The 114,343-nt window shown below is 46.4% G+C and overlaps 4 protein-coding genes across 4 annotated transcripts; 2 read left to right on the top strand and 2 right to left on the bottom strand.

Annotated features, from left to right (window-relative positions):
- Positions 1-10,085: 10,085 nt before the first annotated feature.
- LOC142587048 (sulfotransferase 1A1-like) lies at positions 10,086-12,621 on the bottom strand. The gene is made up of 2 exons (XM_075697932.1): positions 12,548-12,621; positions 10,086-11,288 (listed from the first exon to the last, which is right to left on the bottom strand). Exon 2 carries the CDS (start codon positions 11,255-11,257, stop codon positions 10,316-10,318), a length of 942 nt encoding a protein of 313 aa, XP_075554047.1. The 5' UTR covers positions 11,258-11,288; positions 12,548-12,621; the 3' UTR covers positions 10,086-10,315.
- Positions 12,622-23,723: 11,102 nt separating this feature from the next.
- On the bottom strand, positions 23,724-89,574 carry LOC142587816 (sulfotransferase 1 family member D1-like). The gene is made up of 3 exons (XM_075699099.1): positions 89,340-89,574; positions 26,838-26,915; positions 23,724-24,901 (listed from the first exon to the last, which is right to left on the bottom strand). The coding sequence occupies exon 3, from the start codon at positions 24,868-24,870 to the stop codon at positions 23,926-23,928; it is 945 nt and encodes a 314-aa protein (XP_075555214.1). The 5' UTR covers positions 24,871-24,901; positions 26,838-26,915; positions 89,340-89,574; the 3' UTR covers positions 23,724-23,925.
- Positions 33,416-60,768, top strand: LOC142587813 (putative chitinase 2). Its single transcript, XM_075699095.1, has 6 exons — positions 33,416-33,552; positions 44,423-44,626; positions 51,008-51,264; positions 57,450-57,553; positions 58,974-59,091; positions 60,355-60,768. The coding sequence occupies exons 1-6, from the start codon at positions 33,477-33,479 to the stop codon at positions 60,604-60,606; spliced, it is 1,011 nt and encodes a 336-aa protein (XP_075555210.1). The 5' UTR covers positions 33,416-33,476; the 3' UTR covers positions 60,607-60,768.
- LOC142588272 (uncharacterized) lies at positions 62,419-74,523 on the top strand. Its single transcript, XM_075699845.1, has 3 exons — positions 62,419-62,542; positions 64,307-65,783; positions 74,348-74,523. Exons 1-3 carry the CDS (start codon positions 62,429-62,431, stop codon positions 74,521-74,523), a joined length of 1,767 nt encoding a protein of 588 aa, XP_075555960.1. The 5' UTR covers positions 62,419-62,428.
- Positions 89,575-114,343: the final 24,769 nt, after the last annotated feature.

A 114,343-nucleotide genomic window follows, 5' to 3' on the forward strand; every position in this document is an offset into this window, starting at 1 on the left:
TGGCAGAACTTTCCAAGTTAATCAACACGCGTAAGACAGCTCACATAAGCAAGTATAATATGAATAAAATTGAACAGGCTCTCAGGAACCGAGGAAGCCTAAAAGCAGTGAAGAAGAAGCTAGGAATAGGCAAGAACTAGATGTTTGCGTTAAGAGATAAAGCCGGCAATATCATTACTAATATGTAGGGGATAGTTCAAGCGGCTGAGGAGTTCTATAGAGATTTATACAGTACCAGTGGCACCCGTAGGTGAGTACTCACCTACGGGGCAGAATCCTGGAGGCTTACGAAAAGGATTCTATTTAAATTGAGGACGACGCAACGAGCTATGGAAAGAAGAATGATGGGTGTAACGTTAAGGGACAAAAAAAGAGCAGATTGGGTGAGGGAACAAACGCGAGTTAATGACACCTTAGTCGAAATCAAGAAAAAGAAATAGGCATGGGCAGGTCATGTAATGCGGAGGGAAGATAACCGATGGTCATTAAGGGTTACGGACTGGATTCCAAGGGAAGGGAAGCGTAGCAGGAAGCGGCAGAGAGTTAGGTGGGCGGATGAGATTAAGAAGTTTGCAGGGACGACATGGCCACAATTAGTACATGACCGGGGTTGTTGGAGATGTATGGGAGAGGCCGTTGCCTCTGCCATACTTCTCCGTTGTCGCTCCCTTTTACGTGGCGGATGCCTGTCGTGAACTCGGAGATATATGCCAGTTGCCGAAGTTCACGGGCCGTAGTTCGTGCCACCATCCGAACGTATAGAGCGCAGAGTATCGGTCAGCGGCTTATGGTCGGCTAAAATGAAGAACTCGACGCCTTCCAAGAAATGTCGGAAGTTGCGTATACTCGAGTAGACGGCCAGCAGTTCGCACCCGAAGGTGCTGTAGTGGCAATCAGTAGGTGTCAGCTTGCTCGAGAAGAATACAGTTGTTTGCTGTGGTGACGTCGCTCAGCTGTTGCAAAACGGCGACGATGACTATGTCTGAGGCATCGACCATTAACCAGTGGGGAATTCCTGGCCGTGGGTATGCCAGGAGAGCCGCATTTGCCAAGGCCTGATTGCTTCGGTTGAAAGCGCATTTCGTTTCTTCGCACCAAGGTAGGTCATTCGAACATCCTTGCATTGCCTTGAGCAGTCCGTGAAGTGGTTGTATGATATGCGCATTTAGGCACAAAGCGGCGGCAGCAGTTTAACAATCCGAGAAATTCACGTAGTTGGCGCTTCGTGATTGGCAGTAAAAAATCTTGTATGGCCTGTACTTTAGATGGGTGTGGCCATACTTCCGAGCTCGAAATGATGTGGCCCAGAAATGATAACGAAGGCACGCCGAGTTCACTCTTGGCCGTGTTTACGATAACGCCGTGCTCAGATAGGCGCCGAAAAACAATCTGCAGGTGCTCGTCATGTTCTTCTGGGGTGGTGCTCGAGATAAGAAAGTCGTCTACGTAGGCTTGCCAAAAATTTCGGCCCCGTAGAATGCCGTCAATAAACCTTTGGAACGTTTGACCCACGTTGCGAAGGCCGAATGGCATGCGGAGGAATTCGAATAGACCAAAGGGGCGTAGTGATAGCATTCGTGGAGACGTATTCCGGTGGTACAAGTATCTGGTGGTATGCCCGCACGAGATCAATTTTTGAAAAAAGTTTGCCCCCATGCAGACCTGCCAATATGTCGTGAATATGTGCCACGGGGTACTTGTCGGGCGTTGATACACTTTTCCGCGCTCACGAATCCCCGTAAGGACGCCAGTCACCCAATGATCGCTTAGGAATCACGTGAAGAGGAGATGCCCAAGGACTGGAAGAAGGTTGGGTGATATCCAGTTCCAACATGTGGTCGAATTCCTGTCGTACCACCACTAGTTTCTCAGGCGACAATCGACGTGGTCGAGTGTGAACCGGTGCTCCAGTAGTAATGGGGTGAAACACGTCGTGTTTTACTGGGGATCCCACTTGGCGCTGGTGTGTCAGGTCAGAAAATTCGCTCAGTATGGAAGTGAAACGAAGAGGGCCTGCTGGCTTGATCACCGTAGGGCTGAGCGTCGTATGTCTTGAAGGCTTGCCTTTTACATCGCTTTGTGACACACGGTCCTGTAAACTCCGTTTACACACGTCGACTAACAGTCCGAAGTGGCGGAGAAAATTCGCCCCGAAAATGACGAATTTCACGTCCGCTACTGTGAAAATTCGTCGTAGCGTTCGCTGCAGGTCCATCCCGACTGTTAGGGAGCGGTTTCTATACGTGGCGATGGCCGTGTTGTTGACTGCTTGCAAAGGCGATGTGTTCGGGCGCTTGCGGTCTACGGGCGATGCTAGAAGTACGCTCACTTCGGCGCCTGAGTCGAGGAGGAAGCGGTAACCGCTGTGGCAGTCGGTTGAGAAAAGAACTCATGAGCGACGTTCTTGCATGACAGAAACGCTGGTCGCCCTCAGCGCCTGCCCGGGGCGTTTCCTAAGAGCTCTCAGGGTGGTACGCATTTGCGGGCTGCGTTGCCGTACTTGCGATGGTATACCAACATAGTTTTTGGCGTTGCATAGCCGACTGCGGAGCACTCTGACTGGTTGACCGTGACCTCCAGGAGGATTTTCTGTAGAAATATTTCTCGGAGCAGCAGGATGTCAAGACCATCCTGCTAGAAGGCAGCAAAGGTCAAGACCTTTGCTGCCCAATAACTGCTGCATATGACGCATGAGCTGGCTTTTCGTTCTGTCACCGAGGTTGGCCTCATGGAGAAGCTGTTGTAGCCATTGGCTTTCGGGGGGCGTTATCCTGCGAATGAGTGTTCCCTTCAATGCCTAGTAAACGTTGTCTGCTTGTGGGGAAAGCAACAGGTCTCGAATTTCGGTAGCGGTTGATGGGGGCAGACTGCTCACCACAGAAGGGTATTTGGAATCTGCTGTGATGCGCCGTGCAGCGAATTGTGATTCTACCTGAATTAGCGACAATGCAGGATCCGTCATCCAAAACGGAGGGAGTTTGACGTCGACGCCGGAGAATGTCGGAATGTCGGTGCGTTGAGGTGTGTCCATGGCACTTGCTTCTCGTCCTGGTCACCAATGTTGTGCGGGACGCGAGCGCGGCTGGAAATCAGCAGAAAGGAGCGTGTGATGCGTCCCTGAACAACAAGCAACAACTGACTTTATTTTTGTGTTGGTCCAGCTTCTGCGGCTTGGTTGCGCACCCTCGCACCACTTCCCTTTCCCGCACACTCTGCGATAAGGTTTTACCGAGTTAAAAAGAGGAAAGGGTGTCTGGTTGCTGCTGTGCGACCGTGAGGCTGCCAATAACTAATTGTTAGCGTTGCTTGGGATTTGTTTATAATATCTCATAAGAGTTTTACATATGTGCATGTTTATCGAGTGTCCTTAGTTTTCACTTTCTTTTGGTGATATCTTTTTGCGGTTAAATTAGGTCAGCGGTGCTGCTCGGCGTCCCTCATTTCCCTCTCCGGAACGCACGCCCCCGAGACGGATGACAGATACACTCTCACGTTTGTAAAGCCATTCGATTCAATCATGTTGACAAGACTAAGGCAGGTCAAATGGTTTTCAGCCAGATTTATATTAAAACTGCCACCGAAGACCACAATATGACCGAGAATAGTAGCAAGTTCCAGAAAGTTGCTGACATCATTGAAAAAATAGTCATTGTTTTGGTTCGGCGGACTATGAATTACCGATAGAATGTGTTGGTTATGACGTAATGTGATAATTTTATAGTCATTTATTAAAACTCAAAATTCAACAAGTTCCAATGTGTAACATAATTTAATGCAGATTGCCAGACCACCCCCTCGGATCCCCCTGTTCATGGAAAAGCGAGAATATGATTCCGTCGAACTGAAGTTATTTTCCCGTTTGCGCCATGCTTCAGTGAACACGAAACAATAAAAGCTTATCGGAAGATTGTGTGAGCTGATTCAGTCGCTCGCGTTCTTCGAGGACTCTATCATGACAAAGCTACGCACCCAGATTTCCGACGTCATAATCCGACTTCTCCCTGCATAATTAGAAACATGGTGTTCGCCTGGGGGCGACCAGGACTCTTTTTTGACCGTGGCCAGCCTCGCCACAACTACGCCACTTCGAGCAGCGCTTCCGTAGTCACGTCGTCACTAATGGAACCCGTCCTCTGCTCCGACCCAGACCATCAAACTGTGAGCCACTCCTGACTTTTTGCCTTTAGCTTCTAAGCTTCTACGTGTGGTCGATCTGCTGTGTCGCTCTGTTGAGTTCCGCCCTCATTTTACCGCCTGTTTCAAAGGGGAAAGTTACTGAATCTTGTGCCCCCCATACTGATAACCTACATAATTCTACTTCTTTACGACGTTTGATCGATGTTATAACTAATGCCATAATCACATGCAGTATTAGCCAACCAGATAAGTATGTAGCCGACACTTCGAAAATTATTTCCTTTTTGCTAACACATTGCAAACCATATGCATGCATAGACAACATTAGACAATGATACTACATCTTATCGCGCTGTTCGTAAATCACATTTCGCATTTTTACATTTCAATTTTTAAATTAAATCAAATTTTCCCATGTGTGTGTGTGTGTGTATGTGTGTGTGCGTGTGTGTGTGCGTGTGCTCTTTAATGTCGCAATATTTATTGAGCGCGCTTAGCCAATATGCTACAATATCACGTCCCTGAAAGTTGCCTTAGATCATGCTTGACGTTTCAATGGCTTGTGTAGGCGAGATTGCATCGCGGTTTGGCAAGCTTAGTCCTTAGTATTTATTCTTGTATTGGCTGTGTTTCTCATAAATATTTTCCCTTAGGTAAATATTTACCAACCTCGTTATTCGATTTATCGCATTACAGGGAATGGTAGTTACCCGCACTACAAAGAGTGCTTTTGGTTCTATTATGCTGATGTTTTTCTTTTAGTGATTGACCAGATGTTGCTTCGTTTCTGAGTGTTTTCTGCATTCCTTTTATTGCTGTTTCCAAAATCTGGGCCATACTTTTCCTGACTCAAAAGGAACGCTTAGTACTTTTGCTTGCTGGCCTAATTGGGTTTCTAGTGGGAGATCTTCAACGTCGCCAGAAATGAAAGAATTGCATCATTGAAATTTAATTGTGCGACGTTGATGTGTATTCGTCAACGAACCTCGTCCATGCGGTTCGGGCGGCAGTCAGGTACGCAGGGGACCAACCCATGAACTTTCAAATTTATTCCTGTTCGGAATAAAACATGTAGAATCGTTCGGGTAGGATGTAAGTGCTTTATACGTGCACTGAAAAAAAAAGTCTTCTCGCTAAATTAAGTGGACATGTGGTGCGAATGTTCGCAAAGCTACAATCGTCAGTGAATTCGTTGTTTTCGTCACTTCATTTTCGTTGCTCATTCAGTAACCTCCTTAGGCCTTATTCATGATATCTGTTCTCAATGACTGGCTCATGCTGCAAGTTATCTTGGCGGTGGTTTGGCCAACGGAAAACTTGGCTGCACGTTGTGGATGATATTACGGCTTTCCGACCGGTGTCTTATCTCGAGATATCCTGCATTTACGAGCACTGGGAATTGCAGCATGACAGTACCAGCTCGTTCAGTTGCTTGCATTTTTTCGGTCGAGAACATCAGCGTAGCTCGTAGGTGTGAGCACGACGACGAGCTTCGTTCGAGGAGCTACTTTGTTAAATATTAACAGTGAGACAAAGTCAACGGCTGTGTTTTCTAGCACGAAAAAGGTGAGCCGCCGAATTTTCTTTTTGGCGCAATCTTGCTCTGAAATAACGACGTAAGCGGTGGCGCTCATCACTCCTGTATAGCCATTGCAAGTCTTAAAGGCGTGCTCGACCATGTGTTAACTGCTAACGTTGCCCTATCATTGCGGCTCGTCAGTTCTGCATTGCATATTGGAGTTTGTTGAATAATTTCCTCATTTTGGGGAAGGGGGGCACCTCCTTAGTCTGACGATTCATGTAAAGTGCACCTTACAGTGCACTTCACATAGGTGATGTCGGGAACGTCCCGCAACTTCCTAATGATGCATATTTGTGCACTATGCATTAAACACGTCTATTTTAGTGCTCAGTATCTAACCTGTGTTTAAATTCTGCTTTTGTAGCACCCAGTCTGCTTACGTCACGGCTTCTGTTGATGGGGTACTTCAAGACAGTACAAGGGGTGACTGTTCCGGCTTTTTTTCCGGATGACGCTGTTGCATCGGCCCTGGCGTACGAGCCCCGTGCGGGAGATGTTTTCATCGTCACCTACCCAAAGTGTGGTACAACTTGGGCTCAGTACATCGCGTACAGCCTCTTTCACGACGGTGAGCCTCCGAGTAGCATCTCGGAGCTGCTCACGAACTCTCCGTTCTTAGAGCTCCATGGCGCCGACGCAGTATATGGCATGCCAAGGCCGGGCACAATCAAGAGTCATCTGCCCTTCCACCAGCTGAAGTTTTCCACACGATCAAAATACATATATGTCGCCAGGAACCCGTATGATGTGTGTGTATCAGCATACCATCATATTAGAACGCTGACGGCCAGCGAAGAAGACCTTATGGAGCTCGACGAATTCGTTAAATGCTTCGTCTCGCGAGCAGGTAGCAAGGCATGCTACCTGGAAAACAACCTTCTTCCATGGTATTCCCGCCGAATGGAGAGTAATGTGCTGTTCTTGACCTACGAACAACTCCTCGCTGACACCAAGGTACAAGTTAAAAGAGTGGCCGAATTCTTGGGACAGGAGCTCGGTCGACGCGTCTCCACTGATCCAGGTTTGTTGCAGCGCGTTGTGGACTTGTCTAGGAAAGAATGCATGCGGCAGTTTTTAAAAGACTTCGTCAAACAGAACGTCGAGTTTGTCGTGAAACAAAGGGAGAGCAGGAATGACCGCATAGCACCGGAATTACAGAAATTACTGGAGTTTCTCAGGCACCGCCCACCAAGGCACGAGTTCGTGCGTGACGGTTCCGTTGGGGGCTATAAGAATTTCCTCACTGCGGACAACAGAGCAGCGTTGAAGGAATGGATTGCCGCCAAGACTTCCGGTACCGACGTTATGCGACTTTGGCAAGACGTTGGCATTTAGCAGTCAACAATGCGTCGTCGAACGCACGTCTCTGTCGACCACGTAGGCCAGGTTGAACTCTAAGTCGTTATCCGGATCGAAGATCCTGAAACCGGGGTCACGTGGATTTGCTACAGTGACTAACACTCGAACCATGGTTGTTAAATATAATCTTTCATGATGAAAAATATTAAAGGACCTTGCAAGTACTGTGCAGCCTTGAGTGTGATCGCAACATGCACTGTTTTTCTCTATCTGCCCTTTTTTTTCTCTTTGCCGTCATGTATACACCATTTTACTGTGTGATAAAGGCCCTGCACGGCTTCCGGTTTGGTTACCGCCATAGCTTGCTAAATTTAGCTTACAAAGGGGGCAATGGTGAGTACTAGGAGTGCGTTGAAACAAAGGCCCTCTGAGTTTAAGGAGAGTTGCCTTGCTTGTAACTAGATATTTAGAAGTTTGCCCTAAGTCGCACGAAAAACCAGAATTATTAGTGCTGAGGCCATCCGGACACTTGATCTGAAAATGTAAAAAAAAAGCAATTTCACGGTCAATGGACCGGCATTAGAACACGCCTTTTCTTTACTGGTGTAGCATTAACGCCGCTGAGTGGTCCTTCAAATTTTGCGCTTGGGGTAATGTTTGCGTTAATGTTCGTTTTGCCCGCCGTGCACAGGGGAATGTTGATGACGATGGTCGACAGCGCTGCTTGCCTGTTTGCTCGTTTTGCTGCGTTACTCCGCTCTCTTACTTCGTCTCCGGTGTACTGGTGTAGAAGGCCTCTTTCTGATACTGCCGAGGCTGCGGTCGCCAATTATGTATGGGCTTCAGACTCCATAGCGGTACGTGCTGCCCGAGCCAGCAAGCGCGAGGCGCGCTGGAGACGTGGCGTCGCAGCCAATGGGAAGTTAGGTGTCATTTGTTTCGCTGCTACAGACGCCGCCAGCTTTTTCGCTCAATGGGCCACTTAACGCTTTCGCATGAAAAAAAAAGAGCACCCTATATGAGAGCCTACTACGCATGAGACTTGCGATGGTTCATTTGTGCCAGGCTCATCAATGTGGTTCCATGCGTAAACTTTACTGCTGTCCCAAAGCCATAATTTTGTCGCAAGACGTTATTTTGGAAACAGCAAACAAGACAACGGAAGCCAGCATGACGAACTGCGCACGTGCGAAAGAGAAAGTGCAAGCTGGACCGCGCAGCCGCAACGGGAAAGGTCGTGAACTTCGGAAGGCAAGATGGCCTGAGCTAGTGCTGCCAGGTTTCCCAGGTCGGATACCTGGCGAGCCTGGGCAACCAAATGAACTGGGTTGGTGCTAACGGGCCAGCCGGGACGAGTAAGTGCCCACACAACCAGGCATCGAAACCACAAAGTACTGTGAGTGACCACGATCGCGGAAACAACTTAAATTACCTCGTTGTTGTATAAACGTCTTACATGCGAAGCTGTATTTGGCTAGCCGGTTCGTCCGTCCATCCGTCTGTCGCCTGTATGCCGAAAACTCCTCTGGGACAACCTCATGCACATGCGCGAAAAAAATGGACAGGCGCGCGATTGGCTGCGCCAGTGGAGACGCCGTTGCTCTTCGTCGCAGCCGAGTGCGCGCGCAGCAGTGTCTATCCGGCTCCCAAATGGCTAGGCCATTGTCAAGCGTACTCCTGAGCAGCAGGCAGTTTTCGAGCAGCAAAGCCGCGAGCAGAATCAGGAACGAGCTCGCCTACTCCGTGCCGTGCACAAGAACAGGCTCGTCAAGCTGAGCGCAAGAAGCAACTGCGAAGCGAGGATCCGGCAGCCTACCAAGCCGTCGTTGAATGAACCGTCGGGATTAACCGAGTGATAAACGGCGGGGCTGCACCTTGCAGCTTCGCTGGTTAACCATCTGTACGGAGTGCTTGCGCGGTGATATTATTATTAATAAATTTGTATCCGATTCTTATGTGGGAACCAAAAAAATTGATGGCATATGTAATGTCATTTTTAAAGCAGTGTGATTCAACCACAATGCCATTTGGGGAGGCCTACATGCTAACAAAGAATTCAACGAATGGTAGATGGCGTGGCGTAAGAAGGAACTATTTCTTTTTGCATGCGTTACAGAAAAGGACGTACATGCAAACGCTGCATTCCTAACACACGGTACTCAATAAACAAATCGCAATAACGCTAGTGCACACCTTTCCATATCTTCTGAGCTATCCTGAACAGTCCATGCATAGGACAACAGTGTATAAACATGTTAGTGGTACGTGCATTCAAATAGCCTTAAAAGATAATTATATCTTCCTTCAATGCAAGACTTACGCGTGGTATGTGGCTCTAATCCAGGTGAATAAAATGAGATGTGAGGCCGGGCTAGTGGGTAAGCCATGGCTTGCAGACAAAGGACGGACAGGCACGACGGAGGCCGTCGCTTTCCTGCACCGTGTCCTTTGGTTCATTGTGCGCAGTCGCAATGTGCGCATCATCAGTAAAACATGCTGCGAAGGCGAAAATAGATTCTCTGTATATTGCACACGTCGAAATCAAGCTCGGCGAAAACGTTCTCACGATCTTTTTAAAGCTGTGAAGAGGGCTAGTTGGTTGACCAAGTGGAGTAACACGATATGAACTGGTAAAAAAAAGTGTGCAGTCATGCACAATATGAGAAAGGTGCTAGGCTTTCAATGAAGGCTTACTAAAGCTGGGAAAATGTGGGTGGAAAATATTGCAAAACGAAAACAAAATTCCTCTCACACGTGCGTCAACGATTCCAACTAGGAGTTAATTATACTCCTATAGAAATAGGATAACATCCCGGACACGGCGGCCGTGTTTCTATGAAGGCAAAATGCGAAAACACCCGTGTACTTAGATTTAGGAGCTCGTTAAGGAACCCCTGGTGGTCGAAATTTCCGGAGTCCTCCACTACGGCATGCCTCATAATCAGAAAGTGCTTTAGGCACGTAAAGCCCCATAATTTAATTAATTTAATCGAAGTAGGATAACGTACCTAATTTACTCACGTTCATATACCTTCGTACTTCAGACACAAACTCAAGTGATGGTAATGCGATTGCCTCGTTTTTTTTTGCATACAGAAGCTTCAATGGCTAATGGATTCTATTAAAGCCAGCAGCGGCCGAGAATTCGTGTGACGCGAATAGATGCATAGCAGAGACGCATTCGGCAATGATTGGGGATATAATACCCCAGTCCTACATCCAGGCTTACTGATCTTGCTTGGACATCTGTTGCGACACGACGAAAAGTACTGTTCTGTTACGAAAGACCTTAGCGTATTACGGAAGAATGACTCTGGACCAAAGGCACATGACGTCACTCCCTAACGTGCTTGCCGAAATCCAGTCTTCCAGTGCCTGCCTGTGGTTTTCAGAAATAAATTTCTTGTAGCCCCCGACAGTACCTTCACGCACAAACTCGTGTGTAGGTGCACGGTGCCTCAAGGATTTCAGCACGCCATCCAGCTCCTTGGGGATGGGCGCGTTTCTACGCTTGTTGTGTTGTACGGCGAGCTCGATGTTGGCCATGAGAAAATTCTTGAATAGTGGGCGCATGCTCTCCTTCGATGTCATTTCGACCACGCGTTGCAGCATAGATGGGTCTCTGGACACGCGCCGACCGTACTCGGGACCTAAGAACTCGGCAATCCTCTTCACCTGCAGCTTGGCGTCATCGTGCAGCTCTTCGTACGTGAGGAAGAGAACGTTGCTCTCGCACCTTCGAGTGTACCACGGAATGAGGCTGCCTTTTATGTAGCATCCGTAGTTGCTGCGGCCGGACACAAAGAGCTTGACGTGCTCGTCGAAGGTGATGACATCTTCTTCAGCGACCGTCATCGTTCGTATCTGATGGTAGGCAGAGACACAGACGTCGTAAGGGTTTCTAGCGACGTAGATATACTTGGCGTTATACGAAAATCTATTCTCTGCAAAAGGAAGGTGAGTCTTGATGGTGCCTGGCCTAGGCATAGTCTTAACTGCAGCGGAACCGAAAAGCTCTACAAACGGTGATGCGGCGAGAAATTGTGAAAGTTCCACCGGTGGCTCAGCATCGTGTAAGATGCCGTATGAGACGTACTGAACCCAGGTTGTGCCACACTTTGGGTATGCAGTGACGAAAATGTCACCTGGTCGCGGTTCATAAGACAAAGCCGAAACAATGGCGTCGTTTGGGAAAAAGCGCGGGAAAGGGATGCCTTGCACGGTCTTGATCTGCCTCATGGCTGGAGAAGGTGGTATGACAGAAGATAACCTGTAAGGAAAAAAAAAACTGCATTTCAGAGTCAGTAGTTCACTACTACACTAAACTCGAGGGGACAGTAAGCTGGCAACCAATATGTCAAGCTGAGATAATTTAAACGGTACTGCGGTAAATAAATTTAGACAGCGGAAGTGACAGCGGAGTCAAGTAATATGTATCTTTCTTGGGGAATTACTGAAATAACAAAAATGTCTGATTCAAAAAATGTGCTAGAGGTGCTTAATCATCAATTGCTGCTTATGGGACCTCCTTTTCGTTCACATAAACACATTTTTTCGCATTATACATCGACCACTGGGGTGTTGCCTTTTTTTATGAACACACTAATGCCGACAACAATTTGGCTGCTTAATAAGGTGATATGATAGGTGATATGAGCACGTAGGAAACGTCAGGCCTGTTTTTTCATTGTTGTTAACTTGCTATTGCAGAAATATCGTGTGTAAAACGTCCGTCATGGGAGGTGAAAATAATACGAGAAAGTACGTGAGCATCCTTAATCCACATGAACCTGCTAAATCAGTGTTAACTAATAGATACTAATAGTAGTAACTAATAGTAATAGTAATAGTAACTAATAGTGGCCAAACTAGACTTCCAAATAATATGTGCGATGTCAACCGGAAAGTTAAAGCAGGCAATGCGGCGTCAACAACGAGTCGGGTTCACATAATAGGCACCATAATATGAGTGAAACGAAGAACATTGCGATGCCGTCGTTGGTGGTGCTTCCCGACAGGTGAACGTGCCTCTCTCTAACTTATCATGCTTTAAAGAAGAATTCGTTGCTGCACTACTTGGTGAAGAGACATGACGGAGGCACCATGAGCCTAATCCCACATGAGTGTATGTGCCATGAAAATAAAGATGTTGGTTGTGATTGTAGCGCCTATGTTCTACCAATGCTCCTCTTTCTTTCAAATTTTTGAGCTGCATTAGCGTTATGACTTGTCCGTCTCCACAGATATACGAATGTTTTGCACAATTGAGTTCAATAAGAGAAAGACGGCACTCGTTAAACGTTTAAAACATTTTCGTTAAAGAACTTGCCCGGACGGACAAAAACAGCATGTTTTGTTAAGTTTCCAAAATGGGGTGTCGCCTAAGTTAATCAGAGGAACTTATCGGGCAGCTTTACATGAAATGCAGTTATTTCTCAAACGAAAGGAAAAAAAAAGAAGGAACTTTTTTTTAGGCGCACGCGACCGCGCAAAGAGTAGATGCATAGAAGAAACCAATATGAGACTCACCTTTGGTAGTAGAAGCCAGACGTTTTCGAGGAAGCCGTGGCTTCTGTCCGCACCGAATTCTGCTGCCTGGCTGTTCTAACCAACTGAGTCCTCACGATGTTACTGACAAGGTCTTTAGCTGTCCTTCGTTGAAGTCGCCGCTTCAGCACTCGTTCTCGCTATCTCTACTTCAGGCCTTCCCTGTGGTGTTATCTCATTGATGACATCGCACTAGATATGCACTGTTGGCCAAAGAAATAAACGGACTACGGACGGCTTAGGTGGCCGGAGTGCCTGCAAACCGAGACGCTTCTATCTCGCTCGGCGCGAAGACGGCGAGAGTAGCCCCCAGTGAAGCCAGACTTCGCCCTCACTGTCACGCGGGGCCTTGTCACGCTTCATAAATTTCTGGTGCTCCGTTCGGTTGCTCTAGTGCTAACGGTTGCGACGAAGGGGACCGTGCATTGCCGGCAGTCTAGCAAATGGCGCTGTCACACAGCACCATGTGCTTATATATATATATATATATATATATATATATATATATATATATATATATATATATATTGCTTATATTTACCGTATCTTTGATATTAGTGCATGTCGTCGGCGCCCACGACTGCTCCAATTTAGGCAACATAACGCAAGTAGCCGCAACGGCGGACGCTGACGCGCGCTCTTTCACACCGGCGCCATAAGTTACAGGCGCCAAGCTTTACTGGGGGCACGGCTTTTCTGTCGAGATTACTTTTCCGGCATTGCCTCCAGAAGTGGGTTTGATATATATATATATATATATATATATACATATATGAGCAACGCCTTTGATAACTGCTTTAACTAGCCACTTCAATGCCTAGGCCGTTATGAAAGTTTACAAAAGTACGGCCAGGAAGAGATAATTGGGAAGACGAATCAGAATGACTAGTCATTCGCGAAAGTTTATTCACGGAAGAATTCCATGGCTTAAAGGGGTCCTCAGTGCGATAAAAAATTCCCGTAGATCACGATGACTTAGCTTACTCGCCTTGGCATGGAGTATAAGAGCGCCACCGCTATAGTAGCCACCACTGCCGTTACTTGCTCGATGTTGCTTAAAATTGAGCAGCGGTGCAGGCCGGCGACATGTACTAAAATGAATGATACGGTGAATAGATGCAAAACAACAATCAGAACGGGTCTTCGTTCCTTCTCAGTGCCCCGGTTTGATGGCCTACGGCCACCCGCAAATGCACGACAGCGCCATGTGCTAGACTACCGGCAATGCATGGTCCCTTTCATCGCGACCGTTAGCAACAGAGGAACCGAACGGTGCACTATTGAGGGCGAGGAGTTACGGAGTCGCCATCTGTCGGAAGCGCCTCCCTTTCGTAGTATGAGGGATAGGATAGGCTCCTCATAGGTTTCGCTTACGGCGCTCAATAAAAACACCACGCGGCATTCCTCTTCGACGATTATGCAGGTGCTCTCAAAACGGAGGAAGTTTTTGACCTGCGATATAATAATCTTGGACAAAGTGAAAGCACAGAATCGTTTACAGACGCTATCTCTTTACCGAATACGTACAGTGAACGCCACTGGGCGTGGTGGCCACGATGGAGTATCCCGAACCGGCTTCTTGCGTGAAAGGTAGGCAAACGCTGAGAGTAGGCTATGGGAAATACATTCTTATAGGGGGCTGTCCGTATAACCAAATGGGGCATAACAGAGTGAAACCTCAATGCAGCGATCACACGGGTTCGCAGCGACTGACTGCGCATGCGCATGCATGTCCGCGCACAATGTTTTGCTTTTGCTGTTGAGCGCGTTTTTGCACCGTGCCATGAGCTCTAGGCCGCAGCATATGAGCACTTGACAGCGCACTAGCAACCATTATTGCGTGGACGCTATCAGAACTGCTGAAAAATAATTTCGTTATAGAGACTTAGACATCCACGGCGAATGTGATGTGCCGTCCGGACGATTCAATCTTTTTTGTCTTCTATATTCTTGGACGTTTCAATATTACTTCTCAAGTTGCGTCGCACTGTATGTTTATCGGTCTTGTCAGCGTGCGATTTGCCTGTGCTTCTTTTTCGTAATCCAGTGCATTAATTCATAACACAAACATTACTATATGCCATGCCGTTCTTTAATGCGCTTTTTACCGCTCCATTTCCATTTCAATGAACTTGCCAGAATCTAGTATCAACAAGTTCATAGACCTAATAAAGCGTCATGACATTAGCCGGGCAGCGGCCGCGGGCGGGCGTCTCCGTGCGCGTTTTCTGCTACTCACCGAACATCGCGCAGTCCCAGCGCCGTAGCAGAAATCTTCCTCGCGTCTGTGCTTGCCGCACACCCGAGTTGCAGCCGATGGCTGTCTGCCGGTTCTAAGCTTCGCCAGGCAAGTTTCACGCAGCTCCTTGCCCTGCTGCTACGGGTGAATAAGGCTGACACCGGGCTCCGTTGCTCACGTCCGGCACTGCGGCACCGAGCAGTAGCCTACCATGCTGCACGCCTCCAAAGGCAGCCACTGCACATTACAGTACATTCAAATGTTGTCAAGCAGACACCCAGGGCGGTAAAGCCTCACCACTTAATCACAACCGCGGCGCAGGTGGGACTTTAAACTTCCGTTATCAGCTCACTTCGGAACTTCCGACGCGGCTGCTGTGTCCACGTGATCCCTCATGCCACGTCACGCCGACGGTCGCGCAAGGTTTTCCAGTAGTGGAGCTCGCCCTCAATATAGAAATTTATCAAGCGTGATGAGGCCCCGCGTGAGAGTGAGGGCGAAGTCTGGCGTCACTCGGAGCGCTCTCGTCGTCAGCGCGGAGAGCTAAAGCCCCTTGATAATTTGGAAGTAGCGACACCGTCCTCCTCACGGTGCTTTCATCCTCGATTGTCGTTGCCCGCCGGCTGTGCACGGCACGCTTTTTCTCCTCGACTCCCGCGGACGGGTCAGAGCATTCTATGGAGGCGTGTTATTTTGAGCCAGTCGCGCGCCCAAGTGGTGTTAAAGATTTCGAGAAATGTTGATAGCAGCATCGATAATTCTGAAGGCAGCGTTTATGAGGATGTTGTTTTTTTCTTAAAGCCGTATGAACGGGGTATACTGTTGTAAAAGGAGCTTTGACGCGAGTTCTCATCTTATCTACTCTCTCCGTAGGGCTTGAGGCTTCGGACTCCTTGGGTGTGTCGCGCACTGACGCTTTGCGTTTGTTTGTCGGCTCTGCCTCCATCGATTCAAGCTCATCTTTCCGAACACAGGCCACTATTTCGCGTGCAGCTGGTGCATTGAGGCGCCTCCAATTGGCTGCCTACTTTCTAGGGACCTGATTTTGGCATGGGCTGCGTCTAGCTGCTGTCTGAGTGCCTAATATCTTCAGCGAGCTCCCTCACCTGGTTTGCGTCCTGTTGAGGTTGTGTGGGCGTGGGATTGGGCTCGGGATTGGCTGACCAGGCCACCTTCCGCGATACCGCCTGGTCACAGTGTTGTTTGGAGTTGGAGTGATTGCGAGGCTGGCTGTTGCTCCGGCTGCGCTGCCTGCTGCCACTCCTGCTATTTGAAGCTTCGCGCTGATCGGAGCGCACGGAAGGGAGGCCGTGCCGCACGGCGTCTCGGTATCTCGTTATGCTCTCTGGGCAGGCACCGGGTGCCGGCGCCAGAAACTCCCAGAGGAGTTTCTGCGTGACCTTTCTGCGTGACCTTTCATGTCGCCGTTGAGGTTGTGCACGCAAACCAGCTGGTAGCTGGCGAAGACGTTAGCGCAATGGTTGAGCGGCATATGGTCAATGCTTCTTGAATCAATGTTCCGGTGGGTACCTGTGATGTATCTGAATAGTTAAATAAATTGAGGTATGCTTGCCTACTGGCACGTATCGTCAAGCGTCGAGCAAGATCAGAGGCTAGTAACGCTGCATCAGCAACCTCAAATGCTGGTAAACAGAACGGTACGTGAGGGAGCTGTTCTCTGTGCTGTACCGATAACGATAGGCCATTCTTATAGGAAAACTTATTACTTGCAAGCGAGAAAAGGTCATTTCTTGATACTTTTGTGCTATAGGCACCCGGAAAGGTAATCTACAAGTGGCTGCATTTCATCAAGCAACATATTTGTGTTGACTTGGTGTCACCTTTTTGTCGCAAAACGGATTATGTGTTCCGGTATACATGATATCTTATTTTTAGCTGCACCAAATTTATAGTAATTGCCTGTGGCTGATAGCACAATTCTAAATCTTTCGAGACAATCGGAGAAAAATTTAAGTGTCCGACGAAATGCATTGGCGTTCCAAGTAGTTTGTGCTTCAGTGCATGAATCAGCGTTTCCTTAAAAATTTAGTCAGACAGTGCATAGTTACCGCAAGTTCGACAGCGCATATATTGACACCAGTGCCATCCTCAGAATCCGTTCCATATCGATATGCCTTGCATATTAACTATCTACAATTCAGAGATTGAACTACGTGCAGTAAAGTAATTAATACAAACTTTAGTATCATAATTGTGTCAATGACTCATTTAAGCATTTTGATATTTTGTAAGAATAATGGGCCGCCTCATCGAGTATTTTTGTACAAGGGTTAGGATTGTGCTACCGGCCGCATATAATATTTAAAAATGTGGTTCAGTAAAAAAAAATCGTAGAATGACAACACACACGTAGTGGGGATATTGCTGCTACAATCGCTCGAATCTGCTACATTCCGTTAGAGCTTCTCCAGGATGAGCCGCGCCGCGCAATCTCTGAGGCGACGGCAAAGATTTAGTGTGGTTGGCGTAAGGTGGCGGTCGCTACCACCTAATGCGAAGAGTGCTGTGACATCTGCCATACGTAAGGCTAAATGAGCTGAAGCGTCACTGAGTTAATCTAGTCCAGTACCACGTCCAGTACGTGCTCGTGCATCATCTAGCAAGGAACCTCCATGGCGCACGTATGACCGCTCCACCTTTAAGTTGTGTGTGCCATAACAGCGGGTTGTGTGCAGTTTAGGATGCAATTCTGTCGTGCCTAGTAGTGCGTGCTCGGCTCATTATGCGTTTGTGGTGCGTCGCGCATTCGTACTGGCGACGCGACCTTGGTGGGAGAGGTCACCCTCAACGACAACGCGCACTTCGTGCGATCGGCACGGCAGCTGTGTCATGGTGCACTCAGCAAACTGGAACTTACTCCCTCACTTGTTTATCAGCTTATTTGCTGAGTTCCATTTTATCTGTGTATGCTCATAACGCAGCGCACTTGTAGCTCGGTCATTTTACAAGCTGACGGACTTTTGTACGAAAGTGACATTGCTCTATTGGCTATTATCATTCCACGTGACCGTATTGCCGTGCGTTTCTTTGTGCCTTTATGTGGCTCGCTTTACCGCTCCCGACACCGAGTACTTTCTTTTTGCAAGTACGCTGGTTGACTCAATATGGCCGGGGATGTGCATGAGTGGTCGTGTGCGTCGATTATCTTCCTCGAGAACAATAGCAACGGTGAGCGTTGGTACTCTGGAGCCATTTTTGATGCGCAGAAATAGTGCCCAGCCGATAACCATTAAAAATTATTGTTGACTGGGACAACATCAGCTACGAAGCTCTTGGCCATTACCACCAGTGCACACATAAAGCAGCTTCATAACATAATGGTTTGAAGCAGTGATATGACTTGCACATGTCCAAGTTTAGTCTCAATTTAGTGTGCTCTGACCAGCAACGTAAATGTACCGCTAAGTAAGGTGAGCTTGCTATTGAGGCAAGAATGTCAGGAGAAGTTGAATACGTCATTGCAGCCTCAAGTTGTACTTTAATTAAGAAGTTGGACTTGAATAAACACACGGATGTAATGTCCTAGTGTGTGTGTACTTAAGTTGTTTGTGCATTTAAATAAATAAATTGATAAGTGTGCTGTATGTGCGGCATATCTATTTTTGTATCTTCATTAGCCGTAAGTTTTGGACCGAATGAGTGTTGTAACTCCTGAACCGTTTGTTGACCTAGCAATATTTTTTATTTTGCTGGTGCACTTGGTTCCTGACAAATATACTTGTCCAAATAAATTAAACTACAAGAATGCATAAAGAGTAGATTTCTGCCGTCTTCAATTTTTTACTCACATTAACTTGCACACTTTGCAACAGGATAATACAATTCAAATTGAATGTTTCATTCGGCTAATACGTTCTCTTGATTCTGGAGTGAATGTTACAAAAAAAAGAAAGAACGCCAATCAAAAGATGTTAATAAGAATTAAATGTTTAAGCTTCTGCACGGCCGTCTTGTTCACAGAACAGTTCGAAATGACGGCATTCTGCGTATGCAGGCGAAAGAATGCTATCGATACGATTCAACGATTTTTCTCTTTAGTCTAGATAGCAAGAGATTCAAATAGTGCCTTGAAGTTCAGTGTTCTTGGGAATTATGGAAGCCTTGTCTGGTGTCCATGGCATATTCAGACTGCCACGTGTTCCCCAAGCGCATTGGAAATAACATTGTTTTTCACTTATGCTTCGTTTCTAATTCTTCTCTTTAACATCATACGTTTGTTGCTTCAACGCTTTCAAGATGACTGCTTTCGCCGTTGTGAAGTCTGTGACCATTCGCACAGGGTATTCTGTATACAGCGCTAGGAAACATTCCTTCTTCTGCATCTTCACGTCTACCAGTTCATGCTGCAACTAGTGGGCCGAAACGTGGGCTACATCGACTTCATAGGTTTTCATAAAATGTGCCAAGGCCTCGCTCGTTCAAGGGACATAGGGAAGGGTGCCGCGAGCTGGAGGGCGCGTGGCCTGTGATGGGGCAAAACGAATGGAAATTTCGGTTTACGCTCACTGGGACGTAATCTTTGACTCTGACCAGATCTCTGACTGTGACGTCATAGTGAGAGATCTGGTCGTCAGGATTAAAGCAAAAATCTTAGAGGGAGCTTGGAAAATTTGCTATAATTAGGACGCTCAGTGTACGTGCGGTTACCCCAGAAGTTTCATTCTTTGCGTAAACATCGTTGCGTAAAACATCGGCCGGTTAGCTCGCTTGGCCCCGCGACCTTGAGTTAACGTTGCCAAGGCCCGATTTTCGGGTCATATTGAATGGCACTAAGCTCAACCTACTTCGTGGTATATTTAGCTTGCTGGTAACAGCACACTTAATTTAATTTATACTCAACGTGGACATGCGCGACGGGCCAGTCATATCACTGCTTCAAGCTGTTACGTTGTTAAGCTGCTTTCTATGTGCAACGGTAGTAATGACCATAGAGCTATGTAGCTGATGTTGTACCAGTCAACAATAATTTTGAATGGTTATCGCCGGGACACTATTCCTGCATACCAAACATAGTGCCGGCGTACCCGTGCGCACCATTGTTATTATTTTTGAGGAAGATAATCGATGTAGGCGACCACTCACGAACAAATTACGATCGTCCGCGGCCACGTTGAGTCAACCAGTGCACTCGAACAAAAAAAAAATGCTGCGTGCCCGGAGTGGTAAAGCGAGCCACATAAAGGCACAGAAAAAACAGAAAACTCACGGCATACAGTCACGGGGAATGCTAATAGCCAATGAAGCAATTTCCTTTTCGTCCGAAAGTCGTTTAGCTAGTAAAAACGCCCGAGCTTCAAGTCCGCTCCGTTATGAGCACACACGAATATATGGAACACATGAAAGCAACTGATAACAAGCTAGAAAGTTTCAGTTTGCCGAGTACACCAAGATACAGCTGCCGTGCCGAACGCGCGAAGTGCGCGTCGTCGGTTAGCGAACACACCTCCCACCAAGGCCCCGTCGCCAGTACGAAGTACGAATGCTGGACGCCCCAATAACTAATGATGGGACGAGCAAAGCGGTACTAGGCCCGAGAGAACATCGTAAACTATGCACAACCTGTTATAATGGCGAACATAGCTCAATGGCGGAGCGCTCATACGGGCGACATATAGGTTTATGAAAGGGTATGAAGTCAATGTGACGCATATATGCAGCTGCCTGCACGTTGCAGCATGAACTGGACATGCTATAAAATGGTTTTTTTCGGCGTGCTATAGGTACGCCGTGCGCGAAATGTGACTACGCTTACCTGAATAGAAGATACATTTTCGAAAAGTGCTTGAAGCAGCCCGTGTACAATGTGAAAACGAAAAATGTCGCTTGCCACGTATCTGCGGAGGAAGTGGCAGCCTCTAACCATGATATCTGCCTTCTTGGATAACGCTTTCGGTATCGCCAAGAACATAGCTTTCACGTCAGTATCCCGGCTGCCTCTTATCAGACAACACAAAGGCTTAATCGCAGCGATGGCATCATTTCGTATGCGTACGCAAGACGCCTAGGTGGAATTTCTAACTTACTCTTTGCAAACAAAGCTTAATTAATTGAATTATGGGGTTTTACTAGCCAAAGCCACTTTCCGATTATGAGACACACCGTAGTGGGGGACTCCGGAAATAAAGACCACCTGACGTTCTGTAACGTGCACCTAAATATAACTACACGGATGTTTTCACATTTCGCCCCCATAGAGATTCCGGGATTCGATCCCAGATTTCGGGCCGGGATTCGATCCCGCGACCTCGTGCTTAGCAGCGCAAACAAAGCTTCCGTACAAATGAGTGGGATCTCTTATGAGTCATATGCTATCAGATCTCTTTATAACGATGTTGAAGGGAGAGCGGAAATTACTTCATTATATTCATTACTTTCATTCACTGTAATGCAAGCGTCATTGAATGATGTGCACAATTTTGAGCTTGCATGGAAAACGGCCTTGTAGCCAGTAGAACCGCTACATGGCCACGTGCGCTGAACAGAAAAACAGCAAGAGAAATTTCGGCGTTCTCAACCCACAACTTAGCACCCGACACGATTGCGTTTATGATAGCTGCCTTCTGTATGAGTGTGATGGTCTTTCGTTTCCGCTTTCTGTTGGCTTGTTTCTAGTGTCGCCACATGGCGACGCGGTTCAATAGGCTGCACATTGCGACGTCAACATTTGTCGCGTTCGAGCAGCATGTGCCACACAGGGAGGCGTGGTCTCTGAGATTCCTCCGGTACAATCTCTGAGGCTACGCCTAGCTGCACTAGCCTGCACGATGCCGCAGTGAGATAAATTGCGATTTCGATAATGAGCTTCTGCTTATGCGCAGCTGCGTGCAGTGGTAAGAAGGAACAGTGTCCCACGGCGCATTCAACGCAAATACCTACAAGCTTTGACGCCTAATATGTGCAGAACCCCGTGGAATGTGATTGAGCTTGTAAAGGTCGGGTACTTCTTGTTTCGTAGACAACTCAAGTTTGCATTTCGGAGACAAAGAAAAAAAGCGTGGATATCTACGCAGATTTTAAGGGGGATTTCACTTTGTTACATGCAATAATTACTAACCAACCGTTTCGCTATAACGATGTTTCACTGCAACATGTATTTGTTAATGTATTGTCTTACTTTATAATTACAGGTACCAGAACTGAGCTCAAGCAACCTTAGGAACAAGCTACATTGTCTATGGGTGCATCAGCCTATGGAACTGTCTCAGCCAGCTCGCTGAATCATGAAGCGACCAATGTGTGATAACAGTCACAAAGGAAACCTCTAGAAGGTGCATTATAAACATTGTGCTTATGTAGTGGTATTATTGATTTGATTTATAACAAAATCTTTGAAACCCTTGGCCACTTTAGTGCTTAATTTTTGGGAATAATCATGCTTAACAGGTGTTATCACTTTTGTGGCCTTGACAATATTTCAGTGGTGCTACGGAGGGTTGTAAGAAATGGGCCATAGGCATTGGCGCTTTCGGTTTTTTCAACATTGCGAGGATTAGAAACATTCCCATTCATTTATACATTTGCAAGTGTTAGGAGACACTCAACTCCTTCATAATTAATGCCTTAGTGGAAGGGTATATTGTGTGCCTAAATTCATGTGTGACCCGCCGTGGTTGCTCAGTGGCTATGGTGTTGGGCTGCTGAGCACGAGGTCGCGGGATCGAATCCCGGCCACGGCGGCCGCATTTCGATGGGGGCGAAATGCGAAAACACCCGTGTGCTTAGATTTAGGTGCACGTTAAAGAACCCCAGGTGGTCTACATTTCCGGAGTCCTCCACTACGGCGTGCCTCATAATCAGAAAGTGGTTTTGGCACGTAAAACCCCAAATATTATTAAATTCATGTGTGTGTGAAACGTCTATGTAGGAAAAACTTCCGTGATAGTATTGCTGGAGCTCTTGATAATATACCATCCGCAAATCTCGAACAATGTTGACAAGGTAAGGAAAATGATCTTGGGTCTTCCCAGACCGTCGCATATATGCAGTGTGTGCCGTTTCTAGCCAGATCATCGAAGCTCAGCAACATTTAGTTTGGCAGTTGATATAGGAGACACTCTGAATTGCAATTTTATGACTGAATTTTAGCGTCCAGAGACTATTTAAATGACGCCATTGTGCTAGTGCTTCCCGTGATAATAGTGTTCCCAGTGTAAATCGGGATGTTTGGTAGGTCTTGCTGTCTTTTTTCAACTACTCCTTAGCCCAATGAATAAGTGGTGATTTTTGATACTATTCTAAGGTGCTGACGCTTGCAATGAATGTTCCTGCCTAGCAGTGCCGCCACTTTTTAAAGAACTTTGAATGGTTTGTGCGAACGTCATTTTGGGGTTCTAAATGGCGTGTCACTCAACAAATTGATTTATTAAAATATAGAGCTACGCTACACAAATATTCACTAAAAGCTATCGTACCTTGCTCTTCAAAAGCCTGTTTAATCCGGGAAACATTTTTAAGACCGCTACAAAACGTCTCACAAAATTCCTTGCAGCAATTTGTAAAAGGGCTAAAAGTCGTCTTGCAAGACATGTCATAACCGTTTCTAAAACAACTACAAAACGTCTTGGAAAACGTCTTATAACCGTTTCTGAAACGGCTACAAGATGTCTTGTAAAACGTCTTATAGCCTTTATTTGGTGGTGAAGTAGACGGTCTTCATGTCGGCAACAAGTCGTTCTAAGACATACGACAAAGTTTTGGTTAGGCGTCTTCAACATGTCTTTATCATCTTGCCAAGATGTCTTTAAGATTCCTTGTAAACGTTTGTGAGGATTTTCAACACGTCTTGGTGGTCTTGCCAAGACATCTTGTAGATGGCTAATAGACCAACGGGTGTTCATTGGAACGTCACTGCGGAAGAAATATGCATGTATAACACAAAGTGAGCGGTACACGAATACGGCTGTTTCTGCAAATCCTTTTTAATTTATGAGCAGGTAGAACCTTCGCTTTTTGCAAAAGAGGGAAGAAAAGATCCGATGTGCGTGAGTTTAGTGGTATCAGAATGCTGTGTCCAATAACGTACATTCAGTGCCCTAAAGCAAGAAAACAACATTGTTTTTTTTTACAAAAATACTGTTCTAATAGGAAAGCCCTTAGCGTATTACGGAAGAGCGACGTTGGACCAAAGGCACATGACGTCACTTCCGTGCGTGCTTGCCGAAATCCACTCTTCTAATGTCCTTCTGTGATTCTCAGAAAGGAAGCTTTTGTAGCCCCCGACAGAACCTTGACGCACAAACTCGTGTCTAGGTGGGCGGTTTTGCAAGAATTTCAGCGTGTCCTCCAGCTCTTGGGGAACGAGCCCGTTTTTATGTTTCTGGTATTGGGCTGCGAGCTCGATGTTGGTCATAAGAAAGTTCTTGAAGAGTGGGCGCATGCGCTCTTTTGATGTCATTTCGACCAGGCGTTGCAGCATAGATGGGTCTCTGGACACGCGCCTACCGTACTCGGGACCTAAGAACTCGGCAATCTTCTTCACCTGCATCTTGATGTCATCGTGTAGCTCTTCGTACGTGAGGAAGAGAACGTTGCTTTCGTGCCTTCGAGTATACCACGGAATGAGGCTGCCTTTTAAGTAGCATCCGTAGCTGTTGCTGCCGGATACAAAGCGCTTGATGTGCTCGTCGAAGGAGACGACACGCTCATCCTCGGTGGCCGTCTGTGTTTGCAAGTGATGGTAGGCAGAGACGCAAACGTCGTAAGGGTTTCTGGCGACGTATATGTACTTAGAGTGCGGTGAAAATCTTTTCTCTTCAAAAGGAAGGTGCGTCTTGATGGTGCCCGGCTTAGACATATTCTCCACAGCATCGACACCGAAAAGCTCTAGAAAAGGTGACGCAGCAAAGAACTGCGAAAGTTCTGTCGGTGGCACACAATCGTAAAAGATGCCGTACGCTATGTACTGAACCCAAGTTGTTCCACACTTTGGATATGTGGTGACAAAAATGTCGCCTGCACGCGGCTCGTAAGACATAGCCGCAAGAACGGCGTCTTCCGGGAAGAAGTACGTGACAGGGACGCCTTGCACGGTCTTGATACACCTCATCGCTGCAGATGGCAGTGGAGCAGATGATAGCCTGCAATAAAGTGGGCAAAATTTGACAGCCGGTAAGGCACTATTGGCAAACAATGCATTTTGTGCATAAAATTTTGGAGGACAGCAAGTCAGCAACAATTGTGTCGAGCGAAAAAAAAGGATACATTACACATCTAAAACACATTTAGCTCACTACACACAGGATCAAGTAACAACGACGACTACCTCCACATCGCTTACCCCTGCTAATAGCAAAACAAGATAAGTCAGTGCTCATTAGTTGCTCCGCTCAGGAGGTGAACGCCCAAAAGAATGCGTCAATGTGTCTAATGGCTATCATCAAATCAATTTGTCGTAGCGTGCATCAAGAAACGTTGCATTATATTGTAGAGACAGTGATTACAATATAGAGAATGCATTCTGCGACGGCCAAATAAAATTGCCGATACGGTCACCCAAGAAATTTTAAGCTGATTTTTATTCCGTGGAATAGTGGTAAAAATTTCGCATTTGACCTATGCGCCACAGGAACCGGTGATAATACTAGAAGGCGCGTATTTGCATCTGTAATTCATATGAGCTTCTAAAAGCGGTAGCCGAAACAGAATCTCTTCGCAAAAGTGTATATCTTGATTTTATATGCGATCTCCACAGAAAAGTTAGGTTAACCTAATAGTTAGGTTAGGAGCCAGGTTAATGTAATATGTACTATAGTGTTGGCATATAGAACAGCTCGATAAAACAATCGGTTGTGTATTCTGATATTAGAAAGTTCGGCCTTCCCTCCCTGCATGATCTTTCTTTTTGTATGTCACATTTACGTGTGCGTCATTTGCGTCATTAAGGAGTGTGCAATAGAAGTCGGTGGTAATTCCGTTAGACAGGATGCCAGTAAGCTTTCGCAGGAGACGAAAGATCTGATCAAGAAACGCCAATGTATGAAAGCCTCTAACCCTACAGCTAGAATAGAACTGGCAGAACTTTCTAAGTTAATCAGCAAGCATAAGACAGCTGACATAAGGAAGTATAATATGGATAGAATTGAACATGCTCTCAGAAATCGAGGAAGCCTAAAAGCAGTGAAGAAGAAACTAGGAATAGGCAAGAATCAGATATGCGTTAAGAGACAAAGCCGGCAATATCATTACTCATATTGATGAAATAGCTCAAGTGGATGAGGAGTTCTATAGAGATTTATACAGTACCAGTGGCACCCACGACGATAATGGAAGAGAGAATAGTCTAGAGGAATATGAAATCCCACAAGTAACGTCGGAAGAAGTAAAGAAAGCCTTGGGAGCTATGCAAAGGAGGAAGGCAGCTGGGGAGGATCAGGTAACAGCAGATTTGTTGAAGGATGGTGGGCAGATTGTTCTAGAAGAACTGGCCACCCTGTATACCAATGCCTCATGACTTGGAGCGTACCGGAATCTTGGAAGAATGCTAACATTATCCTAATCCATAAGAAAGGGGACGCCAAAGACTTGAAGCATTATAGACAAATCAGCTTACTGTCCATTACCTACAAAGTATTTACTAAGGTAATCGCGAATAGAATCAGGAACATTTTAGACTTCTGTCAACCAAAGGACCAGGCAGGATTCCGTAAATTCTACTCAACAATAGAACATATTTACACAAGCAAAGAGGTGATAGAGAAATGTACGGAATATAACCATCATTTATATATAGCTTTCAGTGATTACGAGAAGGTGCTTAATTCAGTCGAAACCTCAGCAGTCATGGAGGCATTACGGAATCAGGGTGTAGATGAGCCGTATGTAAACATACCGAAAGATATCTATAGTGGCTCCACAGCCACCGTAGTCCTCCTCAAAGAAAGCAAGAAAATCCCAATAAAGAAAGGCGTCAGGCAGGGAGATACGAGCTCTCCAATGCTATTCACAGCGTGTTTACAGGAGGTATTCAGATACCTGGATTGGGAAGAATTGGAGATAAGAGTTAATGGAGAATACCTTAGTAACTTGCGATTCGCTGATGATATTGCCTTGCTTTGCGACTCAGGGGACCAACTGCAATACGTGCTCACTGACCTGTAGAGGCAAAGCAGAAGGGTGGGTCAAAAAATTGATCTGCAGAAAACTAAAGTAATGTTTAACAGTCTCGGAAGAGAACAGCAGTTTGCGATAGGTAGTGAGGCCCAGGAACTCGTAAGGGAATACATCTACTTAGGACAGGTAGTGACCGCGGATCTGGATCATGAGACTGAAATAATCAGAAGAGTAAGAATGGGCGGGGGTGCGCTTGGCTGGCATTCTCAGATCATGAAAAGCAGGTTGCCATCATCCCTCAAGAGAAAAGTGTGTAACAGCAGTGTCTTACCAGTACTCACGTACGGGGCAGAAACCTGGAGGCTTACGAAAAGGGTTCTACTTAAATTGAGGACGACACAACGAGCTATGGAAAGAAGAATGATAGGTGTATCGTTAAGGGATAAGAAAAGAGCAGATTGGGTGAGGGAACAAACGCGAGTTAATGACATCTTAGTTGAAATCAAGAAAAAGAAATGGGGCTTTGGCAGGACATGTAATGAGGAGGGAAGGTAACCGATGGCCTTTAAGGGTTACGGACTGGATTCCAAGGGAAGGGAAGCGTAGCAGTGGGCGGCAGAAAATTAAGTGGGTGGGTGAGATTAAGAAGTTTGCAGGGATAACGTGGCCACAATTAGTACATGACCAGGGTAGTTGGAGAAGTATAGGAGAGGCCTTTGCCCTTCAGTGGGCATAACCAGACTGATGATGATGATGGCATTTGCGCCATATGTGATTGAGCAACGGTTGGTGTGCGATCGTCAAGGACAATTCAGATTGATAGGAAGTGGACTTCTTCACTCAATGTCCTTGGTGAAACAAAATTCCGGTCAACCAGCATGTCGAGACAAAGCCTCAAACATTTTTTTGTGAAGGTCCCAGTATTATCTACAATATTAGGTAATACAGAGGAGCTACGCAGGCAACTCTGTATAAAGGGCAGATATTTATCCAAGCACACCATCGCTCATTTAGGTGTACGTGACTATGCAAAGAGCAGAAGTACTTAACAGAAAGCCAGAGCACTTACCGTGTTATTGTACGAGTTTTCTGTACTATCTTTCAGATATTTCCAGCCGGCCCTGCTTTCTGTCTGCGCATATGTTACTCTCTGCTCGAGCGAAGTCTTTCCTCACGAGGGGAAACATTACGACTGTATCTGGTCTTATCTAAGAGAATGGCATGTCCAGCGCACTTTCCCGTTATCGGAATGATAGTCCGTCTAGTGTGGCGTTAACTTCTTGCCACCATTTGCGTTGGATGATTAGATTTGTGCTAGATATGGGCAATCAATACGAAGGTCTTCTGGGAGCAGTCCTTTGGGACCCTTGCAAGAACCACTAAAACGTGCCGAGTTTCTTTATTGCGCATAATATTTACTGCAACGTTGTGCAAGCAGCTGAAATAAAAAAGTTCGCGACACTAATGAGAACTGAATAAAGTTTGAAATCATTTGCTTTCCAGAAGAGCCTCCTACAAATAGAAATAATAATAAACAGAAAAAACTATCCGCCGGAAATGTGTTGTGATTGCTTTTTAATATATTGATGACAAGACCAGTTTTTGCTCACTCTTTGTCACAGCGTACTGATAACTATGTGTATTTTTGGTAAGTTGGTATTCATGGCTTCTCATGCAAAAAGTATTGTAGGCTGACTATTTATTGCATATTATAGGGAAGCAACAAGCCGAAATTATTGTTTAAAAATGTTCGGACGTCAATGTCATGCTTGGTTCTGGTGAAATTTCTACCGTTGACAAATTGTGATGTTTGGGGCAACTCAATGCCAACTCAAAATGGCAGGACAGACTATCATTTAAGTTTAGAGCTAACCTGGTTATGAAGACGGCCTGCAGCTTGAAAAGAATGCTCTTACGCACAGAATGCTCTTTGAAGACGTCGTTTTGCCCGTAGAGCCCGCGGAAACAAGAAGAGATTGCAACGAGAGCTGATTGCCTTCCTGCTAGACAAGGGGCTCATGGATATCTCGTGAGGCATACCTGATCTTAACTCAGTGGAGGCTCAAGCGGAAGAATTTCCGGCTACATTTGTCAGGCTAACCTCGCCTGCTGCAACACACCCATCGCCCCGACCACCACCATCGCGACATGACGTTCATGTGCAAGCAAAACTATATAATTAGACGGTGTGAGCATTATACAGGGTGTCCCACATAAGTCGAGCCAAGAGTTTAAAAATGAAACGCCCATGGGAAGAGAATTGAACCAAAGGTAGACTATTTGCAATAGCCTATAGTAACTCAGAGAATATTTTTGTTTTCCCCGTAACGCACTAACTAATTAGGTTAATTACCGAACGTTTTAATTATTGACTGAGGACCCCAAGTATGAAACGCAGATTTGTAGAGCGCCTTCAGAAACCAGCGATCGAGTTGTTTCCTTTATGATAAGTCTGACGTAGTCCTTTTTTCCGGGTCGCAAAGAAAGCACGAGAAATATGAAAAAAAAACTACTTGACGCAGCGCTTGCGCAGTGGTATCGGGCTGCTCTCAAGCGTGCGTTTGGTGAACAAGGTCGGCTCCCGTCGGATCACGGCGAAAATGCATGCTGCTAGCCAAGCGCTGCAGATGATGTAAAGAACGCCCTGCCGCTTCTTCGTCGCCCGCCACAATGCAGCCGACCTTGTTCACCGAATGCATGCTTGAGAGCAGCACAATACCACTGCGCAAGCGGTCCCCCACGTGGATTTGTTCATATTTCACGGGCTTTCTTTGTAACCCGGAAAAAAGGATTACGTGAGGCACATCATATAGGAAACAACTCGATAGGCGGTTTCTGAAGGTGCTCTAGAAATTGGTGTATCAGACTTGGGGTACTCAGTCAGTAATTCAAAAGTTGAGTAATGAAACTTAACTAATTGGTGAGTTATGGAGGAAAACAAGTAATTGAGTTACTACGGGCTACTGCGAATATTATGCGTTCGGTCCGATTCGCTTCTAACTCGGCTTTCATATTTATATTCTTGACTCAAGTTATGTGGGACACCATGTGTACGGAAAACAATAGTAAATATTTTATTCCAGAATGACAACTCGTTGTCGGCATGCCCAGGCAGAGACATCGGACGACTACGGTCATTTTTGTCGTTGAGTGAATATGTCTCGAGGGTTAGTTGTCTTTGGGAAACCTGGGACGCAAAGAACTTCCCTAAGAGATAGCACACAGCGGTTTTGAAGTGGTGGTAATATAGACACATAGTAGCTTCTTAGACATCAGAGGTATTAATGCTATCTGCTCTAGATTTTCAAAGTTTGCATGCAGTGTTTTATGGTTTCTTACACAGTATATGGGATTGATTGGCACGGTTTACTACTCCAAAGAAGCACTTCGACAACCAGAAAATGATCGCAGCTAAATTTCGAAGTAATGCGGAAAGGGTGTCATGTTATGTTGAGGGGGGAATTGTTCAATGGATCGGGCAGTCTGGTGGGCCGCCCTGACCCGCAGAAGACATTTGCCATGGCTAACTTCCCACCGCCCACTGACAAGAAAGGAGAGCGAAGATTCTTTGGCTTGTGTGCCTTTTACGGGCGCTTCGTCAAAAATATTTCGCACATCGCCGAGCGATTACCTTCTCTAAAAAAATCAGACGTCGATTACAGGTGACAAGCGCCTCAAGCCGAAGCTTTCCTAGAGCTTAAACAGCACCTGCAGTCACCACCAGTGCTCGCCCACTTCGGCGAAGGCGTCGATACAGAAATCCATAGAATGCAGATAGCCTAGGCCTCGAAGCCATCCTAGTCCAAAGGAAAGACAGATTTGAAAGGGTCATTGCTTACGCTAGTCGGTCGCTGTCGGAAGCGGAAGCTAATTATTTCTGAGACGGAAAAGGAATGCCTTTCCATCATTTGGGCTACTACGAAATGCTCTGCTTTACGGGAGACCCTTCGAACTCGCAAGCGACCACCGTGCCTTGTGTTGGCTGGGATACTTAAAGGACCCTTCAATACGCCTCTCACTTCGGTGTCTCCGATTTCAGAAATTTGACATAAGCATCGTATACAAATCCGGAGGGAAGCACTCCGATGCCGACTGCCTATCACGTGCTCCCATTGACCCGCCGCCACAACACGATGAGGGTGACGACGCCTTCCTAGGAACAATAAGCACTGAAGACTTCGCTGAACAGCAACGAGCAGACCCTGAGCTAAAAAGCCACTACGGGTATTTGGAATGCAACACCTACGTTTTCCCTAGGGCATTTAGGAGGGGATTGTGTTCGTTTTCCCTGCTAAATGACATCCTCGTAAAGAAGAGCTCATCAGTCCGTGCCAAATACCTTGTTCTTGGTCCCTCATCTCTGCGTCCGGAAGTACTACACGCCCTACATGACGATACGACCATTGGACCCCTCGGTTTTTGCCGCACGCTACGGAGAATACAGGGAAAATCTTACTGGTCGCGCGTCAGAGCCGACGTCATCCTTTACGTCAATATATGCCGAGTTTGTCACCAACGCAAGACAGCACCGACAAGGCCAGCGGGATTACTACAGCCGATTGAGCGTCTTTGCTGGTCGTTACAACAAATCAGGATGGACTTATTGGGGCCAATTCCATGTTTTAACTGCCGAATAATACAAGTAGACAAGCCACAATAGCACAACTGCCTACCATCCGCAAACGACTGGTCTTACGGAGGGGCTCAACCTGACTCTAGCCGACATATTGGCAATGTACGTTGACGTCGAACTCAATATGTGGAACGTCTTCCTTCCGTACATAACCTCCGCTTATAATACGGCCGCACAAGAAAAAACGCACATAACGCCATATAAGCTGGTTTACGGAAGGAACCCGATGAGGACTCTCGACGCCATGCTGCCGCAAGCATGGACGAAGAAAATTTAGACGTGACCGCCTATCTCCAGTGCGCCAACGAAGCCCGACAGCTCACCCGCCGACGCATAAAGAACCAGCAGAGGACCCACAGTTGGCACTACGATATCCGACGATGATACATAGAGTACAGTCCGGCAACCGCGTTTGGGTTCGGACCCCCATACGCCGGGGAGGTCTCAGTGAGAAACTTCTGCGACGCTACTTCGGACCCTGCAAGAACATCCGGCGATTGGGCGCACTGAACTACGAGGTCTTGCGATACGGCATTTGGTACCACAGCGGCGGCACTCCCCACCTGAAAAAGTCCATGTTGTGTGGTGTAAGCCTTTCTACCAGCACTGACAAACTTTGGGACTCAGTTTGCTTTGTTGCTTTTTTTATTGCTAAGCGTGCTTTTGCTTTTTGCTCTCCTGTTGGGTTTGTAGCATCGGGATAATGCCTTTTAAGAGGGGGCATAAACAGATGTACTTGTTTATCTTTCGCGGGAGTATGCTTTTTCATTGGCTAACAAACAACGTTATCGCTCAGCGCGGTAGGCACCTGCATGTATCGCAAATTTCTCGAATGTTATCGATGGTTCTATCCTTTCTTTGTTGTCACCGATCTTTGTGTAATCTGATTGTATGCGCAACGCGAATATCTAGTACTTTCTGGAACACACGCGAGTACCAGCAATTATACTGGAAGCTTCGATGACTCATGTACAAAAGGCGACGTGCTTCACCCGCTGATCAGATTTTCGACGATCGCCGACTGTGTTCAACGCTATCGTTGTGCTTTGAGCGTAACTTGCTTCTGTGGGCGCAGGTTCCCCCAAATAAATATTTCATCGTTCACAGGTTTGCTACAGTTTTCTTGACGGTCACTACAACGCGACAATATTACGCAAAAATAGCAATAACATCCCTATGTTATCGAAGGTATATCTACAAGCGACCCATGTGTGTTAGAGTGACAGTGTTCGCAATCACAGCTGTTCATCTTCACTGATTTCACACATGACAATGCTTTATTTGCAAAATATTAGCAAATTCCTCTATCCCAGTCATCAGGAAATGAAATGTGAAATTTTTGAGCAGATTAAAAAGGTCGACCAGACTATCATTGCTCGATCTGATCAGGAATCACCCAATTGAAAAATGAGAGAGGCTTTAGTAAACGGCGAAAATTCGAACTCTTTATTTAGTACTCAGCAGTACAAAATCGTAGCCACTTAGCAATAGCGGCACCCACAAGTAACTAGTAAGGGTGATGAAAAGATAACCACTTGGGTATCTGGCGGAAAAATGTTGCTATGAGGCAGCCTGTGTGAAAGCGCATAGCATATCATCTCGTGCCTTCGCCTATACCAATGCGCTGTTAAATGCTGATATCAGGATGACGATAAAAAGTACGCTATTTGTGTCGTAGATAGCTCACATTACACGCGTCTCATAGAAGGTTTTTTTAGGAAAAGCCACATGGAGATATTCATCTCCTGCTTAGCAGAATGTGCAAGACAATGCGGTTACATTATCTGAAAGCAACGAATTCGTGCTCTTCGTCTTTTGTTCCATTGTTTGCGAGCGATATGCCCCGAGTGGCATATCACAACCTGTAAGCGCAACAATGGCGATCAGCCCTATCATCACTGCACCTGCTTTAGAACTTTCGCTTCGTGCCACACTGAGCAGCCTCACGGTCACCGAGAATACCTCGCGACATGTCGTCGCGGCGATCGGCTGCCATGCTAGCGATCAGCGTGGCCCTGCTCGCGCTCTCCGTCGCGGAGACGACCGGTGAGTGAACCAAACTCTATTTTGAATAGTAGTTTACAGCAGTGCTTCGCAAATTGCAATGCCCGGTTGTAGAACGCGGTGAACAGGAAATAAACATGGCCAGCAACATTTTTGACGATCGTACTTTTTTTTTTTTTTTTGAAGCAGCTTCCCCTACTCAGCAAGCAATGCGAGCCGGCTTGTTAGCAGTGATACATAGTTGCCTGTAGCAGTAACGCTAAAACGAAGACGAGAAGAAGGGGCGCTTGCGCAAGCCCATTCCGTTTATAGTTTGTGTTCTCCCCGCCGGTGCTACATCCAGCCACGGATTACCGTACTTGCCCGTGGTTCTCATCGATAGGAAGAAGATATGAACACCATCCATGTCTGACACTTCGTATGGTATCCATATACATGGTGTCCATGAACACGAGCCATGCCTGACATTTCGTTCAACTATGGTATCTGCCGTCGCATGCCTAGTCATCGATGCCGCGGAATGTCGAGCACCGCTCTCCAATTTTCACCCACTCTCTCTTCACTCACTAACTGTCCATCTTCGACAGCGATCTCTAGCGCGGGAGTGCGTCGCTGCACCGTTTGACGGTGATGCGCTTGTGTGAAGTCTCCATCACTTTGCCCTTTTACCCAGCGTGCTTGTTTTCTTTACTTGTTCCTACCCCGTCTCGCGGTCGCCGTTAGCCGCCCGCCAGCTGGCTGCTCAATGGCCGCCGTGGAAGCTGAGTGGTTGTCGCGCAGCGCTGCTGCGCTCGAGGTGGCGGGTTCGATCCCGACCTTGGCGGCAGCATTGCAATAGTGGCGGAATGCACAACCGCTCGCATACCGTGCATTGGGTGCACGCTAAACAGCACCAGGTGGTCAAAAATTCGCGGGAGTCCCCCTCATCGGCGCGCCTCATAATCGGATCGTAATCCCGCAGTACGTAAAACTACGTAAAATTTGAATAATTTATTATTTGGCTACTCATGGTGAAGAGATGGTTTGGTGGCCCTTAAGTTTAAGTTCGTGCGTCTCGCAACGCCTCGTCCTATGAGTCATCTCTCCAGATGAAAACTACTGTTTCTGCTGCATTCCCGCTCTTTTCTTTATCGTTCACATGAGGCCGAAACTCGCACACAACATCACTGTTAAAGAGAGGAACGAATAAACGTCGTAGGATGAACTGTGCCCCACGCATAGACGCCACGATTTTCCGCGTAACATTGCCGATGCAGGCTGCTCTGTGTGAAAGCGGAGGCTTAAATTTAGAGGGATAGTTGCATCTATGGTGTATTGGTTGTTTAATAACATCTACAGCATAAGACGCATGGCTACTGAAGAGCCCATTATAGCGAAATATTAACTAAGGAATACTAAACAACGGAATATAAATGAATAAAATAGGAATGACCACATTTGAGAATATCTTAGGATAGAATGATTCCACGCCACTTAGTATGAGGTTAGCATGAAGTTGAAGATATATACATACCGTGCGTTACGTAGAGTCAGCGCAAAAACTGTCAAAGTTAGTAGTCTGGTATCACGTCGAAATAATTAACAGCAAATTGAATGAAAGTCCCTAACCCTAAGAACTCGTCATCACTTAATTCAAAGTAAAAAAAAAAGTAAGGCCAGTTCCACGCAGTGCTAGCTGCCAAAACAGCGATGCAGGTGGTCGGTTTCTCAAGTTTGGACTCGCGTTAAGCGCAATTTTTGTGAAAGTCGTTTGTCTCGTTGTCGTCGATTTGTTAGATTCGAGCTTTGATTTCCGATTGCGCACACCCTTCAGTGGCGTGTGGCTGTGGTCAAACCACAGTATATCACATGCTTTCCAGCTGTAGCCGCACTCACGGTCGAGGAATTCTCTCTTGAACCGTCCATCGGCACCCTATGTGGGATGAATCTCTCTGCTCGGCCCCCTACTCTCGAAGTTGGGGGTTAGCTTGTCTCTGCTGGCGCTTGGCTTGGTTTGCCTTGTCTTGAAAGTGGAGGTTGGCTTGCGCCGGACGGCGAAGGCTCGACTTAGAACAGCTGCGCTCTTAGAGAAACATAGAAGCTCAGCGTACAGAATGTCACTGGGACGAGAAAGGTATCCTGACGTTCTAGTGCGACTGAAATAATGTTGCGGAAAATATAAGCTATATCCACCTTTGAATAAGCCTGTCTATGCAAAAAAATATGCGCATATCCAGCGCAGTGTTGAAATCTAAATGATTCGAAACTTTCTTCGAGTTGGCGAGTTGGCAACAGCGTCGTGGGAAAGAAGCACACCCGCGTCGCCTGTAACTGCTTGTTTTGTTGGGACAAGGATGAAGACGATGTATGGCCCTTGTCGGGTGAAGATTGTTGATGAGATATATATCAAATGGATAAGTATGACACGCATCTTAATAAACATAAGGCCCGCGCTTCTGCCACAGTGGCACATCTGTTCTGGGCAGCTGGTCCAGAATGAGCCCACAAACAGTGCAATATACCCAGTTGGGCATAACCGCTGCCGAACTTATCTGTTCAGCCGCATAACCAGTGGCACACACACAGTGATCCAAGTTGCTCACTTGGCAAGACATCAGCGGAGACATATCCGGTGACCAATGTTTTCTATATGGTATGTGTTCACAAATATATCCGGCGAAGAAATGACGAACGATAACCTCTGGAGAAGAGGCAAAGATGACTTCACTTTAAAGTAATGCAGACAGCACTCAGCTCACGATAAGTACCGACGTTAATGCGATTAGCGATAAATAGACGCAGCAAAGGCTACATCGCTGAAAACCATATTGCCGCCACCGGCACAGGAAGAGGCAATCTCATGGCCAGCCGCAACGCCAAATGACCACACGATACAGTTTATCGTGTAATCAATGCACCTTAGATGTAAGTTCGCTGCAACATCTCTCCATAAAGAGCTGATTTCGATGCGGAAGTGTTTGCTGTTGATAAGCTGCTATCGCTTGAACATACTCAAGGCTATATTACGCACCCTTTGTGTCACGTTATCCCATCTACTTTGGAGGATTGACCGAGGTTGAGCATCTATCAGTGCGATATGTGCAGTGCTGAAGTTGTGTGTTTGAGCAGACATCCAGTGGACACACTCCCGGTGGCATAAATTAGCTGCTATGCCAGGCAGGATCCTGCTGGGAGTTGTTTTTCAGGCGCATACACAGTGGCCTCCGTTGTCTGCTCGGCAATTAAACAGCCAGCACATACTCAGTGGCGCAAGCTAGAAGACAACTTTGGTGACAGAGTGAAAGAGGTTCGATGGATACCGCGAATTCAGGAACTATGCCACGAAATGCTAATCGTAATCAAGTAACACTGTTCTTTTAAGGCTTCTCTTTGATTTTAGAGACAAGACCAGGGCATGTGCGAGTTGTATGCTGATGAAAAAATTGACAGACACGCAAGTATTCTTACGTGATTTGAAAGGGAAAGCACTATGACTTGAGTAATTATTTGATTACGTTCATGATATGGGACGTCATGCCTTGTGATGTGTCCTTCCCAAATCCAGCTTAGTCCCACCTTACTCTGTACCAATCTTAATCCACCGTAATCCCCTTTAATGCGCTTTGTTCCACCTTAATTCACATTGCTCTAATTTGAAATAATTTTAGTCCACATTATTACACCCTGAAGTTGACGCCAGATGCCTGCGACGTGACCTGTGCGATGACGCCCGTACTAGACACACCTTTAGTCAGCCAGAACCGTGGAGCCACCGTGACGTCGTGTGGGTGCTAGTCTCGCCCCCCCCCCCTCCGGAGCCCGGATTCGATGCCCACCGAGACCCAAACGAGCTAAATTTTATTTTCAAAGTTATTGATTTACTTTGTTTACAGGAACCTCTATGGAAATTTTGACGTAAATCCGAGCATTCTTGACGTGTTTTTCTATTTCTGTCATCGGCCATATTTTCCAAATCATCGTTTGACAACGCCCGATTTTCTGCCCCAAGGGACATATCGTGCTTTCGCATCAAAAGCGCAAGACCTCAACATGACCGCAAAGAATCTCGCAACCTTGTGTATTGTGTAAATTGTGCGCTGTCAACCAGGTTGCGGACTAAAGAAGCATCAGCGGTGTCATAATTTACGAAGTCTGAAAAAGGTCTGTTTCGCATGTGATACTGTAATGAAGGTGTGTGCGCCATTTTCAGATGTCGATGGCGTAGGAGTTCGTTAAGAGCCCGTTTTACGAGGGCAGATCAGAAAATGTTTGCCGCTATTCTTTTTTGGGCCAAACTACGTCTGCATATTCCTAGCCAACATATCCATTCCCAGCGGCTGGCCTTTCTTGGACAGGCCCGGCTATATCTGCCGGTGGCTGTGTGGCACGACGCTGCTGTTAGCTGTTGCAGATGGCGGTTCTGCTTCACACGTGCGCAGCGTACGCGCAGCGAAGTGTGATTCGTTTTCCATGGGGCATGGAACGAACGCCCATCGAAATTCACAGGGAAGTGCAGCCCACGTATAGAGAAAGGTGTTCCACGTTTTGGGTCCGCTGAAGAAGTTCCTGGCAGGAGAGCGATTCACTAGCAACGATGAAACCAAGACAGCAGTTTCGACGGTGGTTCCACAGTCAGCCGGACGAATTCCACCACAGGGGAATGTAAAATTTAGTGCTGCGATGGGACAAATGTCTGAACCGGTGTGGGGTCTAATTGGAAAAATGTGCGAAGCACGTGGAACATTACGTATATTCGTAATTACCTGTATGTACCTTTTTCTGGCTAATAAAAGATATGGGCATAGAATTCTGATTCGCCCTCGTATCGTGAGTATCGAATATTTCGCCCGTTCATCGAACCACATGGATCTCCATTATATACACCTCGGCTTCTGAAGTCTATCTTTTGCGCACGATGTAGAAAACGTAGGGTCTGTCAATGTATTCAAAGGATGAAGCACATCAGCCCATCTGCATATTACCTCCTCAGGAAGCCGTTATTCTAATACACCAAGCTATTCAGTGCTAGGGACCTGTTGGCGAAGTATGGCGCAAGGGTCAATATTCAATAAAAATGGTGTGCAAAGCAACTCACTTTTTAAAAAATAGCATTACTTTCAGTTTCAGCTTATTATTTTTAGATAGAATAAATTGGTAAAAGACAATACACGGCCGAGGGTCCCAAAGGCAAGGACTGCAACGGGACCCTCGTTTAATAATAACAATGGAGAGCTGTATTAAAGAAGAGCAAGCTAACTAAACGAAACAAACACAATCGCGAAAATACACCATAAATGATAAATTGTCCGTATACAAGCCTATAGTGCATAAAAAATTAAAAAAAACTGAAAATACATACAAATGGCAAATGTACTGTAATGACTGGCGTAAACTTAGTTATACATATAAAGAAGCTTAAGGGCATGACTAAATGCATGAAGGGATGAAGATTTAATGGCGTTGGGTAAACCAATCCACAGTTTTATTACAGCGAATGATGATGTAATTTTTTCCATAGTTGGAATGAACCATACGCAGAAGAAAATTGGAGTTACGTGCAAACCTGGTGAAGTACCTGGAATCAATGAATTGTTATGAAAGCTGTTTAGTAAGTAATTTATAAAACATGATTATTAGATAGTTGAACAAGTTCGTTGCAAGAAGGATGCCATTTTCACGAAGTAATATAGTAGCACTCGTGAAAAACCCACTGTTAGTGATAATGCGTATTGCTTGGTTTTGTAAGTGCTGGATATGACAGTGATATGTGTTTCCCCAGGAAACAATGCCGTAATTATTGTGACTGTGAATGAAAGCACAGTATAATGCTAATATTACGTATTTTGAGAAATGTTCTCTTGATTTGATTAATGATCTATTACCGAAGGTACACTTTTGCTTAATTAACGCAGTGTACTGAGCAAACTTACACAGTCAGAGACGGGAATACGGGAATGTGATGACTATATAGAGTTATCTCAGTCAAGCCAGGTAGTACTCTTTGGCTAGAACGGAAAATCGGGAATTTAGTTTTCGAAGGATTGATAAATAAATGATTGGAAGAACACAATGCAACAATATGGTCATGCTCTTTGTTTAGTTTAAGGATTAATGTTGTTAAACAATTGCCACGCAACGAGATAGTAGTATCGTCTGCCTATAGTACACAATGTACCGATTTAAGACACGTGGGTAAATCATTAATACAAATGGAAAATATTAAGTGACCTAGTATGGAGCCTTGTGGTACACCTTGGTTAATAAATTTAGCATCAGAATAAGCCCCTAAAACAATTTGTTCTCTAAAGTACAGAGATGTTATCTAAGCCAGGGCTACTATTCTTTAAAGCTAATACCATGGGACACACCTCATTTGCAGTTAAGGGAAAGAGAAAAAAAGAATGATTGCAGCGATAAATGGGATAAGTAGTAGTCATATTACAACTGCTGCGTATGTTTTAGAAGGATCATATCGACTTTTTTCTATAGTCTGACTATAGAATAGGAGTAAACAAAAAGAAATAGATACCTTATCAACTTTTCTCTATAGACAATCTATAAACTGGGAGCACACAAAAATAATCAAGACCTTATCGACTTTTGTTCACAGACAGTCTAAAGACCAAGAATGAACAGCAATAGAGACTCTATCAACTTTTGTGTATAGGTAGTCTTTAGAGTGGAAGCAGACAAAATGAAACAAACAGCTAAATAATGTTTCTCTATAGACAATTTATAAACCGGAAGTAGACAAAAAGAAATAGAAACGTTATCGACTCTCGTCTATAGACAGTCTATAGACAAAGAATGTACGAAAGTAAACAGAGAATGTATTGGCTTTCGTCTATAGACAGTCTGTAGAGGGGACATACACGAAAAGAATCAAACACCCTATCGACTTTTTCTATAGACTGTCTATAGAATTCGAGTTGGCAAAAAGAAATAGAAACCTTATGCACTCTCGTCTATAGACAGTCTATAGACAAAAATGGACAAAAGTAAATAGAGACTGTATTGACTTTCGTCTATAAACAGTCCATAGAGGGGACATAGGCAAAAAGAAACAAACTTCCTATCGACCTTTTTCTATAGACCGTCTATAGAATGTGATAAGACAAAAAAATAGAAACCTTATGGCCGTTCGTCTATAGACAGTGTATAGACAAATATTGGACAAAAGTAAATGGAGACTGTATTGGCTTTCGTCTATAGACACTCTATAGAGGGGACATATACAAAAGGAAACAAACATCTTATCGACATTTTTTTTCTACAGACCAGCTATAAAATGTTAGTAGACAAAAAAAATAGAAGCGTTATGGACCTTCGTGTATGGACAGTCCGCAGACTTTGTATCAACAAATGACCAAGTCTATAGACGGGCAAGGTCGTCTATAGACAGTCTAAACTCATTTTTGTAAGGGAGCCACTGACTCTATTTGCTATGCTAGAAGAGTCAGTATGAGTTTCATTGTTGTAATTTATTTTAGCACCAGTATTACCTGACTTAGGTAAGTTCATGAACCCATGAAGAAACTGCCATTGTTTTTTGGGATTGTTCTAGTGTTTGCAAATTTATTTTCGTAATGCTGTCGTTTAGATTTCTTTAGCAAGTTATTCAGAATGCTACAGTAATCTTTATAGCGTGCTGCTAAGCCTACATTAAAAGGTGTCTTTTTATTTTTTTGCATAGGTTTTCTTGTTTTCTCATACTAATCAGTAAACTTGTTGTTACCCAAAGGTCACTGGGAAACTTAAGATATTTCCTGCATCTGACGGTAGTTGCGTGAGCGCGAATGGCTTCTAGAAAGATGGAGAAAAAATTCTCAAGAGCTTGATCGGGATCATGCTGGGAGTTAATTATAGACCAATCAGTATTTGTTATAATGTTAACAAAACTATCTCATTCAGTTGGAGGAAAAGCAGCAAGGTTCGGACTGAGGTATTTCGGCCTGAAAGGAGACAAATATTGGAAGATGGTCTGTGATCTGAATATCTATGAGACCAGAATTTGGAGTTGGCGCGATGTTAGTTAGAGCATGGTCAACAAGTCTGTTGGTACCATGAGTAGAACACCTAGTAGGAGAGATAAATAATGATTCCAGTCCGAAACCAGCAAAACAGTCTGTATAAGCTGTTACACTTCCATTGTCGAGGTCCATTAAGTCGATGTTAATGTGCCCGGCAATTAGGACTTGCTTATTTTCAAGAGAAATCTTTTTGAAATCCAAGGAGAGTTCACCCAGAAAATCAGGGATAGAAGGGGAGCGGTATACACCATCAAGAATAAAGCGGTTACGATTATGAGTGCAGCTGTAAGTCAGTTTTAATCCACACCGATTCACAGTGATTTACATGAAGAAAAATATCAAGCCTACGCTTATATTTAATATAAGGTGATGTAAATATAGCGGAACCACCATATTGATCCGAAATACGATAGCACTATTCTGTTGGTATGGACAAAAACCGTATAAATTGCTGTCCGCACTATCTAGCTATGTTTCCGAAGCACAAATAAATGAAAACAAGTGACTAAGTGAGTGAGTGAATGCAGAAATCGTATCATGGTTCTTGCGCAAACTTCGCGCATTGATATGAAGAATAGAGATATTAGAAGGTGTAAGCTATGGTTTGACTTCGGCTTGTGATAGCAAAGAAACGATTAAAAAGTATTCGGGGACGAGTGGGGGGTGCGTGGGCAATCAGTCGGTAAGTCAGGAAATGCAGCCATAAGCTACGCCTACGCGAAGATGCGAAAATCAGCTTCCCAGTATATTCGGAAGGCCCTGCTATCGGTTGATTTACGGGCTTTAATCTGGCAGTTTTCAGTGCATAAAAAATGCCATCTGTTCTCTTTTTTTAGTGCAAGAGACTTGCTGAATAAGCGTTTGTGTCGACTATGAGGTGTTCCTCAGTGTAAATAGGACTTTCTGTACTAACAGAAAAACCAGTCTGGGAGCATCGCAGACGAGCTTTGCGACCCTTGCGAAGAAATTCATTCTTCTTGACACGTGAACAAAAACGAACAATGATGTTCCTGCCCTAAATCTTGCTGGCCACACGATGAATAATGACAATGCCTCCAGAAGAAATTGGGCACTCAATTGCATCGGCTACCTTCTTCATGATCGCAGAGCATTCCTCTCATTGCGATGATAGAATGCGTTTAATTTCGATGTTATTCATCCACGTCGGCGATTCTCTTTTTTAATGCTTGATTCTGAGAAATTGACGCTTTGTTTGTAGTTACAAGTTCATAAAATGCCGCTTTGAAGGTGTCATTCTGTTCGCTCATAAAACGGACGCTTCAGCTAGAGAAGCAAGGTTGCCAATTCCCTGATCATCAAACCTCCTCCCAATCTCGGCAGCCAGACTGTCGGCAAGTGAATTAAGCTTATCGCTAAGCAGTGATCCGAGATGCAGAATTTTTTTAGTGAGTTCAGTGTTTGTGGGCATTGTAGAAGAAAGACCAAAAACGACAGACACCCTTGTGAGCAGGAGCCACAACAATAGCATAGGACGCTGTGAAAAGTATAGAAACAAACCTGCAATAGAAATAGCAGATGGTTTGAATGCTTCGTGTGTTTTTGCGGCTGCCGCCCAGAAGTGAAGCCGGTGCCGGGACAGTCCCCTATATATGGTTCTCCAGCCCAACAAGCGCAGGCGCCGTAGGTCTCCAGGAAAGCCGCAGAGTCAGCCTGCAGCCGTCGCACCCTGCTAGGCAGTACGCAGGATGAAGCCGTATGCAGGCGTATGCTGCCTCAAAGGTTGTTCTGGAGTTATAGTAGGTCAACAAGTGTTTAATGTAGGCACATTTCAGACTAACTGTCGCAGCCTGTAGAATATTACATAGCTGTGCTTTTGTAGATGATGTTTTGTAACATAGATAAGTAGTTTCCACTACTTTATATGCCAGAAAATAAAGAACAAGTGCCATACTGACATCTGTCGCTTAATATTACGTAAAGAATGACGTTTTGTTCAAATGGAATCTGCCGATGCAGAGGTGCGCCAAAGACTTCGTTTCGAATAGATGACTTAAATACTTCTTTTCTGTGCCTGGAAGTTACATCGAGGAACGCGTTGTCAGCCGCCAAGGATGATACTGTTTGTCTGGCTGCAGAACGTGGTACATTGGGGAATTCCGCAATGCTCATAACGCTGTGAATACGCTTCCACACATTTGCACAAAGATGCTTCTTAGAAAATATTTGTCGCACCGCAATGACAAAAGAAATATGGCAACACTTTTCTTGCACGCAAAGATCGTGGATATGTGGTTCCTTTTCTTCAGCGGGAAGTGTGCTCAACGTTGAACGAAGAACTCCAAGGCATAATCGGAGACTTTTGGCTCTAGTTTGTAGGTTGGTGTTTGGTACCATGAGATGCACTCTGCATAACAGGTACATATTAGGCAATGGCGTGACCAATAAGTGCGTTATTAGAGGTTGCCATCAACACAATGCTGAAGCAATTATTTGAATATTCGCAGGAGCTGCTTTCTTGCTGAAACGCTTGGTAATAATGAGAATTAGCGTGACAGTATAGTTATGGCTTCCAATGCCGCAAGGGAGCCCTGGTACTAGCAATTGTGAGCATCGGCACTGGCAGTTGGTTCTGGTTGATGCTAAATATTTTCACGCCTTCCATAGTGCTATGCGTGCGCCTAAGTGTTCTTGTGGGTCAATCTGAGAAATTGTGATGTTCAAAATTTGAACCAGTAATGAAGCGGATAATATTGACAACTGCGAAGAATAATGATTTAATCAAGGCCTGGTATTATTTTATTAACCGTGTTTTGGTAACCTAAGAACACTCTTGCCGTACTCGTGTCCTACTCTGGAAAGAAAGATCGAATCAAAACGCATTGGGCGCGAAAGGTGAAACCAGGCAAGAAATGGGTAATAAGGTCTGTCGTCTCGTTTTACAGGCACCGGTGGCAAGGCTGTTGGCACCGATGGCAAGACAGTTGTGTGCTACTGGCAGTCGTGGTCACACAAGAGGCCGGCACCACATACGTACACCGTCGACGACATCCCCGTTCATCTATGCACGCACGTGATCTACTCCTACGCCAAGTTGGATAACCGTGCCAGTAGCCTGTACCTCAACAAAACATTTGACGCAGGGAAAGGTTCGTAGGTCAGGAGTCTTCTATTCTCAGAAGCTTTAAAGAATAAAAGTCTGCCGGGCGAAACTTGTTCTACGAGTAACGAAGTTTAGGTTCGTTTACAGCACGAGCGCAAGAGTTCGTTGCGAACACTGCCGACTGATGTTGGTCGCATATGGCTAAGAACTTATTCCTGGTCTTAGCAAAGAAGTTTGCGAACTTTCACAGCTCAGTGGCTATGACGTCGGGCTGTTGAACATGAGCTCCAGAAATCGACCGGAAGGCAGTTTTATGCACTAACGCTCGTGTACCATGCAATTTAACGGTTCAGAAGTGTTTAAAACGAGCATATAGGCCTCCACAATGGCCTTACTAATGACTCACTGTGACGTTTCGGGACGCTAAGCCCCACCATTTCAATTTTTCACTTTGCGATGTTTCCGGGGCACCTCCCCTTTTCCTCCGCTTTTTTTTCATAGCTTCATCTGCAATAATATAATACGAGGCTGCACCAAATATTACTTTCGAACACAGGGCTGAAATTATTGCTCAACCGGTTTTGTTTCTGGTGAGCGCACTGTGGAAAGCATCAGTGCTCGGGAAATGTTTTAATTCAGCAGCAAGGTTCAGGGCGCGGGGATCTTCCAACCATTTTAGGAATTTTAGCATCGTCGAAAACATGCACTACTGCACTACAGATAACTTAAAATTGTTTTGTACACTAAGTCGAATAAAATTTAGGAAGAATAATGTTATACTCTCACGTAAGGCAAGTAATTTTGATTCACAATTTGCTTCACGTAACGTAGCCCTGCTGAGCGCTGATCGGCACGCACATCCGAATTTGTCTTCCGAAATCTTGATCGGCACTTGATGAGCACTATATTTTGTAAACAAGTGCGTTCTTTGCATGACCGGGTGCGGCCGCGCGCGCGGTATATTAAAAGAGATCTGCAGGTGGCTCGTATTTTGATTGTGCACGCTCTGTTCTCGCCGCTCTTACGTTGAAACGATAGACCGCACAAAGGTCACGTCGCTCGCTGCTGCTGCCGCGCTTGCTCATAACAGCGTTTTGACAGCGAATGTCCGCGCTCATAGATTGTGATGTGTTCATGTTTCGTTGCGCGCGCTGACACCATGCTTGTTAATTCAGTTGGCGAGCGAATTTTCCCAAGTTTATAAGGCCGACTGAACTACTATCCTTAATTCGTATAGCTGTCTACTAATTTACTGTCGAAATCGATGCTTCACCTTTCGGGTCAATCTGTGACTTTTTTTGCACTTCACATTGCTTAACAGCGAAAGCTGTATATGACTAACCTTCCGTAGTTTTTTCGGCGTTCAGCAACAGAAAAAATTCTCACGTGGGCCGATCTTGGTGATGTGCAAAAAGGGTCCAAGCTCAATGGCACATACCCCTATACCAAGTGGGATAAATTCCGTCAACTGCACGAAAAAACGGCACCCGATTCCATATCGGATCTCAACGACTGGATCAGGTCGCTGAGCCGTGACGTGACTTCAACGACCTACAAAATGGCGGCACCTCAAAAGCAGCCATCGACGGATTCCCGCCTCCAGCACATGTGGGAATAGCCCGAAAGCCTTACGCACAGGTGGCAGCGCCAAGGTCACACGAACAAGCTTCGATAGCGCATAGCGAAGCTCGAGCGGGAGATAGAAGCTTACACCTCTACACTGGAACGTCAGCAGTGGGGCCTGATCTGCAACAGCCTCAACGGCCAACTGTGCTGCAACACGACATGGAACCTGCTGTGACACCTGCTGGATCCAGGCAACGCCAAGTTGGCTGCACGCTATCAGTTGACGCAGCTAATACGCCAATACCCAGGCACCGACGCGGCGCTGCTTGCGGAGCTCGCCAGCTGGTACATTAACACTTGGATACAGAGCGACATGCACATGCCACATTACATGGGAGCTCCCAATGAACGTATGGATGCTGATATTTCAGGGGGAGGGATCTGCGCTGGGCTGCACAAGTTGCGCATGACGTCAGCACCGGGCCCCGACGGGGTTATGAATAAGGTGCTGCGTAACCTCGACCCGAGTCGGTGGGAGCAATAGCCGAATACATGAACAAGTGCTGGCGCTCTGGCCGTTCGCCTCCTGAGTGGTAACACTGACAGGTGGCATTAATGCTAAAACCGTGCAAGAAACTGAACGTAGGGAATCTTCGCCCCATTACACTTACCTCTTGCCTAGGTAAGCCCATGTAGCATATAATACTCTGCCCCTTACAGAACTTTGCAGAGGAACACGATCGCCCACCACGCACGATGCTCGGTTTTCGGGCACACTTGTCTACCCAGGACGCTCTCTTTCAATTACACCCCGACCTCTTGCATCAAGACAGTGGTTCGAGCACGAAAGCTCTACTGAGCCAGGACGTCCATAAAGCATTTGACAACGTGCTCCACGCTTCCTTGCTCAATAAGTTAGCCGACTTACAACCCGGCGAACGAGCCTACAACTATATCAGGTCGTTTTTCACAGGTAGGACGGTGGAGCTTGCAGTCAAGGACCTGTAATCGCCTGCGATACGGCTCGGGAACAGAGGCACGCCGCAATTTGCAGTCTTGCCATTCCTATTCAACTTAGCAATGCGCACCCTGCCTCCGAAACTGAATGAAGTCCCGAGACTCAGAAACACGCTATACGCCGATGAAATCACGCTCTGAAAGTGTGAAGGGTCGGAGGCACAGTTGAAGAAACGCTGCAACATGCCGCCGACATCATCGTGCACCACGTGAACGAAGCGGGGCTAGAGTGCTCTCAGCACAAGTCGGAGTTCTTCCTGATCTGGCCACCCGAACGGAGCAAGCACAAGTCACCCCCACCTCACAACCGGGTACGCATAAACCGGCAGTCAGTCACCCACGCCGAGCACATGCTAGTACTGGGAATGATATTATAGCAGAACCGGCGGAACGGCATCACCATCCACCGGCTCCATATGACGGTGAACCTGACCACAAGAATGTTACACAAACTGAGCGCGCGTAAACAAGGCATGCAAGAGAAGAACCTGCTCCAACTCATCCGCGCCTTTGTCGTCAGCCGTCTCACCTGTGCACTACCATACCTACAGTTACAGAAGACAGAACCGCCTCGACTGCATTGTATGACGCGCATACAAGGTAGCCCTCGGCTTACCATGACACACATCCACCGAGAAACTTCTTCAACTGGGAGTTGAACACCATCGAAGACCATCGATGGTGTTCGATGGTCCATCGATCGATGAACACCAACACCATCGAAGAACTCATTAAAGCACACCGCACATCACACGTTGACCGTGTCCGAGGTTGCAAGACCGGCCGCGGGATCCTCGTTCGAATGGGCGTCAGAGTGTCCACGACGAGCAGTGACCCCGCCACACATAAGGGGAATGTTAGCATCAGAGCGCTATCCAAAAACACACTCGCCGGCCACCTCGGCGGCAGAAGCGCGAGGGCCCAGGCCCTACCCAAGACGTATGCGAACAACTCCGTCTTGGCGTACATCGACGCAGCCCAGCAATAAGATCGACCTACACCTACGCCGTTTGCACTGTTTCAGGTCCAGGAATCAAGGCACAGACAGCTTCGAGCTCTGCAAATGCTATTCTTACCAGGCCACTGCCATTGCCTTGGGAGTGGCCTCAGCAGAACAGACGCCTGTATACTTATGAGCAACTTCAAAACCGCCACAACAAACTTTACACGAGAGATAGTGGCCCACACTACACTAAATCTCCTAAAGTCACAATACAACAGTGAAGAACCACGCTCAGTAAAATTGATATGAGTGCCGGCTCATGCGGAAAGTCCAGGAAACGAAGTGGCCCACCAAGACGCTCGAGGATTCGTCAGCCGAGCGGTGGGCCTGCCGGACCCGCAGACCCCAAACGAAGTCCTGCACACGTATCACGACATAACCCAATACTACCACATTACAAGACACACTAGGCCCGCACCACGCAGTAAACCAAACCAGCGTGAGGAGATCACCTGGCGCAGGTTATAGACACGCTCATACTCGAACCCCTACGTATACACATACACGTACCCTGACAGAGTAAGTCCGTACTGTCACCTGTGCGGTGAGCTAGCTACGCTCAGTCACATACTCTGGGGCGGTGAGGAGGACCCCCTCCCTCCGATCTCCTGGCCTCTCCTTCACTTTCATCGTGGGAGGAAGTGCTGCTTAGCTCCAGCCCGGGCGTGCAACTCCGAGCCGTGGAGGGAGCCGAAGAGGTCGCCATCACGCATCGCCTGGCGGCCATATGGCCTTCATGACGACTCCACGAACTAGCTCTCCACTATAACAAATAAAGTTGTCTCTCTCTCTCTCTCTCTCTGTGGGCTAGGTAACCTGTAACGCGCCCTTGAATCATGCGGGCCGATCCCGGTGATAATGCAGAAAAGGTCCAAGCTCAATGGCACATACGCCTGTGGGCTCGGGAACCTGTAATGCGCCCTTGAACTATTATTTTCACACGTGGCAACCAAAGAGGTCCCATGCGCGCGGGTGAAAACAGATGTTTTTGAAAAAAAATGTTTCGTACACATTTTTCAAAAAGGACTTTAAAATTCTCGTCACCAACCGTGCAAACGCGCTAGTGCCACTGCTCGCGCATTCGTCGTCATCGTCTTCTTCCACAGCTGGCTTCGTTGTGCAAAAAACTTTCATCATCAGAAATAGTTCGAGCGTCGTCTTCCACAGTGGCTCCATTGCCGCTCATCATTCCAGCGTAGAATTCACTTCTCTTGTGTCGTCGTAATTGGGAGGGTGCGTATACGGAGGTATGAGACATTGATTAAGGGGATGCCAGCCATTTAACAGCTGCCTTATCGATGAGGCGGACACGTATGGTTCGGGCACCCGAACAGCAAGATGCGCAAGAGGAGCGCCGGAGGGAACAGCAACGAGAATGTAAACGGCGCTGGCGCGAAACGACTACCGACGGAGAACGTTTCAGCGATGCTGAACGAAAACGACAATCGCGAGCCCGGGCACCTCTGAACGCGCAATGATGCCAGACACGCAAAGCAAAAATGACTATTCCACTCTGTGAACATAGAATGGCATAGCACTTTGCATTTTGTTTGAAAGCTTTGACTGTCATCAGCTTTCGCTGCCATTCCATCTTCACAGAGTGGAATGGTTGTCATCTTTTTGTTAGCGGTTAGAATTAACGTCAGGGTCCCGTTTAATTTATATTCTTGTCATGCCGGATGCTTGTAACTCTTGCACTCAACTTGCGCTTGTTTTGTACTCCGGCGGTACTTATACGACGGCTATATTAGAAGTGAGAAACCTTTTTACTGACGCCATTCCAGTAATACAATCTTATTTTTAACTTGTCAAGGCTCTGCATTTATTTTAATTTTAGCAATGCTTTCGACATCGGTTGCCCTTTGATGTCGACATTACAGTTCGACATTATCTTAAACATAAAGACCATGTGTCGTATCTCCACCTGCACAATGTGTTTCTAAAGGCAAGAAAAAAAGCATGCGGGCGGATCCTTCCTTCCATTTCCACCGAGAACGGGCAATGGGAGCACTCAGTACACTATTTGCGACTATATTTATCCGTAATTTTATTGGCGCTACTGTGCTGGATACAAAGCATAGACTTGCCACATTAAAATTTTAGGTACACTATTCAAAGCGCGTGTGTATCTCTGAGAGACGGAAGCCGACCGAACGCCTTAGTCTCAAAAGTCACGAACGATGAAACGTGAATACAAAGATAAAGCACAATGGGGACAACTAGGTACTGGTGAAACCCATGAAGTACACACTTGGCGCTCATAGTTAAAAATTTTAAGGATGTAAAAAAAATAAACGAAAAAAGAACATTGTGCAATATTTCTCGTCACCCTAATGACGAAGCCCAGTTTCCTAATATTTTGTTTTCCATAACATAGTAGAAATTGAAATCGAGTAAATAATTGCGCAGATCTGATAGTTTGCATGTCATAGCTACGCGATGAATTTTGAGGATAGCTCGCGACGTAGATCACGGCGATGCCTACGGCGACAGCGCGACTACGACGCTAACGACAATTGCTTGATGTCGATGACACTTAAATGACGGCGACAACAACGACGACAGCGACACGGCTACCGCACGACGAGGCTGCGTGAACGCTGCCCATACCGAAGGCTGTGAGCTGGAAGAATGTGTGTATTTCTCTTTTTGTGACTTTGTTCTGTGTGGTACAAAATTTGACTGTCCTAGCATTTCATTCTATTTGAGGCTTGCTTGCTGTTTTGCACTCATGGCTATTCTATATCGTCTCCTGTTTCCTCTGCCTTTTCTGGCAACAATGTGTTCCGCAATATTCCGCACTTCATGATGAACAAAGTGAACTATAAAGCATGTTTACAGATGGATACATTCGATTCTTGGGCCTTAGAGAGAGAAACCCAAAAGTGAAGCTCCTACTTGCCCTGGGAGACCGGTACGGCAGCGACAATGCCGCCTGGCAGGAAGCCATCGACGACCCGTCCAGGAGGTACCGCGTCGTGACCATGCTCTACAGGCTGCTGGGGGAGTATAACTTTGATGGCGTTCACATCAACTGGGAAATAGCCAACGGCAATGAGGACACCAGCACCGACAATGCATTCGTCAAGTTCGCTTGGGTAAGGCAATTAGGTGGACCTTATGTATTGCCTTTCTTCCCGATGGTATAGCACAGTGACTGGAATGTGCGAAGTCATGTGGAAACTATTTCACAATGAAAAAATCTTCGGAATAACGCAATATATGCAGCATTCTGGAGGTAGGACAGGGACGAATAATTTATGTTACTCATGCTATCTACCTTTCCTTGAGGACCTCGTAGTTTGTTGCGCACGAGAAAACGTACCATTGGGAACGTCCAAATGAGCTGAAATTCTGATGGAAAGCGAGTTGGAATCTTTAAAAGAAAATATTTTGATCTGTCTAATTTCTTCTTAAAAAGTGGTATCCAGGACCCCGCCACAATGACTACTGGAGGTAATGGCAATGCCATGCCGATAAAATTGCGGCTGTAAGTGCGTCAGCTTCCCGCACGAATGGCGATTTCGCGTGACACACTGAAGTACCACCTAAAATTCTATCCTCGACAACATCTTTATCTGTTGCATAAGTGATCAGTTTTCTTTCTCTTAGTCACTTATATTCCCGCGTCTTTCCTACAGATGCAGTCTGTGTAGTCTGCGTCTTTGAAGTGCCGCCGATGCCGAACTTCAGCTTTTTTTTGTGGTGGTCTGGAAGCTGGCACATTGTGGTAAGGAATGTCTAGAGTGATGTTTAGACCACGTTGTCACGCCTTAGCAGCGAAAAAGCTTTTCTACATAAATGACTACTAGAGTGACCCTCACACACTTCCCAGAGCGCTACTCGCACTGCTGCGCGTCGCCATGAGAAGAGGGCACACTCGAGAACCCGTTGATGAAACACTCGCTCTTAACGCGATAGCGTTAAGGAGCTCGTGTCGCAGAAAAGCCGGTGTCGTCGGCGTCGGCGTCCGCGGCGTTGGCCGTGAGCGATAAATCACGGCAGGCACTTCATAAATAAAAAGCAACTTCCGAGATGGGCTGGGTGGGAATCGAACCAGGGTCTCCGGAGTGTGAGACGGAGACGTTACCACTGAGCCACGAGTTCGATGCTTCAAAGCGGTACAAAAGAGCCTCTAGTGAACGCGGTGTTGCCTTAGAAAGGAGCTGTTTCTAAGGCTCAGGCGTGCGTCGCTTGATCAGGCGCACATTGCGTTGTCGCGCCGAACGCTGCGTTGCTCGACGCTCACCGCGTCCGATGTGGGGCGCGTAGTCGCTGCGCCGTAGCCCATTGTCTTACACCCCTTGGCGGGTCGACGGGAACGCTGTCGCGTTGCACTCTTGAAGGCGAAGCTTAAGCGTCCTCCAATTTTATGCGAAGCATATTACTAGAGCTCAACCCAGCTCCTCAGGCGCGGCGGTGTCGCCTTCAAGGCTGACCACGTGACACCGTGACGTCACGACAGAGGAAAAACGGGGCTCCAACTCGCGCCGTCGCTCGCGGCTTCGCGGCGGTATATAAGCAGCTGCGCTTGTTTCTAGGTGGCTTTGGCTCAACTCTTGCAAGATGGGCTGGGTGGGAATCGAACCAGGGTCTCCGGAGTGTGAGACGGAGACGCTACCACTGAGCCACGAGTACGATGCTTCAGAGCGGTACAAAAGCGCCTCTAGTGAATGCGGTGTTGCCTTAGAAACAAGCTGTTTCTAAGGGTCAGGCGTGCGTCGCTTGCTCAGGCGCACATTTCGTTGCCGCGCCGAACGCTGCGTTGCTCGACGCTCACCGCGTCCAATGCGGGGCGCGTAGTCGCTGCGCCGTAGCCCATTGTCTTACACCCCTTGGCGGGTCGACGGGAACGCTGTCGCGTTCCACTCTTGAAGGCGAAGCAAAGTAGCGCATGAGTTGTTTCTTCGTCTAGCCGAACCAAATATAGCCAAGCAACAGCAGTTCACCAGGCTAAACAGTGGTTCAACAACTAAAATAAAGGCTAGTATGCTTCGCATCCTGGGCTTAACCTTAGCTAAGCCACAGCCATTTTTTTTGTATGCGCGAAGGCAACGCTATTTTTCAACACGCGCTAACGGGAAATAAGGCTAATCTCATGCCGTAAAGAAAACTAGAAAAACCGTTGCTGACCTTATGACGCAAGTTAAAGCAAGAAGTAGATAAAATACAATTTTACGCAATGCATCAATGATTATGCGCAAAAATTTGATAAATCTCCCTGCGCGCGTTTCAGTTCATGTTATGGTACGCAGATTGTTTCACACTCTTTCACCGTGACGCGATGCCAGGCGTCATTTTTGCAGCACTTTCAGAGTCAAATTGAAAATGTAATTTCTTGTGTATGGGATAAAGGTTTGCTGGTTTCCGTCAATGCAGCACACAATTTTCTCATTCGCAACACAATCCAAAGACCCGTTCTGAGCGGTAGAAAGTCCTTTTAAGTCCTTGTAAAGACACTAACTTTTGATAGCCCAGGTAGAAAGGAGACTTGACGCATGATATTGTGTCTGCATGACACAACATACGAGTCACAAACCACTCCCAATATGTGCTATCTTTCACACCGAAACTCAAGGAACTGGCGCCGTTACAGCTCTCCGGAAATGACGCAGAACCTAGAATGTTGGGCGCGAGCGCACACTTGCATTGAAATAGCTCCCTTCATGTCGGAGACGTAGCTGCGCGGTTATCCTCTGTTCGTGAATATGTATGCCGGGCGAGGTGAACTATAACTGACACTTATGTAATTCTAAACTTGGTGAAACTGTCACTAGGTGGGAGTTGTGTGATGTTATGATACCTAGGGAAACAAGCTGGCGTCAAAGAGTTTCATTGAAGAGTGGCACATACCCAGTGCCTCCTCTCCTGTAGGATTTACCCAGTGACACATACGCAGCGGTCCCAGTGGCCCTACTGTCACATTGGCCCACATACCCACTACAGAAAACTTGGCGGAACTGGACAAAAATGACTCCCATTAGAATCGAAGGCTGCACGTGCGTGAGAAGCCATGCCTTGCATGAAAATAATTGCCCGAAGTGTTTAGCGCGCGTCTCAATTAGACTGGAGCTGAAGTGAAGAGCGGTCGTCATCGGCCACTTTGCACGCGGAGTATGCGCGCGGAGGGATGTTCATACACAAGAAAGAACTGAGGAGTGGAAGTCATCTCTACAGCTGTCCTGCCATGACGACCACCATCGATTATTCTTCCACTGCTAATTTTAACACAAGCATTAGTGAAAATTCTAGTTGACAAAAGTGCCTGGAGCGTGGCCACACGCGTCACAATACCACAGAAAGCGATGCGTGCGTTAGTGCCACTACGGAAGCCTACTGAACACCGTGGGAGAATGCGAAATTTTGCAGCGTAAGCTCTTGTGGGCTCAATCCAATACCTCTTCCGGTCGGCGATGTTGTCCGTCGCAGCTACACCAGGAATGAAAAAAAAATACCCAGTCCCCGCCGGGATCGAACCCGGGCACTCTGCGCGGGAGCCGGCTACTACACAAGCTCTTGCTAGCTGCGGCGAAAACTTGCCCTATACAGGCATCTTCGCACGGGAGGAAGCACGTGATGCGAAATGCGTGCCGTGTGGCCTGGATTCGTGGAAACTTTGCACTGCAGTTGCGATGTATTCCGACAAGTATCTCGGCATGTAACAGTTTCGTCGCATCTTCCCACGTGTCAAAGTGAATCGTGCATCGCGTAGTCTCGATACTTGTGTTTACTCTTCGGTACACGTCATGGCACCTCCTGGCGAGGTATGAAGCGCTGCTGAAGAAGCGAATCGCCGAGTCATGCGCTCGGCGGCAACCAGGCAACGTCCGGCTCAGCAGACCGCTGTGCAAAGAGCAGTAGAAGCCGCAGCTCGCCGTCGAAGCCGGGCGGACCCTTCGCTTCGGACTCGTGAAAACGACGCAAGGAGACTTGTCCACGAAAACCCGCTAGCGCCATGCTGCATGTCCTTCGCGACCTACCTTTACGATCATAAAACACACCTGAGTGTGTTTCAATATAAATGTGTGGAAATTAAAACACTACTTTCCGTATGCTGCTCAGTCCTTATAGTTGCCGTCTTCGAGCAGTTTACGGCGGTCGCCAATGGTAGCCGCTCGTCCTGCTTCCGCGGTTATTGTGGTGCGTGCGCCCTGGAGGCCTGGGACATTTTTTTTCCTGCGTGCTGTGCAACGATATAATCAAAAGTGTTCTTCTGAAAGCCATAAAATTGTGCCTTGTTGACGCACGTTCAGCAAAGAAAGCACCACCTAGCTGCACGCCATTTCGCAGCCTCGGCTAGTCTGTCAATGATGAAAAGATGTCATTATTTCGCCGGTAGCTGTGTCCGTTTTATTATATATGTCCTTGCGCAGCAAGTGATAACTTTGGCCAATTATATTAAAAACGTTAGTTGCCTATGAGGGTCTTTACGAGCCACCACAATTTCTTATGGCCTATTCACACATCGCAGTGCATCTATCGACGGTGATTCGTTCGGAATATACTTTAGGCCAGTGACGTCGCTTTGTGCAAGCAAAGAAAAATATAGACTTTTTTAAATTGCTAGCTCTTATCATGCTGCTCAAAAAAACTTGCATACGAAAAGACTGAACAGGTCTAATCACAGAAACGAATCAGTCGATTTTTTGTCAAGGTACTCTGTTACTTTTTGATGAAACTTTTTGTGGATCTAATCATTACTCTTAACACTCTTTTCTAACTTGTCCGTCAACATTATCTTCAGAAACATACTGGTTTGTTAAAGAAGGAAGTGAACACATAGAGCTCGTAGAACGTTCTGGTAGCATGCACCTAAACTTTTTAGGTGTCGTCAAAAGTGAGCAAAAGTACCCTGGATGTATATATGCACTTACTCACAAACAAAGGCTGCGAGAAGATGTAGGCGTCAACGGCTGCTCAAGGTTTGTTGGCATACATCTTATCTGAAAATTTCCCATGAACCAGTAATTAATTTTTGTCTCTTTTAGCTTTTCCAAATAGGTCAACAATAGCTGGTTCATGATGGTCAGTTTCTGACGGTCAAGAGGTGCGTTTTCATGGCAAGGGGTTAAAATATGGTTCTCTATAATAACAAGGTATTTACTCGTAAATTATTACGAAGGAGTAAATGATTGTCCCTTGTTGAACGCGAATTGTAAGCGCTCTAATGCGCTGGGTGGTGCGAAGTGAAATACAGTAGCACCACCAAGAAATTTGCATCACTGAAGTGTCATCCGAAAAGCGTCAGACAAAAACTAGGACCACCCAGAAGATAATCCCAGATGACTCCAGAGATTGGAACCTAACATGAAATTTAGGCTACTACCGAAAATTCACCGCAGCTGTGCTCGCTTAGGCTTGGGGTAGGCGTTTGACAGTGGCCACGTGCATCAAAGCAGCACACCGAGTCACCAGACTTTGAGCTGTTCCCTGTCTATGAGATTATTGTACGCGTGCGGTGTGACGCTCCTCAGTGCGTGGAAGAGTGACATAAGTTGGGTAATGATCTTGCATGCGTCTACAGCCCGCTCTTGTCGGAGGACGGCATTTTAGGCAATTAGCGAGACGGTATTTTAGGACCTGGGCACGGTACAGTTTCAGGCCATCGCAGGACTTACTTGACTTTTTAAATAGTACAAGACTGGACGGCACGGTTTAAGTAGTACTACGTGCTTGTTATGCGCTATATCCTCCTCCTGTCTACACCGTCACCCATCACGCTCTTCTTTCTACCCCATTTCTCTCCCTCTTCCCCTTCCCCCAAGGCAGCACAGCTGGCTAGAGGAATGTTCCTCAGGCCGACCTCTCTGTGTTTCGTACCATTAAATTTTTCTGTCCCTCCTTGCTATCGGAGGATGTATAAATGTGAAAAAACAAGCGGCAGGATGACAACTCCAGTTGATAAGTAGTATACTCAATCGAATGCTGTGCTGTGTGCAAGGAGCTCTATACCAAAAGGCGAACGAGTAAGTTCAATGTAAAACAAGTCGATAATGCAATCAATATTTCGGTAGAATGTTGCTCGTCTTTTCACTGCAGGCTCACGCGTTATGCTATCTGACGAGACTGTACATTCGGAACACTTTAGAATTAGTGCTTTGGTACTTTAGGATTAGTGCTTGGCAACCCTAATGCCAATAAAGAAGAAGAATTAAAAAATTGAAAAGAGCAGTTAGATGTGAGTATTCCGCTACGCGGTCATAACAGTATAGGCTTAGTTTGTGGCATTAATGAAGGGGCATACACCTTCAAATGTTGAACTACGGGAATTTTGTTTTTGCAGCAAATACAAAGGACCTTCAAGCGACACGCCAATTTTATTATGAGCTGCGTTGTCGTCCTGCCAAAACAGAAAGCCGTCTACAGCTTCCTGCCCGAGCTCGTACCGTGAGTACAAAGTAACATTTATTCCACACGGACAGCGACTGCTGTAAGGTTAACGCGTCAGTAAGATGCCATTTGCTCCGCGGATATACCACAACGTTTCCTTCGTAACGTCTTGTTCTTGGTTGACGACCCCCGGGAACACTCTCAGTTTTGATAGAATTTGGTGCGACACCCTACCGGAGCGACCCGCATCCCACACGTTAGCTCAGGCAGTGAGCGTGCACCCCCCCCCCCCCCCCCCCCAAATTGTAGAACCGAAATACGGTTCTCTTGCTCTTTGGAGCCATATCGGCAGTGATCAGGTACCTGCTTTACGACGTGGTCTTCTACCCGAACATTAACCAGGCACAGTTCTGCTTATCTTTGGTGGGCGGACCAGAACTGGCATTTTCATCATGACATGGCTGGTGACGCCAGCGTGACCATGAGTACGGCTGGTTTTGCCAAAATTTAAGTGCTGGAAAGGTAATTATACATATAATTGTTTGAAGGGAAATCAATGGCTCTTGTGTAGATGGATTGAAATGGACTGAAAGATAAGATAGATAAAGGAAAGCATGCGCACATCAGTTCGAGAGAACCCGCCATGCTGCAATACCTGTCCATTGTCTGTATGCCCTTGATGACGCGAATAAAACCCCTTGCGCAGAACACTAATGTGAAGCAATTTACGGAAAGGCTTTCCTTCGATGTCGGGCGCTTAGCCTGTCTGGTGAGCCCTGCAAAGTACTCATAACGCAATTGCGGAACTTAGCTTAGAACTTGCTGAACTTTTTGTAGAAAGTCGCACCTACTTGCTCATGTATAGCAATAGGCTTATTTTGGCCACCAGATTAATTTTGTCAGATTTGAGCAATTCTGATAAAATGGGAATTCCAAAACTCCAAAACATCGAATTTTAGAAGTGTAACACAAAAGGGAAAATAAGACCTCAACTTTACCCTTACTGCTGAACTTACGATGGACATTCAACCTGTAGTGACGGTGCAAACAGGGTTGTGTTTCCCCTTGAATGCTCCTGTTCACTGTTCCATATCATGTGCTGGGTGCATGCTGGCTAAGAGCTGTCACCCGAACTTACTGATCAGAAATCAGTAAGCAATCATGTCTAAACGTACATATGCAGTTCTCGCACTGTATAAGACCTTGATTAATAAGCAGCAATAACGAAACTAACGACACAGTATATTCCAGGCACCTTGCCTAACAAGAATCGCAGTGCAATATCCAATTCCTTGTTCAATTATTTAGTACTCGCCGTGTGTGCCTAATAGGAAAGCGCTAGAACTCCTAAATACGATTTGGAAGCTTAGTAGAATCTTATTAGAGCTTGTCATTGTGTATTTTTCACTTTGCCGATAATGTGGGGAATATTGGAGAATTCACTTCACGGTATCACAATGAGATAACATTGTTGCAGGTATGTCGACTTTTTCCACGCCAGCGTTCGGAGCGTATCAACTGGCATGATCGGCACATCTAATAGCACGCACAGGAACAAAGGTGCATTGTCTACGCCTTCGTCCTACGCAGACATCGTAAGATAATTTGGCTCGTTTCATTGCTCATAGAGTGCATTGTGTTTGCTCTTTGATTTTCAGGCTACTTAAAGGGGCCCTGAACCACCCGTCGGGCTTGGTGAAGTAACATAGTCCGCGGGTAGCATACGCGGTTGTGAACATCTCAGCCAAGTTCTGCTGTCGTGCTCGATCCATGGAACTCGCAAGCGGAGCACAAAGTCATATTTCTCTGAAATGCTCTCGTTTCAAAAACCTCATGATCCTCGCTCTTTTCTGTGTGCTTTATTTTGTCATAAGGCAGACTCCAGTACGCGGCTGCTATTGGTCGCTGCGCTCGGCTACACCGCGGCCGCCGCGAGGTGTCGCCACGAGTCCAGTGGCTAAGCGCACTGCGGCTCTCTGAGGACAGCCACGTTTGGCTTACGTTTAGCGCGGAATAGGCTGCACCAAATCGGAAATTTGAACTGCGCGCCACGGTGACGTCTCCGCCGTAGCCTTCGCAGAGCAAGGCAATAAAGAAACTAGCGGCAGCACGCGCACTGGTGCTGCGCAGCGACCGTTTTCTCCCTCCTTGCCTCGTGCCAACGGGAACCTAGCTGCCGCTACTCCCCGCCCCCTTCTACTCTCCGACTTATGCTTCCCTCTTCCTGTGTGCTTTTTCTTTTTCTTTCTTTTATTTTTCGTTTCTTCTTTTTTCCCTTGCCTCCTTGCTCTACATACAAGGGACTCCGCCTTCCTCTGGGCGTGCATCGTTGCCGATAAGGCAGCTGTAAAGCTGCCAAAGCGCCGAGAGAAAGTCAATCACTGTCACAACTGTCCATTTCGGTCTGATGTATGTGAGAACGACCGGGCCCCCGGTCAAGTGTCTTCACTATCAGCGCCGAACTGCCATTTTCTTGTAAACCCTGATGAAGATCGGTCCACCGGTCGAAACTGCTGAAATCAAATACTTGTTTTGTTTACCGTGGAGCACCGCTCAAGTTCTTTACGTTTGAAAGGTAGCCTGAAGAATTCCTCTTTACCTACTATAAATATATATATAAAGAGCGAGAGAGAGAGACAAAGTGAAGTGAAACTACTGTCATCTTCTCCGGGGTCCTGTCAGTTGTACTTCGCTTCTCGAAGAGGCAGCATGTATTTTGATTTAGCTCCGGAACAACACGTTGCAATGTGGGGAACGCGGTTCTAATCATCGGTCAAGGACCTAGAGAGGTGCGGCGTAATGACAACGGTTTATGTCGTATTTGCCACTAAATCAACCCTAATTTATTTCCGTTTCAGAACCGTCGCCTACAATATCTTTTGGAATCCGGCTTGCCCCATGAAAAACTTCTACTTGAAATTCCATTCTCGGGGCTCGAAGTTCGCTCGAGTCTTGAGCCTCCTAGGGAGCGTGCCGATGAAAATGACGACATAGTTCCGTATTTTAAGGTGAGTTTGTTGTTAAAGAGAGCAATAATCTGTACGGTAAATTTACTCAAATATTTTCAAAATGCAGCAAGACGATTCCAGTATTCGTCAAGGTTATGCTGACCTTTCTTGATAGCAAATCAATTCCAGTGGAGAGACAGAGGTGTAGAATATCTGCGATTTTACATCTTGATGTTCTAAAGCGAAGTATAATAAAGATTGCACTAATGATAAAGCTGCTCTGATGCGCACTCCAATGACTAATAGCTCATGCCCATCACTGTACTTAAATGGGCCTCTTTGTACACAATGAAATATCAAAGCGCAGTCCTATCGGAGATCACTTTATAGTAAAGAATATTACAGGTGCCACGTTCTGCCTCGTTTTTCTACACACTTTTCTAACCTTGTGGTCAATAAGATGTATTTTAAGATATCTGCCTTTTGCTAGACTTGAGCTTTGCAGAAAATAGTCCAAGTAGCCTCTTTACATCAATGGGCACTTATTTTCCATACCTTGTTCAATCGCTTATGTTCATATGCACATGTAAAGTATTGTGAGAACTCACAAAAAGGACATGTTTCCGGTAGAGGAAAGTAGTGTGTAGTAGTCGAAGTCTATGGATTAAGTTCTTTAGGAGTCATGAAATACATGCTGCTATATTGAATTTGAAACGTTCTAAAGTTTTATACAACAATATTTTCATCGCCATATGGCCATGGAACCTCTCGTTTACGAGAATTGTTACTCGCGAATGTTTGTATTGAGGTGTAGAAGGTAAGTTTTCTTGCTAAATCTAATAGTGCTAGGTAGTAAAAGTATACTGTTTAAGAGAGCTTAGCACTCATGGTTTAGAGAAACTTCAAAAGGAACGCTCTATCAAAGTATTGATTGAAATGTCAATATAATGGCAGTGACATTTGTTTTGACATTTGAAGAAAAGTATATGAAGTGGTGTCTCGAAAGATCTACAGTAGATGTGAAGGAGGAGCAGGAAGCAAGTAGCTGTCGCGCACGCACACACACACACACACACACACACACACACACACACACACACACACACACACACACACACACACACACACACACACACACACACACACACACACGCACACGCACACGCACACGCACACGCACACACGCACACACGCACACACGCACACACGCACACGCACACGCACGCGCACGCACGCGCACACGCACACGCACGCGCACGCACGCGCACGCACGCACACGCGCGCACGCACGCACGCACGCACGCACACACGCACGCACGCCAGCACGCACGCACGAACGTGCATGTAAACGCTACGCTATATATATATACACACTTTGTAATTTAGACGCTGGTCGTTTACTGTAAATAAAACAATGAAAGAAACGATCTGCCAACAAAACGAATGAAGAAGGAAATCGTTTCCTCTAATAATTTTAATACAAATTCAGGTGCTGTAAATACTTCCTGTGCGCTCAGAAGTAACAAGGTATAGTGCGGCAAGCGAGTGCCTTGCACTGTGTACAGCACTGTTGCAGAGTGTCACTGCTTTCTCTTTAGTATTTAGTGAAATGAATGATTCGGGCTGTTTATTGAACAGATTTACACGTCAAGTGAGAACAGCGAGCATACAAGCCACTTATTGTAATCTGTGCAGCAAAGCTGATAAACAACGGTGTTTATTTTAGAATTTCAGGGAAGCAGCGAACAAAGCCGTGATAAAACATAACCAGCGATCAGCTTAGCTGTCGCCAACTCACGTTGCCGTAACCACTCTAATTCGCTTACGGGTAGGTACCTATCGAAAAATATAATAAAAACTGTGGCGCCGAGGCTATCTTATATTTAACGTTAGCTCGATACTGCTTCTGTGGCGCTTCATACCTTTTTCTTTCTGCTTCTACTACTTTATAATCGTGCTCGTGGCCCCTTTTTAGGTGTGCGTGATGCTCCGCAGCGGAGTTCCCTCGAAGTGGGACGAACAAAGATTGTCGTCCTACTTACTTCTTGGGGACGGTCAGCGTGTATTTTATGACGACGCTGACAGCGTACGTCGAAAGGTAAGGAAGTCTTTTCGTAGGGCTCACGAGCACTTTCCGTCATTAGACTAAACTAGATTTCTTTAATACGCTTGTTATGGAATAAGAGACTAATGTAGACTATTAGCCCTAAGTTCTGAAATGATATTTGTACCTTGGGTCTTGCGCTTTCGGAAGCACCGACTCGTTTCAGCCCTTCAAGGCGTACTTTCCATAGACTTGACATGATTTAGAATAAAAAAAAAGGAATCGTCGATGATTACGACACTCCCTCACGCGAAATGAGCGCAGCTCTGTAGGTGTTTTTTTTTCGCGATATAGTGAGACTGAGAGTTTAAGAGAGACATGTAGCAGAATGGGTGGTCGTCCAAAATCTGATCTGCGGGTCAAGCGCGTCGGCTTTTATTCGTGGTTCCAGTGTAATCGCTGGTGTCCGCGTGGCTTCCAGGAAGTTCTGAAAAATTCGCGTCGCGCAGTGAAGGTACAAGAAGCTTTGGCGACAACAGCGAACAGATAGAACTATCGGTAACACTCGAGAAACTTCTGATAGAAGCAGGCGAGTCGCGCGTCATGCGTCAAGAGAGAACGTTTAACATCTGATAGCCGGCGAAAATCAGTGACCGTAGAAATATAAGAGTACTCGGCGAATAAACAAGGGCGCGCGACTCTGGCGCCATCTCGTTGCGGTCGCCGCCACTTGCGCTGCCCTACCGCTTTTCTTCTAACGCTATTCGCAATATTCTCTTCCTCCGCTTTCTGCCTCATGCTTCCGTTGCACGTTCCTCCTCTGCTTTCCTCCTCGCGCATCTTCGCTCTCGCCGCTTTTATCAATCCCGTTGCCATTCGCTTTCGCTCTCTATTCCGCTGCGCTCGTTTGATCGGTTACGCCGGGAACGCCAAGGCTCGACGCAGGAACGGCCGCCTAGGAGCTGCGCTCGAAAAAGAACGCGAACATAGCACGAAATAACATGGCACACACGGGGCGAGCGCTTGTCCTGTGGCCACTATGTTCTTTCGTGCCGTGTCTGTGTTCTATTGCACTCTTGAATCACGTCCGATATGCACGAACTAGGCCCTCTGGAAGTCCTTTTCCGTACATTTACTTGACATTTAGCGCCACGCAGGTCCTAGCACCGCATAATAATAATAGAAACGGGCTACTTGCCTAGGTAAGCCTGCTCATTGAAGTGACTCTCATAGAAGTAGCGAGTCACTGTATTATTATGAATGAACCAGTAAAATACACAAAATCTTCGCGTGCTATATATTGCCGTGGTGCTGGTAATCTTATTCAACTTGTCATAATTGTTTCGTATGTACAAGGCAGATAGCGGTAGCGGTAATCCGACTATTTTCCCAGAGCAGCTAGCTCGGAAAGGTTCTCAAGGTTTTCATATCTAACTTGAGAGGAACAAACACAACTTATCATTGCATAGAGATTTATTTTTAAATGAAAAGAAAGCTTTAGAGCGTGACGGAAGATGTTGTATTTATACATATAGGATAGACTGCGGTGATTTATTTTTGAGTTCCACATGGCTACGTGCATTATAAAATTGATATGATTAAGTTTGCATTTTTCTTGCGTCGACGTCCGACTTTTCGGATTATGAAAGTGCAAAGTTGGGGGGGAAGGTATTTTATCCCCGGGATTTTGTAAGATTAATTTAATGCTACCAGGTGTAATCAGCAGAGACGTAACCCTTCAGGAAAGCTTAAGAGGAATGAGTTTGCAGGTCAGCGCCACAAATCCTCGAGTTTTACGCACAATATTTTTTATAGCAGGTGATTCTCGCAAGATCTACAGGAATCGGAGGGGTCGTTGCATGGGCAGTGGATGGGGATAACCAGGATGCAGCATACAAGCGCAAGAACGACCTGCTTAACGGCATCGTCGAAGGCATGAATGTGGATATTAATTTGCCGGATATCACCACAATGCAAGCAGCCCATGTAGGAATATCAGAAACATCATCAGTTCCGAATTTCTGGAAGGAGAATGCAACTGAAGGATTGAGAATCACTGTTGACCATACAGAGACAGAAGGCTCACACACATCATTATCAGGAACATCATCAGTCTCAAGTTTCTGGAGCGAAAATGCCATGAAAAATGTGGGAACCACTGCTGATCATACAGTTATGGAAGGCTCGTACACATCGACATCAGGAACATCATCTGTCCCAAGTTTCTGGAACGAGAACCCCACGAAAAATATGGGCACCACAGTTGATCATACAGGTACAGAAGGCTCGTACACATCAATATCAGAAACATCATCTGTTCCAAGTCTCTGGAGGAAGAACGCAACAGAAAATGTGGGAACCACTGCGGATCATGCAGTTACAGAAGGCTCGTACACATCGATATCAGAGACATCATCGGACTCAAGTTTCTGGAGCGGAAACGCCACGAAAATTTTGGGAACCAGTGTTGGTCATGCAGCGACAGAAGGCTCTTACACTTCGATCTCGGGAACATCATCTGTCCCAAGTTTCCGGAACGAGAACGCCACAGAAAATGCGGCAACCACAGTTGATCATACAGGTACAGAAGGCTCGTACACATCAATATCAGAAATATCATCTGTTCCAAGGCTCTGGAGCAAGAACGCCACAGAAAGTGTGGGAACCGCTGTCGATCATACAGCTGCAGAAGGCTCGTACACATCGATATCAGAAACATCATCTGTTCCAAATCTCTGGCGCAAAAACGCCACAGAAAATGCGGGAACTGCTGTTGATCATACAGTTACAGAAGGCTCGTACACATCGATATCAGACACATCATCTGTTTCAAGTCAACGGAGCAAGAATGCCACAGAAAATGTGGGAACCACTGCGGATCATGCAGTTACAGAAGGCTCGTACACATCGATACCAGAAACATCATCTGTTCCAAGTCTCTGGAGGAAGAACGCCACAGGAAATGTGGGAACCACTGCGGATCATGCAGTTACAGAAGGCTCGTACACATCGATACCAGAAACGTCATCTGTTCCAAGTCTCTGGAGGAAGAACGCCACAGAAAATGTGGGAACCACTGCGGATCATGCAGTTACAGAAGGCTCGTACACATCGATATCAGAGACATCATCGGACTCAAGTTTCTGGAGCGAAAACGCCACGAAAATTTTGGGAACCACTGTTGGTCATGCAGCGACAGAAGACTCTTACACTTCGATATCGGGAACATCATCTGTCCCAAGTTTCTGGAACGAGAACGCCACAGAAAATGCGGCAACCACAGTTGATCACACAGGTACGGAAGGCTCGTACACATCAATATCAGAAATATCATCTCTTCCAAGGCTCTCGAGCAAGAACGCCACAGAAAGTGTGGGAACCGCTGTCGATCATACAGCTGCAGAAGGCTCGTACACATCGATATCAGAAACATCATCTGTTCCAAGTCTCTGGCGCAAAAACGCCACAGAAAATGCGGGAACTGCTGTTGATCATACAGTTACAGAAGGCTCCTACACATCGATATCAGGAACATCATCGGACTCAAGTTTCTGGAGCGAAAATGCCATGAAAAATTTGGGAACCACTGTTGGTCATGCAGCGACAGAAGGCTCTTACACTTCGATATCGGGAACATCATCTGTCCCAAGTTTCTGGAACGAGAACGCCACAAAAAATGCGGCAACCACAGTTGATCATACAGGTACAGAAGGCTCGTACACATCAATATCAGAAATATCATCTGTTCCAACGCTCTGGAGCAAGAACGCCACAGAAAGTGTGGGAACCGCTGTCGATCATACAGCAGCAGAAGGCTCGTACACATCGATATCAGAAACATCATCTGTTCCAAGTCTCTGGCGCAAAAACGCCACAGAAAATGCGGGAACTGCTGTTGATCATACAGTTACAGAAGGCTCGTACACATCGATATCAGACACATCATCTGTTTCAAGTCAATGGAGCAAGAACGCCACAGAAAATGTGGGAACCACTGCGGATCATGCAGTTACAGAAGGCTCGTACACATCGATATCAGACACATCATTTGTTGCAAGTCTCTGGAGGAAGAACGCCACAGAAAATGTGGGAACCACTGCGGATCATGCAGTTACAGAAGGTTCGTACACATCGATACCAGAATCATCATCTGTTCCAAGTCTCTGGAGGAAGAATGCCACAGAAAATGTGGGAACCACTGCGGATCATGCAGTTACAGAAGGCTCGTACACATCGATATCAGGAACATCATCGGACTCAAGTTTCTGGAGCGAAAACGCCACGAAAAATTTGGGAACCACTGTTGGTCATGCAGCGACAGAAGGCTCTTACACTTCGATATCGGGAACATCATCTGTCCCAAGTTTCTGGAATGAGAACGCCACAGAAAATGCGGCAACCACAGTTGATCATACAGGTACAGAAGGCTCGTACACATCGATATCAGAATCATCATCTGTTCCAAGTCTCTGGAGCAAAAACGCAACAGAAAATGCGGGAACTGCTGTTGATTATACAGTTACAGAAGGCTCGTACACATCGATACCTGACACACCATCTGTTGCAAGTCTCTGGAGGAAGAACGCCACAGAAAATGTGGGAACCACTGCGGATCATGCAGTTACAGAAGGTTCGTACACATCGATACCAGAAACATCATCTGTTCCAAGTCTCTGGAGAAAGAACGCCACAGAAAATGTGGGAACCACTGCGGATCATGCAGTTACAGAAGGCTCGTACACATCGATACCAGAAACATCATCTGTTCCAAGTCTCTGGAGGAAGGACGCCACAGAAAATGTGGGAACCACTGCGGATCATGCAGTTACAGAAGGCTCGTACACATCGATATCAGAAACATCATCGGACTCAAGTTTCTGGAGCGAAAACGCCACGAAAAATTTGGGAACCACTGTTGGTCATGCAGTGACAGAAGGCTCTTACACTTCGATATCGGGAACATCATCTGTCCCAAGTTTCTGGAACGATAACGCCACAGAAAATGCGGCAACCACAGTTGATCATACAGGTACAGAAGGCTCGTACACATCAATATTAGAAATATCATCTGTTCCAAGTCTCTGGAGCAAGAACGCTACAGAAAGTGTGGGAACCGCTGTCGATCATACAGCTGCAGAAGGCTCGTACACATCGATGTCAGAAACATCATCTGTTCCAAGTCTCTGGCGCAAAAACGCTACAGAAAATGCGGGAACTGCTGTTGATCATACAGTTACAGAAGGCTCGTACACATCGATATCAGACACATCATCTGTTTCAAGTCAACGGAGCAAGAATGCCACAGAAAATGTGGGAACCACTGCGGATCATGCAGTTACAGAAGGCTCGTACACATCGATACCAGAAACATCATCTGTTCCAAGTCTCTGGAGGAAGAACGCCACAGGAAATGTGGGAACCACTGCGGATCATGCAGTTACAGAAGGCTCGTACACATCGATACCAGAATCATCATCTGTTCCAAGTCTCTGGAGTAAGAACGCCACAGAAAATGTGGGAACCACTGCGGATCATGCAGTTACAGAAGGCTCGTACACATCGATATCAGAGACATCATCGGACTCAAGTTTCTGGAGCGAAAACGCCACGACAATTTTGGGAACCACTGTTGGTCATGCAGCGACAGAAGACTCTTACACTTCGATATCGGGAACATCATCTGTCCCAAGTTTCTGGAACGAGAACGCCACAGAAAATGCGGCAACCACAGTTGATCATACAGGTACAGAAGGCTCGTACACATCAATATCAGAAATACTATCTCTTCCAAGGCTCTCGAGCAAGAACGCCACAGAAAGTGTGGGAACCGCTGTCGATCATACAGCTGCAGAAGGCTCGTACACATCGATATCAGAAACATCATCTGTTCCAAGTCTCTGGCGCAAAAACGCCACAGAAAATGCGGGAACTGCTGTTGATCATACAGTTACAGAAGGCTCCTACACATCGATATCAGGAACATCATCGGAGTCAAGTTTCTGGAGCGAAAATGCCACGAAAAATTTGGGAACCACTGTTGGTCATGCAGCGACAGAAGGCTCTTACACTTCGATATCGGGAACATCATCTGTCCCAAGTTTCTGGAACGAGAACGCCACAGAAAATGCGGCAAGCACAGTTGATCATACAGGTACAGAAGGCTCGTACACATCGATATCAGAATCATCATCGGACTCAAGTTTCTGGAGCGAAAACGCCACGAAAATTTGGGAACCACTGTTGGTCATGCAGCGACAGAAGGCTCTTACGCTTCGATCTCGGGAACATCATCTGTCCCAAGTTTCTGGAACGAGAACGCCACAGAAAATGTGGGAACCACTGCGGATCATGCAGTTACAGAAGGCTCGTACACATCGATATCTGAAACATCATCGGACTCAAGTTTCTGGAGTGAAAACGCCACGGAAAATTTGGGAACCACTGTTGGTCATGCAGCGACAGAAGGCTCTTACACTTCGATATCGGGAACATCATCTGTCCCAAGTTTCTGGAACGATAACGCCACAGAAAATGCGGCAACCACAGTTGATCATACAGGTACAGAAGGCTCGTACACATCAATATTAGAAATATCATCTGTTCCAAGTCTCTGGAGCAAGAACGCTACAGAAAGTGTGGGAACCGCTGTCGATCATACAGCTGCAGAAGGCTCGTACACATCGATATCAGAAACATCATCTGTTCCAAGTCTCTGGCGCAAAAACGCTACAGAAAATGCGGGAACTGCTGTTGATCATACAGTTACAGAAGGCTCGTACACATCGATATCAGACACATCATCTGTTTCAAGTCAACGGAGCAAGAATGCCACAGAAAATGTGGGAACCACTGCGGATCATGCAGTTACAGAAGGCTCGTACACATCGATACCAGAAACATCATCTGTGCCAAGTCTCTGGAGGAAGAACGCCACAGGAAATGTGGGAACCACTGCGGATCATGCAGTTACAGAAGGCTCGTACACATCGATACCAGAAACATCATCTGTTCCAAGTCTCTGGAGTAAGAACGCCACAGAAAATGTGGGAACCACTGCGGATCATGCAGTTACAGAAGGCTCGTACACATCGATATCAGAGACATCATCGGACTCAAGTTTCTGGAGCGAAAACGCCACGAAAATTTTGGGAACCACTGTTGGTCATGCAGCGACAGAAGACTCTTACACTTCGATATCGGGAACATCATCTGTCCCAAGTTTCTGGAACGAGAACGCCACAGAAAATGCGGCAACCACAGTTGATCATACAGGTACAGAAGGCTCGTACACATCAATATCAGAAATATCATCTCTTCCAAGGCTCTCGAGCAAGAACGCCACAGAAAGTGTGGGAACCGCTGTCGATCATACAGCTGCAGAAGGCTCGTACACATCGATATCAGAAACATCATCTGTTCCAAGTCTCTGGCGCAAAAACGCCACAGAAAATGCGGGAACTGCTGTTGATCATACAGTTACAGAAGGCTCCTACACATCGATATCAGGAACATCATCGGAGTCAAGTTTCTGGAGCGAAAATGCCACGAAAAATTTGGGAACCACTGTTGGTCATGCAGCGACAGAAGGCTCTTACACTTCGATATCGGGAACATCATCTGTCCCAAGTTTTCTGGAACGAGAACGCCACAGAAAATGCGGCAACCACAGTTGATCATACAGGTACAGAAGGCTCGTACACATCGATATCAGAATCATCATCGGACTCAAGTTTCTGGAGCGAAAACGCCACGAAAAATTTGGGAACCACTGTTGGTCATGCAGCGACAGAAGGCTCTTACGCTTCGATCTCGGGAACATCATCTGTCCCAAGTTTCTGGAACGAGAACGCCACAGAAAATGTGGGAACCACTGCGGATCATGCAGTTACAGAAGGCTCGTACACATCGATATCTGAAACATCATCGGACTCAAGTTTCTGGAGTGAAAACGCCACGGAAAATTTGGGAACCACTGTTGGTTATGCAGCGACAGAAGGCTCTTACACTTCGATATCGGGAACATCATCTGTCCTAAGTTACTGGAACGAGAACGCCACAGAAAATGCGGCAACCACAGTAGATCATACAGGTACAGAAGGCTCGTACACATCGATATCAGAATCATCATCTGTTCCAAGTCTCTGGCGCAAAAACGCCACAGAAAATGCGGCAACTGCTGTTGATCATACAGTTACAGAAGGCTCGTACACATCGATACCTGACACATCATCTGTTGCAAGTCTCTGGAGAAGAACGCCACAGAAAATGTGGGAACCACTGCGGATCATGCAGTTACAGAAGGTTCGTACACATCGATACCAGAATCATCATCTGTTCCAAGTCTCTGGAGGAAGAACGCCACAGAAAATGTGGGAACCACTGCGGATCATGCAGTTACAGAAGGCTCGTACACATCGATACCAGAAACATCATCCGTTCCAAGTCTCTGGAGGAAGAACGCCACAGAAAATTTTGGAACCACTGCGGATCATGCAGTTACAGAAGGCTCGTACACATCGATACCAGAAACATCATCTGTTCCAAGTCTCTGGAGGAAGGACGCCACAGAAAATGTGGGAACCACTGCGGATCATGCAGTTACAGAAGGCTCGTACACATCGATATCTGAAACATCATCGGACTCAAGTTTCTGGAGCGAAAACGCCGCGAAAAATTTGGGAACCACTGTTGGTCATGCAGTGACAGAAGGTTCTTACACTTCGATATCGGGAACATCATCTGTCCCAAGTTTCTGGAACGATAACGCCACAGAAGATGCGGCAACCACAGTTGATCATACAGGTACAGAAGGCTCGTACACATCAATATCAGAAATATCATCTGTTCCAAGTCTCTGGAGCGAGAACGCCACAGAAAATGCTGGAACCACTGTTGATCATGCAGTTACAGAAGGCTCGTACACATCGATATCAGAAACATCATCTGCCCCAAGTTTCTCGATCGAGAACCCCTCAAAAAATGCGGGAACCACTGCGGATCACGTAGTTACGGAAGGCTCGAACACATCGATATCACAAACATCATCTGTTCCAAGTCTGTGGAGGAAGAACGCCACAGAAAATGTGGGAACCACTGCGGATCACGTAGTTACGGAAGGCTCGTACACATCGATATCAGGAACATCATCTGTCCCAAGTTTCTGGACCGAGAACGCCATGCAAAATGTGGAAACCACTGTTCGTCATGCAGTGACAGAAGGTTCTTACACTTCGATATCAGGAAGATCATCTGACCCAAGTTTTGTGAGCGAGAACGCAACAAAAAATGTGGGAAACACTGCTGATCACACAGTTACGGAAGGCTCGTACACATCGATATCAGAAACATCATCTGTTCCAAGTCGCTGGAGCAACAACGCCACCGAAAATGGGGGTACCACTGCGGATCATGCAGTTAGAGAAAGCTCGTACACATCGATACCAGAAACACCATCTGTTCCAAGTCTCTGGAGGAAGAACGCCACAGGAAATGTGGGAACCACTGCGGATCATGCAGTTACAGAAGGCTCATACACATCGATACCAGAAACATCATCTGTTCCAAGTCTCTGGAGGAAGAACGCCACAGAAAATGTGGGAACCACTGCGGATCATGCAGTTACAGAAGGCTCGTACACATCGATATCAGAAACATCATCGGACTCAAGTTTCTGGAGCGAAAACGCCACGAAAAATGTGGGAACCACTGTTGGTCATGCAGTGACAGAAGACTCTTACACTTCGATATCGGGAACATCATCTGTCCCAAGTTTCTGGAACGAGAACGCCACAGAAAATGCGGCAACCACAGTTGATCATACAGGTACAGAAGGCTCGTACACATCAATATCAGAAATATCATCTGTTCCAAGTCTCTGGAGCGAGAATGCCACAGAAAATGCTGGAACCACTGTTGATCATACAGTTACAGAAGGCTCGTACACATCGATATCAGAAACATCATCTGCCCCAAGTTTCTCGATCGAGAACCCCTCAAAAAATGCGGGAACCACTGCGGATCATGTAGTTACGGAAGGCTCGTACACATCGATATCACAAACATCATCTGTTCCAAGTCTCTGGAGGAAGAACGCCACAGAAAATGTGGGAACCACTGCGGATCACGTAGTTACGGAAGGCTCGTACACATCGATATCAGGAACATCATCTATTCCAAGTCTCTGGAGCAAGAACGCCACAGAAAATGTGGGAACCACTGCGGATCATACAGTTACGGAAGGCTCCTACACATCGATATCAGGAACATCATCTGTTCCAAGTCTCTGGAGCAAGAACGCCACGGAAAATGTGGGACCCACTGCGGATCATGCAGTTACGGAAGGCTGGTACATATCGATATCAGAAACATCATCTGTCCCAAGTCTCTGGAGCGAGAACGCCGCAGGAAATGTGGTAAGCCCTGTTGATAATACATTTACAGAGGTCTCGTACACATCAATATCAGAAACATCATCTGTTCCAAGCCTCTGGAGAAAAAACGCCACAGAAAATGTGGGAACCACTGCGGATCATGCAGTTACGGAACCATCGTACACTTCGATATCAGCAACATCATCTGTTCCAAGCTTCTGGACCGAGAACACTACAGAAAATGAGAGAACAACTGCTGATCATACAGTCATGGAAGGATCGTACACTTCGATATCAGGAACATCGTCTGTGGCAAGTTTCTGGAACGAGAACCCCACGAAAAATTCGGGAACCACTGTTGATCATACAGTTACAAAAGGCTCGTACACATCGATATCAGAAACATCATCTGCCCCAAGTTTCTGGAGCGAGAACGCTACGGCAGAACTCGAAACCACTGCTGATCATAGAGTTACAGAAAGGTCGTACACGTTAATACCTGGAACATCGCCTGCCCCAAGTTCCTTGCGGAAAAACGCCACTGTAGATTTGGGAACCACTGCCAGTCAAACAGGTACTGAAGGCTCCTACACATCAATGGCAGAAACGTCATCCGTCCCAAGTTTCTGGAGGGAGAACGCCAATGAAAATTTGGGAATCACTTCTGATCAAACAGTTAGACAAGGCTCGTACACATCTATATCAGGAACATCGTCCACCCAAAATTTCTGGAGGAAGAACACCACTGAACAGTTGGGAAGCACTGCTTATCAAACAGTTACGGAGGGCTCGTACACATCAATATCAGAATCATCGTCTCTTGGAATGCCCTGGACGCTGAACACAGCTGAAAAGATCGGCGCAGCTGTTGATCCCACATTTACGGAGCACCCGTATTTACCGAAAACGCAAGCATCCTCTGGCTCAAATTCTTCGATGGAGAATAGAACTGAAGAAACGGCAGCCACTGTTTATCAAACAAATTCAAAAAGGTCGTACTCACCAATAACAGAAACATCGTTTGTCGCTAATTCCTGGACGGAGAACACGAGTGATGGAATTGGAACGACTGTTGATCGAATATCTAGTGGAGGCGTGTACCCGTCGATTTCGGAAACATCGTCCGTTCCGGTCTCCTTGCGGGAAAATCGAAATGGAGAAATCGGAACGACTTCTATTGCAGGGTTAGGAAGTACACCTCCTACTTCCCAGAGACACACAACTTTGTATACTGCTCCTACAACACAGAATGAACTGGTTGCGACTGTTCGATCGCAGACGGAATCCCCAAACACTCTTCCAGTTTCCGTTTTAGATATGGGGTTGGTGACCCCTCATGTCTTGATCACACCTGAAAAGCTATGTGCAAACAAATCAGCGCGCACACTGCCGCATGAGTCGGATGGGGAATTTTATTACCGATGCTACCATGGAATGGCTCTGCTTCGTAAATGCACAAGAGGTCTGCTATTTAATTCTACCATTGGAGAATGCAGCAAGCCTTCTTCAAACGGCTATGATAGTGCGTCAGCGAAAGCATCCCCGATGAGCCTGCACATCCTCAAGCTCCTCGACAAAGTGGCGTCCGGTGAAGTGCGAATGGGTGACCAGGATAGAGTGGGCGTCGATGTGAACTTCAAGTTTAATGTCGGTGGAAATAAGTGACTGGCTGCTAGTTTGATAAAATAAAGTCAATTTAAGCATTGTTAAGGGCGCCATAAGTTCACTGTAATGCTCGTTTTTAGCAGTTTTTTGCACTAAAATGAGTAAGGTCACTTGCACCCGCTTGGTAGAATTTATATTGAATAAATAGTTTCGAAATGTTCGAAATAAAGTCTGCCGAGAACTTGTTTCATTGAAACGTTTTTTGATGGTCATGATCCGTTGAATTAACCGTTGTGTTAACGTTTTTCTCCCATCGTAGTAAGTTTATTTCCGTTTGATTCCCTGCAACGTGTGCTCCGCAGCACGCTTTATAGCATGAGCACTTGCTTAATGGGCAACACACTTGTTTAGAATGCATTGGGAAGCACGCGACACAGATTACTCAGACTCGCACAATGCAAACGCCTCAAGTATATTTCTTTACTTATTTGAGAAAATACGGCCCATCTGAATGCCAGAATTTAGGCCGGAGTGGGAGATAGACGGATAGTAACAAAATGCTTAAAAGTTAGGTGACTTAAGAGAAACAATATGAACTTTAACTCTCATCGCTTCTCGACTTATGCCCCATTATATGCATCCTCTCACATGAACCTGACTCATGCCACCGCGGATTAGAGACTGCGGGATCAGGTAATTTTTAATGACACCATATATAGGAATGCCCCACTTTACTAATACCTTGCCTCTATGAGTACCTGGGTTTTCACACTAGTATTTCCCTATTGGCCCGCTGTACCCGGCGAGAAATTGACCCGAGTGGCCAAAGCATTCCCCGTGAAGGTAGATAAAATAAATCTTCGCTTTAATAACGTAGTTGTGTAGTAACACATGGATAGTAATGTGAATATTATTCTTGGCATAATCAGACAACTTTTCCTTCCGGCTGCCTGGCCACCCTGCCAAAAATACTAATCAATCCCGAAGGCGTGCAGACTACAAATGTGGGTGGTTCGCATGGGTACGTCCAGTCTTCAACGAACACATTTGAGGCCAAGTTGTGTCATCGTGCATGTACCTGAGTATGGGCAGACTTCATGGCGGTGCCGCCAGAAAGCACAGCGTGTGCAGTGCAAATCACGAAAGTGGAGCCGGCTGCAGCCCAACGCTTCACCCTTGCTGTGTTTCGCGCATTCGCATAGGTACTCGGATAGCCATCGCAAATGAGTTCTGTTAGATTTTTTTAAAGTTCCAGGCAGGATATTCTGGTATAGCTTGTTGTTTCATCACGTCGTTACGTAGAAAACGTATTCGGTAAGGGGTTTGCTCGTGTGGCCAGCATAGGTGGGTATATGAGTTGATTTATCTACCTCGTGAGGAATCCGCATGTATACTCGGCAAGAAACATATCCACACGTATAATTTGGTAGCAGTCAAAGAAAGCTTTGCATTAAAAATGTTAAAACAGGGAGTTGAAATTTTGCAAAAGCATTATGAAGCGGAGCAGGAGTGTTAGGAACTGACAACACGATAGACGCAGTGGGTTTATGTAATTTGGCAGTTAGGGGAAAATTGAAGGAATAAACAAGTCTATTACAAGTTATTACCTTCTTTGAATGGGAATACCACTCATAGAATTGTGAGACCAGTTTTCTTTCCAGCTATGCAACCAAAAATAAGGGCCTATGCAGAAGGTAGTGCCGTCTAAAAAAATTCTGGCTGAACTTCCCTACGATCACTATCCAAGTATAAGGAAATAGCATTATTTTAGGATGAAAATGAATTTGTTATAGCCAATAGAATTCATGGCATTGTTAGACCAGTTTTATTTTTTTTGATTATTCAATCACTTGGCGAAGCACCCTCAATGTTCTAGATCCACAATCTCAGCGCACGAGTGTTATCAGAGCCCCAATAAAGCTAAACTGGAACTTCAGACGTCCTAAAAAGCAAGGACAACCAAAGGACGACCAATAATCTTCAAATAATGCTAATCGAATACTTGCATAGTCTTCGCAGATGAGTTCTGCGCGAATATTTTGTGACTGGTGCTTGAAAGCAATGAGAAAGAAATTGCAGCTGCGCCCATAATGCGAAACAGCACGCGATAGCTGGCACAGTATTGTTACATTGCAGTGACAGTGAAAAACCAGACAGTATCAAAAGTATGGTTTTTGAACGTAACTATTCATTGGGCAAACTCTTTATTTTTTATTTCGAGAATGTTTGATATTGTTCTCGTCGCGTGAACAATATGCGTAGATAGCCTTCTTTCGATATAGGATCAGGCCGAACATTTTGAAATGTTCAAATTCACGTGTACGCGTTTCCGCAGAGCAATAACTTTGTAACAGCTTTAGGCAGTGGAGAATGGTTACCGAATAAATAATAGATGGACAGTGTGCGTGTGTCTGTATTATACGCTACAAGTCCTGCATTCTATCGTGTGGTATCGGTTGTAGTAACATACGCTGGGGCGCGCAAGCAATCTTGTTTCGAAACAAAGAGAAATACATTTACCAGTAATAATGCACATGTTCTTTTTTCTTCGAATCACGAGCAGGCAGTAGCAGGTATGAGATACAAGGAGAGGGATGCCATACCCAACGACTCTGTAATCTGCATTCTTTGTGGCATCCGCGCTCGGCATTAACGAAGTGGATAGGCGCCGCTTTTACACCGAAGGTTTCTCTGACTAGTTCCCCAGGTTTCCAGCATTTACTTCGCTCGTGCTTCTGCCGAGCGAAGTAGGCTGATCCGCGACACAGTGTATGGTCGTGATTCGCACAGCCATCAAGCGCCCCGTGCTTTCACGGTCACAGCAATGGCGTCCATCCTGAGACATCGTTTCCTCGCCGATTTCTTCGCAAAAATGACACGTCGATGCTGTCAACGTCACCAGCGTCCCATTTTTGAGAAGAAACAAAGAAGGAAAGATGATTTCGGGACCGACACCGGTGCCATCACGGCGACGGAATGGGGCATTTTACAGCTCTTTGATCTTTAATGCAATGCGACGGTAATAATGCTAATGCTTATGCATTACTGTCTCTATAACCAGCGACAGCTTTGTGTGTTGGTGCAGCCAAGGCTACTGAGCCGAAGCACACACTTTACAGCAAAGCTGTTAGCCTCTCGTTGGTCGGTATTTTTTGCGTCGATATCTGTGGACAAAGATGTAGCAGGTCCCGTAGGCAGTGCAATACCAGGCCGACCTGCGGCGGAAGTGAAGGAGGCTCAGCAAAGTGAAACGAAAAGGGCCTACTTTCTCTGGAATCATGCATGCAGCATACGGAACAGCATTTGTTTCAATAAAGAACAAGCAGAAAAGAAGCATCGGAACCACAGAACTGATAACAGGTCTGATAACAGGGCGAAGCACGTAGTGCTCCCTGCATACGTTTCCCAGTAACCATTAATGTTTGTGTTTGCCCTCTATACAGGCACTGAAAGTGAGCTGTAGGATATGACTATCGCGAGTGCATCTCTGGTAGTTGTCTCAATATCGTCACTGATGTGCACCTTTACGAAGTCTGCCATAGTGCGGCGTCGCTTTATAAGTTCCGGGTAAAGTGTCTTCAATATAAGCGACCCGTTCAGGAGTAGTTGCTTTGTCTTTTCTTCAAGTACTCCAAGCTTGTCCTCTCCATAATTCGGTCCAGGAGCTCAGTATTTTGTTTTAGTCTTTTTTTGTGTGTGGACCTATGAAATCTGGAATGTTGAGAACAAATTAAAGGGCTTTGTGCTTTGAATTCTACCTGAATTAGGAACAGTACGTTAGAATTGTCGGGGCGTTTGTACCAAGCAAGCACGTCGACGGAGTCACCGCAATTAAATTGGACCATGATGAATCGCTAAAGAAATTGGTGAAAAGTGTCATTCTGAAGTTTTTACACCGACATGTTCTTGGATTGGTAGTAAGAAGACACACAGCTATTGCACGCATTTCTGGCTGTGCACACGTATTTTGCCTCGGAAGAGTACGGGTTGTTGTGAAAGCATACGTGTCTTGAAGGCAGCCAATTTTGGCACGGCGACGGCTGCTTCTGCCCTCGGCATCTCCCGCCAGGGAAATCAAATAATTCAATCCAGAGGGTCGGCAGAGTCGACGGCGTCCAAGCGGCTGTTGTAAAGGATGCGCTGAGTCCAAGTTGTCCCCGATTTAAAGTAGCTGTCGAGAGACAGCTCTCCAGCTCAGCGCGTGCACTCTTCTCGAAATAACTTCACATTCTATAAACCGCTTGCTGGACTGAATACCTTCGATCATTTGGAAAACATCCGCTACAACGGCTCCAGCAGTTTGAGACAGGTCACGGAGAGGGAGAAAACTTGCAACATCATTGATGCTATTCATTTGGTTACATATAATAGCAAGTGAAGTTTATTTTTGGCATATTTAATTATGATCATAAACACGATAACGAGTGTCAAATCTTTTAACCGAGAATGTGCTCACATTGTGAATGGTGACCAACCAATTGCACTTCTGCGATGTTTTGAGGAGACTGCGACGCGGATTAGGCATTAAAAAAGAACTGCAAGAGAGTTAACGTTTGTGGGTGAACGAAATGCACGTACAATCGTGAAGTATGCTTTCGCTGGACAGGCGCCATGAAAACGAAAGTATTTTTTCTCGCCTGTCCTTACGGCCATTTCTAAGTCCTTTCGTCATGAACACGACTTGTGACCACTTGTGATCTCGCCAGCTGTTTTTATATCACGGGCACCAATATTCTAAAATGTTTTTGAAAACTCTCATCATAACGCATCCAGCTTTTCTAGACACAAGGGTTTAGTTCGCGCGAGTGCCACTACGTGGCGTACTGACCTAAAACTTTTCAAACTTCCCGCGGTGACGCGTCATGAAGTCAACCAAACAAAAATAAAAGAAGTAAAAGCTATCCCTGCGCATTGAACTTCGCCACAATGCTTGTCCCGCCGGCGTTATCAGCGTTCTTGATCACGCGTATTCGCTCGTCACCTGGAAATTACTCGTCATCCAGCGTTTCCTCACGACGAACAATGGTTGATTCTGGGCTTTTTATGCGGTTCTTTTTGTTCTTCCTTCCTTCTTTTCCTTTTCTTTTCCGTTTTTCTTCATTCTGAGGAGTAAAGAAGCTAGCCTAACCGTCAGAAGCACTTCGGGGCAGCCTTTCTTCAGTCTACACACATTGTTAACGTCTGAACATCGCACAGCGTCTACTAGAGACTCCTTCATGGACGGATTTTGATTTTCCCCTATCGAATTCGTTAAGGTGCACACAATTATTTCACTAGCGACTTTGCAATGCGCACTCATGGGCTACTGCCACAGCTGTAAATCTAGATGTGCTTAATTATTATCACATATACATGGATATGTTGGTTTTTCAACTTGACACAAAAGTCACGACACAAGAGTGGAGCAAACTGTCCCCGTGTCGTCGCAGGGTGCGAGACCGGGCTAGTTGGTATTCCTTGCTAAAGTGACTAGCGCAAGAGTGGACATGGGACACTAAAGAGGCGACAAGGATAAGCGCAAACTTCCAACTGGGCGCTTGTCCTTGTAGCGTCTTTAGTGTCCCCTGTCCACTCTTGCGCTAGTCACTTCAGTCTGTGTCGTCGTCCGTTAGCATGCTATGGCCGAAGCTGCACGTAATATTAGGTCCCATTTATGGCCACCAGGCCAGGTGCACCCTTGGGTACGATATATACAGTACTTGCTGTTAGCTTCCAAAGTAGTCTCCTGTGGCGGTTATCCACGTGCGTGAAGCAAGAACGCTATTCAAAATTAGTGTGCAGTAATATATGCGGGATTTGTGTGTTCTCCACATTCTCTACCATGTTGCCGTTCCGCTTTTAATATATAGCCGTAATGTAGACTCGCAGTTATCGAACGACATAAAGGCTATCCACATATTCAACGACCTCGCGGACAACTCCTGACACTTAATTGTATTCAAGGATTGTGCGACTGCCCAGGACATCCTTACCGAATGTTACATAACACATTATGAGGTTTTACTTGCCAAAACCACGATTTCATTATGAGGCACACCATAGTGGAGGATTCGGGAATAATTTAGACCACTTGGGATTTTTGAACGTGCGCCTAACCCTAAGTACAAGGGTTTTCGCATTTCACGCCCATTGAAATACGGCTGCCGTGGTTGGGATTTGGTCCCGAGACCTCGTGATTGGCAGCCGGACCCAATAAATGCTAAACAACTACGGAGGGGAAGGACTGTTGGCAGTAGGAGGAAGGTGACAGCCGGCACGTGAGACAATTTTTTCCCATCCTCATTGGGCGAGAATCGGTACCATCTGTCGAAGAATGACACCGTAGAATGCACTGTATTCAATGTGATTGAGTCCGCGTCCAATATTTCAGACCCGAATCATACTGTGACTACTGACGACTAGGCATCTCGCTAATACGTGCAGTCTCTTGACATCTGTCGAGCGCTGGCGTCGGCCGCAGGACCTACTTGACCTTTGTTCAACACTTGCCGATATTCTTGCCTTATTTCGCACCATTGCGTTTCAGCTGAACTGCTTCAACAGTCAATTTATTTGTGCCAGAATTTGGCCACCCTGTCAACGTTATGGTTTCTTATTTGTAAGACATCTTTTATATTTAGGCTAATGCTGTCCTGAAATTTCCAGCGGTTTCAGCTTTCCCAAAGCGCCCGCATTTGTGTCAGCCTCTGTTCATATTTTGGAGGATTTTTAATAGACGTGGAAACCATTGCGTGGCTCCGTGACCAAGCTGCTCAAAAAGTCATGTTATATCCCTGAGGTCTTGTGCAAGCTTCTGCCTTCTTGCCGTTCATCAACCTCCTGATTTCCCTGTTAACTGTATCCCATGTTTATGACTCCAAGCCCACGGAAGTTGGCAATGATATAATGTTCATGGGATTAAAGCCATTTAAATCAATTCTACTGTGGATACGACAGCCGCTTTTGCTCACTATGAATGGAAATATTGCGTTAATGAGCGCCATTCTTAAGCATATAAATTGAGAGTAAAAAATTATGCGGATCCCATGTATGTGCGAATCGATGTAAGCAAAGCTTTCTGTGTTTGTTGTTATTGTCATACGTAATCTCCACAGAGTAGACAGGCACTCTCTAATGAAATGCTGTCAATGTTTGCCTGATCACGCCTGCCATTGTGGTGCAAATAAACGGAACTTCAACTCATTTTCTCAGAAATAAACGCTGAATGAAATGCTGACGTCATCCTAAACAAGATCAACAAGCGACGTAGTGCTCGATCTTATGATGTCCCTATTCGTAAGCTTATAGTCGTGATTTATTGTTTTCTTTGGGGGGGGGGGCGGGCGGGCGATGTGCTCTTGTACCCTATAAATGTCCCTCGGACGTCTTTGATGTGCTCGTTTTTATTCTCAAGTACCCAATGAAAGCTGTCATCGCTGCAACTTCATGATGTCCTGGTGGCAGGTCACCATGGCGTGTCGCGCGAGTAGGACCACGCTGATTCATTTGGGTTGACATATACTATTTTGTGCGTCATACTTCGCCACATTCATTTTTCAAACTGTGCCACAGCTCGAAAAGAGCGGCGAACTCACTACGTCCCTTTCCTCTTATTACTTCCCTAAAGTGTGTGTTTATCTCTGTGGTTACCAATACGCCCAGTGGTATGCTACCGCTCAAGCCTTTCTGGCGGCTGAGCAACTGAAGTCGCAGGCTTTATTCAACATGGCGTCGACGTTGAATATAGCTATCCTCAATTACTTTTCGCGGACTTCTCTCACCGCCTTCTCTCCAGTGTCATCTCTTACACTACTCGCTCCTGCTAGACACAACACAAACCTGCAAAGATCTTAATGAAGTATCAATTACACGCCAATTGACACGCTGTCGATGTATATTTCCGCTGAGCACCGGGATTTGACCGTGTTCCTGTCTATCGTGACATTATCCGTCTACAGCCTCGCTCAACAACACCGCTCGTTACTCATCACGTTTTTTTTGTCGACAAGAGCATAGTGTATTTCCTCTGAATGTGCTTTCGGCTTTAGGGGTGACCTCGCACGCCCGCTTATTCTGTTACGTTGACGGCGACCGTTGTCGTCAGCATGCCGCCTCATTCTGAGCTTCGCAGTCACCAGAGAGCACAGAAAGCTGTCTTCACAAACAAACCACCGGGATTCGAGCGCATCTCCCAAATGTACCATCTTGCATTTGGGAGATGGGCACGCTAACCATTGCGCTACCACCTGCATCCACCAATTTCTGTTTATCTGCCGTCCCACTTCACGTTTTTGCCGCAGACGCAGGCAGAACGGATGCAGGAACGAAAAAAGACTAAAGATTGCTTGAGCCGCCAGCTGACACATGACCTTAACTTTGGCAGATTATTCTCATTGGAACGCATGTAGGCTTGCGGCTGCGTGCAGATTGTGGGTCGCCTTAGCTTTATTGTAAATTTGCTTTCACCGACTCTTTTCAGCTAAAACTGAAATGCCGGACAAAAATGAGCCCTACCGTTGAATATTTTTCTTGTTTTCTAGGCTTAAACCAAAAACGCTCATTTACACAAATAGCGATTATTTAAAGAAACAGCATAAGGATAATATATTTCGAGGTCATGTCGTTTTATCAGTACGGGCCGGCGCCACGTATCGACGAAAGGGCATCACAGTGCCGATGCACGCGGCAGGTTACTAAATGAAGAAAACAGGAAACGAGTGTTTTTCAGTTCTCGCAACATATTCTACACAGAACACAAGGCACCCACCACCATGACATTTTATTTTTGACAACAACGACACACAGTGGCGGACCGATATACTCCCTAAAAGGGTTCCATTTTATTTTTTCATCGCAGAACCGCAAGCACAGGTTGCGTCGCGCGTATACCGCAGCCACGTACTGTGGTCGCGCTGCTTTTCCACCAACAATGTGGCCCCGGCGGCTTCACGCGCTCCCGTAGGTGGCGGATTGGACTGTCACTCCAGAAGTTTAAATACATAACCTCTTTGCATAGAAACGACGGCATGATTGTTAACATATTGTTGGCTTGGATGTGTTTGGCACGAGGCCCAAAACACTGTCTTCTAACGCGTTCTTATGTTTGCGTTCGCGTCTCTGTCTTGAAGGAACGCGCACCATAACATGCTGCAATGGTGCTTGCGTTGAGCGTATGTAAGGCGAAAAACGCGGTTCTAAAATGTCTGTTCAATAATTTGTGCAGTAAACCCATGTTTATAGTATTCGCGCAGTATAGTAGTAGTATAGTAAGAGTCACGTTATGGTCGTCACTTGTCGGGACCGCGTAGTTGTAATCCAAAGACCCTGCCACTAAGGAATACGTCGCTAGGCATGGCTGATGAATAAGTAATTGCGAAGATTGGTTTACAGTAAAGGTTTGTTACTAAGAACGGCGGCAGCTTATACTGCTGCAAAGCACGGATGCTGTGCGGTGACTCCAATCATTTACTCGGCACATCGCACATCTACACTGGAATTCAACTGGTTTCGCCAACTCTTGCTTATATTCTCTCGCCCCTAAACTGCGACTTTGCCTGCCACCCGGGCCCCAGCTTTTCCTCTTTGTCCCCCGCTTCTTTCCCAATCTGCTGAGACGTGCTTCCACTGATGCTTGCTCCTCTTTTTTCTCAATAAATGAAGGCATTCATTCATGCATTCCTAAGTTACTGCAGAAAATAGCGTGTATTTATCTCCGTAACCACCCCATCCCTCACCTCGACTCTCCCATCGCAAAACAAAGTTGCTGTGTTGCAAATGGCTGGGCGTCACATATACAATTTTCTAGGAATGGCCAGTAGCACGGCGGGCAATTTTCGGTGGGTGACGGGACAGTATATGGAAAACCTTCTCTGCCATATCAACACTTAGTGCTCTGCTTCATGAGCTACTATTAGCCGCTACGACGAAGTGCGAAATGAAAGAAATCTAGCTGGGCTGGTCGCGGGCAGCTTTCTTTTTTTCTTTCTTTATTTGTTTCCATTGCTAAAATACAATGACGGGGGCTAAGATAAAAGCCGCAAAGAGGCAGCTTGAGGTGCCCTTAGCCCCCGTGTTACATGGCGGCAGTGAGTAGCGCAATCGACCATAAGCAAAGAACATTACATATAAATATTAATTACAATCAATCAATTCAGAACAATTTTCTATAACGGAACAAACAAAAAGCAACAAAGAAAATTAGATCCCATAGATGAGATGAATATTTACAATTATTATTAGGGTTATAATTATATTCAAGTGCTGATTGCTGTGCTATCGTTGTTAACGAAGCTTAAATGGGATAAGGACAAATAAAAGCAATGCAGATAGTACGCACCACCACATTACATACACTTGGCAATACATAAATATAAGCGAAAATCGCGTACACTTGACGATGCACAATTAAAGGTGAAAAGATACGATGGTCGATTAATATTGGAATAATTAAGGGAAAGAAAAGGACGAGCAAAAATTATGTCATTACAAACATTTAACAAGACACACACGTGAATACAAGTGAAAAGGAAATTACGCTTGATTCATTATTTAGGAGAAGGTTCTGATGAGTAACGACAGTTCTTAACGTGTTATGTTTATGATGTCGATGCCAGCGTCATGTAATGAATTAAGCAGTCTGGGTAATTTATTTTTCGTCATTTACAAACCGTAGTTGGTTCTTGAGGGGGGTATAGACCAATATTCTCCGTGACGGGTGATGTAGGTAGCTATATTTCTTTGCAGACAAGCAATTTCATTCAATACGCTGTTTTCAGAGTTTGAGTTTGAGTGCCATATACGAAGGAGAGACCGGTTGTATAGAGAGTAGATTGTAGGTATGTTGTATTGTTTAAAGAGGTGTTCACTGTGACTGTGATATGGCACATTTGCAATGATACGTACGATCTTTTTCTGTAGTAAGTGTATTTTCCTGAGGTTGGTTTCAGTTGTTGTGCCCCACACAAGGTGCGTATAATTAATGTGTGATGCAAATAGTGAGTAGTAAATTAATATTTTTACGGTTGTTGGTAGACGATATCTGCTCTTATTTAGCATTCCTGTGATACGGCTAAGCTTTTGTACTACAGAGTTTACTTGTCGATCCCAGTTTAGCGTACTAGAGAAGTATGTACCTAACACTTTAATTTCATTTACTATTTCTATGCTCCCATTGTTCATGTCTAAAGTGTGGCTTTGTGGAATCTTTGTGCCTTTTGCATAAAAGATTACGGCTTTTGTATTATTTGAACTTAATTTTAGATAATTTTCTATAGACCATGAGGATATGTTCTGGAGAAACTCGTTAGCGCTGTTTATTAAACTAGTATAGGATGCCGATGAAATAAACACACTATTATCGTCTGCATATATGATAAATCTTGCCTTGGGATAGATCAGAACAATATCGTTTATATATAAGTTAAAAAGCAGCGGTCCTAGAATACTTCCTTGCGGGACTCGTGTTTTTATTTCTCCAAAAAACGATTTAAAGTTATTTATGTGCAAATATTGCCGTCCTTTTTCCAAATATGACTTAATTAACTGCAGTGGGAGGCCCCTGATACCATACGTATCAAGCTTTGTTAATAATAGGTTATGGTTAATATGATCGAAGGCCTGAGTAAAGTCTATAAATATACCTATTGTCAGTTGCTTCCTTTCAAAATTTTGCAGTATATGGTCTTTCTGGTGTAGTAGTGCTAACTGTCGATTTGTTTTTTTGAAAGCCATACTCAGATTTCGTTACAACACGATATTTTTCACAGAAGGATGTTAACTGGATCAATATTATTTTTTCAAGTCCCTTACGTGATACCATACGTATCAAGCTTTGTTAATAATAGGTTATGGCTAATATCATCGAAGGCCTGAGTAAAGTCTATAAATATACCTATTGTCAGTTGCTTCCTTTCAAAATGTTGCAGTATATGGTCTTTCTGGTGTAGTAGTGCTAACTGTCGATTTGTTTTTTTGAAAGCCATACTCAGCTTTCGTTACAACACGATATTTTTCACAGAAGGATGTTAACTGGATCAATATTATTTTTTCAAGTCCCTTAGAAAAGTGCGGTAAAATTGATATGGGGCGATAGTTTTGAATATTGAGTCTGTCTGCCTTCTTATATATTGGAATAATTATATATTGGAATGACTTTAGAAACCTTCATTTTTGATTGACGGAAAGATGCCTTCAGCAATAGAGGTATTATAGATATGAACTAGAATGGGGGCTATATTGTGTATGATATATTTTATGGATTTTATCTGCAGACCGTCTGAATCACAACTTTTAGAGTTTTTCATTGCCATAAATACAGAGCAGACCTCGCCAACATTAGTTGGATGGAAAAAGATTGTGTTAGAGTTTACTGGTAGGGAGAGAGTGGTTTTCGGGCGTGTATGCGCTTGTGTTTCTCTGTTCAGGAAGTATTCGTTAAATAATAATAATAATATTTGGGGTTTTACGTGCCTAAACCACTTTCTGATGATGAGGCACGCCGTAGTGGATGACTCCGGAAATTTTGACCACCTGGGGTTCTTTAACGTGCACCTAAATCTAAGCACACGGGTGTTTTCGCATTTCGCCCCCATCGAAATGCGGCCGCCGTGGCCGGGATATTCGTTAAAGGCATTCGCCATGTCTGTCTCGAACAGTAAACTACCTTCCAGGCAAATTTTTTCAATAGGTCCTGCGCGTTGTTTTCGCTCTAATATAATATCAAGGTTCCTCCACAGTTTTTCTGAGTTTCCATCACACAATAATAAAGATTGTAGATAATAGTTATCTCTGGTTTTCCTTATTTCCTTGTTTAGACTGTTCCTGTAAACTTTAAATTCTTTAAGATCAGCAATTTCACGAGTTTTAATGAATCTGGCGTACAACTTTTGGCGTTTTTTTATTTTCTTTAATAGCTCTCTTGTTATCCATGGTTTTCTGCACGACTTGGGTTTATATTGTTTGACGGTGAAGTGTTTCTTATACACAACTAAGAATTTTTCACTGAAGATATTGTAGGCTCTTTCTGCATTATATTCCTCAAGTACGTCCTCCCAACTTACTCGTTGTAATTCTGTTTGAAACGCTGCCATTGTACACTCATTGATGTTCTGAAATATCCTAGTGATATTTTTGTTAATCTTTTTTAATTGGTGCTCGATAAAAATGCATATTGGATTATGATCACCAATTGGGCTGCTTAAAACAGCGCTTTTCACATATGAAGGCTCATAATTTGTAATAAATAGATCTAACGTACTCTCCGAGGACATTGTGATTCTAGTACTCGATTCTATAACATTTATACAACCGTTCGACAAGATTATATTTAATAAGTCATGCTGTCTAGCACTACACGCACTCATGTCAATGTTATAATCGCCGCCAAGGATCACTTTTTGCTTGTTTTCGCATGCATACGCCAACAGATGATCTACAAAAGTGAGGACCTCCTGCACGATACCGTCTGGTGGACGATAGCAGACACCAAATATAACACCATCAGCTTGAATGCATAATGACTCGACATTATGCGTTATTGTTGTAAAGTCTTCCAGTATGTCACAAGGTATGGAATTTTTCACCAGCAGAGAGACACCACCGCCGCGTCGAGTTGTTCTGTTCAAGCAAAGTGTTTTCTTTTGCGGTAGTCGAAGAATATTAACATGATTTGAGTACCAGGTTTCACATAACAATGACATCACAGAGGTCATTTATGTCATCGAAAAAGGTTTCTAGTTCACCAAGTTTGTTACAAGCAGATTGTACATTCATATGTGAACAGTTCACGCCTTTAACTGCAGCAAAAGAAGAAAACCATTTTTGTTTATCGATAAGGCCGAGCTGCTCCATTGGAATGAGATCAGTAACACCAAAAACGGAGACTCAGGTGCTGATGGCCCGGAGTTCATTCACGTCTTTCACTACCGTCGCTGGTTCACCACTCGATTTGCGCATCAGCACCTTGTCATTTGAATCCTAAACAAACCGATAGTCTGCATTCTGCGCCCATTCTTTAGTGGCAGCAAGAAGCTTTCTGGTTCGTGAGGTTAGGTTTTCATTAATGAAAACGCTGTTTCTCTTTTCTCGCAAAAGCTTTCGCTTGGGCATCCAAGCGTCTCTTAGTCTCCTGGCGCACGAAGCGCAAGATGATCCAGCGCGTTTTCCCTGTCTTGGCCGGCAATCTATGAACAGCGACTATATCTTGGGCTGTGATGGGTTGCATTTCCAGTTGTGCACCTAGGTTATCAACCTTCTCAAGTAGATTCTCCCCCTCGGTTTCCGCAATTCCATGTATTTCAATGTTTAGTCTTCTACTACGCCAATCAAGTGCTTCAAGGTCAGACTCAAGTCGACAGAGTTGTTCTGAAGCACCACTACGCTCAATCTTTTCTACCTTAGGTTTCACTTCATTGATTTCCTTCTCTTGGATATCTTATTGATTTTGAATTTTGTCAAATTGATCAGATAGCATTTGCATCGACTTCTCGATTTCTGTCATTTTGTTTGGAATCACAAGGAGTGAACGGAGCTTACGGTCCATTTCTGCGAGTTTTGTAAGAATGTCCGAGTCTGTCCTTGGCGCCGGCGTGCTGGTGCCATTTTTGCCTCCGCCAGCCCTGCATGCCTCACATTTCCAACTCTTCCTGTGCTGCTCCCGTTTACCCTTCAGCGTGTTTTCGCTTACTCCTGAGCGTTCACCGCAATGAAAAGAAAACTCGCATTGACCACAAGTTAGGACAGAGTCAATATCGTGCAGTACCTTGCAGCAAGAATAACAACGAGACATCGCCAATACACGGACACTTCGCGACAAACACTGTTCAACCGTAGCACAATGCTATACCCGTTGATGGCAGCGGCAGAACGCGGAAAGAAACGGCAGATAGATAGTCACCAACCTGAGGAAACAGAAGAGCAAGGTAAGACCGTTGCGTCCAGCGCGTTCCGCCGCTGCCACCGAATGTAGGCACACGCCCCCGCCGAAAGATATGCCGCGGCTTTCCCCGTTGTGGCAGCACACTCGTTCACAGATAACCGGTGGGGCGCGATTCAAAGACTCCGCTCTGCAGTGAACTGGTCGATTCCGGTCTGAGGAAACAGAAGAGCAAGTAAGACCGTTGCGTCCAGCGCGTTCCGCCGCTGTCACCGAATTTTCTTTTGGATTCGTGATGCATCAATTTAAAATATGTATATTTCTTATCTAAGCCTAAATGACAGCGATATAGGCGAGGTGAGTTACGGTAGCTCGTTGGCTTGGACTAACGACGCTCTTCATGCAGCACTTTCGTCTGATGCGAGTTTGCGAACGGGAATGAAAGACAGGAGGGTAACACGCCTTTCTGAAACGAAACATTCGGAATAACCCTTTGTTTGGCGGTTGGACATATGTCGAGGGTCCCAGATACGAACCACCTGCAAGTCTGTATCACCTCGCAAAGGGGAACTCAGACGAAACGTTGTCAAACGGATAGGCTTTTAATTATCATAAGTATATCTTTATTGAAATTCCTTACCATGAGGTGAAAGCCGACTAATACGCATTAAAATTTTCTGTGTTATTAAAACATCCTGTTCATAAAAGGTTGCTGTGCTTTACAGCCGCCTAAATTAAAAAGGAAGTTATGAAAAATAAATTGGTGCGGTAAATGTGTAAACGCAGATGCAAGAAAAGGCCTAGTCCGTTTCCCAGTATTCACTCAATGAAGATGGAGCACCTCTATACTCTCACGTTGTAGTAATGTCAAGAACAAAACACTTCCAAAAGAGTCAGTGACAAATGTTACTCAATATAAGATCAACTTGCGCTGGAAAAGAAAATAACACCCAAAGATAACGATGGCTGCGCGCAAAGTGCTTCCTCTGATTCCGATCTACGGATGAAGGCGTCGGTTCGTCAGATTGGAATGCTCGTACATTGCAGCGCAATCTCGGGTCGTCAAATGTGATGGAGAATGTACGTCAGTATTCGCTTCACGCGCGCAATCTGATAAGATAACGCTCTTTCGTTATTGAATCTCTCACAACATACTCGATATTAGAAACACATGCAGGCGCATCTTGAGCTTACTGATAACTTTGGAACTGTGGTTAATCGCTAAAAAAAGCCCCCCCCCCCCCCAAAAAGAAAGAGAATACAGTTGCTTTCAATATTAGCTGAAACATAGTGCTTGTCGTTTAAGAAGGGCCCCCAACACTCCACAGCGGCGCCGACATACACGAAATTCAAGAGCGAACCACTTTCCAATTACTGGTATTTATCAAACCAGCGTATCGTGGTTCAATGTAGCCCTGTAGTCGAGGGACCAGTTCCACCACGGGTACTGTGTCGGAGCTCCTATTTCATGTCAGCATTAATTGTCACAAAATCACAGTATTTTTTTCTTTCGATCTTATTATTAGACAGCTAAAATACATCCAGCGAAACCCTCACCTTACTATTTCAGTACTTTTCGTTCTAACGTACATATCCGTGCTGATCCATATGTTACAAAGTACTGAAAATGCGCCCAATGCTTTCCTCCAGGAAGCTGTTTTTATTCCTTATGATACCAGGAAACTGAGCCTGATGCCACCAACGCTCAAAAACCTAGTCGGGAGCGCGCACAATGTTCTCGCACACCTTGTGGGATGTACCGTAGCGCTGAGGTGCTTCTTGTATAATGTATGAGAATCGGTTGCAAAGACAGACGTGCAAGGTTGGGCCATGTGCTTAAGCTCACGAAATTGATTTGTGCCAAGATAACCTGTCCAAGCTTTCACACCTACATTATAAGAAGTCTACAGCACCATCAATATGCCGGCTGCGTTTAACTGCACGAAACAAAACTATTGAAACGATACAAACAATGTTAATATCATTTTATTATTCGAGTATTCAGATTGGTAGCCTCTAGATGCGGAGTAAGTTAAGAAGTTGTTTGCGTAATTAACAAAGCTACGTTAATTAAATTTACAGTAATGGTTCTTACGTGGCTAAAGAAAATGAGCAGTTTGGAGCCCGTCCTCGAGATTATGCAGCCAAGCGAAAAAATTTCGACTAGACATGCTAGAGACATGCCAGAGCCATGTGAACAAAAATTTTGGAAGTAAACACTCTTGGAAGACGTAAGTGACGCAGAAAAAGAACATCAGTAAAGTCACAGAAAGAACAGCACTTCACGACGGTACACAAAGGAGGAAGCACACACAAACTGCGCTAACTTTAAGCGATGTTCTTTATGTGATATGAAGCAACTAGCCCGTCAGTCATTCCTTCCAAACCTGTAAAGTCAACCTGACCACATCTAGCATTTTGTGGTGCTGTCATCAATAGTATGGCCCCGTGAACGTGTTCCCCATGGCCACATAGTCGCGTTCCATTTTTATTCATGCTGCTTTCTCGAAGGCAAGCATTTTAAAGTTTTAGTGTCAATACGGCAGTGAACGTGTGCCGCCGAAAGCTTGCTTAGTCGCAGAAGCGATGCATGACGGAATGACGGTGCAGATTTAGCGCGCCGCTGGCGTCAAGACAATGCGCTGCCGCCGAGGGAAGGAAGATAACAAAAGTGAACAGCTTGGTAGCTGTTAAGAAACCTAGACGGGAAGTCGGTCGAGAAGCTCACCGAAGAAATCAACAGAGCGTGGGAAACGGGACAAGTACCAGAGGTCTGGAAAGAGGCCTCGGTCATACTAATACCGAAACCCGGTAAACCACTTTCGGCGGAAAACATGCGGCCAATATCGCTTACCTCGTGCGTAGGCAAGACGGCGGAACATGCCATACACAACCGAGTATCGCGGTACATAGAGAGAGAGGGCCTCTTCCCACATAACATGGTGGGCTTCAGACCGGGCCTCTCCACACAGGACGTAATGTTACAACTCAAAAAGCACATAATCGACGGCATAACCAGAGACACCAGGGGCATACTGGCCCTGGACCTAACGAAAGCGTTTGACACGGTGAAACACAGATTTCTAATGGAAACGATCTCGGTGATGGGGCTCGGCCGGAAATTCCACTCTTACATAGGCTCCTTCCTCAGAGACAGGAAAGCCACGATCAAAATAGGACAGGCCACGTCCGATTGGTACACGCTGGGCGCGAGGGGCACCCCACAAGGGGCGGTGCTCTCCCCGCTATTATTCAATCTAGCATTGAAAGGGCTATCGGACCGGCTGACGAGAGTGACCAACGTCAATCACGCCCTGTACGCAGACGATATTACGGTGTGGTGCCCGGGAGGGTCCGACGCAGAAGTGGAGCGGGCTCTTCAAGAAGCGCTGGACACAACGGAAGAGTACCTGAAGGAAACGGGACTCCGTCTGTCACCCAGCAAATCGGAACTGTTGCTCTACAGGCCCTCGAAACAAGGCATGAGGAATTTGACGCCGATCGATCAAATACCAATCAAATTACACACGAGTGACGGCCAGCCGATCCCCAGAGTGGACACTATAAGAATCCTGGGGCTGCTAATTGAGGCTAAAGGCGGTAACACCCAAACGGTCATGAGTCTCACGTCCAAAACGGAGAACATGCTCCGGCTGATCCTCAGGGTGACCAACCGCAGGGGAGGGCTCAGCGAGAGCAATCTCATCAGACTTTACCACGCCTTCCTCATGAGTCACGTAAATTACGTAGCCTCGGCGCTAAAATGGACCAAGAGAGACGCGGCCAAGATAGACACACTGATGCGCAAGAGCATCAAGAGGGTGCTAGGTCTTCCGATCAGTACAAGCATGGAGCGGCTCGATCGGCTATGGGTCCACAATTCGCTAGCAGAAATAATCGAAGCACAGACCAAGGCACAGGTCGTGCGGCTGTCGACCACCAGGGCCGGCAGACGCATCCTAGAAGAAGCAGGAATAAATGCCGAGGCAGAGTGCACCGCACGCAGCGTCGCGCTCAGCGCGGCGGTCAGGGGCACTTTCAAGGTAGAACCGCTTCCGAGAAACGTCCACCCGCAATTCAACGAGGGGCGCCGAAGGGCGAGGGCCCGAGCACTGCTGAAATCAACCGCCAGCTGTCCGGGACTGGCGGCATTTGTAGACGCGGCCCAGTACGGGCGCAGCGACCGGTACGCGGCCGTCTCGATACGCTGGGATGGCACGATCATCAACGCAGCATCGGTCAAGGGGGTAACGTCCGAGGTGGCCGAGCAGGTGGCAATAGCCATGGCAATGAGGGACCCCGAACGCCCTTACGTATACACAGATTCGCGATCGGCGGCCAGAGCATTCGCCTCGGGCTCGATATCGCGGAAAGCGGCGGCCATCCTCGGCAGTGCGGGAGCCGCGGGTCATCACATCCTCAAATGGTTCCCAGCCCACATGGGGGCCGACGTGCACCCCGACTTTCCCAACGCCAACGAGCTGGCACACGGACGCGCGCGAGGACTCACGCACCGCGGCGATCGTGGCGAGCGAAGTGGCGGGGAGGGAGGGGAGCACCGAGACCCGCTGCTCACCTTCAACGAAATAACCACGCATTATCAGCTGTCGAGGAGGACCTTCCCGCTTCCCCACGCTAAACTTACTAGACCACAGTCATCTATATTCAGAATGTTGCAAACAAGGTCGTTCCCCTCGAGAGGCAGAATGAGCCTTTATTCATCGGACGTAGAGCCGCAATGTCCGGATTGCGGCGAATCGTACTGCTCGCTATCGCACATGCTTTGGCAATGCTCCGCGTTAAGCGGCACCGTGTTCAGCAAAGAAGAAGACTGGATGGACGCCCTGCGAAGCGACGACCACCAGACCCAGCTCCGGGCCGTCCAGAGGGCTCACGAAAGGGCGAAGGCTCACGGGCTTCCCGTCCCAACGTGGGTGCGGCCCGCGACCCCTGCCGACCACTAAACCAAGAGCGGGTGGGAAGGGGTTCCTCAGTACCCAATAAAGTTCTTTCTTCCTCCTTGGTAGCTGCTCACGGAGCCGTGCCGATGGTGGCGGTGCCATCCTGACGAAATGTGAGGTGACGATATTGAGGGCTGAGGCGTTTTTTTTTATTCTTTTATTCCTTTATTTACAACGAAGTCGTTAAGAGTAAGCTTTAAGACGGGCCCAACTCCGACGCGGCCTATTCAAATAGATGTAAAACGCCGAAATTCTTTTCTGAAATAACCCCTGGGCCGATTTTAATGAAATTTGCTGGATTCGGGAGAGAAAGGGAAAATATAGTGATTACTGGAAGCGGAATTTTTATTTAAGGCTTGAATTCTGGTAAGAGATTTTCAAAATTTCGAAAGTGCGAAAAAATACAGAAGCACGAAGTTTACAAATTGATAACTCCACATCAAGAACTGATATCGCGGTTCTCTAAACAGCATCCTTTAGACAATTCAAAGCGGACAAATCCAATATGCCGATTTATATCTTACGTGAAGTCGTTACGTTGTGAACAATGGTTGTGGAAAAGCTGTATTTCCACATTACTAATTTCTTTAGATTCATGCGTAATATCTCAATTTTGTCCGCTTTAGATGTGCTGTTAGATGTAATGTACAGAATTGTGATATCGGTTTAATTGCCGAAAGACAGAGTTGTGAACTGGATGGTTTCCTCTTCTGAAAATTTGCGATTTTTGCCAATTTTGAATAAACAAATGATGACCTAAATCGTTAATTCTAAACAAACAGTCACTAGATTTTAAGATTTTCTTTTAGGTGCAACAAACCTTGTAAAATTTGATGCAGTGGTTGTGGAGAAAAACGAATTCTCCTTTTACATGTATATAGATAGGACCACCTGAGCTAAAGGTTCCTCTTTAGGGCTACTTTCCTCACTATCGCGTCCGCATTTAGAGCGAAATCCCGAAGATAGCGTAATACCGGCCTGAACCGCATCGTAGGTGAAGCAAGCGTTCAGCTCTCCCCATACGTGGGATGATTCCGAATGTAACGCCATGCCAGGCCGACCTGCGGCGTAGGTGAAGCAGGCATTAAGCACTCCCCATACGTGGGCCGATCCCGAAGACAGTGCAATGCGGGGCCGACATACGGCGGAGGTGCAGTTCACCATTAAGGGTCCCACGTACACAGCTTTGCTGGTCATCTTTCTTCACAGAGTGGGAGGGCACTGAGATTTTTGCTTATCAAACATCAGGTCATCGACGCTGAAACCAGGGACACCAAAGGCGTCCTCGGGCTCGACCTAGAAAGCGCCTTCGACAAAGTGACGCACTCTGCCACCCCAATACTCCGTCATCTCACCCATGCTATTTAACCTTGTTTTGATTCAAGTTGCCAAAAGACTAGGCCAGCTTGAAGGACTGAAGCACATGATATACGTGGACGACGTTACGCTGTGGGTGGAAGGGGGCTGTGATGCCCGCATATATTCCTCACTACAGACGGCCGTCGACATGATCGAAGAAAGCCTGGAAGGTACGGGACTGCGTTGCTCCTCAAGTAAGTCGGAGCTCCTGCTTTACCAACCGATCAAAACGCACAGAATCAAGAAGCAAAGAAAACACGAAAAGGGATGGTAACACAATACCGACGGTCAGCAAGATCCCATTCCTGGGCATGACGATCGAAGCGCTCGGCAGGAAGGGAGACACCGCCACCCGCATCATGGGTAAGGCGGCGAACGCCACCAGACTGCTCAAGCGCGTTACCACCAAGAAGGGAGTCATGAAGGAGGAAAACTTCATCAGACTTGTACACTCCTTCGTACTCTGCCACACAGGGTAGGCAGCCAATATACTCCCAAACTAACGCTGGCCCAGCCCTCGATCACCTCAAACTTAGGATGGCCCACCGCAAATCACCCACCAATTAAGGTTAGTCCACCCATATATCATCCCCAATTCAGCTTGGCCCATCCGCGCATCCCCCCATGGTTAGGTTAGCCCTTCCCCATGTCACCCCCAAATTTAGGGTGGCCCACCCCCATATCATATCCAAATCCAGGTTGGCCCATCCCCATATCAGCCCCAAACTTAGCCTGGCCCACCCCTCTATCACCTCAAATTCAGGAAGGCCCACCGCAAATCACTCCCACATTTAGGTTAGCCCATCCCCATATCACCCCCGATTCAGCTTCGCCCAGCCCCATATCACCCCCATGGTTAGGATGGCCCACCCCCATATCACCCACAAATTTTGGTTCTCGCACCCCTGTATCATCCCCAAATCGAGGCTGGCCCACCCCCAATATTCCCCCAAACTTAGGCTTACCCACCCCTATATCACCTCAAATTTAGGTTGGGCCACCCCCTTATTAGCCTAAAATTCAGCTTGGCTCATTACCATTTCACCCCAAATTTTGGTTGGGCCACTCCCTTATCACTACCAAATTCAACTTGGCCCATCCCTGTATCACGCCCAAATTTATGCTGATGCCACTTCCAATTTCAAGTTGGCCACCCCAACCCTTTTCATAAAGACCTATGTATTCATGAGGGAGATGCGTCAAGTTTTTTGGCGTTACAGACACGATTTTGCACGATTTTGCTACCAAATTGCTGGGGTACTCCCCAAAAAATGGTGCGCATTAAAACCAACGGCACCGAACGAGCCACGCCATATGTTGATCCTAAATATTGACGGCTAGCCAAGCTAGCTTCTCTGTAGAGCGACCGGGGCAGACACAGCACGGGGCTTTTATTCAAATGGTTTTTTAAGGCCACACCTACGGATTCATACCACTTGACTGTAGGGAAGATATCAAAAGTAACTATTAATCCACACGCTGCACATCTTCTCCTAGTTGGTGCATTTCTTATTTGGGTGAATGTTTAGAAATAATTAACGTTCGAGCAGCGACTCAGCTTAGCAGACCCTTTGTTCCGCACGAATGCTGCATAGGAATGGCACTGGCTACCGGGTGGCATTGTGGCCCAGGTGGACCTGATTCTCTCGGAGTATGTGTCATTAAGGACAGGCGAAAGTCGAAGAAAACGGACCTTCCAGAAGAACGCAATAAGAATAGCCATTTTCTTCTCCCAGGTTCCGCGCTACAAAGGACGAAAGTTTTTTGTTTGCATAACACAAAGCTATGCGCAAGCTTCTAGTTATGATGTCCAATGAATAGAATCTTCATAAATGCGATGACTTAACAAATGAACGCGACACTGCTATGTTTTAGGAAGGAAAAATAGAAAACCTAATATTTCAAGAGAACCACTGGAAAACTAGAATTGAAGGCAAATCACGAGTTTTGTGTTTTTGCCATCTGATGTCAGACTATAGAACTAAGTTCTATGTGGCTTTAAAATAGCTGCGTCGCTGAAAAACCATAACAGAAAGCAAATGTTGGGTTTTGTGTTTCTGCCGTCGAGTGAAAGACTGCAACACTGGGTCCTATGCGGCTTAAAGGAAAGTGTGAAGGGGGAATCGAACCGTGGCCACTGCGACGCGGGACTACAGGTGCGCGCCATTCTACCACTCGGCCACGGCTTCCGAGGCTTCACCTAGTGGCGCGCTCATCCTTTTATAGATACCACGTGAATTTTCACGACACTGTTACAAAAACGCTTTTGGAAACAGTGTTACGCCATGTGTGGAGAGTCCAGATAGGCATCAATCGAAAGCTGAGTCTCCGGACTGCATACGCTGCACTGTGTATTACGATAGACGCCGTAGTTTAATCACAGGCACCGTTCTCGCCTCGAAAATTGAGTACAAATTTTCGTCGTCTCCATAGGCTTCCATTGCTAAATCTTTAACCGCTGTGGAAAGAAAATTCTTACGTGCCATAGAGTGATCACTGCATTTGGCTCGTGTGGATTGTCTTCCAGAACACGTCTGTCACCTGCCTTTTTCGATAATCGACCTGCAGCTTTTGTTATTTGCGAAAAACCCGCTCGCTCCATTGAAAACGCGCTAGCTTCGTGCCAGGGCCACTTGGGGCGCTAGTTGGTATGTGTCCACGAAAGCTGGATATGAGCCTATGTTTTCCAAAAAGCGCAAGACATTTTGGTGGGATGTCCCACGGGTATGCTGGAACTGAGGTTCTAATTGACAGGTTTTTACAAGATTGTTTTCTAATGAGATGACCTTCTCGTGAACCCGCCAGCAATCCACCAAGTGAGAAGCCGCATGGAATCTCTTGAGTGGCTTTTGCAAGTTAAGTTATTTTATTTTTAGTAAAAACTACTACATTTCATTGCACCTCAGAGGTAATGGGCGCACACTAAACGAGGCATGCGGAAATGCGCTAGTGGAACCTAAAACTTAACATCTACGAGAAACAGTTACTCAAATAATGGAATTGAAAAACGAATATGCACACTATTATATTCTATGTTGACGTACTTTCTAAAGTTATGAGTTGAATCGCTGCTCGTGCCGAATAGTTTTGTTGATCAAAATGTAAGGACCAATAAATTTGCTTGCAGAAGACGCGTTAAGTGAGTGTCGAAAGGTTTTGACACATTTTGTAGCCCAATAATTGGAAAAGGAATACGAGCAACCATATAAGGAAGTACCACAGTATAAGTGACAAATTTTGCATTAACGTCTTAAAGGCGACAAATAAGCGTAACAGGAGAAAGGTTGATTTCTCACGGAAATGTACAAAATACAAAAATACAGTACAAATGCGTTCAAAGAAAATAACAAAAAAATCTGCGGAATCTTTTTCACCAATAGGTGGGCAAAACCATCAGCACTGAAAGCGAGCATCGCCCTTTACACCTGTGGCTTCGAGTCGAACTTGTACAGAAAGACTTCGCCGGATGTGAAACCGCTGTGCCCATTCAATTTCCTGTACATTACCTGCATGATACCACTGCCGCGGGAAATTTTGCACTGGTGCTTCTTCTCTCAACGCGCTTTAACAGCAAAGCATATTGTACGCCAAGCTCTTTCTTCATCAATCCGTGTTCCTCCTATAGTAGAACAAACGACGCTCAATGCCTATCACTCAACGTTGCGCGGAAGACATTTAGGAAAAAACTCCGTACCCAAAACTGAAAGTCAGTGAGGAAAAAATGTTTTTTTGATTTGCTGCCAGCAAACAACACTCGTCAATCAGTTATTCAGTCGGCGCAGTATCGTGAGACGGAACAGCCTCACGAGTTAATATGAAATGTGCGCCCCACCCCTATTCGTCCATCATGAAAGAGGACACATATGCGGTGGCCGAGCACAAATGCTTGACTTTTGGTCCAAAAGCGCCAAATGGACTTTCTAGCGAAAAAAGCTGGCGTCTGTCATCTGTCGCAGCAAAACGGCCGGTAAATTCCCGTTCGCTGCGACGCCAGGTCACGAGCACGCCTGGGCGAAGCAGAACGAGCGAAAGGATGATAGTGATCTAAAGAAAGGAAGTACGCTTGATTCTGCAACCCGTGAGGAAGCGAGCGAAAGGGGACACCAACTTATGCTTTAGCGCGCCAGATGTTGCGTGAAGGGAAAGGGCCTCGCTGCGACGCCGCATCACCTTCGCTCTTGCTCTCGGAAGCCTGCGTTATCCACGCGTACCTTGGCCGCTCAAACTGTAGCGTGCGTTTTAACTGCGCCTCGGTAAAGCCAAATCAAAACGCGCCAGGCGTCTCAACGCAATTGTTTGCCCGAGAAGACTTCATAACTTGAAGTTGGCGAAGCAGTATCATATATCGACAACATAGGCCCCTATCAACGCTGCCTCAATGCCCTCGTTACGAAGGTTGAAGTCAGATCAGCACTCATTAAGCTTCGAAACTCAACTCCTGCAGATGACCACATCAACAATGTCATGCTCAGAAACCTAGAGTAGCGATCCTTGTGCTTCTGACAGAGTACTTCAATGTGTGCTTGGCTATGGGGTAGCTAGCTGCTGAATGGAAGCATGGAAAGATAACTTTCATCCCTATACCCAATAACCCTTGATACCCAAAATCTCCATACCATCTCTCTACATTCGTTCCTAGACATACTGTCGATGCAAGACATCCTGATCCGTCACGCACAACGCTTAGAATACCAGGGACTATATCTCCTTAGCAAAGTAAGATTTCGAGCGGATCTTTCTGAACAGGGCTCCCTGCTGCAGATTTCACACGCCATCCTCAATGTCACGTTAAACGACACCAGAGCCATCCCGGCAGTAGACCTTACTAAAGTATTTGACAGGGTTAAGAACAGTGGCATCCAGCAGAGCATCGAAGAGCGGCATTTAGGAGCTAAGACCTACATCTGGGCCTTCCTCAACGGACGGACCGCCACCCTGCACATATATGATATCGAACATCTTTATTAATCTTCGGTAACATTGGCACCCTTCGAGGTGTGGTGCTATACGCATTGCAGTCTAATATTACCTTCATTGCCCTGGCCAAGGCTCTCAGCCGCGTCTTGCACTTGGGAGACACACTTTACGCGGATGATATAATGGTTTGGACCTCATGCGGCTCGGATGACGACATAGAATCGACCCTGCAAGAAGAAGCCAAAGCGATAGCTACCCATGCGGCAAGCATTGGCCTTGAATGCTACCTCACCGTCAGCAGTCCTGATACTCCGGACGCAGCGTGTCCTTATGACCCTCATCGTGTGCATGACACTCCTATACCACAAACAACCACCCTCCGCCTTCTTGGGCTGTTCTTAGAGGACACTAGGAAAAACAACATTACCCTAAATGCACCAAGACAGCCGCCTTACCCCATCGTCCCTTCTAGAAGCGTTTGGAACTCACGAGCCGGTTTAGGCGAAGCAGACAATCTCAAGGTGCTGCATGCCTTTGTGCTCAGTCGCATTCTTTTTGTCTCTTCTTACCTGAACCTATCCTGTGCGGACAAAGATAAAATCAACACACAACACCGCAAGGCGACTAAAGCAGCACTCGACCTGCGAACGAACACTAGTACTGACATAGTCTTAAATTTAGGAATGCGCAACACTATACATGAACTTACACAGGCGTATCGACAAACACAGTACCTTCGCCTGGCTGAAACAGAACCAGGACGGGATATACTGGACTCTCTCAGATTTCCTATGCCACGCCGGTGCTGCAGATTTATTCTCTATTCATCCCACCATGCGCGCGGCGCCTATCATCGAACCCCTGCCTTAGAACGTTCACCAAGAACACCATCATTCCCGTCGCTTCTTGTCAGCCAAAGCTCCCCATAAAGAATGTGGCATGTCGCATGTGGTCCAGACACCACAACGTGGACCCCGCAGGTGGGCCAGACCGTTAGGTAGTGGCGGCTTATTATCAAGGATCCCTCCACCCACTCACCTATTTCAGACACCCTTTGTACCGAGGAAAAAGCAGAGGAAGCTATTATTGCTTTAGAAATCACCCAAACCAATGTGGCTTACATAGTTAGCGACACGAACGCAGCCACTGTTTGCCTGCGGACGCATCCACCCCCCCTCCCCGCGTGGCAAATATTTAGAGTTTGCTACCTCAGTTCTGACAGGCGTATATAGTTCATGTGGGTGGCGGCTCATTTTCGCAACCTCGGAAATGAGGCCGCCGAACGCATAGTTCAAGAACTTGTTAGCCTGGCAAATGGCGACCCCAGCTGTTATTTCTCGAAGGAGTGGGCACACACGTTCTTTAGCTTACCCAACAAGCACGTCTTTCCGGTCGACTCTACAAACCTCCCGATCCCCGCTATCCCCCTCCAAACAACTGCTGTGGAGACGACTCCATACCCGAACTTTTACCCCTCAGCGTCTATCCCACTTTTGTCCCATTTCCCCAGAGTGCACTCTCTCTGGAGAGACACACGCCACCTTAGACCACATTATCTTCAGCTGCCCTTCCGATTCTCCCTTGCCGAGACAGCCCACCATTGGGAAATGGAAAGAATGGGAGGCCCTCCGTGCATCGCAGGACCCGGACACGCAACTTCGCTGCGTGAACAGGGGTGCTTGTACCATGGCCTTGCGTAGCCTGGACATGTTCGCGTAATGGGAGGGCTGGGTGATGGCCCTGGGCTCTTGAAGAGTACGAAACTGATCGTTTAATAAATTTTTTCTACTCATCCACCAACACCTCTAAGTACCGCTCGATAGCGTTCATTTCGACATCAGTGCTTTCGAATTCCCAACTCATAAGAAAGTTGAGGTTTCCTGGCATTTCTTTTTCATTCTTAGTGATTTATGCTGTGCTTTAGCGTTGTATAACATATACCAGAAACGGCCTCTTCTGTGTAATGCTTCGTTATGTAATGCCGTCTGTTGTGTTGTAAAAGCGGTGATAACGAGAGGTAGAGGTAGAAGATACATTAGATACTAATTGTTCTGCCGTATAAAGAAAACTAAATATAATCGGGAAAAAAATATTACAGAAAAGGCAAAAGAGGAAAAAGAGAGCAAGACAGGCAGAGCTAAGCCAGGATAAAGCTAGCTTGCTTCCTATACTGCGATAAGGGTATAAGGAATGAAATTCACCGGAAGCAAAACGGAAACGAAATAAAAGAAATAGACCGAGAAACAGAAAGGAATCGCACGTGTAATGTAATCCAGCACAAGAACACTCAAAGTTCTTCATAACGTCCACATATCTTTGGCAACCAGAGGGGCACGATTGAGGCCTTTGTTTGTTGAAAACGTAGAGTTCAGTCAATATATGCAAATTGAGGTGGCATTTAAACCTCTGGAATAATTTACGGTTAGGATATTAGTAGGTCCCGCTAGAGGGAATGAATAAGATTCGCCAAAGGGAGAACTCAGTTGCAAGAAGAAGATGTGCAAATATTCACCGAAAATATAGCCAGTTAAGCTACGCAAACTGCTGTGGGGTATAGTATAACGTAAGTCGCCTGCGAGACGTCTTGTATCTGATATCAATGTGTCGTATTTTGCTAGAGTCGAAACCATAAGTACGTACCTGTAAAAGAATGCTTTAGGCAAGAAAGTGGTCCGTGAAGCAGGTGTAGTCACAGGCTGCACAGTTTTTACTCCACCCTTCGCAATTGTGATATAGCCTCTCGAGATAGCGGAGCCACCGGTGCTTGCCTGCTCTGTAAAACCTGTACTTATGTTGCGTTCGCGCTATGAAATTATTCCCCTCTTGTTTTTCCGCACGGAGCAACACGAAAGCGACGCAGCTGCCTACCGTATAAGCAGTTCGTTGTTGCACAAAGGTTGTGTAGCGAGTGCCGGCGGCTGTGGCCCTACTCCGCGTTTCATATCTGTATGAGAACTCGTTGAACGCTGAAAGCCCCAAAATAGCAGCAATGTTTCTTCCACTTGGCTTGAAAAGCATTTAGCGGGGTTTTTATAGTGAGCGACAAATTGCAGTATAGAGAGTTGTACAAATTTATGTTTCTCTTGAGTGACTGTAGTCCGCACTGGTAAAAAAAGCACAAATATGCGTTTATTTATATTTCGGTATGGGGTCCGTAGTACCTGTCTATGCAATCTCTTTAACGCCAACTTGGTCAACAGAGTATGCGTACCACTGGGTATGTGGCGCCGGGTATGCTCAGCTGTGTGTGTGACTATGGATTTGTGCTTGAACAGACAAATTTAGGTAAGACAACTTGGCTCATTAGGTATGTGCAACGAGACATGTGCAACTGGATATCTGTCTGAATAGATAAGCTGGGCTGCTGAATTTGCGCAGCTAGACTTGTGTGGCTGGTTATACGGCAGAGTAGACTACGTGGGCCATTTTGTACGTGCAAATGTGCATGTAACGTAGGGTATGTAAGCTAGCCCAATCTTCCAGAATGTGTATGTTTGCAGCTACGTAGGGTTCCGGATAGACAAGCGGTACAAGATGCAAAAAGTCATGTCGGCAGTATTTTGTCGTGTAACGGGTTGTGCCGTAATTTTTTTACTGTTGCTATGGCTGAGAGATAGAATCGTTGAACGGTAATTACAGTCTGGCCAACTAGTCTCAGCCGCAGCCTCAGTAATATTCTTGCGATGAATTACGCTTAAACTACCAGACTAGTGACAATGAGGATAATGTTGTGGGGTTACGGCTGGCGCTTCCGTCAACATATTTTAAGGTGTCAGCTTCAGCCTCCCGCGTCATTCGTTCCTGCGTTAATAAACTTCAATTATTCAGGTTTCCACGTCACAACATTTAGCAGAGGAGCAGGTTACACACATGGAGCTCCGCAGGGAACGCCTCGTATGATTTACCACAATGACCGACGGCCACGATGCCATGAGGACCAATGGGCCACCTCCAGCGCAGCAGGCTCTTAAGTATGTCGTGTTGTGCAAGCCGCGAGAGACCGGTTTGACAGCGCTGAAAGTAACATTAAAGACGAGATTTCCTTGTATCAGCGCGTACGCAATCATAAATGGTGGGGTGAAATGCTAATGTTAGCCAATGCCATATTTTACGCACGAGGCCCAGCACGAGTCTGGTAAAACACGCGCGAACATGACATCAGGCACTGGAATGTTTGCAAAAACATGCTTCAGGAACTCTCAGGGAAAGCTGTTGGTGGCCAGATAGCACAAAAAAGTAGCTTCCGCCCTGCGTGCAAACGTCCGCAGAAAGTTTCATTGAGTATATTTATTAAGTGTTCGTTCTCTGGTGTAAAATCGACCAAATGAACCAGATGGTCATGGTTCGTCATATCTTGGAGGAAATTGGAGATGACGACTTGAACTTTGCTCATCTATAAGAAGTGTTGCTCAATACAGGCATTCATCAGTGTTGAAATTTCGAACAGGTAAAGAGCTGTTGCTTTACGCAGCAGTTAAGCAGACTGCCAATACGGCTGTGACATCTTCGCGTGAAGACAAACCACTTGCAAGCTCATCGGTCTTGGCAGCAAAATATGACGTGGATAATTCATAGCGAGAAGGAGACCCTGACTCGAGCCACCCCGCATAAACATTTCCAATATGAAAATTTACATGTCGCATGTACAAGCCGCTGTTCGACAACAGGTGGCGAATTTCGGCATTCCGTCTGTTTGCCACAATCAAGATGCTGAAGTTGCTTAAGGCCCGCGGAACCACTGCTTTTAGCTTTCGCCGTTCACAATTCACCTTGTTAAGCCGGCCCATTGGAGAACGGCAGGCGGACAGGGCGACTGGTTTCAATTGCTGCGCCTTCGATATATCACTCGTCACTGCTGCAGCCATTGGTCATCGTCACCGAGGTGGAGATTCTCGTACAACCACCCAAAACCACGCCCTTGCCGTTTCTCTGCGTGTCCTCCGACGGCGAATGCTAGCGACGCAAGCACGAACTTTCGAACCAGCTGGCCACCATGGCCCTGCAGCCGTCCATCTCGTTGTCCGCAGGCTTGCCGCTCTTCCTCTTTCTCCACGACGTTCTTCCCACAAGAAAACTCGTCGGTGCAGCTTCTGGAGGCGACGCCACATCAATGACCCAGCCTGGAAGTCCTCTGTTGTCATTCTGTCTGGCAATTTACGTCCCAAAACCACGATCATATTATGAAGCACGCCATATGCGAGGCTGCAGAATAATTTTGCTCCACCGGGGTTCTTTATTACTGAGACGTGTACTGGTTTGGCTTTATCGGGCGACACGTTTCACCGCCTAACAAATGTTATCGCACAGCGCAGGACGCGCCTGCATGTATCGGAAGTTTTCTGGAATGTTATCGATGCTTCCATCCGCTGTCTGTGACCGAACCTTCTGTAATCTGATTGCATGTGTGTGCGGCGCGAATAATGTGGAACCTTGTGGAAGGCTCGCGGGTCCCAGCGATAACTCTGGAATATTCGACGACTGATGTATAAAAGCCGACGCGCTTGACCCGCTGATCGAATTTTCGACGATCGCCGAGTGTATTCGCCGTTATCGTTCTTTGGGTATAGCCTGCTTTTGAGGGCACAAGTTCGCCCAACAAAACGCTAGTTTCTTTAATCAAAGTTTTGCTGCCTTTTTCACCGTCACTACCTCGTGACCATATAGACCGCAAACGCCGTACATAGGTGTTTCTGCATTTCATACACATAGAAATGTGGCTGCAGCTGCTGGGATTAGATTCCGTGACTTTATGCTTAGCAGCACAACGCCGTATCCACGAAGCAACCATGGCGGGCAAGTTTTGCGTTGACTCCAGCCTGTCCCAATGAGAAGTGGCATCGTTCTTTAAAAGCTAACAAGAATCGCTTGGTGGGCTAGTTGGTAACTCATCTCAAAGGGTTAGCAGAGCACACAGACAGGGACAGAATAAGGAAGAGCAGGACACAGCGCTAATACTACAACTGGTACTTTATTCAAAGAGCTAACATACATGGTGAGCGAATCCGACTCGCTAGGGGAATCGTACACCTCATAAATTGAGGATGCGCTTGCATTGCGCAAGCGTGTGAACGCCACAATCTCCCAGAGCGACCGAATCCGCCCCATTATTAAAGGCATAAACGCCGTCGCCTTCAATTCCTTTGCTACGCAAAATCCTGGTACCATCGAGGATGTGATAACTACGTGCCAACGACTTGAGGAGCGCCAGTCCCTTCGGCTATGCGCCGATACCTCCGACATCCGTCTCCCATTGACCATGGACTTGCGAACGCTTATCCGCGACATCGCCCGTGAAGAGCTTCACGGGCGGTGCTGTTCCTGCGCTCCGCAATGTATCGTCCCTTATCCATCGACCGGCTTGCGCGACAGCATTTGGCAATAGGTCGCATTCGTATCGCGTCTAACATGCTTCTACCGTGCCTTGCTCTCATCAGGTACCAACGTATGCCGACGTTGCGGCGCTCTCTCCAGCCGTCAACGCCCCTTCGCCTACACCAGGAGACCACACTCCTGTGGTTTCACTGTCACCACCAGTGCGTGTGCAGCGTTGCTAAGCTCCGCATCCTGACAAGCCAACTTGCTACTACTGTGGCTATCGAGGGTACATCTCCCGATTTTGTCGTAGGTGTCAACAGGATGAGCAACGTGGTTACGCTAGCGAGGAAGGCATAAGCGTTCATCTAGCATTGGGCTATCAGCACACGTTTTACCGCTCCTCTTATCAGCGGTCACCTTCTCCTTCCTACCCTTCTGCTATGCCTGGGAGTTCTCGTGAACCTCGCCGCAGCTCGCCGTCTCCACGTCGTCGTTCGGTGTCGCCTCTCCGGCGCGCTTCTCATGTCACGAACGTCCTCTCCGAAAATTCATCGATGCAGCTTTATTAGGGGAGACTGCATACACTACAGAACCTACAATTACTCCGGAGCGACAGTCCAACTTTTTCTCAGTGTTTGTAGAAGGTGTATACGTCGAAGCTCTCGTTTATACAGGCGCTGCCATTTCGATTATTCGTGCTGACTTTTATTCTCGCCTCCGAAAACTGACCACGCCTTACTCTGGCCCTTCTCTTCGTGCAGCGGCCCACGCCATTATTCGGCCAATCGCGCAGTCTACGGTTCGGGTGTCCATTTTTGGAATTCATGACCACATCATTTTTGCAGTATTTCGTGAGCATACTCACAAACTTGCATTGGGGTGGGACTTCTCATCTTCCGCGTCCACTTCTACCTCTTGACGTCAGCGCCACATACAACTAGATGCCCCCGGCATTTCTCTTCCTAACCATAAAGTAACCATGAAGTAACCAGGCCATAACTTGTGAGGAACCATTTATTTCAGTCGAGGTCATGCTGCTACCATTAGCATCAAGCTGTGCTGCTGGTGATATGTACAGATGAAGAAGATGTACAATGGAGGATGTCGATAGGATGTACAATGGGATATGTCGATAGGATGAAGTTCAAAGTCAGGCATATGTTGCCCTCACCACTAGGTAGGTTAACACAGGCAATAGGAAAGCTAACAAAGCCAAACGCGTGTCCCCGTCTGTGCGCGATGCAAATGCTTCAAAAGCTCAAAAGGGGCCAGCGGCGTCAGCAAATATTTGAGCATAGCCACGAAAGTATGAGTACAAGCCAATAAAGTTCCACACTTCCTCAACGAAGAATGGAACTGGGAAGTATTGTGCAGTGCCAAATTCGTCGGGGTAAGGGGCCCTATAACGTAAAACTATTCCAATATGTTTCTATTCCAGTCTCCTGACGTCAAATTTGCGTAACCACCAACGCAAGCACCGGGCAGTCACCCGCAAGGTTGTCTGAATAGACCAATCAAACGCTCTCCTCTCATTGGAGGTCACTTTTGTTCGCTTGAAAAACGAATAACATTGCCTACACTGAGTGGCTTGTCGTATCTAATTGGCTGACAAGAGGCGAGAAGAACGTTCAAGTGGAGAGGGATTCGATGGGGCCGAGCCACTGCACTGAAAGTGGATAACCGGATGAATAGGGTGTGGCCGGCGTCTACGATTGGTCGGCTTTCCCTTACTTAGGTTGCGGTGGCCGGTCGAAAATCGCGGCGGCATGCAGCGGAAGCTCAAGAATGACGCTAAAACAGACCCTCAGCAAAGAAGAGTTGGCAGAATGAGGGGTAAACGTGCAGAAAGTGCTCGAAAATGTTACACGGCCACGCAAGAAGTTTTATTATACGTAAATACACCCATGCTCTCCGGCGGGTGCGAGTAGCCAGCGTCTGAGTGATCGGCGGCAGCCATCTTTTATTCCTTTCGGAACGGGGCAGCCTGCGGCAATTCCGAAGAAAATTCAGTTTTGTTTGGCGTATTTATGCATCTTTATCGCGAACACGTCACTCTGAAGCGGTGAGTTCTTGAGGTTTGGTGACGTCGCGTGACAGGCAAGTGAAGTGGGTGCAGCCCGAAAACTTTTTACCCATAGCCGAGGGCTAATGGCGAAAAGGGGTTGACTCAGAAATAACTATTTTTCTTTTTTCTGTCAAATCATGCATAATCAGTGTGTACACATCACATCAGATAGGGAGGTGTCGCGGTTCTCGTGACGTCGCGTGACAGACAGCTGAAGTGGGGGTCGTCGAAAAAAGTTTTTGACCAATCGTGGAGGGCTGAAAGCAGAATTGGAATAGAAAAGTTTGGAATAGTTTTACGTTATAGCGCCCAAGGTTAACATGGTTAGCAAAAAGGGCGTGCTTCTTTTGCCTTGCAGCCTACTGGCATCTAGATTGCTGTTGATTAGAAGCACCATGAGAATTAAGACCGCCTTTGTTACATTGGGTGGGCTTTGCCAATTCAGAGTTCTGTTCTTCTGGTTCGGAACCCCACCTGCTACGTTCGAGCGAATGATGAGCAGCCTTATGCCAGATTTGATGTGGTAAATTACTTTTTGTTATGTGAAGGACGTAATCGTTCTTTCCCCAACAATTGGTAGGCACCGTCAGCATTTCGCCACTGTCGTTTCCGTCGCTGTGAAGCACCGTTCTCCGAAACCTTGTCAACGCTGATGGTATTCAACCTTACCCGGACAAAATTCGCGTGGTTCAACACTTCTCAGTCACTATTCTCGGTTGAGGTAGTTCCGAGCTTTCTTGGCTAATCCTCGTACTTTTGAGGCTTCACTCAACATTGTGTCAACGCATCTCGTTTTCTCACTGAGCTTTTGATGAACAATGGCTATTTCTCATGGAGGCAACAACAGTCCGCAGCCTTCCCAACATTCAGTAATGTCCCGACGGCAATTTTTATTTCTGCTCATTTTGACCCGTATGCACTCACCGAGATCTGCTTCTCGTCATAGGATCGGCGCATTTCTTGCCTAGTGCGTTTTGCTTTAAGCTAGCAATCTGCTCTCAACTACCAAGCGCAAATGCTCTATCATCGAACGGGAGTTCGTTGGGCTCCCTAGAGCCATAGCAATATTTCGCCCCTGGCCATTTGGTCGCCATCTCCACGTCTGACCACCACGCACTACGCTGGCTGTTCTTTGAGAAATATTGCTCGTCGGATTGTGTATTTCCAACGCGGTTTCTTTGGCGTCACGTCTGATGCTTTACCTATTGAGCCAAAGACGCGTGCATGCTCCGACAGAATAATAACCTTGCTAGTTGTCTAGTAAAAGAATGCGCATTGCGGTGTTTGAGAATGTGTCTTATTGCGAAGTAACAATTTCCTTATGAAAGGAGAGTGTACCAGATTCTCCCATTGTTCTCGCGTGGCAGCTAGCGCTCTGAGATTATTTATTTTTAATTGTATGGTTTGCTGGAGGAAATATTTTTAAAGAAACCTGTGGGATCATTTATTGTAAAGAAGCTGGATAAGTGCCATGTGGAACTTATCGTATATTATAAGCTTTTCTTAATCTGTGGGCCCTAATCCCTGCAACACTAAGCACTATTTCTTACGACCTTTGTTCGTAGGCACAAATACAGCAACAGTCGAGCATCCGCTGCAGACACGGTGTCAGAGCCCTTCGCGCACCTGACAGGATGTTCATGTGCTGCACCAAATGCCCAGGTGTTCTGTGACATCGCACAACTTTGAGTACGGACCCAGTTTAACGCTGAGGAAACGCGCCATAGATGTTGAGTATTCGGCGTTCACCGAACGAACTAGGGCCCTGCATCTTTTTTTTTATTCAGTTCTTGTGCTTTGTGTTGTTGTTGGCTTGGCACAATGGCGGCGAAGAAGTGCGCGCACCGAGAAATATGACACGTAAGGGGAGAGGAGGTTCGAAGTGTTAATTTCTCTTTTGAACACGTGACCACCTACAATAACACGCACAGCTGCACATACCCAGTCTTCTAAGCTGCCTATTTCGGCACGTGCCTGCTTGTTGAAATAGGGCGGCTCGTACACAGTGGCCCAAGTTCTGCATTCAGGCTTATACCTAGTGGCACATTGGCCCTGGCCAAAAAATTTTTTACAAGGCAGGACAGTATCAGTAAAAATGGGGAGGCAGAGGCAAAGAAAGCGTCATTTTATCAAGTGATCATGATAATGACGGTGACGCGCCTCCCTCGGCGCCTTCCCTCTCCTTTCCAGAGTTTCTTCCTAGCAACCGTGAAGAGCGAACGCGTCCACATATTGCGCTCATTGTTGTGCCGGCGTCATAGCCGGCAGCGTTCGACGCAACCCTCAGCTGCACCAGTGGTTTTTTTGTGGGCAAGAAACCGCTATCGGTTCTTGTCCACCGCATCTTCCGGGATGGGCTGGTCACCGCCAAGCGGCGGATAACATCACGCACGCTCGTCGAGGTCAGACGTGCCTAACTACTGCTTCACGGCACGTACTTCGGCCCGAACCGCTGCCCCCAGCACGGGGCCCCCGAGGCACCGCGAGCGGCACGGCTGGCCTCGAGACCCCGGCAGCTCCAGCTCCCCAGCTCCGGAGAGACGCTCAGCCGGCAAGTTAAGCCGCACTTGAACTCCGGCCCTCCGCCGGCACCGCCGGCGACGCCAGCCGTTACCATGGAAGTAACGGTTGAAGGCCACACCGTAACCACACAAGAGCTCCAGTCAGACGATTGGACACCAGTTCTATATAAAGCCTATGCCTCCCGACGAGCCAGTGCGCCAAAACCACCTCAACGCTCCGACAACGCTACCTCCGAGGCAGCAAACCCGAACGCCAGGAACGCGGCGCACGATGCAGCAGGTGCAACCAGCAGCGCCAAGGCTCCAGCCCGCCTACCACCTGCGGCTCAGGAGGCTCGCCTCACAGTGCAAGGCAGCAAGCAACGGCCGCCGCTCCAACCCAAAGTTATTAGAGTGGTCGTTCGCCCGTGAGGTGAAGTGCGACTCCTACCCATCCCAACACGTCGACTCAGGAAGTCAGTGCAGACCCAGCTCCAAACCACTCTACCGGACGACTTGTGCCTACGCATCCACCCGGCCAACAATACTTTCGCCATGGCAACAACACATTTCCCAACAGCCGAGACTCTAAAGACGCTGACCTCCTTCACCTTTGGAGACCGAACCAACCCGTGCGCAGCCTACGTGGCACCCCCACCAGGGGCTACCATAGCAGTAATCACAAACGCCTATCACAAAGTGGCCAACGACTAAAGTAATGTTTAACAGTCTCGGACGAGAGCAGCAGTTTACGATAGGTAGTGAGACACTGGAAGTGGTAAGGGAATACATCGACTTAGGACAGGTAGTGACTGCGGATCCGGATCATGACACTGAAATAATCAGAAGAATTAGAATGGGCTGGGGTGCGTTTGGCAGGCGTTCTGAGATCATGAACAGCAGGTTGCCATTATCCCTTAAGAGAAAAGTTGATAACAACTGTGTCTTACCAGTACTCACCTACGTGGCAGAAACCTGGAGGCTTACGAAAAGGGTTCTACTTAAATTGAGGACGACGCAACGAGCTATGGAAAGAAGAATGATAGGTGTAACGTTAAGGGATAAGAAAAGAGCTGATTGGGTGAGGGAACAAACGCGAGTTAATGGTATCTTAGTTGGAATCAAGAAAAAAGATGGGGGCATGGGCAGGACACGTGATGAGGAGGGAAGATAACCGATGGTCATTAAGAGTTACGGAATGGATTCCAAGGGAAGGGAAGCGTAGCAGAGGGCGGCAGAAGGTTAGGTGGGCGGATCAGATTAAGAAGTTTGCAGGGACAACATGGCCGCAATTAGCACATGACCGGGGTAGTTGGAGAAGTATGGTTGAGGCCTTTGCCCTGCAGTGGGCGTAACCAGGCTGATGATGATGATGAATTCGCAAAACTTCGCTTGCGAGCCACATGTACTTTTGCTTAGTGGGGTATTCACATAGTGGAAGGGCACCATAGGAGGCGTCAAGGCTGTTGATCCAACCACTAACCGCAGTCACAATCACAGTGATTCAATAATACGTGAGAGGAATTGTATATTGCGAGATCTTACAAGCGCTAAAGATTTTCCTTCCCACTGCAGAGTGATTTCAAGCCACCTGGTCGATGCACCGTGGTATCACAAAGATATCGGAATCATCAATATATTGCTCCCAAGAATTGGTAAAGCACGATGTTCAAGCTACTGCAGCCACCACTTTACCTGTTTGAAACGACGCCAAATGTGTTTTCTGATGTGATTGAACCACAATGCGGCAATAAAATTCAAATTATTGTGACAACCGGAGAGCGCGTCATTTAGACATCTCGCGCTCGACACGGGCAGTCACTGATTTTATTGCACCGCAAACACTACAACGCAAAGCCGAATGAGTCTCTAGTACGCCAAAAAAACACATACCACCGTTTAAGACGGCGTTGAAGCCACGGAAAAAACAGACCTTAAAGGATATGTGCGCCGTTAGTGCACGTGCCAACAAGGAACGGCTCGCAGACAACTGGATGCGCCGTCCACACTATATTGATCACCGTTCATAGATGTCGCCACTGTCTACAAAATATGGCAGCGCCCATGAAAACGGGTGTTTACAAAGCGAATAGTTTGCGGCGTGCGTTACGACAGTGCAAGAAGCAGAATCGTGGCGCCATCATGGGTTTCAGAAATAGTGAGAATCCGTGAGCCGGCTTTCATATCCCACAAAAGAGAAACGTAATTCAAATATATTTTAAGGCAGGGCCTATTCAAGGTAACATAATCTCATAGAAAAACACTTGTATTAATGAATATTTTATGCGTTGGCAGCATAGAGTTTCTCACTAAAACACCCAGAGGGAAATCTGGCGCCACCGTCTATGGGAGTTTGCTAAGAGGCGCTGTGCTATCGTGGGAACGACGGTATATGTGTCTGCGAGGCTTGTGTTGGCTAGTGTTGCAAGAGGCTATGTCTAAAACGTGGATATGGCTCCACAAATCACGCGTTCTTAAAGGAAAATCTCCCTAAAATGTTCCCATTCACGCAAATTGCATGTTTACTCAACTTCAATGCATGACGAAGGCAAGAAAAGCAAGCACAGACGAGAAACTGCTTTGAAAAAAATGTGAATTGAATGTGAAAGCATTTTGAATTTCCTATTAACTGGTCACGTCTAAGATACGTGGCCTCATACATTGTCCCGTGTCCTTCACAACGCTACCTAAATCCACCCTAATTCTACTGGATCAAATTTTTACCAAGCGGGAAGTTTTTATCATCGCTTGATCACGACGGATTTTCTGCCTCATGGGACATGCAATGCATTCGATAGAATAATGTTATGTTTAGTGCCTTGAAAAAGGCCATGTCGTAGGGCACACGTTGCTTGATCAGCGCCGGGTGTGCATTCTGCAGAGCTTACATTGATTGGATAGCCCGCGTGAA

Source organism: Dermacentor variabilis, chromosome 7 (assembly GCF_050947875.1).
Source record: "Dermacentor variabilis isolate Ectoservices chromosome 7, ASM5094787v1, whole genome shotgun sequence".
NCBI classification, from domain to species: domain Eukaryota; kingdom Metazoa; phylum Arthropoda; class Arachnida; order Ixodida; family Ixodidae; genus Dermacentor; species Dermacentor variabilis.

Coding starts and splice junctions, on each gene's coding strand:
- LOC142587048 (XM_075697932.1), bottom strand. CDS start 11,257: ATGAGGCAGATCAAGACCGTGCAAGGCATCCCTTTCCCGCGCTTTTTC.
- LOC142588272 (XM_075699845.1), top strand. CDS start 62,429: ATGCTCCGCAGCGGAGTTCCCTCGAAGTGGGACGAACAAAGATTGTCG. Junction 62,543..64,306: donor CTGACAGCGTACGTCGAAAG/GTAAGGAAGTCT, acceptor TTTTTATAGCAG/GTGATTCTCGCAAGATCTAC. Junction 65,784..74,347: donor AACCACAGTTGATCACACAG/GTACGGAAGGCT, acceptor CTACCATTGGAG/AATGCAGCAAGCCTTCTTCA.
- LOC142587813 (XM_075699095.1), top strand. CDS start 33,477: ATGTCGTCGCGGCGATCGGCTGCCATGCTAGCGATCAGCGTGGCCCTG. Junction 44,627..51,007: donor AACATTTGACGCAGGGAAAG/GTTCGTAGGTCA, acceptor GCATGTTTACAG/ATGGATACATTCGATTCTTG. Junction 59,092..60,354: donor CTTCGTCCTACGCAGACATC/GTAAGATAATTT, acceptor TTTCCGTTTCAG/AACCGTCGCCTACAATATCT.
- LOC142587816 (XM_075699099.1), bottom strand. CDS start 24,870: ATGAGGTGTATCAAGACCGTGCAAGGCGTCCCTGTCACGTACTTCTTC.